This window comes from Aquarana catesbeiana, linkage group LG13 (genome assembly GCF_042186555.1).
Source record: "Aquarana catesbeiana isolate 2022-GZ linkage group LG13, ASM4218655v1, whole genome shotgun sequence".
NCBI lineage: Eukaryota > Metazoa > Chordata > Amphibia > Anura > Ranidae > Aquarana > Aquarana catesbeiana.
The window spans coordinates 191663941-191785836 of NC_133336.1; the positions used below are offsets into that span (position 1 = coordinate 191663941).

Genomic DNA, 121896 nt, shown 5'->3' on the forward strand with positions numbered 1-121896 from the left:
TATTGTTGCTGACCATGTCCATCCCTTAATGACTACAGTGTACCCATCTTCTGATGGCCCCTTCCAGCAGGATAATGCACCATGTCACAAAGCTCAAATCATCTCACTACTGGTTTCTTGACCATGACAATGAGGTCACTGTACTCCAATGGCCTCCACAGTCACCAGATCTCAATCCAATAAAGCACCTTTGGGATGTGATGGAATGGGAGGTTGGCATCATGGATGTGCAGCCGACAAATCTGCAGCAAAATCTCTGAGGAATGTTTCCAACACCTTGTTGAATCTATGCCACGAAGAATTAAGGCCGTTCTGAAGGCAAAAGGGGGGTCCAACCCAGTACTAGCAAGGTGTACCTAATAAAGTGGGCGGTGAGTGTATAACTGCGCAGCATATGTTTACAGCATTTTGAAATGTTCATATTGAACATTAACAAAGAAATGAAAATAAAGATGAACCAAAACAAAAATGGGTAAGAAGTAGGGTTGCACCATTTTTGCTGGCAAGTACGAATACCGATGCTTCAGATCAAGTACTCGCTGATACCGAGTACCATTACCTTTGCAGTGCGATTTGAGCCCATACATAATGTATGGGCTCAAACCGCACTGATAACAATTGCAAGCAATTTAAACAGGAATGTGGTGCTGCTCCTGTCCAAATCGCATGTGGTTTTCCTCACAGCTCCTGAAGCCACTTTGACAAGCTTGGGTTCATACAGGAGCGGTGGGGAAAAACACATGGTCTAAAATCGTGTTTTATGTCTACCATAATATTTATTAATAAAGAGATTACAAACATGTGTAGCCAAGTCCCGGGCTTTCCCAGGCCTAGTCAGGAAGAGCTGACATCCTTCTGTGCAGAGTGGGTTACGAGGCATGATGGGTGCAATGTAAGGTAGATTAATGGGCGCCAGACACTTCTTGAATGCAAAGAGATTTGTTTTCTCTTAAACAGAACTGTGGGAGAGAGGGTTAGGGCCAGGACACCCTTTAGTAGTTGCAATGTTAATTAGCAAACTCCGAGACTTTTATAGGTAGACAGCCATGCAAGGAAAGGCACCCAGCTGGACACTACTTCTGCATGTGTAGACACGCTGTCTTCTATGGCAACAATCTTGAACAGTTTCTAACAAAGGTTGCAAAGAACTCTTTCACTTCCTCCACAATCTCCTTTTTAGATCTTCACTTAACTGAGCTCCCAGTCTGTCACCTAGACCCGCTGATCCACTGCCACTGGATCTCCTGAGCTCTTGCAATCTTCTCACTGAGTATCTTCCTCAAGCGTTACCCCCGTGTCCCTGCTGGGTCCCTAGCTTGGTACTCACAGATACTCCTTAAGTGTCACCCCACTGGCCTGCTCGGTCCGTGGCTTGGCACACAAGACTGCTCTGCAAGCGTCACCTCCGCTGGCTGGGTCCCTGGCTTGACATCTGCTGAAGTTTCCCAATTCTTCACCGTCCCCGGTTGGTGAGAATACGCCTCTGGTACTTGCTTCAGCTTCTCACAGTGGTCCCTGATGATAAGGAGGGTGGTCCCTTATTGGCGACAGCTTCCCCTCTACCCCTGAGCATGACAGGTTCTATGGCCGGCAGAAACATTACTGTTGGTTGGACTGCAAGCCGCAGTCCCAACCCTACGCTGCTCGCTTGCTTCTGGATAGGCCCTCAGGCAGCCTAGCAGCCAGATGTCCCCGGGATAGGCCTCAGTCTCTGGCCTAGCAGCCTGGGGCAGTACAACACATGTCCACCCAGACAGCCGTCCAGGTGGCACCGAACCCCGATCACCTGACTTCACCCAAATAAATAGGCTCTCCCAGCAGGCAAAGGGACCCAAGAAAATCTCTGCCCAATCTCTGAGCCACCCCATCTATTCCTAATCTGTTCTTGCAATGCCCTTGTCTTATCTAATGCCACCAGATACCCGGTCATCTAGTGACAGAAGAGAGAAGTGCAGCAATTCCAGAATTGGGGTGGAATCAATTGATCTCCTATTAATTGGCCAAGGCAACTGTACTTGGCAGATGAATTTACTAGCAACCCTGCCTAAACACCAGGGTACTACATCTGTATTGCCTTGTCCCCCCTGTTTCTTTACTGATGTGGTGGCATACAGCAAATTTGGGTAAATTGGACTATAGCCAATTTTTTTAAATTATGTTGTTCTGCGGTTGTCTGTATATCAGTCCAGCTTGATCATATCTAAATAATTTTTTGTGGACACCCACTAGCCATGTAAATTTGAAAGTTCGTTTTTATAGTGGAAGGGCTTGGTTATTAGGTCTCGAACAGCTATTTAAGGTAGGGTGATTTGAGGACTTTCTAAGGCCTTTCAAACAGGGAAGTTACCAGTTCACGTAACAGGAGGGGGTGACCAAAGTGGTTCTTCTGGCCTCCTGGTGAAACAAATATCTGGGTAACCTCAAATCCACCACATCCTCATCTGTTCAGAAGATACTGGGGGGTATTCCATAAAGCTGCTGCATCTCTTTTCTGGTGCTAAACCTTCTTGTTCTGATAAGGAAGCACTGGCAGGCATTACTGATGGGCACTGATTGGCATAATTTATGACACTCTTGGTTCTGACAGCGACTTGTGCACCAAAGTCAGGTGGCGTAATGAATGGTCCAAATTCAAAATAACGTACCAACAGTTTATATCCTACAAAACTGGCATACAGAGAAAAAAACTGGCGCAGACAGCTTTCCAAAATTGCCGCAGCATGTGCCAAATTCAAGTAGAAGTTCTAGACCAGCACATGAATTGGGTACATGCTGGTACATACCACTTTTAGAACACTTTTGCAAAATCTGCCTGCACTAATCTTTATGAATTTCAGGGACTGTGTGAATATGAGGTGCTATTGATGTAATAAGACACCAATAGTAGCCTGAGATGATTTTTAATTACCTTTTTTTTTAGGATAACAGCCAAAGGGTTTTGGGGCCTAGCTCTTCCCCTTCACCAGGGCTTAAAGGCTAGATAAGCTAGAATTGTGAGACTCAATGGAGTTTATCAATAGGAGTTATAGGATCACTGGCATACATCCAGATAGGGTTGCCACCTGTCCGGGATTCAGCCGGACAGTCCACGCTTTGAATCATGTGTCCGGGTTTCAGTCTGGCTGAAACCTGGACACATTATTCAGACAGAAATGCAACTCAGAACAGGGCCTGACAGGAGGGTGAGGGAGCACTATAAGCACCACATTATCTTTGGAGCGGCCAAAGGTGTCCCAGGTCTGTTACAATCCTATATTGAGTGTTCGGGTTTGGCTTGGAGAAAAAGTGGCAACTCTACATCCAGATCAGTTGTTCAGCAGCTAATAGTATAGTATATTAAAAAGCTGAAAGTCATCTTGGTGCTCTCGTTACAACTTCATCTTCATTCTCTATTCATCTGTAGCATTCCTTGCTTGGCTTGATCCTAAGCAGTGGAGTCACATATGTGATCTTGTAGAGTGTAATGAATTCGTGGCGGAAACAGTATCTTGGTGAGCAGTTGGAACATGTCAGCTGCTGGTCAGTCATGCCAACCAGAACTTAGCAATAATCCAGGGCAACAGATAAGGTAGGACAGCTGCCCCCCTGTACTAAGCCTGGACCACATCTGTCCAAAAGAAGAGCCCAGGCACCTGCCAAGCAGGAGGGCTCTCTGTAATGCCTTATAACTGACACTGATCCTCTTGTGGCTCCCTTTTCAGCACTGCCGACTTCTCCTCCTCTCCCTCCCTCTGCCTTGCGCTGCATGGGATTTGCTCCTCCCCCTACCGTTCTGATCACCTCCACCTCCCTGCTATCTTCTTCCCCCTTTGTGCCCCCCTTTTGACCTGCTGTCTGGCCTGTGTGCCCTTTCCCTCACATCACTGCCGGCTCTCCTCCTCTCTCTCCCTCCCGGTGGCAGCTGCTGCAGGCACACAGCGGGGTCATTTCAGGATGGATAGTGGGGGGACTGGTAAATATGCCATATTTACTGGTCCTTCCTTTCCTGAATGAACACAGTGAGCAGTCAGTACCGATCACTGAAACATACTAAACTGTCTTCTGGATATGTGAGCCTGGACTCCGTATGGTTAATCTATGCGTTTGCAAGGATAGCCATACTGATACCAGACTGTACAGGCCCCCCCGTGATTTCTAACAGCAGCTCTGCAATATTCTATAGGAAACATATCAGATGTGCAGGGCACGTTACAGGTTTTTACCACTTACCTTTACCTTGATGCTCGAATGCCAGGAGTAAAAAAAAAAAGAAGACCTTAATAATCTCCTAGCTTAGGTGGCCAATTGCCAAGCACCATGGAGGGAAGGGGAGAGGGCTAGATGTTGCCTCATACCTGGAAGTACATGGGGCATGGGAAGTGAGGGGAGGGTAAGCGTTTGTTGCTGGTGGGACCACCATTAAAGTGCTCTACTCTGTTTGGGCACTTTAACATTCAAATCTTCTTCTATGGCTAGAGTTCCACTTTTATACAAGTAGTTTTAAACTGCATCTGGTCTTCAGGATTACCCTGGATGTAGAATACGATGAGCCACATTTGAAAAAGCAGCAAAGGCCGTTTTATGAATGCATTGATGTAATCTCCACCTGTTTAAGAAAAATGAAATCTGGAAAACACACATGGATATAATTAGAGGAATAATCTAACTATTAATAATCACAGGAAGGCACCAGGAGAACTGACGCAGAACAACAATTCTTTCAAGGCCCTAAGTTTGGCAGGTAGACACTGGAACACACAAAACACTATGACTTCATTACTAAGCCACACTAGGTACCTTTAGTTTTTTTTTGCTATTCTTATCCCGCTGTCCTCCATGCATCTAGTTAAAGTTATTATAGGGTAAATTCAGCCAAATATTTGGATTTAGGGCTAGATAAAGCGGAGAAAGGTTAGAACCTTGCTGTCTCTGCGCCCCTGTGGAATAAAAACCTGAAACAGATAAAACCCTTCCTCATTGCCCTAAAAGTGTTGTTATTGACATATAAGTCTCAACTGTGGAAATTAGAGAGACAGATCTTATCAGGTCCTGGATCTGAACCTGGGAGGTCTGCTGGTAACTCTTCTTCCTGAGATGCTGGATAGTGCTTTCCCTGATTACTTGGACAAACTTACTTTCTGTATAGTTTTTGGTTGAACCCTGAACTCTTTGCTCCTCCCATGTACTTTCTAATTAAGCCAATCCTTTGCACTTCCTGTTTGCCAGATTACTGTGCTCTCTTCAGCCAATTGTGTCTCGCCTCTCCTGATGCTGAAGTATCTTCACTAGCACTCGTTACCGACCTTTGGCTTGTTTCTCGACTACGCTTCCATTTGATCCCAACCTGCAACCACTTGTTACTGACCTTTGGCTTGTTTACTGCCTACGCTTCTGCTTGATCCTTACCTGCTATATCTGCTACTGGACCCTGGCTTGCTCACCTCCTGGTGGGGAGATCCTGAGGACTGTGGCCTGGTACTAACACACAGAAAAACCCAGCTCCACCATCAGGAGCTCTGGTGAATACCGGTTAGTGCTTAGATCCCGCACCTCGGATGAGCCTGCGTCATCCGCCAGGGTGACCTGCTTATAAACCTATACTACTGGTCAGTGGGAGCCTACCTACTGCTATAGCTACTGGTCTCCGAGTCTGACCCCCTGACCATGACAGATCTCCTCAGCTGAGTCAGTCAGAGCAAAAAATCATGACAGAGTTTGTAACCCTTTTATCCTCCTTTCAAAACTTAATACAAATGTTCAGGTGGATTTTCAAATTACAATATTCTACTCCTTAAAGCTAAATTCCAGGTATATATATATATTTTCTACTTAGTTACATTGATCCAGCTTGGACTGGCCAATCACAGTTGAAGCTGAAAATTATTGTAGTACTTTATTTAACTACTTGCCGGCCGCGATGTAGCCGAAAGATGGCTGCAGCGCGGGCCTTAATTGCCGGGAGGGCGTCCATAAATGTCCTCCTGAGTAAGCGCTGTCTGCGTGACCCTGTGGGTCGTGCGCAGCGCGCTCTGTGATCACCGAGTCTATGAGACTCAGCTGATTACAGATCCGAGTAAGGGGTCGATCCCGGCCCCTTACCATGTGATTAGCTGTCAGCCAATGACGGCTGATCACGTGATGTAAACAGAAGCTCGGTAATCGGCATTTTTTTTCCTCATGCTGTCAGAGGGACATCAATCCCTCACTCAGAAAGCCGCGGCTGTGCCCACCAGTGTCACCTGCCAGTGCCCACTGTGCCACCTACCAATGCCACCTATCAGTATCCTCCAGTGCCACCTACCAGTGCCCACAGTGCCACCTACCAGTGCCAACAGTGCCACCCATCAATGCCCATCAGTGTCTAATAATCAGTGCCACAGATCAGTGCTGCCTATCATTGTCACCTACCAGTGCCCAGCAGAGCCACCCATCAGTGCCGCTTATCAGTGCCACCTATCAGTGCCACCTATCAGTGCCCTTCAGTGCCACCCATCAGTGCCAACCACCAGTGGAAAAAAAAACAGATCACCGGCTTCTGTCAGAGGGACATCAGTCCCTCACTCAGAAAGCCGTGGCTGTGCCCACCAGTGTCACCTGCCAGTATCCACTTTGCCACCTACCAGTGCCACCTATCAGTACCCACCAGTGCCACCTACCAGTGCCCACAGTGCCACCTACCAGTGCCCACAGTGCCACCCATCAATGTCCACCAGTGCCAACAATCAGTGCCCATCAGTGTCTAATAATCAGTGCCACAGATCAGTGCTGCCTATCATTGTCACCTACCAGTGCCCATCAGTGCCACTCATCAGTGCCACCTCTCAGTGCCACCTCATCAGTGCTTATCAGTGCCACCTATCAGTGCCCATTAGTGCTGCCTTATCAGTGCCTATCAGTACCCATCAGTGCCGCCTATCAGTGCCCATCAGTGCTGCCTATCAGTGCCCATCAGTGCCGCCTATCAGTGCCCATCAGCGCAGCCTATCAGTGCCCATCAGTGCAGCCTCACATTTTATAACAAACTATGAAACAGTTTTTTTTTTTTTCAAAATTTCGGTCCCTTTTTGTCTTATTTAGCAAAAAAATAAAAACCCAGCAGCAATTAAATACCACCAAAAGAAAGCTCAATCTGTGTGAAAAAAAATGATAAAAATTTCATTTGGGTAAACTGTAGCATGACCACGCAATTGTCATTCAAAGAGTGACGGCGCTGAAAGCTGAAAATTGGTCTGGGCAGGAAGGGGGTTTAAGTGCCCAGTAAGCAAGTGGTTAACCACTTCAGGTCCGGAAGGTTTTACCAACTTCCTGACCAGGCGATTTTTAGTGATACAGCACTGCGTCACTTTAACTGACAATTGCGCAGTCATGCGATGCTGTACCCAAATAAAATGAATGTTCTTTTTTTTGCACAAATAAAGCTTTCTTTTGGTGGTATTTTATCGCCACTGTGCTTTTTATTTTGTGCTCTATAAACCAAAAAAGAGCGACAATTTTGAAAAAAAAAAAAAAAAACAATATTTTTTACTTTTTGCTATAATACACAGGCCTTTTTTTTAGCAGGAACGCGGGGGAACGTAGTTCTGGCACCTCCAGCTCTGAATGTATGTAATGGCAAGGGATGTTGGGAAGTACTGGGGGGTCTATTGATGCTGCTTGCTAGGGGATCTATTTTTACATGGGGAGAGTCTTTGTTGCTGGGGAGGTCAGTTGTCCCTGGTGGGGGATCTATTGTTGCTGGGGGGGCTCTTATGCTACTGGGAGACAATAGTTTCTGGGAGACATCTACTGTTGAGGGAGAGGTCTATTGTTGCTAGCTGTTCAGAGTCTATTGTTGCTGGGGGTGCTCCATTGTTGCTGGCTACAGGGGATCTATTTTACTTCCTATCATTAACAAATTACATACAAATTACTTAGCAAATTGATACTTGGTTCTGTATCCATTACTGAGAGGTGGCTAGGGGGTGGAACCAAGGAACGGTGCTCAGAGGTGGGTAGGGAGTGAAACCAAGGAACGGTGCTCAGAGGTGGGTAGGGAGTGAAATCAAGGAATGGTGCTCGGAGGTGGGTAGGGGGTGGAACCAAGGAATGGTGCTCGGAGGTGGGTAGGGGGTGGAAGCAAGGACACAAGAGGTGACTCAGAAGGAGGGAGTTCTTGCACCTATTCTCTGAGAAAAAAAAGCCCTGATAATACATATCCAAAAAAAAAGTAAAAAAACAAACTTCTTAATCAATTTAGGCCAATATACATTCTGCTACATATTTTTGTTAAAAAAAATCCCAAAAAGCATAAATTGATTGGTTTACGCAAAAGTTATAGCGTCTACAAACTATGGGATAGATTTAGGGACTTATTTTTTTACTGGCGATCTGCGATTTTTAGCAGGACTGTGACATTGTGGTGGACTAATCTGACACTGAGTGACACTTTTTGGTGACCAGTGACACCAATACAGTGATCAGTGCTATAAAAATGCAATGCTTACTGTATAAATGGCACTGGCAGGGAAGGGGTTAACACCAGGGGCGATCAAAGGGTTAAATGTTCCAGAGGGAGTTGTTTACTAACTGTGTGGGGCAGTGTCACACTAAAGGAAAAGAGAGATCCGTGAGTCAGCTTAGCTGAATCACAAGATCTCTCTTTCCCTTCCTGACAGATCTGCCGTTTGCCTTATTTACAAAAGCAGACGGCTGATTCGTCTCTCCTGTGAACGATCGGCGGACCAGCTGATTGGCTCCCGCTGTGTCCAATTACAGCGGGAGCGGCACGCGTGCTCCCCCAAAAGTGCATTCACGAAATCATGTCTAGGTATGTGATTTTGCACAGCTGGGCCGCCCCCTGCCGCAGTTCCGGAAGCGGTTAAGGTCCCCTGTTGAGTGGCTGCCCTTCTGCTTAGTGAAAACAGGGGTTCACTTGCTTAGCACGGGCACCATTCAGAGAACACTTTGCATTTCCTAACTAATACATTTCTAGAATGGATAAGGTGGAGAGGTGGCATCATAATCTCCACCTCATCCAATCTGAGATTGCTTTGCTTCCATTAAGAAAATACAAAGTGTTCTTTAAATGGCACCTTTGGATTTATTGTAAAAATGCAGAGACATGCACAGATGAACAGACAGCAAAAAAAAAAGAAAACATACGCGTTTCACACATGTAATCGTAAACGCTTTGTGTGAAACGCGTCAAGGTTTCGTCTTTGGTTTGTCTGTTCATCTGAGCATCTTTACAATAAATCTACAGTCATGATAAACATGAGAATGAAGTGGTTTCAGTTGTTTGGATTTTTCTTGAATTCATTTATTTTGCGCCGACTATTGGTACTTTCTGCAAAAGTAAAATTGTTGGTTATACAGTATCAAAATGCAAAGCTGATGGTTGTTTTTAATAACTACAATGTCAGTCTTTCCCACTGAAGCACAGAGCTCAACCGACCAGAGTTTTCGTTGCTTGATAACATTTTTATAGCTCATTTTGCTTTAATTCTCACAGGATATTGGAGTAATATCACTTTCACAGGGTGATATGAGGAAGGACATTTATTGTAGAGCTCATAACGGAAACACGTTGTGATCTTGACCGGGAGCAGTTAATTTCCTGATTTTTATTGCTGATTTTCTGGAAGGGTTTGCCTAAACTCTTAGGCTTAAATACATTGCTCATAAAAAAAAAAAGAGTCTTTACATTTGAAGTTTAGGTATGGCTATTTTTGCATATTTACATTGGTTCCAGCTTAGACCTGTGTAAGTATGCATGATGCATAACTGGAAGATCCATTCTGTAAATCCAGGGTCCACTTTAAGGCAGGGCAAAAGGGGCAGCTGCCCTGGGCCCTGCATTGTTGTGGGGCCCAAAGCAGCTGCCTCATACTTGCCAACTATCCTGGTTTAAATTCCCTTGTCCCTTGAAGTTTTAGTCCTGTGCTGTGTCCTGATATGTCAGTGTGAAGTGCTGCTACTAATGATGCCCAGCTCTGCCCTATTGTTGTGTATGGATGACTCACCTGCAGACCCTGTGTTTACATGTAAATAACCGGCATTCATATGTAAATATTCTTCTTTGAAGAATAGCATAAAAAGTTTTGTTTTGCAGCACTGGGCATCTTTAAAAATTCCGCCCCCAACTGCCCATCATTTATAAATCCGCCCACAATATGTAGAAATCCGCCCCTCACCGACATGAACTCGCCACGGGAGCGCGGTGTACGATCTGACAGAAAAATGTATTCTGTCGGCTATTGTGCGCAGGCGCCGTCTCGCCGTCACAACAGCTGATCGTAAAATCAGCTGTTGTGCCGTTCGTCCCAGGCACTTCTCGACAGGACACCGGCTGTCATTCTAATATAGGCCGGACGGAAACTAGTTAAAGTAGTTGCAATGGCTGAACATTTTTTAACCTTAATGTTTCTCTGCATTATGGTTAAAAAATGCCCCCTCCACCCCCCCTTATACATACCCGAGTCCTATCTCATTGCAGTGCTGTGGCTCTCTCCTCTCTTTCTGCTCATAGAGGCCATTGGCTCCCTCTGCTGTCAGTCAAATCCTGTGAGCAGAAAGCAGGCGAGGTGAGGCGGGGCTGTGCCCAGCCGTGTGTTCTATAGGTGCGCACAGCCCAACCTGGGAGCGAACCTGAAGGTGTTCTACCCTAGGAAGTGCCTATGGCTGTGCACTGATAAGAGGAGGAGCCTAGAGCATCGACGGGGGATCCCAGAAGAGGAGGATCGGGACTGCTCTGTGCAACACCATTGCACAGAGCAGGTAAGTATAACATGTTTTTTTATTAAAAAAAAATATATATAAATATAAGCCTTGACAAACCCTTGAATGAATACTTTGCATCTTCTCAATGGATGCAAAGCATTCTCTGATTGGATGAGGTGAAGAGGCAGGGCTGTGACATCACAATCTCCACCGCTTCCTAGTAGAGAATGCTTTGCATTCATTGGGAAAGTGCTACCCTGTACGGCGGTGCATGGGACCTGATTTTTTCTGCCGAAGTTCAGTAACACTTACAGGCAGGGACGGCCCATCCATTAACAATGCACGGACGCTGCTTCCCCTATCCATGCATCCGGCCCCTTTCAGGACACCGGTGCATGGATTCCAATTTGGGGGGGGGCTATTTTTTTCAAGCACCGATTAGAGCCAGAGACTCTAATAGCTTCAATATAGGGTGGGCTTGGGTCGCAGAGTGTGCTCCTAGCCCACCCAGGTGTGTTACAACAGCGAATCAATATTCGCTGTTGTAACACTGATCCTCCTCCCGGCCTATCAGGAAGCGGGTTTTGACACTGGTCACCCAATTGGCTGAAAGGACAGGCGATCCTATTGGACGCCTAGGAGGAGGAGGGAGGAGCTGCCCAGCGGAAGCGCCACCGTGATGCAGAAAGGACACAGGAGCCGCTGCCCACTGACCCCTAGGAGCCCGCAACCCAGCAGCTCCAAAGGAGCCCGCCTGCCTGCAACTGATGGGGTAAGCGCCAGCGTGGGGGTGGTTGTTTGCTGCCCCCCCCAAAAAATAAAAAAAAACAGCCGCCACTGCTTACAGGCCTTGTGCCTCCCCCAGTCTGTGAATGGACAGCGAAAGGAGAAGCAGCAAAAAGATGAGCTTATGCCTCTGCCACTGGGATCTCTCATTCTATCAGCATGTTCCTTGTTAGCACATGAGCACTGCACCACAACTGATTAGCCCCTTGTACTCATAGGTGTGCGCAGCCTATTGCATTAGGGTGTGCACTCCAAAGCTCCAACTCATATGCGTTTGACATATTTACCAGCCTCTTCCCCGCTCTCCATCCTTAAACAATGGGAGGAAGGAGGAGCAAGGGAGCACATGGGAGACTCGGGCAACAGAAGGAAGAGGTACAGGAAAATGAGGGGTGGTGGGGGTGGCATATATTAGTACCAATGCCCTATATTTTCCTCCTGTGGCAACTGAATGTTGACAAAAGGGAGGGGTGAAGACTACTTTCAGGTGCTGCAGGAGGAAAATACAGATTGTTTCCACTAAATTCCACCCACGCCACCTCTCCTGTCGAGGTTCTGAGGGTCGGCAAGGAAGTGTTTTGGTTTACCTGTCACCTGCCCACCATTGACAGGTTGCCAACCCCAGGATTAGGGTGTGCCCAGGCACACCTGGCACACCCCTTGCACACACCTATGCTTGTAATGTTTCGCTTTCTCTCAATCTGAGCTCTTGTGTTTTCTTTCAAAAATCAGAACCAACCCATAGGTTCCTCCTCCACCTCTGTGAATAGCTGTAGAGTGTCACATGAGTGTGATTCTAGGATCACAGCTCCTGTAGGCCTTCCCATAATAACAGTGCAACAGACTGCAATGACAATAATTTTGAATGCACTTAAAGTTGACCTTTTCCATCTGAATGCTGATGGGAAATCACTTACCTTTTTTGTGTCCACTTCCTGACCTCTCTGAAGGTACTGGTAACCTAGCCCTGGCCTCACAGATGCCCTTTGAGAAGGCAACATCATCAGTGCCTTCAAGGTGATCTTGTACCTAAGCTACGAGATCTCACAGTATTTTTTTTACTAGGGGAAACCCATGCCAAAATAATAAAAAAGTAACCCCCTCCCCCCCATGTTAAGGGCATGTGACCTGGTATGATTCAGGGTGGAGGGGGAGCGAGTTATTTCCTGGCCTGCCGGGCTGCATGCTCGGATAAGAGTCTGGTATGGATTTTGGTGTGAACCCACGCCATTTTTAAAAAATGTTTTGGAAAAAACATTGTGGGGGGTACCCCTTAAAATCCATACCAGACTAAAAGACCTGGTATGGATTAAGGGGGACTCCCACGCTGTTTTTTTTTTTCTTAAGGCCCGCACTTTTTTGGTTAATCCTGCTGACAGCAGCTGAGTCATGGTTGTTAAGGACACGGTGGCCGCCCGCTCCTTAACAACTAGCTATTCCGAAATAAATTAAATGAATGCCGAAGATTTGAAACAAATTCTGAAAACGAATCGGTTCAACATAACAAATATGACGAAACAAAATCCCTCAATTAAGGAATGCATCCGAAGCAAAATGAAAATTTGCGGCATGCACATGTCTAGTGGAATCTCACACATGCGCCACAGGATATTACACTCGTTTGTTGATTAAAAAAATAAACTCCCAACCCCCAAGATGACCGTAATATCCTTTTGGTGCATGCTCCATCTCACACATGCACAGTACAACAATATTGAGCGGAGACTTTATTTTTTGAACTGTTCATCTGTTATCGTTGATTGGACACAATTTTTTTTGCACTAATTATCACTTTGGCGTATCGTGCACTTTATCTTCGAAGATTATTTGCACATTTTTATGAAAGTTACTTATTTTGATGATATTGCATATTTGCACATTTTTTATGAACATCTATTTTTTATTAAGATTTTCTTCCTTAAATATTGATTGCACTTTATATTAGACTATTTTATTTTGTTATTAGCACTGAGTAAGCGCCACATTATTCTTCTTTTATATTTGTTTTTAGTGTGGGAACACCTTATATGTTGGCAGCTTTTCATTAGTCCCCCTCTTTTTTTCATTATTGGTTTGCGCATTAGTATCCTTATTTTACAATATTGAGCGGAGACATGATGTTTTCAAAATGGTGATGCAGAATTGAGGGCACAGACAGGACAGAGGCGGCTTAAAAAGGGCTAAAAAAAATAAAATAAAAAAACAAAAAGAATGGAATAATGTAAGTTTTTTATTTTTTTTCATAGGGGAAGTGGAAGGTCCTTTTTTTATAATTTATTTATTTTTCTTTTATATAACAGGACAAAAATGAACAATCCTTCTGTATAATTACATTCAATTTCTGCACATACAGCCAGACAATAAATAATAATAAAAAAAAACAAAACATGATAATAACTCGTTACATTCCATTCCATCTACTCCTGTCTGTTTCTAATATATTATCCAATAAAGATGGATAAAAGAATGAAGCCAAATAAACATAAAGAACATAAAGTAGTCACAAAAGAGGCAAAGAAGACAAAGAAATAAGAAGAGTAATCTTCCTCACTCATTTCCGCCCTCCATGTTGTTACTCCTTGCCGCGTCAGGAGGGGGGGCGCTTCCCCCAGATCCGGCCATAATACTCCAACTACCTCTCAGTATTTCGACTGCAGTTCCTATTTATAGTCCATTTTCCTCTCCTTTCCTTACCTCCCTCCCAAAAAAAAACAAAACAAAAAAAAAACCCATTTAACTTCCTTTTTTTAAATCAGATAAATTGCTTACTCAAGCCAAAGGAATTTTTGATAAAAAGAGGGAGGGTGTACGTAATATACCCTAAGCTGCGCAAATGGTGATAAAATGATTGTAAAAAAATCCATTTATTCTGAGGACTGCTTGTTGTGGGCAAATAGCCATAAAGGTGAGAAGAAATTAATCTAACTAATTTAGACCGGAATTTTTGCATTTAAAAACATTTTTTATAAAATACAATGAAATAGAAGTATACAAATTATAAATACAATGTATATACAGTATATATATATATATATATAGTGCATCTATACAGGTCAGGTACTTAAAGTGTATGTAAAAACACCAACAGTTAACATTTTATTTGCTTGATTTTCAGCTGTTAAATATTTTATGGAAACCATTTTTAATATCTGTGCAAAAAAATCTTAAAACAGAAATTCAAATCATAAAGTCATCAATTCAGAGATGTTCTGTTTGCTGTGCTCTCTGCTCCTGTTATATCCAAGAATCACTTTAGTCTACTTTGAAGGGTTGTAGATTTTGGATCATTTGCAAAAAGGTATTTTAAATGGTCTCCAGCGATTTTAGATACTTTTTTACAAATTAGCCAAAAATCTCTAGAAATTTGGTGAAAATGCAGTAGGACTAATGGAACTATGGCTTGAAGATAATGGCTTTATGGAGATCTTTACAACAGAGAGAAAACTGTCTGCACAACGGGAGCACAAGACCGAGTGCAAAACTGTCTCCAGCAACACGCAACAATGTAACATCCGTCAACTCTATGGAATAGTTTATCCCTTTCATGACTAAGCCTATTTTTGACATTTGGTGTTTACAAGTTAAAATCCGTATTTTGTGCTAGAAAATTACTTAGAGCCCCCAAACATTATATATATATTTTTAGCAGAGAATCTAGAGAAAAAAATGGTGATTGTTGCAATATTTTTTATCACGCGGTATTTGTGCAGCGGTGTTTTAAAACGCAAATTTTTGGGAAAAGGGACACTTTCATGAATTAAAAAAAAAAACAAACAGTAAAGTTAGCCCAATTTTTTTGTATAATGTGAAAGATGATGTTACGCCGAGTAAATAGATACCAAACATGTCACGCTTTATAATTGCACACACTCGTGGAATGGCGACAAACTACGGTACCTAAAAATCTCCATAGGCGACATTTTAAATTTTTTTTTACGGTTACCAGGTTAGAGTTACAGAGGAGGTCTAGGGCTAGAATTATTGCTCTCGCTCTGATGCTCGCGGCGATACCTCACATGTGTGATTTGAACACCGTTTACATATGCGGGCGCGACTTCCGTATGCATTTTCTTTGCTGCGCGAGCTCGCGGGGACGGGGGGGGGCTTAAAAAAAATTATTATTTATTTTATTTATTTTTATTTTTAGAAATTGTGTTTTTAAAAAAAAAAAAAAAATTTTGATCACTTTTATTGCTGTCACAAGGAATGTAAACATCCCTTGTGACAGTAATAGGTGGTGACAGGTACTCTAAAAGACCCCCGATCCCTCCTTTGCACTTTACAGTATTCAGATCGCCGAAAACGGCGATTCTGAACACTGTATATTTTTTTTAAAACCGGCGCCATTGGCAGCCAAGTAAATGGGAAGTGACGTCATGACGTCGCTTCCGCATTTACAATCAGAAGGCTGGAACGAAGCCATGCACGGCTGTCAGCAGGCGCCGGAGGCGGCGGATCATCGATCGGGCCTCCAGGTAAGAGCAGCGGGAGGCGGCGGGAGAGGGGGGACTCCCCCCTGCTCCTCCGGTATAACAGCCGAGCGGCTTTTAGCCGCATCGGTTGTTATACATGGATAACCGATCGCCCACTCTACAACATGGTACTGGGATGATGCCTGCAGCTGTGGGCATCATCTCGGTATAACCCCGGAAAGCCGAGTACGCACATCTGCGTACGCTCGGCAGGAAGGGGTTAAAGCTGAACTCCAGGTATAGTTTTTATTGCAAAGTTATGTTGGTCCAGCTTGGACCAATGTAAATCTGCATATTCCATACCTGTGAGAACACTTTGGAAGTGGACAATCACTGTAGTAGTTGCCACAGTATTCCGCGTCCCCTGCCGAGTAGCTGTCCTGCTGCGGAGTGACCACAGGGGGTGGGTCATTCGGCACGAATACCACTCACAGAACGCCTTGCATTTTTCTCAATTCATCATTTTAAATGTTTTATTTATTTCAGATACTTATATAGCGAGACAATTTACACAGCACTTTTATATATATGTTGTATATTCACATCAGTCCCTGCCCTCAAGGAGCTTACAATCTAAGGTCCCTAACTCAAATTCATACATACTAGGGCCGATTTAGACAGAAACTAATTAACCCTAATGACATGTTCAAAAGACTCATTATGCCTCATAGATTATATGTTGGGGTGTTTTCTTTCCAAAATGGGGGGTGCATATGTGAAGAGGCATTAGCAGCACTGCCGCCACATTTCCACCCTCATACCTCGCTTTAATTTCCAAAATGGGGTCATTTTTGGGGCATTTCCATTGTCCTTGAGCTCCATGGCCTTCAAAAGTGTAAGAGGTAGTCAAGAAATTATATGAGTAATTTATACTCCATAACGCCTGATGGCGCTTCCTGCATGTTGGGCCTCTGTATGTGGCCACGCTGTGTAAAAGTCTCATACATGTGGTATCGCTATACTCAGGAGTAGCAGAATGTGTTTTGGGGTGTAATTTGTGGTATGCATATGTGTGAGAAATAACCTGCTAATATGACAATTTTGTGAAAAAAATTGTGGGAAAAAATTACAACTTCAAAAAATCCACCATGCCTCTTACTAAATACCTTGGAATGTCTACTTTCCAAAAAGGGGTCATTTGGGGGGTATTTGTACTTTCTTGTCTTGTTAGGGTCTCAAGAAATGAGATAGGCCATCGGTACTTCAGGTGTGATAAATTTAGCTTGTGGACTCTATAACTTTCACAAAGACCAAATAATATACACCAATTTGGGTTATTTTTACCAAAGATATGTAGCAGTATAATTTTTTTTCTTTTTTCTTTTATAGCGCAAAAAATACAAAATAAACAGTGGTGGTTAAATACCAGCAAAAGAAAGCTCTATTTGTGTGAAAAAAAGGACAAAAATTTCATTTGGGTACAGTGTTGCATGATGACTGAGTAATTGTCATTCAAAATGTGAGAGCACCGAAAACTGAAAATTGGTCTGGTTAGGAAGGGGGTTTAAGTGCCCAGTGGATAAGTGGTTAACCACTTCAATACCAGGCACTTAGACACCTTCCCGCCCAGACCAATTTTCAGCTTTCAGCGCTGTCGCAATTTGAATGACGATTGCGCGGTCATGCTACACTGTACCCAAACAAATTTTTTATCATTTTGTTCCCACAAATAGAGCTTTCTTTTGGTGGTATTTGATCACCTCTGTGGTTTTTATTTTTTGCTCAACAAATAAAAAAAGACAGAAAATTTTGAAAAAAAACAAGTTTTTCTTTGTTTCTGTTAAAACTTTTTTGTAAATAAGTAAGTTTTCTTCTTCAATGACGGGCACTGATATGGCTGCACTGACAGGCACTGATACGGCGGCACTGATGGGCACCGATGAGGTGGCACCAATGAGGTGGCACTGATGAGGTGGCACTGACGGGCACTGATAGGCGGCACTGATGGGCACTGATAGGCGGCACTGATGGGCACTGATAGGTGGCACTGGTATGCGGCACTGATGGGCACTCATAGGTGGCACAGATGGGCACTTATAAGCGGCACTGATGGGCACTCATAGGTGGCATTGATGGGCACTCATAGGTGGCATTGATGGTTACTTATGGGTGGCACTGATAGTTGGCATGAATGGGCACTGATAGATGGGCACTGATGGGCACGGATGGGCACTGACAGGTGGCATGAATGGACACTGATGGGTGGCACTGATGGCACTGCTTGTTTGCAGTGATGCCCCTAAGGGTGGCATTGCTGGGCATCACTGCAACATAATGGTGCCAATCAGTGCCCATTTGTGGGCACTGATTGGCACAGATTTGGCACACTGGGCACATGTGGATGGCCATGGGGTACATACCTGGCCATCCACATGTTGCCCCTTCCCTGGTGGTCCTAGTGGCGATCCCTGGTGGTCCAGTGTGGTGATCTGAGGGGGGGCTGCGCTGATAAACAATCAGCGCAGACCCCCCCTGCCAGGAGAGCCGCCGATCGGCTCTCCTCTACTCGCGTCTGTCAGACGCGAGTAAGGAAGAGCCGATCAACGGCTCTTCCTATTGACAGCGTGATCAGCCGTGATTGGACACGGCTGATCACGTGGTAAAGAGCCTCCGCCGGAGGCTCTTTACCAAGATCGGTGTAGCGGTGTGTCAGACTGACACACCGCTCCACCGATCGCCGTGATGCGCGCCCCCGGGGGCGCGCTGCGGCATGTTATCCTGCTGGACGTCATATGACGTCCAGTCAGGATAACAGAACCACTTCCCAGACGTCAATCCGCTATAGGGCGGGCGGGAAGTGGTTAAGGGCTCATTTACACTTGCTTCGGCTTCAACACACATTAACGGCTAGTTTACACAAGTCTTCGGACAGGCTGTGTTAAAGCTCTCTGAACACTAGTCAAAGCTTCTGTCACTAAATAAAATGGTTAGCATACAGTCCTATTTACACCTTGCTTTTGCTTTGCTTTGGCTTTGCTTCAAAAATTATACTCCATGTCGCTTTAGTGGTGCTTCAACGCGTCTTCAAAGCCTCCATAGAAGTCTATGGCAAAGCTCGCTTGAAGCCCCTCCAAAGCCTCATCGAAGTCCCACAAAGCCTCATCGAAACCCCACAAAGCCTCACCAAAGGCTCATCAAAGCCCCACCAAAGCCTCATCGAAGCCCCATCGAATCCTCATCAAAGCACCAAGCAAAAGCAAGGTGTAAACAGGACTGTAAGCTAACCATTTTATTTAGTGGCAGGAGCTTTGACTTGCGTTCAGAGAGCTTTAACAAAGCGTGTCCAAAGCCTTGTTTTGAAGCAAGTGTAAACTAGCGTTAAGGCAGACGCTGTTGGCCCATATGAGACCTGCTCCTCTACACATCACTGTTATATGCCGTGAGTGTTCCCGGTCGGGTGTCTTCTTATCGAGTTGTTGTGAATTACTGGATTCTGCATTAATACAAGTTCTGTTCTCTGCAACTGGACTCTGAGTTTACTGCCACCACACCATGCTGCTCTTCCCCTGCAAGGCGTTCTGTGAATGGTGACCAGGCCAAGAGAGTGACATGCTGTGGTTACTGTGCAACAGGGAAGCCACTTGGAAGACTGCAGTGACCACTGTAGTAGTGGTACCTACTACAGTGATTCTCAGCTTCCTCATCGATCGCTGGTATGAATACTTATACATAAAATATAACTACACAATACAAACCATGCCTAGAGTTCAACTTTAATATATGGGACCCCAGGGGAGAGTTCTTCAGGATTAGGTGTTCTGATAAATGCTGTCAGGGTCAGCAGCAGGTTGGCTTCTTGATTTGGGCTTCACAGTAGCGTAGGTGACATTCTAACAAATAAACACACCAAATAATGAATACAAAAATCTGACAATTACAAATCAGCTAAAGACAAGCAATATTTTTTTTTTAAATAAAGTTTCAATAAGTTGGTACGAATGCCTATGACTTAAAACAGTCGATTTTTGCACAGCCATTCCTTGGTTTTCTCAATGAACCCTGAGCAAAATAACAACTTGACTCTAAAAAGTGAGACACATCCTCTAGGTCTACAGTTAGTCTGAGTTGCAGCTCCTGCTTAGCTCCCTGATTTTCACAAATCAATTGCATCATTCCTGATTTGAGACTTTGGTGCCCAGGTTTTCCATCTGAGGAAGGTTAGTTTCCCATACATAGGATTGCGGCCACAGAGGATGAAAAACTAATGGTTAGGCTTTTCCAAAGTCAACCCTTGCTTTGCCCATACAGAGTAAATCAACAGGCTCACTTTTAGGGCTTGTTTACACAGTGCCTACCACTTCAACATGTTTTTTTTTAACCACTTGCCGACCAGCCTCCGCCATTATACTGCGGCAGGCCGGCTCGTTCTCGTAAATCGCCATAGGTGTACGACGGCTCCTTTAAGAGCCATAGCAGGCGTGCGCACCCCACTAAACAGCGGGGGACCCGATGCGTGTGGCCGGTGGCCACGATGTCCGCCGGCCACCCGCGATCGCGGGAAAAAGAGCCAGAATGGGGAATTGTCAATGTAAACAGACAAATCTCCATTCTGACAGGGGAGGAGAGAGAGATCTGCCGTTCCTAGTGATCAGGAACAGTGATCTCTCTCCTCCTCCAGTTAGTCCCCTCCCCTCACAGTTAGAAAAACCTCCCCAGGGAACACATTTAACCCCTTGATCGCCCCCTAGTGTTAACCCCTTACCTGCCAGTGACATTTACACAGTAATCAATGCATTTTTATAGCACTGATCGCTGTATAAACGTCAGTGGTCCCAAACAAGTGTCAAAAGTGTCCAATCTGTCCGTCGCAATGTCGCAGTCCTGCTAAAAATCGCAGATCACCGCCATTACTAGCAAAAAAATTAAAATAATAAAAATGCCATAAGTCTATCCCCTATTTTGTAGAAGCTATAACTTTTGCGCAAACAATATACGCTTATTGCAATTTTTTTTTGCCAAAAATATGTAGAACAACACATATTGGCCTAAACTGATTAAGAAATGTGTTTTTTTTTTATTTTTTTGGGGATATTTATTATAGCAAAAAGTAAAAAATATTGTTTTTTTTCCAAAATTGTTGCACATTTTTGTTTATAGCTCAAAAAATAAAAACCACAGGAGTGATCAACTACCACCAAAAGAAAGCTCTATTTGTGGGAAAAAAGGACGTCAATTTTGTTTGGGTACAGTGTCACACGATCGCACAATTGTCAGTTAAAGCGACACAGTGCCGTATCGCGAAAAATTGCCTGGTTATTAAGGGGGGAAAATCTTCTGGTCTGTACGTGGTTAATGTGTTTTTGATGCTTCAGTGATGCTTTTTTGAACCTTTAATGAAGCTTCGCAAATGCCCTGTGTGTGTGTTGATTCTCGAATTGTTTTAAAGGAGCAAAGTAGGACCCCAGCTCATTAGTCCCCCTGTTCAGCAGATCCCCAGCTCATAGTCCCCCTGTTCAGCAGATCCCCAGCTCATTAAGCCCCCTGTTCAGCAGATCCCCAGCTCATTAGTACCCCTGTTCAGTAGATCCCCAGCTCATTAAGCCCCCGGTTCAGCAGATCCCCAGCTCATTAGTACCCCTGTTCAGCAGATCCCCAGCTCATTAAGCCCCCTGTTCAGCAGATCCCCAGCTCATTAGTACCCCTGTTCAGTAGATCCCCAGCTCATTAAGCCCCTGGTTCAGCAGATCCCCAGCTCATTAGTACTCCTGTTCACCAAGTCCCCAGATTATAAGTACCCTCATTCAGCAGATCTACAGCTCATTAGTCCCCCTGTTCAGCAGATCCCCAGATTATAAGTACCCTCATTCAGCAGATCTACAGTTCATTAGTACCCTCGTTCAGCAGATCCCCTGCTCAGTAGTACCCCCAGCTCAGTTGATGCCCCACTCAGTAGGAACTCCCCAGTTCTGCTGATCTTCTGGTTTGCTGATCCTTCTCTCTCCAGTCCCCAGACCTCCCACTATATTGCTCCCACACTGCTCACCATGTGTGACATCTGCTAGTTTCTCCTGCGCTGGTCCCTCATCTCTGCTGATTCTCTGGTGCTCAGTCCTCTATCTCCAGTCCCCGCTCACCCTCTGCTATAGCGTTCCCATGTTGCACACCAATTGTGCCATCTGCTAGTTGCTCCACTCCAATCTGCTCCCTGCTCCCCTTTTTCTTGCTCGACACCAGATGTGACTTCTACACCAGACACTTCCGGAATATATACACATGAACAGGAAGTGACTGCTGATAAGTCTTTCCGGTTCACTTGTTGGTTTCCCAGTGCATCCTGGGATATCACATACTTGCAATACCTCCAAAACAAAGTGAAGCTGAATAAAAAAAAAACTCAAAAGCTTCAGGAGCTGTAAGCAAGCATTGTCACAGACTTCTATGGAGGCTTTTAAGCACTAAGAAAGCGACATGGGGTATCATTTTTGAAGCAGAGAGAGGCAATGTGGCCCCTGGGCCACTGGTTGGGCTCCCCTGCTTTAAGGATTGGTTCATGGCTGATTCTTTGAAGGCTGGGAAAAAAATGCTTATTCATGGGCCAGGCACTTTTTTTATTTCAAGAGTCAATTATGCTATGTCTACCATCCAATACACCAACCACTTTTTCAATACTCACATTTTCCTGGTTTTTACTAGTCGTCAATGGAGTATCTGAAAGATTGAAATGAAAAAATGTTATACAATAAATAAAGAATGTGATATCGACAGAAAGTTTACACTGATAAACTAACCGCTGCCAGTGCATGGGGGTTAATTTACTAAAACTGGAGCGCTCAGAATTTGGTGCAGCTGTGCCTGGTAGCCAATTAGCATCTAACTTCAGCTTGTTCAATTAAGCTTTGACAAAAAAACATGGAAGCTGATTGGTTTTTATGCAAAGCTGCACCAGATTTTGCACTCTCCAGTTTTAGTAAATCAACCCCATAGTGACAAATACCTGTGATGACTGGTGGCTAGCTTGGGAAATTGATAATTTTGGTGTCTGCTTCAAAGGCTGGTTTGTCTAAGGCAGTGCTTCTCAACTCCATTCCTCAAGGAGCCCCAACAGGTCATGTTTTCAGGCTCTCCATTATTTTGCACAGGTGCTTTGATCAGTTTCACTGCCGTAGTAATTATCACAGCTGTTTCATCTGAGGCAAATCCTGAAAACATGACCAGTTGGGGCGTGTTGAGGACTGGAGTTGAGTAACACTGGTCTAAGGTCAATAGTAGGTCATTTTGAAATGTGTTGATTCAGTCTACTCTGTAGGGTTGCCACCTCATCCCTTAAAACCCAAATACATATTAATTACACAGGTTTTGAGGCTAATTTAATGGCGATAAGGCACTAAGTGAGTTTAATTACCACCTTAATCAGCCACAGAACCTGTGTAATTATTATGTGTTCGGGTTTAAAGGGATGAGATGTCAACCTTACTACTCTGCAGGCAATGCCCACATTTAAATGCTGTGAATGACAGGACAGAAAATGGACAAAACTCGACTTACCATATTGGAAATTATGGGACAGTGCCTAGGAGGATATGAGGACCTTTAAATTAAAAAAATGTTCCCCCTTAGTTTACCCCTTCCATCAGCAGATGAAAAAGTTTGGCTAACAATGCAACTATCCAAATTAACTGGAGGGTTGTTGAGAAGAGTCAGTATGAAGGAAGGTGCAAAAAATAGTGGTGCTGTTAAACAATGATTCTGGGCTGCCCAGGTGGGAAGGTGTTAATGCTAAATCTATGGCTTTCCTGGGCTTTTCTAGGTACTGGCCTGTGAGTCATATAAATAGGGGGAAGGTGCTGCTTGGGGGCGACCGTATGGGAAAATTAGTAAGAAATCTACTGGAGAAGATGTGCTCACAAACAACCTTCTAGCACCCCGCACGGGAACCTACCTAATAGGGACTCTTCCGGATATGGACTACTACTTGGAAAGGTATAAAGAGGAGAGAGAAGTGCCAAGCAAATCCTTTTACAGCATAAAATGTATTCAATAAAAACACAAAAAATGGTGGACAATGTAGGGTGCACTTACAGAGTGCTGAAGAGGGTAGGTGCTTCCACATGCAGCATCACAGGAGAGCCGCCAGGATGTCTCTATGGAGGAATCCACGAGCGCTGTGTAACAGCAAAAAGCTGAAGCCTCAATAAGCCTTGCAAGGGCGCCGGCTGAGTCAATTTCTAATTAATAATGTTTCTTTTAAACGCTTTTATTATCATTGTTGCCCTCAATGTACCATCATGCTGATGCATGCCTTCTCACTAAATCCAAATCATCAGATGGTTCAACGCTGAGCATTATACCAGTTCTTGTGTTTTTTGTTTTTTTCTAATACTTGAAAAGGTATGCCTGGGCAGCCTGGGACTAGTATGTCAGAGTGGGGCTGATGTGTACTTTGGACTGTAATGTTGCAGAGTTACAATTAAAGTTGCTAAATGTTCAAAAGCCTGGTCTGAAGTTTATGTAAAACGGGTGCTTGGTGGTACATGGTGTATTGAAGAACAGGGCCTAAAATGCACACACAGGGAGATGTGGAGAACATGCCGTTGCTAATGGAAACAGGTGTAGGGGAATGATATGACAGGCAGATAGCGGAAAAACAGTACCGGCAGGGGTGACGGGTTCTCAGCATAGAAAGGGGGTCAGTTCACTGATCCCCTCCCTGGCAGTTGGTGCCCTAGCAAACCAGGACTGAACCCACCTGGTGGAAACCCTAGGAACCATGCCACAGGTACAGAGGGAGTTAAGCAAGACAAGTCGTGAATGCAGGAGGGTTCATTCAAGTACATTACAGAACCACAAGCTGGGAATGAGTTGATAGAAAGGCTGAACTGGTGGAATGGGACATTTGCTTAGCGGTGTCTCCTTCAAAATGTCACATTCCATTGGGATGAATGTATCATGCGACAGGGTGGCTCATTTCCAAAAGTAGACTCCCTAGGTTCCATGTACACTGGGTGTTTAACCCCAGGGACATTGAGGCTCTGGGGTTTCACCGCAGGAGGAGAGCACGGGTGTCTTCTCCAGTCTTGCTGCTGGCTGGACGGGGCTGTGGGGTCCACCTAGAAGTACTTCCATTTGGGGCAGTGTGTGCCCAAGGACGAAAGCCTGGAATGCAGACTTCTTGCATTTTGGGCATTCATCCTTGGGCGCATACTGCCCTAACAGTGCATTCCACTCATAGACTTTAAGAGGCTGCCATCAGTGGGGCTGAATGGGACACCTGTGCCCAATGCTGTATCCTGGCCTAGGCCAACAAGGCCCAGGCCTAGGGCATCACATTGCAGGTGGGCAGCACGGAAAGAGTCCTCGTCGGCTTGTGCTAATTTCTAATTTTGACTGTCCTCTCATCCTGAAGCACAAACCTTCCTCGCTGTGCCGTATGTTTTCTGCTGCACCGTTGGCATGGTTATATCTTCTTAGTCCTCTCCATAAAATTATCAGAAATTTGTGCTTAAAGTAGAACTATAGGCAACACTTTTTTTTTTCATTTTGGATAGAGTAAGGGAGGGTTATAACCCCTGTCAGTTTATTTTTTACCATCCCTGTCCCATTGCAGAGATTTTCCTTCACATCCTGCTCCATAGCCAAACAGGAAGTGAGAGGAAATCTATGCAAATTAAGGGAATCCATTGCCCCCCAAGGCCCTCAGAACTAGTGTCCCCACTCGAAAATTTCAGGGTGGGTCATTAAACAGTAAGGGGTGTGGCCTTGACAGGAAGGGGTGGGTCATATTTAAATTAGGGGGTGCATGAGTTTAGTCAGGCCTAGGGCAGCACAAAACCTAAATACACTACTGCCTGTGCCCTCCGCCCACAGCTAAACGCTGGAGCCCCATGCCTGGGCATAAATGTGGATGGGACCTCACAGCTTGAGAAACGTAAATCCATAGACATTTTAGTCAGTTTTCATAGCAACAGGTCCACTCCCTGAAACTTCTCTTCCATGACAAATCAAAACTGTGACAGTCTTGATGAAATGATGGAAATATTAAAACAAATACATATACAAGGTACTTACTTTGTGACATAGGGAACATGGCGAGAACAGAATACGAGATCTCAGGTTGTACATTACAAGTGGGCTCTGTTAAGACACAGATGGGGAAGGCATCATTGAACTGAACATGCAAACCAATTCCCCCACCCTATGCTATTTACTGCTCTGTATTCAAAATACCTAAATCAAAATATGGAACAGCAAGTTAAAATGAGATAGCCATAGCTAAAAATGGCATCTATTTATGAGAACAAGTGCTTTTATAAACAAAATGTTAATCAATTTGGGTTTACAAGCTTATCTTTGGTCAAATTGTAAAATAATACATTTTAATATTGCATTTCAATTATTTCTTGCCTGTTCATATTAATCTGAACAATTTTGAAGTTTGTAAATTTGCTTTGTGACGACCCCCACACATTTACTTTCTTGAATTCTGTGACACGTAGTCAAGTCACTATGCCCTGTGTGTAGGCACTGCTGTGTCACACATTTCACAGAGCCTGCCTTCTGAACTACAGAGGCGCTGAAAGGAGGAGTTTTAGAAGGCGGAGTCAGTACAGGTATCACTGATTGCAAGCAGCAAGGTACCAAGGGATATGTAGTCCTTAGAAATTGAGGAGAAGCTGCAAGGCATGCAGGGAATCCAGGAAGTTGTGGAAAGAGATGATCACAAGACAGGCTGAGCTCACAACATGAACAGAGATTTTTCAAGTAACTTATATTGGATCGGAGGCTTCAGTTTGTGAATGAACAGGAAGCTCAGCACAGAGCACTTCCTATTCATTCACTGTTGTGTCTGCAGAGAACGGGACTGGGGAATCTCTGTAACTTTGTCTCAAAAGTGAGACATCAGGGGTCTGTTTAGACCCCTGATAATTCACCAACCCCCCCCTCCCCCAAAAAGGGCTGCTAAAAAATGTAAAAAATAAATAAATAAAAAACTACTGACACCATCCACTGCCCTAGTGACACTGTCCACTTTCCTACTGATACTGTCCACTGTCCCACTAACACCATCCACTGCCCTACTGATACTGTCCATTGCCCTACTGATACTGTCCATTGCCCTACTGATACTGTCCACTGTCCTACTGATACTGTCCACTGTCCCACTAACACTATCTAGAGCTCTACCGATACCATCCACTGCCCTACTGATACTGTCCACTGTCCTACTGATACTGTCCACTGTCCCACTAACACCATCTAGAGCTCTACCGATACCATCTACTGCCCTACTGATACTGTCCACTGTCCTACTGATACTGTCCACTGTCCCACTAACACCATCCACTGCTCTACCGATACCATCCACTGTCCTACTGATACTGTCCACTGTCCCACTAACACCATCCACTGCTCTACTGATACCATCCACTGTCCTACTGACTGACACCATCCACTGTCCTAGTGACACCAACCTCTGCTTTACTGACACCGTCCTCTGCTCTACTAATACCAACCCGTGCCCTACTGACACCTTCCAGTGCTCTGCTGACATGGTCCACCTACTCACACCGTGCACTACCCTATCTACACTGTCCACACCGTTCAATGTTCCACTGACTGACACTGTCCACTTGCAAGGTAGGCTAAGTTTATATTTTTATACTTTTACAGCGACATTTGTTTTATTATATTTTTCTAATTTCTTTTAAAAAAAGGGGCAGTGAACCCTGGTGATCTTTGATCTCTTTCATGTTGTTAGGTTCAGGTATATATTTACCTCTAAAAGGTTGCCTACCCTTGTTTTACATTATATCGCTTTGGAAAAGCACTTGCTGTATCACCCTGTGCAGGTAATTCAGTAAACTTAGACTGCTCAGGGCAGCCGGCAAGGGCTCATCCAGTAGAGTTGCCACCTCATCCCTTTAAACCCAAACACATATGAATTACACGGGTTCTGAGGCTAATTAAATGCAGATAAGGCACCAAGTGAGTTTAATTACCACCTTAATCAGCCACAGAACCTGTGTAATTAATATGTGTTCGGGTTTAAAGGGATGAAGTGGCAACCCTACCATCTAGGCCTGTCCCGGGCCCCCTGAATTTCAGGTTTCACCTTCAGAGGGTGATGGAGCAAGTGTGCAGTGGAAGCGGCGGGTGGTAGTGGGGGCCCCAAGTCAACTTTTGCATCTGGGCCCACAAGCTTCAAGTTACACCTCTGGGTTGGTGGAATTCCTGATGGATTTGCTGGACCTCCTGCAAACCATACCCAGCCCCGTTTGCTCATCCCTACTCATCACTCACCATGTGAATCTTGCTGTGAGGCTGGATTTGCAATAAACTGAGAATAAATTCATACACTCCTGGCTCTGTCTTCACTTTGTACTCACTGGCTGCCTACCTGGTGCAGATCAGTGTCGCTGAAAGTCTTGAACATAGAGACAGCCAGGAAACTAGCTTTTTCAGAAGCAGGTATGCAATGACATCTTCTGTTTTTGTCTCAGCACAGGTTTTATTTAATAATTACACAATAATTAGGAAGTAGAATTACCGGTTGTTGGTTCATGTGTTTTAACGAAGTGATGTTTGCTGCAAATGAAGAAGGTCACCAGAATAGCAACAAGGAGGAGTAACATTACTAGAGCCAGCGGAAGAAGAATAATGAAGAGCTCCGTGTTACCTGTAGGGAAATAATACTCATGACTGTCTTCATCATGGGTAAGTTTAGGGCATAGCGGCAGCTATGCAACCAACCAACTGTACAGGCAGTAACAACTTAATTAATCTTAGGTCTCTAAAGAGGACATGTGGACACAATTCTAAGTTGGAGGTAAGGAGGTTTTATCTGAAATTGTGGAGGGGGTTCTCTGCAATCAAAGCAGCAAAAACGTGGAACTCCCTTCCCCAGGTAGTAGAATTAGTTGAGAATACTGACAAATTTAAAAAAAAATCTACGTGTCTTCATTAGTGAGCTCAATATACAATGATGGGGCACTTTTCCTCACACTGACAACCAGTGATGGGGTCTTTTTCTCCTACTAATACCAATGATGGGGCACTATTCCCCCCACAGGCAACAATGATGGGGCACTATTCCTCCAACTGGCAACAATGATGGGGCACTATTCCTCCTGCTGACAGCAATAAAGTTTCACTATTCCTCCCGCTGACACCAATAATGGAGCACTATTCCCTCCCCACTAACACCATGATGGAGCACTATTCCTCCCACTGATACCAATGATGGAGCACTATTCTTCCTCCTACTGTTAACAGATGCTATGTAATTTATTTACTCCCACTGACCACCAAGCCTAACACATTGTCTACATCCACTGATGCTGCGGCATTTACTACTCACTTTGGGCACAGTCCAGCCACCCCCGTCTGAAGGACAGTCATTTTTATTTCAATTTATTTAAAACGTTTGGAGACAATTGCTGTAGAGAAAGGGAATCAGTGGCCGTAAACGTCAGGCTTAGTGAAAGAGAAATGATGTAGTCCAGATCACAAGGCACAGAGACAGCGTTGGGGTCACAAGCCAGGTTCAGTGTAGGTGGTAGAGAATCAGCATTGAGGTCACAAGTCAAGGTCAGTAACAAGTAGCAAGAGCTTTATCATAGGCAGGGGTGTATTTAGGTTTTGTGCTGCCCTAGTCCTGACTAATTTTGTGCACCCCCATACTTTAAATATGACCCACCCGTTCCTGCCAATGTCATGCCCCTTCCTGTTTAAAACCCGCGATGTCATCTGCAAACCACACCGTTTCCTATTTAGGCTCCACCTTTTCAGCTTAGAGCCCCACCGCTTCTCCTCTGTACATTAAAAGTGGGTACCAAGTGCAGCCTCATCAGTGCCCATCAGTGCAGCCTCATCAGTGCCCATCAATGTAGCATCACCAGTGCCCATCAGCGCAGCCTCATCAGTGCCCATCAATGCAGCCTGATCAGTGCCCATCAGCGCAGCCTCATCAGTGCCAATCAATACAGCCTCATCAGCGCAGCCTCATCAGTGCCCATCAATGCAGCCTCATCAGTTAAAGTTGGCACCTCATCCCTTCAAACCCGAACACCTTTGAATTATACAGGTTCTGAGGCTAATTAAATGCAGATAAGGCACCAAGTGAGTTTAATTACCACCTTAATCAACCACAGAACCTGTATAATTTATATGTGCTCGGGTTTAAAGGGATGAGGTGGCAAACATATCATCATTGCCCATCAATGCAGCCTCATCAGTGCCCATCAGTGCAGCCTCACCAGTGCCCATCAGCGCAGCCTCACCAGTGCCCAATAAGGGTCTCCAATTGCTTGACTTTAATTCCCATAGCAGCTACATGTGCTGCTATGGCTGTGCTAACGTCCCAGTATTACAAATCTATCTCCCTTTATGTGCTTTACAAAGGTACTAACCATACAAATACATTAATACCTTGATTGCGAGTAACGCGGTTAACGAGCGTTTCGCAATATGAGCTATTATTTTTTTAAATCCTGACTCGGTTTGCGAGCGTTGTCTTGCAAAACGAGCAGGATTCATGCCTCTGCGGTGTGCAGTACCGCATTTGGCCAGACGTGCGGGGGCGCCTGTGACACACTCCGTTGCCGAGTGCTTCTGAGCCTCTCTGAGTGTTACCGAGTGCATCCGAGCGGTTCCCGAGTTTTTCCGAGTGTCTCGGGCGCCCCCCCACCACTGGCCACATGCGATACTGCATACCATAAAAGTCACTGTGGACCGAATTATCTGAGTTTCCATTGACGTCTATGGGGAAACTCGCTTTGATATACGAGTGCTTTGGATTACAAGCATTCTTCTGGAACAAATTATGCTCGTAATCCAAGGTTCCACTGTATCTTAAAAGGTAAGTTCACTTGAACCAACTACAAACTGAAATAAAAATTCTCAAGAACCTGCGTATTCTAGAGCAAGATCTATTCTTTCCAGCAAGACACTTGGGTTAATTTACTAAACCTGGAGAGTGCAAAATCTGGTGCAGCTCTGCATAGAAACCAATCAACTTCCAGGTTTAATTGCCAAATTAATTGAACTACCTGAAGTTGGAAGCTGTTTGGCTACCATGCACAGCTGCACCAGGTTTTGCACTAACTAGTTTTAGTAAATCCCCTTCTCTGTCTCCTCCCCTGTTTTAAGACATTACGGCTCATCTGTTGGGGTATTAATACGTATCCTTGTTTCTATGGAGGAGACTTGGGTTTGGGGGATATTATTACATCCCAGGAGATGTGTATTTCAAATTTTTCTTGAAAGTATGTAATATTATATATAGATATCCCATATTCACCAATGTACCGCATCAGATGATGAGCTTTGCCAGAAATGCAGATTGTTGTACTGCTTCAAAGAATGGCTCATATCTCATTTGTCCCTTAACAAACTTGGCCAATTAGATTAGTGTTAGCACCTCTACACATGATTTGCTTTTTGGATAGTAAGCATAGCATGTACATCATATTACTAATATTATATTAATAATATTATTATATTTACATGCACATGAACTTTAATGACATCTCAGTCTTAGTCCGTAGGGTTCAATATTGAGTTGGCCCACCCTTTGCAGCTATAACAGCCTCAACCCTTCTTGGAAGGCTGTCTACAAGGTTTAGGACTGTGGATGGGAAAGTTTCACCATTCTTCCAGAAGTGCTTTTGTGAGGTCAGGCACTGATTTGGAAGAGAAGGTCTGGCTTGTAGTCTCCGCTCGAATTTATCCCAAAGGTATTCTATGCAGGCCAGTGCAGACCAGTCTTGTTCCTCTACCCCAAACTCACTCATCCATATCTTTATGGACCTTGCTTTGTGCACTGGTGCGCAGTCATGTTGGAACAGGAAGGGGCCATCCCCAAACTGTTCCCACAAAGTTGGGAGAATTAAATTGTCCAAAATGTCTTGGTATGCTGACGCCTTAAGAGTTCCCTTCACTGGAACTAAGGGGCCAAGCCTAACCCCTGAAAAACAATCCAGCACCATAACCCCCCCTCCACCAAATGATTTGGACCAGTGCACAAAGCATGTCCATAAAGACATGGATGAGCGAGTTTGGGGTGGAGGAACTTGACTGGCCTAGACAGAGCCCCAGCTTCAGCCTGATAGAAGACCTTTGGGATAAATTAGAGTGGAGACTGTGAGCCAGGCCTTCTTGTCCAACATCAGTACCCGACCTCACACATGTGCTTCTGGAAGAATGGTCAAACATTCCCATAGACACACTCCTAAACCTTGTGGACAGCCTTCCCAGAAGAGTTGAAGTTGTTATAGCTGCAAAGGGTGTGCCAACTCAATATTGAACCCTACGGACTAAGACTGGGATGCCATTAAAGTTCATGTGCGTGTAAAGGCAGGTGTTCCAATACTTTTGACAATATAGCGTATATTGTCATAGCATGTATATAGTCAACTGAACTGTTATTGAGGCCTCCATTTCAAAATATATTATAATTACCTTGTTGGCCCACCGTTAATTCCTCACTCCTCTTTTTCACACTGTTCCTTGAAGTTCTTACTTCACAATAATAGTTTCCCAAAATTTCCAGCTGAGTTAATGGGATTACATACTGATGAGATGAATTGAATTCCTGAATTTTCTGTCCATTCTTGTAGAAAGCAAATTGCAGTTCAATGTCATTTCTCATTACAATTGTATTACATGTTAGGATCGTTTGATTGCGTTCTATGTCCACGTCTGGGATCATCTCAATTTCTGGCTTAGAGAAAAGTTCTGTATAGGAAATTAGTATAACTGTAAGCATATTACAAAAGATCATTATACAGAATTGTATATAGTACAATTTACAAATGGACAGTATAGTAAATAGTAAACCTATTTTTCCTCTTATATGATAAGACCATGGCATCTGTTCTGCTCACCTTGTATCTGGATGTATACCTCTTCACTGCTCCTTGTGATGTTTTTGGTTGAAGCCCTCACTTTACAGGAATAATTCCCAGAATGCTTTAGCTCAGCGGACTGGACTTCATATCGGTCAGATAAACTGAATTCCTGAACATTTTGTCCATCTCTGTAAAAAGCAAATTCCAGTTTTGTATCAGTAATGAGTCCACTACGTATGGTGTGACAGGTCAGGGCCATATTGTCTCCTTCTGTCATTTCATTTGCAGTCATTATGATTTCTGGTTGTGTGAAAATCGCTGAAAAGAAAAGTAATAAAAATGCATTAGTGGTAAAATGTGACCTGAGCGAATGTGATAACCTCACTCACATACGTACTAAGGTTTTATGAACATTGTTTTTTTTTTTTTGTAAATAACTTAAGTAGAAGGGGCAACCAGATTTGCTTATTACTTGGACATGCTGAGCTTCTTGTCTAGGTAAACAACATTGTCAGGGTATTTGACTCCTCCTATTTTGAAACACATGCCTTGCATTAAAGTGTATCTAAACTAAAACATTTTTTTTTTTTTTGTGGGTAGAATGGTGAGTGGTTAGAACATCTGTCAGGCGTTGATTGCTGTCTGTGTCCTTTTTAAAGAGAGTCGCCCCTTTATTTGTCTTGGTGACCATTGTAGCAGGGACCAAAAGCAACGTCAAATACTACGTTTTACCAATGTCACCAGAACAGGAGATGAAGGAAGTATATCCAATGGGTCAAATACTACGTTTTACCAATGTCACCAGAACAGGAGATGAAGGAAGTATATCCAATGGGTCAAATACTACGTTTTACCAATGTCACCAGAACAGGAGATGAAGGAAGTATATCCAATGGGTCAAATGCTACGTTTTACCAATGTCCCCAGAACAGGAGATGAAGGAAGTATATCCAATGGGTCAAATGCTACGTTTTACCAATGTCACCAGAACAGGAGATGAAGGAAGTATATCCAATGGGTCAAATGCTACGTTTTACCAATGTCACCAGAACAGGAGATGAAGGAAGTATATCCAATGGGTCAAATGCTACGTTTTACCAATGTCACCAGAACAGGAGATGAAGGAAGTATATCTAATGGGTCAAATGCTACGTTTTACCAATGTCACCAGAACAGGAGATGAAGGAAGTATATCCAATGGGTCAAATACTACGTTTTACCAATGTCCCCAGAACAGGAGATGAAGGAAGTATATCCAATGGGTCAAATACTACGTTTTACCAATGTCACCAGAACAGGAGATGAAGGAAGTATATCCAATGGGTCAAATACTACGTTTTACCAATGTCCCCAGAACAGGAGATGAAGGAAGTATATCCAATGGGTCAAATACTACGTTTTACCAATGTCACCAGAACAGGAGATGAAGGAAGTATATCCAATGGGTCAAATACTACGTTTTACCAATGTCACCAGAACAGGAGATGAAGGAAGTATATCCAATGGGATTTCCCCAAATTTTGAGCATTTTCCTCTCTTGTTTCTGACCAGGAAATTAACATAAATCTCACCAACAGCAGACAGCAAAAAATCCCTACCCCATCCAAACCCAAAAAAGTAAGCTTTGACTTTAAACATAAGGTGCTTTTCAGGACCAGGTCGCAAGCAAGATTGCAGAGTTTTTAAAAGTTGGGACTTTCTTGAAAAATGGTTTGGTTTGTACTTTGGCTGTTCAGGCATTCGGATCAATGCCTGAACTTTTGCCTGTTTGGAACTCTTCAATATGAGCCAAAAAGCATATTTAGTAGTGATATTTCTACTGCTATTCTATGTAGCCCTACCCTCAAAGGGGTCGCTGTTATTAACTGGTTCTTTCCAAACAGTGCAGAGGCCACCAATCACCCAAGCAACAGTCTATTCACTCTGGCTTCAGTAAACAGTCTAGAGCAGTGGTCATCAACCCTGTCCTCAGGGCCCACTAACAGGCCAGGTTTGCAAGATAACTGAAATACATCACAGGTGATATCATTTGCTGCCCAGTGATTGCAGTATTGTAGTCTGCATCTCCCCAAGGTAATACATAAAACTTGGCCTGTTAGTGGGCCCTGAGGACAGGGTTGATGACCACTGGTCTAGGGGATGTGTTTTTGATATTTATTGCTTGAGGAAACTTGTAACAGGAAATGGGTTAGGGGCATGAGGTACTCCAAAACGTTCATCACATAACAGTTGGAGGACAGTCTTTTCCTTGAGTCTGAACTCCTCACAGCTGAAGACCTTATGATGACTTTCTGAGCAGGCTAATACCTCACAGCTAAAGACCATAAGGCAAATCTCATAGCAGTCTAAGGCTGGGTTCACATTGGTCCGACAAACGCTCCGACATTGGGAGCTCATGTCGCATGACGTGTGAAATTTAATGTTTCCCTATGGGAGCCGTCCTAACTGGTCCGACACAAGTCGTTCCGACTTTAGAAATGCTCCCTGTACTACTTTGGTCCGACTTTGATCCTACTTCAGCCTATTGACTATCATTGAAGTCGGATCAAAGTCGGATTGCCGTCTCGCATGATCCGACTTCGGCACGCGACTTGTGCTCAGATGATCTTGAGGGGGAACTCCGCGCCAAATTTTAGATAAAAATCCGGCATGGGTTCCCCCTCCAAGAGCATACCAGGCCCTTGGGTCTGGTATGGAACTTGAGGGGAACCCCCTACGCCGAAAAAGCGGCGTGGGGGTCCCCCCAATCCATACCAGACCCTTATCCGAGCACGCAGCCCGGCCGGACAGGAATGGGGGTGGGGACGAGCGAGCGCCCCCCCCCCTCCTGAACCGTACCAGGCCGCATGCCCTCAACATGGGGGGTGGTGCCTTGGGGGAGGGGGGCGCGCTGCGGCCCCCCCACCCCAAAGCACCTTGTCCCCATGTCGATGAGGACAAGGGCCTCTTCCCGACAACCCTGCCCGTTGGTTGTCGGGGTCTGCGGGCGGGGGGCTTATCGGAATCCGGGAGCCCCCTTTAATAAGGGAGCCCCCAGATCCCGGCCCCCCACCCTATGTGAATGAGTATGGGGTACAGCGTACCCCTACCCATTCACCTAGGAAAAAAGTGTCAATTTAAAAAAAAACACTACACAGATTTGTAAAGCATTTTATTAGACAGCTCCGGGGGTCTTCTTCCGACTTCGGGGGTCTCTCCGGTTCTTCTCCACGCTCTCCGGTGTCTTCTGCCGGGCTCCTCCGCTCTCTTCTGCTCTTTTGCTAAAGCGGAGGAGCCCGGTCTTCAATCTTCTGCCTTCTGCCTTCTGCCTTCTGCCTTCTACCCTCTTCTCCTGATGTTGACACGACGCTCTCTGGGGCTAGAATGCTCTCTGTGCGCTCTGCTCTGACTTATATAGGCGGTGACCCCGCCCCCTTATGCCGTCACAGTCCCTGGGCATGCTGGGACTGTGACGTTTTAGGGGGCGTGGTCATCACCCGATGACCACGCCCCCTAAAACGTCACAGTCCCAGCATGCCCAGGGACTGTGACGGCATAAGGGGGCGGGGTCACCGCCTATATAAGTCAGAGCAGAGCGCACAGAGAGCATTCTAGCCCCAGAGAGCGTCGTGTCAACATCAGGAGAAGAGGGCAGAAGGCAGAAGGCAGAAGGCAGAAGGCAGAAGGCAGAAGATTGAAGACCGGGCTCCTCCGCTTTAGCAAAAGAGCGGCAAAAGAGCAGAAGAGAGCGGAGGAGCCCGGCAGAAGATCCGGAGAGCGTGGAGAAGAACCGGAGAGACCCCCGAAGTCGGAAGAAGACCCCCGGAGCTGTCTAATAAAATGCTTTACAAATCTGTGTAGTGTTTTTTTTAAATTGACACTTTTTTCCTAGGTGAATGGGTAGGGGTACGCTGTACCCCATACTCATTCACATAGGGTGGGGGGCCGGGATCTGGGGGCTCCCTTATTAAAGGGGGCTCCCGGATTCCGATAAGCCCCCCGCCCGCAGACCCCGACAACCAACGGGCAGGGTTGTCGGGAAGAGGCCCTTGTCCTCATCGACATGGGGACAAGGTGCTTTGGGGTGGGGGGGGCCGCAGCGCGCCCCCCTCCCCCAAGGCACCACCCCCCATGTTGAGGGCATGCGGCCTGGTACGGTTCAGGAGGGGGGGGGCGCTCGCTCGTCCCCACCCCCATTCCTGTCCGGCCGGGCTGCGTGCTCGGATAAGGGTCTGGTATGGATTGGGGGCGACCCCCCACGCCGTTTTTTCGGCGTAGGGGGTTCCCTTCAAGGTCCATACCAGACCCAAGGGCCTGGTATGCCTCTGGAGGGGGAACCCATGCCGGTTTTTTATTTAAAATTTGGCGCGGAGTTCCCCCCTAAAGATTCATACCAAACACAGTGCCGGCATTGGCGGGGATCCAAGTCGGATCCTCGTTCATTGAAAGTTGGACACATGCCGGCTTCATGTCGCAGGGCAAAGTCGGATCCAAAGTAGGACGGCTGTCGTGTCGCACCAGTGTGAACCCAGCCTAAGGCCTCATAGCTGAAGATCATGAGGCCAGTTTCTTTAACAGGCAATCTTCGGTTTAGTAATTGTGAATACTGAACAGTCATAGGACCTTTTCCCACTGATGGACTTTTGCCGTGCCGGAATGCATCTTTTCAGCGGGACAAAAGCACATCAAAAATGATTTGCCTTTAAAGCCTATGAGATTATTTACATCGCTGCGCTGGGTTTGCGATGCGGCTTGAAAAGTCCTGCATTCTGCATCTTTGGTGTGTTTTAAAAAAAAGTGCACCAAAGATTGCACCTTCCGGTGAAGTCAATAGAAACCGCAACAAAAATGCACCCAGGCTGAGTGTTAAGGAGCCAGCACATGCCGGCTTCCTTTACAATAAACCGGGATGTAAACAGTGCCCCCCACAGCCTCCTGTCCCCTTGGTGCTCACCAGTAGCTCAGTCTGGCCTTCCCCTGCCTTCTCCCCTCAGATCTGGTCTTCCCCTGCCTCCTGTACTTAGATTCTGGGAGTCGATGCACCCTGCTGTTCGGCCCGCTGTTTCTCCGCTTCCCCCCCTGGGTTCCGGGCTCCTTAACAACCACCCGCCAGCGTCCTTAACCACTAATGAATAGCTGGTTGTTAAGTAGCTTGCCCCGATGGCATCCTTAACAACCAGCTATTCATGGCTTATGCACTGCATGCAACACATGTAAAACACGCTATGCATTTTTAAAAGTGCTGCAATCTAAAAATACATGTGCTGCAGTGTGAAAGGGTCCTAAGGCCTCATAGCTGAAGGTCATGGGGCAAGTATTTTGAGCATTTGGTTGCCTTGCGCAGTGCACAATTATCGATATCTAATGTAGTTGTCCAGCACACAGTCCTAAGGATCATCTTAGGGTCGCTACTCACAAGTCCCCAGGACAGCTGCCACCTTCCGGCTTACTTTGGACACAACCTAGTGAGTGTGATGGCACTCCTCAGGGCCGGATCCCTGGTTATGTGGGTCTGCATTTAGTTATAAGCGAAGTCCATGAAATCCTGGGGTTTCTGAGGCCTCTTAGACCAGTTTTACAGTCCATGGACTTCTTCACAGCAGCAACCCTTTACCTCTGGAGCCCTCCTGGGGAGAAGGAACCCTGCTCTTCAGTGTCTCAGACTTTTTACCACCATCCCAGCCCCCTACTGGACACTCCTCTTCAGGGATTGGCTGGAACCTGATAAATATCCAAGCTGGTTGATTTGAACCTCCCGCTCCAGAGCTCAGCAAACTTCTTGCAGAGACAGGGGGAAGCAATCAATCTCCCAGCCTGTGAAACCCTGATCTGGCCAGAACAAACAATTGCTGTTCCTTTGAGGAGGGAGTCAAAAACTAAATTTACCTATCATTCTGCGCTAGGAGTATGCTACATATATATGACAGCTTCCCACTGTCACTGGTTCCTAAGAAAGTTTCCTGAACTCTGCTCAAACTGAACCTGGGGCAGATCAGCTCATCACTGGTTTCAAGGTAACAAATTGTTATAGAGATGTGCAGCTGCCATTGTAACCTTCTTGAGAAATAGACGTTGCCGTTTCATGTACAGCAGATCTTCTTTATTTAATTAGCTAGGAGTCATTGATACAGAACATTTATACAGGTTGTCAGGGCCATCTTAATAAAACTATGGGCCCCTGGGCAAAGTAATGCACTGGGGCCCCTACAAGCCTGCCCCAATTTTTGCACCTACTCCCCAGAATAAGCCCAGGTTCACACTGAGGGCAGATTTGAAATTGTGCGGGTTCAGCTCAAATTGGCATTTCAGCCCGAATTTGGGGATGATTTGACAGAAATCTGTGCGGGTTCGTGCACAATTGAAATGGTCCCCAAAAGTAGTGCAGAAACTACTTTTGGAAATCGATGCCCCCTCTGTGCCCATGAATGCAGCTTCACTGTGCCACTGAGAGCAGCCTCACTACCCGTGAATGCAGCCTCACTGTACCCGTAAAACGCAGCCTCACTGTGCCTGTGAATGCAGCCTCACTGTGCCCGTGAATGCAGCCTCACTGTACTCGTGAATGCAGCCTCACTGTACTCGTGAATGCAGCCTCACTGTACTCGTGAATGCAGCCTCACTGTGTCCGTCAATGCAGCCTCACTGTGCCCCATCAAATGCAGCTTTACTGTGCCCCATCAAATGCAGCTTTACTGTGCCCCATCAATGCAGCTTTACTGTGCCACATCAATGCAGCTTTACTGTGCCCCATCAATGCAGCTTTACTGTGCCCTATCAATGCAGCCTCACTGTGCCCCATCAAATGCAGCTTTACTGTGCCCCATCAAATGCAGCTTTACTGTGCCCCATCAAATGCAGCTTTACTGTGCCCTATCAATGCAGCCTCACTGTGCCCCATCAAATACAGCTTTACTGTGCCCCTTCAATGCAGCTTTACTGTGCCCCTTCAGTGTAGCCTCACTGAGCCCCTTCAATGCAGCTTTATTGTGCCACATCAATGTAGCCTCACTGTTCCCCATCAATGCAGCTTTACTGTGCCCCTTCAATGCAGCTTTACTATGCCCCATCAATGCAGCCTCACTGTGCCCCATCAAATGCAGCTTTACTGTGCCCCTTCAATGCAGCTTTACTGTGCCCCTTCAATGCAGCTTTACTGTACCCCATCAATGCAGCCTCACTGTGCCCCATCAATGCAGCTTTACTGTGCCCCATCATCAATACAGACTCACCTGGATGATGGATCACATACACAGCGGGCATGTCCCTGCAGGTTGGGGTATCCGGCTTCACTTATTATGAAAGCCAGGTGACTGGCATTGTCAGAAGGAGGTCAGCAATAGTAACTCACTTATGTCCTTTTTCACTAGGTTTTCTTTTATTAAATTTATTTCCATAATTTGTGTTTCTTCTTTGATTCCTGCCCAGTGGTCAATTTTCTACATATTTACTATATTCTGTACTTACAAGCTGTCTATATGCCACTCTCAGAAAGTATTTCTCTCCAGTAACCTTACCAGTTGTCTGAAACTTCACCATATCTGTCAATTCTTAATCTATACTTACCATTTAATTCAATGTTCAACATTTTACTCCTTTTCACTATTATTCTGCCAGAAACTGTTTTCGCTTCACGGTAATATCTCCCAGAATTCTCCTTCTTAGCGGACTGGAAGCCATATTGGTTGGATGAATTAAAACTCTGGATATTCTGCATATCTTTGTGGAAAGCAAACTGCAGTTCTGTTTCTGGTCTGTATGGAGACACATTTGTGTGACATGTCACAGTTACATTATCTCCTTCCATTACTGGAAATGGGGTCACTTTTATTTCTGGAGTTGTGAAGATTTCTATAAAACACAAATATTAAACAGTAAACCTCCATTATTTCACCAGGACATGAAGGAATCATTAGGTTTTACCAGATTCAATAGTAGGAGTATCGTTACTTAATATAACTTTCTCTGCATTTTTTAAATTTGATTTTCTTTTATAGGTGTAAACACATTGCCCATAGCCAGGGACGGGACACAGGGTGGGCAGGAGGGGCTGCTGCCCTGGGCTCAGCGAAGCAAAGGGGCAAAAAATGGACGCAGGATGGTACACCCCCGATACCGCATGTATTAACAGTGGGGGAAGGGGGCGCAATTCTGGATCTTTGCCCTGGGCGATGGACAACCCTGTCCCGGTACTGCCCATAGCTGCAGTATGCTACCTATCAATGACGTTGTACATTTCCTTACACCAATGAGCCTGGAGTGCTAATATATTCTTAGTAAGAACAGCAGTTAATACCCCACAGTCTGAAGATTCATTATTTGCTGAGGGAAAGTAAAATCCTTTTTTTAAAGTCTCATTTCAAATAACTTTTTTTTTTGCAAAAGAACTTGGGTGAGAACATGGCCGTTTATGAGCCTCTTACATGTTCCGGGACCAGGGAGGGTTTTTTTTTATATACAAGAGATGGGTGATAGTACACATTTTGGGCTAGGGGGGTTATATATATATATATTTTTTTTATATATAATGCAATAAGAGCTGTGTGATAGTGTGGCCACTAAATGGGGATCACGGAGTAAAGAATAAGAGCGGAAAGAATTTTTTTTTTCTCACGGGAATATAGGGGGGTGGTAGAATGGTAGAATTAAGGATAATAGGATTTGGAGTAGAAGAGGTGGTCATTAGGAAGGGAGGTGGCGGGACAGTCTCAAGTTTACTATAAGTAGGATGGGTGCTGAAGAGGGAGGGATCTGATGGCGGGGGGGGGTGCCCTTTTTTTTTCTCTTTTTCCCTTGTTTTTTTTTTTTTTCTCTTAAGGTGGGTGGGGTAAGCATGTCAGTTTTTTGGAGTAGAATGTATAGGATTGTTTGGTATTCATGTAGTTCCTTTTTTGAACTATTGAATAGAAAGTTGTATGAACTGATATGTTGAACTTTAAATAAAATAAAATGTAATAATAAAAAAAAGGAAATAAAAAACATAACTGTGCCCCCCCCTGTTCCGCCCCCTGTCCTGGACACCCCCCTTTTTGTTAGCTGATATATATATATATATATATATATATATATATATATATATATATATATAAATATATATATATATATCTTTTATCAAGGGATCTTTGCTCCAATCGTGTCAGGTGATAATGTAAGGCTTGCCAGTTTGCATTCTGTTCTGAGAAAATATCAAGGCACAGTTTAACCTATAGCAGCCATCCTTCCCTAAAGACAAGTAGACCTAACAGTCCCTGGATGCCCCCAGGACTTAAGGCATGAGGCTTTATTTGTGGAACAAGGATGCTCTCCAGCCATCCTTGACATCTTTGACAACAGAGAGAGTTCATGTGCCATGTCAAGGGGGAAAGGTTCAAAGCAGGTGCTGCGTGCCGAAGTGACCATGGATAATCACTGACTGGACATCAAGCTAACATGCAGAAAATCCTATATAGATGTGTACTGATATATAAATATATGTAGATACCTTTGTTTGCTTAATAATGGCCTTCTAAAGGAAGAGTTCCCTTTAACTAGAAACTGCAGCTTGAATCCTGTTATGCTGAAGGTTCCTGGTATGGTGGTATCCGTTGTCTTCTGCTAGCAATGGTGGGGCCGTAAATATTATTGAGTACTGGTAAGTCAATGAGGTTAAACAGATAAGCTATTGTAATGCTCAAAGAAAAGGTCTGGTAACTAAGGTGTAAAGATGTCTGCACACAGTGTCTCTAGATAGATGACAGAAAGAGGTTGGGCATCCACCCGCTCACCAATCCTGATGATAGCACGGCCTCCTAGGAACAATGAGTTCTTGCACAGGCTCTTGAATGTCTGCAGAGATGTGTAGAGTAACCACCTGACAGGCTGTCAGCATGGTGAACAGTGATGGCTGCATGAAGGTGGACAGTGGCAGTCCCAGTGCAGAGAAGAACCGATGCAATCCAGGTGTAATGACCAGCGTCCCAGCAAGGCAGATCCCCTGTCGAAGGTACCGCAGCCTCAGGCCAGGCCGCAAACCCACTGTCTCTCTCAAGGAGAATCGCAGTCTACCTGCGTCCAGCTCAGAGTCCTGTGCCAGGAGAGCGAGCCCAACACTTGCAGTTGAATATATCTGCTCTCCCAGAATTCTTCTTGTTTGCCGGCTCTCTGGTATTTGTAGTTCAGTCAGCACTCAGGAATACAGTATGCATTGACTGTAGGACTACGTGTCCCAAGATCATCTGCTGTCCAGGAGGATTGGCTCTAGTTGCCTAACAGGAAGTGATGTAGCCATAGCTTGCAACTGTCTCTGATTTTGAGGGACTCTCCCTGATTTGTAATAGAGTCCCTCTGTCCCTCTTTCTTCCTCATTTGTTCCTCATATTGGTCTGATCTATATAGTTGTATATCAAATGCACTGTTTATCTTTTAAAAAGTGTTTCCCAGTGCTAAATCTTTTATCCAGTTTCTAAATTGCAGCATTTGTAGATGTAAAAGCCAGTATAAAGCTATAGTAGTGGTAAAAAAGCACTTGTGGGTTTAAGTAATTATTTTTTGTATAAGTCTCCTTTAAGGGGCGTGGCAGGGGGTGTGTCCTATGCCCACATACTTTTGTTAATAGGTGTCCCTCATTCTCATCTCAAAAAGTTGGGAGGTATGGATATAGCTGTCCCAATCCGGGGCACTAGGGGGAAAAGGCTCATATATTGTTAAATATCCATATATTATAAACATTGTTGTGTCACCTTCATTTTTCTCACTTTTCCTCAGGACTGTGTTAGGAATCAAAGCTGGAGGAGTAGAGAAGATCTCTGGGAATACTGAATACTTGAGGAGGTCAAATCTGCCCCACTCCACCCAAATCAATTTTCAGGACTTACCTTTCATAGGTATAGAAGTTCCTCCACTGTGCTGATAATATGCGAGGTAGTGATAAACCTCTTTCGTACATTTATATCCACGGGATCCTCCCAGATTTATGTTATTAATACGTAACTGAGGATCAGATCCCCAATTCCTTATGACGACATTATCCTTGTAAAATATAGTCTGTCTTCCAGGATATCCGGGATAATGGTGACATCTCAGAGTCACATCGTCACCTTCATGAACATAGAGAGGAGCCTGCAGGATCACCCAGTCTGAAAAACAGAACCATAGGGAACCTGTATTAGAGTAAAGATAACTAAAGAGTGTTCTACACCTTCATGCAGATCCCGCCCTTTATATAAATCACCACCTCCCAGGGGATTCTTGTGCTACACCCTCAGACCAGGGGAGTTGCTAGGTGGCAAAAAGACCAGGGGCTTCAGCCAGAAGTCCAAGGCCAGCACGGGGTAGTGGCGTAGGGTTTTTTGGCTGGGCGGTGGGGTTGTGTAGTTGTGTGGTGGGGGGGTAAGCTCACTTGCTGGTTGCTGCCTGGCTTACCAGTGCCCTTACACACACTGACCTACCTACCTGACACATACACTGATCTACCTACCTGACATACACTGATCTACCTACCTGACATACACTGATCTACCTACCTGACATACACTGATCTACCTACCTGACACATACACTGATTTACCTACCTGACACATACACTGATTTACCTACCTGACACATACACTGATTTACCTACCTGACACATACACTGATCTACCTACCTGACACATACACTGACCCACCTACCTGACACATACACTGATCTACCTACCTGACATATACACTGATCTACCTACCTGACACACACTGACCTACCTACCTGACACATACACTGACCTACCTACCTGACACATACACTGATCTACCTACCTGACATACACTGATCTACCTACCTGACACATACACTGATCTACTTACCTGACATACACTGACCTACCTACCTGACATACACTGACCTACCTACCTGACACATACACTGGTCTACCTACCTGACACACACTAACCTACCTACCTGACACATACACTGATCTACCTACCTGACACATACACTGATCTACCTACCTGACACAAACACTGACCGAACTACCTGACATGCACTGACCTACCTGACACATGCACTGACCTACCTGACACATGCACTGACCTACCTACCTGACACATACACTGATCTACCTACCTGACACATACACTGATCTACCTACCTGACACATACACTGACCTACCTACCTGACATGCACTGACCTACCTGGCATGCACTGACCTACCTACCTGACATACACTGACCTACCTGACACATACACTGACCTACCTGACACATACATTGACCTACCTACAGTAAGCTCACTTGCTGGTTGCGGCCTGGCTTACCAGTGCCCTTACACACACTGACCTACCTACCTGACACATACACTGATCTACCTACCTGACCCATACACTGACCTACCTACCTGACACATACACTGACCAACCTACCTGACATGCACTGACCTACCTGACATGCACTGACCTACCTGACACATGCACTGACCTACCTACCTGTCATGCACTGACCTACCTACCTGACACACACACACTGACCTACCTGTCCAGGAGACAGACTTCACATGTTCTGCAGCTCTGCCATGGTGTGCGAGGCAGCCAGAGGAGAGGAGGAGAGCCACCCGCCCAAGCGCCGAGCGGGGATCGATGTGGCGCGGCGGCAACATTGTAATTCCCGCCTTCTAGAGTCTGCAGTGCCTATGATGGGCGTCACACGTCCCGCGGTCCCGCCATTGAACCAGTGGGATGTCCATCATAGGCGATGCAGGCTCCAGAAGGCGGGACCTGCTATGTGACTCGGCCGCACTCGGCGATGCTCGGGATCCGATCAGTACCCGCTCGGCGGCAGGCAGCGCTCAGAGCTAATAATAGAACAGTGCCCACTCGAGACCCGGGTCTTTTTGGGGTCCCACTTGGGGCTTCAGCTTCTGTCAGCCCCCCCCCCCCCCCCCCCCGCCGACGCCACTGCCTCAAACTATCACGTTTTACCAGCCTTGCCCATGACATGGCATAATGCCGTGCATAGGCTTTGCTAGACCAAGAGTAGGATCTTCAGATGTAGTGCCCCTCAGTGGAACCAAAGCAGACATCTCTTTCTTCCAAGATCCACATATTTTCAGAGTGCAGTGGACAGTACAGATAAAAGACCCTTTAATTGACAAAATAAAGATAAATGACACTTATTGCCCTACTTATCACTATTTTATCAATTAACCACTAGCTGACCAGCTCACGCAGATATACTGTGGCAGGTCCGCTCTCATGCGCAAACCATACCTGTACCTCAGTCCGTGCAAGGAGGATAGCGGGCGTGCGACTGCGGACTCGGTGTCCGCCGGCGACCCGCGATCACAGTGAGGAGAGGCAGAACGGGGAACTGCCTGTTTAAACAAGGCGCTTCCCTGTTCTGCCATATGACATGACAGAGATCTACTGTTCCCAGTGATCGGGAACAGCGATCTCTGTCATTTCCCAGTAAGCCCATCCCCCCTACAGTTAAAACACACCTAGGAAACACACTTAACCCCTTCCTCTTTTCTGCCAGTGTCATTTTTACATTAATCGGTGCATTTTTATAGCGCTGATCAATGTAATAATGTCACTGTTCCCCAAAAAAGTGTAATTTGGGGTCAGATTTGTCCACCATAATGTTGCAGATCGCCGCCATTACCGTAACAATTAAAAAAATTAAAAGTCCCAAATCTATCCCGTAGTTTGTAGACGCGATAACTTTTGCGCAAACCAATCAGTATACACCTATTGCAATTTTTTTTTACCAATAATATGTAGAAGAATACATATCTGCCTAAACTGATGAATATTTTTTTTTTATATATTTTTTTTGGTTATGTATTATAGCAGATAGTAAAAACAATTGTTTGTTTTTTTTTCAAAAATTGTTGGTCTTTTTTGTTTATAGCGCAAAAAATAAAACCCGCAGAGGTGATCAAATACCACCAAAAGAAAGCTCTATTTGTGTGTAAAAAAGGATGCAAATTGTGTTTGGGCACAGCGTTACGCGACCGTGCAATTGTCAGTTAAAACGATGCAGTGCTGTATCGCAAAAATGGCCCGGTCATTAAGGGGGCAAATCCTGAAGTGGTTAAAAAGGTGTTTTATCAGCATTATTTAGGGTGCTTCGTCCATCAATGCAAGCAGCAAAGACCACTGATCACCAACACAAGGGGCAGTGACCTGCAACAAAAGGGGCCCAAACCACCGGTCACCAATTAAAGGGGTCAAGATCACTTAGCAACAATATGATATATAGATCAAAGACCACTAAACAACAGTGTAAGGGAGCACTTACTGCTCACACGAGCGCCGCCGAGTGCGGCCGAGTCACATAGCAGGTCCCGCCTTCTGGAGCCTGCACCACCGCAATCCATAGTCCTTACCACTACACTGTATACAATATAGTGGATGTTGCATTGTCCAAACCCCCCATACTCTATATCCTAAATTGTATGTTTCTGACCACTAACCATTTATGTCCTGACCACTGTACTCCATTTGCCATGTTGTAAATGTTGTGTTGTGCACTACATACTCCTGACCCCTGTACTCTATACAAGTTTGTATATTGCAGAATTCTGATCAATAAATTCATTGACTTGAGGGTTTGCTAAATAGTCAAAACCTGTTTTAATGAAGTTCTTCTTTAACTCTGACTTAGACAAAGTATGAGCTCAGACTAATCATCTAATTCTGATTTGTTTATTTGTTCTGAATAAATTAATTAAGATTTGTACTGTCTGCAGGGAATCAAAGATTTCCCAAAGTTATGACTAACTGGATTTGTAAATTCTATGATTCTCTGAACAAAAGTCAAATCTAGGAGGCATATATTGGGAACAATTTTCAACTCTGATGCCACCATGTCTACAGGATGGTTGAGCAATGAACTCATCCAAGGAAGACTGTGGGTGGAGAATCCGAGAAGTATTTAAATCTACTTATTACTGGGAATGTTGACCCCTAAGTGAAACCATAAATCACTAATTGGAAGGACATTAATTAAAATTTTATGTTCCTATGGGTAATCCCTCGGAGGGTAAAACTCTGTATTTACTTACCATGACTGACATCCAGTCTGACAGGGTCACTTATGTTTGTGTTGGTGCCTTTACACTGGTAATTTCCACTGTTATCTTGTTTTGCATCTCTGATTTCATAGCTTTGTGCTGTGTGTATCGGATTATTATTCTTGTACCAGGTGTATCTCATATCTGCTGGAATAGGTGGCCTCACATTACAGGTCATTGTTAGAGACTCTTTTGTGAAGATCTTGTCCCAGTTTGGTTTGAAAGTCACCACAGGTCTCACCGAAGATCCTACAAGATAGCACATTGTACATGACAATTATTAGTTAGAACTTAAGAATTATTTTCCAGCAGATAAAATGAAGTCTTTCTGCCTATGAGTTATTTTTGCTTGGGTAACCCTTGGTTTTATTAGTTTCTTATGTTACATTGCTCCTTTAAAGAGACTTGAAAAAAAAAGAAGAAAAAACAGGCATCTAGAGGTGTACCTGCAGTACACTCCCAACCTTCCATTCAGTTGGATGTTTCTGACTTATGACAAGTGCTGGGACTTTCCATTAAACCCTGCCTCTATACATTGCTATTGGCTCATCAATGTGATGGGATTTGGGCATGAGAATGGGAACAAATTAAGATGTGGCCACTTGTTCCCTATTTTCTCATTTGTTTTCACCCCTCGGTCTCACCTTGGTAAGGAAAAAAATGTAAGCCGTTCCTCCCTTGCTTGTATATGTAGTGCTCTTCACGTTCTTCAAGGTTTTATGTGAATAAAGGCATTCAGATCTCAGTTTGGTGTGCAGCCAAATCCAGAGTTTCCTTTAATTATTGCTTCAGCTGCGACAGGGCAAGCACCCAGCAGTGAGGAGATCATTCTGTTGGAGCCGGCTCACCTGTGAGCAGCATGGACCTGTTTATTGATGTTTGCCAATTATTGTGTAACTGTCCTGCAAACATCTATTTTTCAAATTAGATTTTACCACTTTAAACTGGTAATAATAATGTTTCATTTTATTACATGATGGAAATTTCTTCTTTTTTTCTTTTTATATTGCCTTCAAACATTAGGTTAAAGTTTAGCACTGCTGAGGCTCTGCTGAGCATGAGCTGAGAGATAGGGTGTCTTTGGTGCTGTGCTGGGGGGGGGGGGGGGGGGGGGTTGTCACAGGTCACAGCTGAGGCAAGAGCCATTCTTGCTTCTGCATCCACCCAGTCATGTCCAGAACTGAGCTATCAGTCCTACTGATTTCTTTACTCCTAATATTCATCCCCTTCCCTTTTATTTGTATGTATGTTCCATTTTTTAAAACACTAATGCATTAAAGAGCTGGGGGGGAGAAGGGGTGGGGGTGGTGGCACTTTTGGAATCCTCTGTCTGGGCACCAGAGGTCCTTTTTCTGGCACTGCTTTGGGAAAAATTAAATGGGGCCCCCTCTCAAAACATCACTCTGGTCCTGAGAGACACAGTGCACTAGTTCCCATAATGGACAGATAGAAATGCAGTTGGGGTGGGTACAATGCTTCTTCCTCTCCAATTTAAACAAAAAGCTATTTGTGTTTACCGTTGTATTAAAAAAAAGGGGTTAAAAATAAATTTAAGGGTCTCTTATATCCCAGGTCTTCTCTTCATTTAAAAGCTCCATCTGGTCCCGTGGCTACATGGCCTACAATACAGACATTAATGCCCCCAAGGGCTTTAAATAAATAGTGCACAATATGCTGCTACGACTAAGCTAAAATCCAGGAATAAAAAATGCATACATGTGAATAAAATAGATAAATAATTATGGTGCTAATACATGTGTTAAAATTGCCAAAATAAATCTTCAAATTGGTGATGTGACGGTGAATATAAATAAATAATAATGACACTCAGATTACAATGTCCACATAGAGATAAATAGTGGGGGAAAGTAAAAATAATTAAACAGTTCCTTCCCTTAATCCAGATTGATTGACTCACTGGGTTAGATCGTTTGTATCAGGATATTTAGTTTTTCTCGCATCCCACTTTAGCCATAATACTGCTGATGATTCGGAAACTCCCGGTCTGTTAGAAGCATTCAACTATGCAGATTGCAGTCAGCCGCTGTGGACGAAGTTTCCCATAGAGAAACAGCTGCTGTTAACCTTCAGGTGTATTGCAGCACTGAACGTCCTAAGCTCCTCCCACGCGTTACATCACTGACACGTGACTTTTTCAATTTTATACTTAGTACTATTTGTTTGGTTATCTGATCACCCTATATTGATAGCAGCTTTAATTTACTGATTTTATTATAGCACTAACTATATTGGTTTATATATATTTTTTAGCACAATTTATTTATATCACACATATCTATCCACATCAGCGCTTGTTTTTTTTTTTTCATTTTTTTAATGCCCCCAAGGGGATGCTATGGCCTGGACTTCTGGAAAGCCTTACAGCTTCAACACTTCTTCAGTTGTTTGGATCCTCCAAACTGCTTTCGACATTTATTACCTACTTAGGAAAAATTTGCCTCTAATCACGGCACTCTGCCACACACTCTTTCTCTAAAATGTATTTCCTCCTGGCTCTACCACTAGATGACTTTAAATTGCCTTATTTACAAAAATGAATTAGATAGAAAATTTACAGCAGATCAAAGCAGAACTGTTGTCCACTTTGCGCTGAAATCGTCTATCTGTACATGTATACAGAAAAATCATTGTAAGATCTTGACCTGATGGTGTCATGCGCTATCGTTATTGCATACATGCTTCCTTGTGGCCACAGAGTATATGGTCCCTGCGCATTCGTTGTCCTTTCTTCTAGATCTTTCGGACATCCCTGTCAAGACCTATAAGAAATCTGTCTTACGCCACCTTCCTAACACCTTAAAGTTTGGAATTTCATTAAAGTGGAAAGACCCTTAACCTTCTATCTTACTATGGCTTCATACGGTGTAGGAAATAAATCAGATGGAAGACCAAACACTTTCTGCTCAAAACAAATATGAACAGTACTCCAAAATTTGGCTCCATTGAAATATGGCTATTTACTCAGATGAGAGCAAGTGTCTTCTTGACACCCACTCACTGCTTTTCGATCTCCATCCTATTGTGCCAACATGAGACTTCCCCTTCTCCCTTTACCCCCTGTCCCAACCCCATCACCCCCCTATCTCCCAGCCCCCCCCCCCTTTTCTTTCTCCCCCTCCCTCACCCTACCACAACCCTGTCTACTGCCTCAAATTCTTACGTCATACTTCTGCTATATTCCAAGTAAAATTGAAAATGTATCCTGCCCATATCATGGTTACGGCCATGTGCTGGAGGCGCTTAAGTTACAGAGCTCTTCGTATGCTCAACATTATGACTATTGTTCTCTTCACTCTAGCAGCTGAGTGATTTTTTTTACCCCACTTCTTTACTTGCCTGTTTCTGCAGCAATCTACCTCATTACCTTTATGGAATTGATGCCTTCTACAGTTGGTTGTATATTTTCTAATGACACTTTTTTTGTACGGTCTGTTGAATACTATACTTCTTAAATAAAGAATTCACAAAAAAAAGCTCCATATGTCTATATGCAAAGGGTAAAAAACAGAACATATAAAGTTGAGATTAAATTTTATTCAGACTCCTATGTCATCAAAAGCCAATGTGTAATCTTTCATCAGAGCTTAGTACTAATGAACAAAACAGGCACTGGACTGATAACATTGGTAGGATCCTAAAGGGGTAGTTAGTATGATTGCTCCAGGTGCTGCTGAGCAAGCCCAATAAACGGGGACCCTTTAAACTCCTGAAACACAGTGACATTTCTAATATAAGAGACTGGATAAAATTATACAGTTGCCATGTTTTAAAATATGTCTGTCAGTCATGTCATTATTGATCTATTTTAAGTCAAGGAGCATCACTTACCTGCTTTGTCCAAAATGATCACTAAAAAAATAAAAGAGAAAGTCAATGCAAAATTGTATTTTTATCTTACAGAGGCATAGGCAGATGAGGTTTAAATAAGGTGTCTCTTGCACTGAGGACCAGTCAAGCTAGGGTGTGTGTGATCAGACTTGTTAGCCCACAGCTAATGCGAATAGCTAGGAGACTTGTTACCCTGCAGCTGATGGGAAGAGCCAGAGACTGAGAAGACCCCTTATCCTGCAGTTCATGGGAAGAGCTAGGAGACTGTGAAGACTTGCGTATCATCCAATAGGACGTCATCCAGGGGTATAAGACTTGGTGTGACTCCTATACCCCTGGATGACGTCCTATTGGATGAAAGGCTTCGGGTGAAGCTACAGCGGTGACATAATCATGCCTGCCAGCGTGCTGATTGTGCTTATCTGTTTTACATGTGATTTTCTACCTGCCTTATGTGAGTAGTTTTGTTATCTTAATAAATTATGGAATTTTCATACTACTGCGCCAGAGATCTCCAAAGTACAGCCCACGGGCCACATCCAGCCAGCTAGGACGTTTTTACCGACCCGCAGATAGAGTCATCAGGCTCGCTGCCTGACAAAGCTTTGTCAAGTTGCGAAACCTGTGATGTATACTCACCCCCAGCAGTATGCAGCACAAGTCCTGCACCTCCTGGCACCCGCCCTCAACCAATGAGGTATTTTAGTGTAGAACAGCTGCACCTCCTTGGCTGCTCCCGCCCCAGTGGTTCATTCAGTATACTTTAGTGCTGTAATTTTGCATACAGCGTGCCTGTGTAACAGCAGCGCAGGAGCTGAGATCGGGAGGTGCAGAAGGTCCGCACTTAAGGCCCGCTGTACAGCGGTAAAGTACAGAGAGACTGATAGGGAGGAAACAAATGTTGTTGGGGGGTGGAGTTGTTTGCTCTGAAGGGAACACAGTTGTATTGGGAGTGATGGCTCTGAAGGGGACACAGTTGAGGGGGGCTTGATGGAACTGAAAGGGACACAGTTGTGGAGGGTTATGGCTCCACAGGGGATACAGTTTTGGGGAGGGGTGGGGGTTTGATGGCACTGCGGGGGGGTCACAGTTGTGTGTGTGTGTGTGTGGGGGGGGTTATGGCACTAAAAGTGTAGCCCTTGGATATCTGCTCTGGTGGCAACATCATAATAGTCCTGGACCTATGAGTATTACATCTCAATTGCTATGTTATGTTGACCTACATGTTCACCAGCCACCTTTGTTGTGAATATATATAGACCTTTTATTCATTGTTTAAATAAAATTAATATTTTTTATATATATATATTGTTCAATATTTCTTGCTTTTCTGCTTTTTAATACTGTGACTGTTCGAAATTACCAGTTGGGTCATAGTTGGGACGCAAGGGGGAACCCTTTCACTTGTACAGTGCCTTGCAAAAGTATTCACCCCCTTGGCATTTTTCGTGTTTTGTTGCCTCACAACCTGGAATTAACATGGTTTGTTTGAGGATTTGCATCATTTAATTTACAGAACATGCCTACAACTTTGAAGATGATTTTTTTTTTTTTTTTTTTATTGTGAAGCAAACAACAAATAGGACAAAATAACAGAAAAAATCAATGTGCATAACTATTCACCCCCCTAAAGTCAATACTTTGTAGATCCACCTTTTGCGGCTATCACAGCTCCAAGTCACTTTGGATAAGTCTCTATGAGCTTGCCACATCTTACCACTGGGATTGTTGCCTATTCCTCCTTGCAAAACTGCTCCAGTTCCTTCAAGTTGGATGGTTTGCTCTTGTGAACAGCAATCTTTAAGTCTGACCACAGATTTTCTATTGGATTGAGGTCTGGGCTTTGACTAGGCCATTCCAACACATTTACATGTTTCCCCTTAAACCACTCAAGTGTTGCTTTAGCGGTGTGTTTGGGGTCATTGTCCTGCTGGAAGGTGAACCTCCATCCTAGCCTCAAATCACACACAGAGTGGTACAAGCTTTGCTCCAGAATATCCCTGTATTTAGCACCATCCATCTTTCTCTCAACCCTGACCAGTTTCCCAGTCCCGACTGCTGAAAAACATCCCCACAGCATGATGCTGCCACCACCATGTTTCACTGTGGGGATGGTGTTCTTTGGTTGATGTGATGTGTTGGGTTTGCACCAGACATAGCATTTTCTTTGATGGCCAAAAAGTTCAATTTTAGTCTCATCAGACCAGAGCACCTTCCTCCATACAAAACGTGCCATTTTGTTTTTTTGCTGAAAGTAATGCCATAAAGCCCAACTCTATGGAGCGTACGGGTTACTGTCTTCCTATGTACAGATACTCCAGTCTCTGCTGTGGAACTCTGAAGCTCCTCCAGGGTTACCTTAGGTCTCTGTGCTGCCTCTCTGATTAATGCCCTCCTTGCCCAGTCCTTGAGTTTTGGTGTGCGGCCGTCTCTTGGCAGGTTTGCTGTTGAGCCATGTTTTTTCCATTTGGTTATGATAGATTTGATGGTGCTCCTAGGGATCATCAAAGATTTGGATATTTTTTTATAACCTAACCCTGACTTGTACTTCTCAACAACATTGTCCCTTACTTGTTTGGAGAGTTCCTTGGTCTTCATGGCAGTGTTTGGTTAGTTGTGCCTCTTGCTTAGGTGTTGCAGCCTCTGGGGCCTTTCAAAAAGGTGTGTATATGTAATGACAGACACAGGTGGACATCATTTCACTAAATATGTAACTTCTGAAGGTAATTGGTTGCACCAGAGCTTTTTATGGGCTTCATAACAAAGGGGGTGAATACATACGCACATGCCAATTATCAGTTTTTTATTTCAGAAAAATAGTTTTATGTATATATTTTTCTAATTTTACTTCACCAACTTAGACTATTGTGTTCTGATCCATCACATATAATTCAGATTAAAAAAAAAACATTGAACTAAAGGCTGTAATGTAACAAAATAGGTAAAAAGCTAAGGGGGGTGAATACTTTTGCAAGGCACTGTAATTGGGATGTGGAAAAAAAGAGAGAGGAGTGCCTCTAAGTAAAATGCTTTATTCAATGTGATAAAAAGAAGATGCTATATGTCGGTCGCACCATTCTTCCATTAAGGCGATGGTTTGGTAGGCACCGCCGCCTTGTTGAATTGGGCAGTGATAAACATAGCGTACCACGCCATTTTTTGGAACATCATGCCCAATGCACTGTTGGCCTTTGGGTTTGGGTCATTGAGTCCATACGCAAGGGGCTCCTGTGAAGTGGAACGTTTCTCGCGACTGTGTGAACGCGAGACGTTCTGGATATATACCTTGGACACCATTGCCCCCAATGGTTTAAACGAGGAACTTGAGATTAATACCATTTTATAATTTCTTGTCCCTTCTTCCTTTGAGCACATTAGCCAATTCATTTTTTACTATTATTGTTATCTGTAAGGCATTTGTTTTTATATATATGCATATAATTTGTTCTATCACTTTTTGCTGTTTTTTGCTGCGTTACAGATGGAAACTGTGTGTATATATGTATACCTAAATGTACTCAGTTTAGGATTATTATGTCACACTACTTACACTCTACACCTAGGTGTTTACTGTAGTTTCGCCAAATTCCATCATAATTTTTTTATTTTTCATCTTTGACAATATTATATTTTTATTATCATCTTCACATTTCATAATTTTTCAATATACTATTAATCTTCCCTTATTTAATATATATATATTTTATATATATTTTTTATTTTTTATTTTTATTTTTATTTTTATATTTATTTTAATTTTTATTATTTCTATTGTTAATATTACTTTCACACAAAACTTCCCATTTCCCACTACTATTTCTATTTTTATATTATTATTTTTACTATAATTCACATCTATTTCATTATAATCCCATTACTTATTATTTTTTATTTTTATTTTCATCCTTATTTTATTTATTTTTCTTACTCTTATTTTTATTTTTATTTTCCTATTCATACCTATTTTCAGGATAGGTCAGCGGGATTCCTATCAGTAATTTATCATTCTATTTTAATTCTTAAACTGTTATTGCCATTCAGTCTTATTTAATTTTGGAGTTATGTTTCCCAATTATATTGTGCTATGTCTTGTTTTTATTAATGCCACATATAGAGCTCAACCTTTTTGGCCAGCTACGTGTTGTTTTGCAACACGCAGCTGGCCAAAAAGGGACACAGTTGTGGAGGGTTGCGGGTCTGAAGGGGACATGTTTGTGTTGGGGGTGATGGCTCTGAAGGAGACAGTTTGTGGGGGGGGTGGGGGCGGGGTTGATGGCACAGCAGGGGACACAGTTGTGTGTGTGTTTGGGGTGGGGGTTATGGCACTGAAAGGGACGCAGTTGTGTGTGTGTTTGGGTTGGGGTTGTCACTGAAGGGGACACAATTATGGGGGTGGGTTTGATGGCTGTGATGGGGGATGTGATGGCTCTGAGGGTGACACAAATGTGCGGGGGGATTCAGATGGGCACACAAATATGTGGAGGGGCTTGGATGGAGACACCAGTTTGCAGGGATCCTCTGATGGGTGATGGGGACACAAATGTTAGGAGGCTATGATTGTGACATCAAATTTACAGGGAAACACTGATGAGTGATGTGGACACAAATGTGTGGGGAGACTCTGATGGGGACACAGATGTAAGGCCCTAATGCACACTGGAAGTTTAACCCGCTGCATGAAGCTAGAGCATTTACCTGCAGGAGTAGGATACAGGTGGACCATCCAGCCCCGCTTCCAGCAGTCTGGCAAATTGTATTCTATTCCACTGCTGCATATTTATTTCTAAATAATTTTTTTCAGCCCGCATGTATGTGTAAAATGTACGATGTGGCCCTCGAAATTAAAAGTTTGGAGACCCCTGTACTGCACTATGAGTTCCTCCTTTGCCTTCATCCCTTCTTGACCTTCATCTGTGGACTACCCTGGCTATTTGGAAACCCCTTTCCTGAGTCCTGGATTACGCCATCCATTCATCCCAGTGGGTTATCTCCCAAAAAGTGCAGCCAGACTTCCATTCATGAGGTCTTACCTGTTGGTAAACGGCTTGTGAGTGGGGTGTGCACTCGGGTGTGGAGTGGTGTATATTCACATTGGATTACTGGATATTGGCGATACATGCAGTTATTGATGGACTGTTTGCACTGTGTGCTTTTCTCTTTATAAACAACTTTCCTTGGATGTTTATGAATTAATTCATTTATTAGCACATGTTTATGTTAAACATATTTGTTTAAGCACTGTATTTGTTTTATCATTTAATTGGTTGGCATTTTTTGAATTATTGATGAATTATTGAATTATCTTGATAGCGCAACACATTTTTATTTATATTTGTTAATATTTGTTAATTATATGTATGAAGGTATATATACAAAGGCATTTATTTATTATATGTGTTTTACTAATGCATGTGTTTGTAGAAACCTCAAAAAACTTGTTACAGTGAGGGAAAATAGTATTTGATCCTCTGCTGATTTTGTACGTTTGCCCACTGGCAAAAAAATGATCAGTCTATAATTTTAATGGTAGGTTTATTTTAACAATAAGAGACAGAATAACAACTAAAACAACCAGAAAAACGCATTTCAAAAAAGTTATAAATGGATTTGCATTTTAATGAGTGAAATAAGTATTTGACCCCTTTGCAAAACATGACTTAGTACTTGGTGGCAAAACCCTTGTTGGCAATCACAGAGGTCAGACGTTTCTTGTAGTTGGCCACCAGGTTTGCACACATCTCAGGAGGGATTTTGTCCCACTCCTCTTTGCAGATCCTCTCCAAGTCATTAAGGTTTCCAGGCTGACGTTTGGTAACTCGACCCTTTAGCTCCCTCCACATATTTTCTATGGGATTAAGGTCTGGAGACTGGCTAGGCCACTCCAGGACCTTAATGTGCTTCTTCTTGAGCCACTCCTTTGTTGCCTTGGCTGTGTGTTTTGGGTCATTGTCATGTTGGAATACCCATCCACCACCCATTTTCAATGCCCTGGCTGAGGGAAGGAGGTTCTCACCCAAGATTTGAAGGTGCATGGCCCCATCCATCGTCCCTCTAATGCGGGAAAGTTGTTCTGTCTCCTTAGCAGAAACCCCCCCCCCCCCCAAAGCATAATGTTTCCACCTCCATGTTTGATGGTGGGGATGGTGTTCTTGGGGTCATAGGCAGCATTCCTTCTCCTCCAAACAAGTTGAGTTGATGCCAAAGAGCTTGATTTTGGTCTCATCTGACCAAAACACTTTCACCCAGTTCTCCTCTGAATCATTCAGATGTTCATTAGCAAACTTCAGACGGGCCTGTACATGTGCTTTCTTGAGTAGGGGGAGCTTGCGTGTGCTGCAGAATTTCAGTCCTTCATGGCGTAGTGTGTTACCAATTGTTTTCTATTACTATGGTCCAAGCTGCCTTGAGATCATTGACAAGATTCTCTTGTGTAGTTCCAGACTGGTTCCTCACTATTCTCATAATAATTGAAACTCCAAGAGGTAAGAGCTTGCATGGAGCCGCAGACCGAGGGGGATTGACAGTTATTTTGTGTTTCTTCCATTTGATAATAATTGCACCAACTGTTGTCACCTTCTCACCAAGCTGCTTGGCAATGATCTCATAGCCCATTCCAGCCTTGTGTAGGTCTACAATCTTGTCCCTGACATCCTTGGACAGCTCTTTGGTCTTGGTTATGGTGGAGAGATTCAAAATCTGATTGATCGATTGCTTTCGTGGACAGATGTCTTTTATACAGGTAACAAGCTGAGATTAGGAGCACTCCCTTTAAGAGAAGACACCTAGGTGCCTGAAATCTTGCTTGATAGGGGATCAAATACTTATTTCACTCATTAAAATGCAAATCAATGTATAACTTTTTTTAAATGCTTTTTTCTGGATATTTTTGCTGTTATTCTGTCTCTCACTGTTAAAATAAACCGACCATTAAAATTACAGACTGATCATTTCTTTGTTAAAAGTACAAAATCAACAGGGGTTCAAATACTTTTCCCCTCACTGTAACTTGGTTTTAAACAAATAATATTCAAATAAATTCAAACAAATAATAATATACAAATCATTTTCTGTATGTTAACACGACATATTAGAAGTCTCCAGTGTAAATAGAAAATGTTTTACTACTACACAAGTGTGGGGAAATCACTAAACAGGACACAAACATTCATGAAAATACAGTATCTCACAAAAGTGAGTACACCCCTCACATTTGTGTAAATATTTTATTAAATCTTTTCATGTGACAACACTGAAGAAATGACACTTTGCTACAATGTAAAGTAGTGAGTGTACAGCTTGTATAACAGTGTAAATTTGCTGTCCCCTCAAAATAAATCAACACACAGCCATTAATGTCTAAACCGCTGGCAACAAAAGTGAGTACACCCCTAACTGAAAATGTCCAAATTGGGCCCAAAGTGTCAATATTTTGTGTGGCCACCATTATTTTCCAGCACTGCCTTAACCCAATTGGGCATGGAGTTCACCAGAGCTTCGCAGGTTGCCACTGGAGTCCTCTTCCACTCCTACATGGGGACATCATGGAGCTGGTGGATGTTAGAGACCTTGCGCTCCTAGACCTTCCGATGCTCAATAGGGTTTAGGTCTGGAGACATGCTTGGCCAGTCCATCACCTTTACCCTCAGCTTCTTTAGCAAGGCAGTGGTCGTCTTGGAGGCGTGTTTGGGGTCGTTTTAATGTTGGAATACTTCCCTGCCGCCCAGTCTCCGAAGGGAGGGGATCATGCTCGGCTTCAGTATGTCACAGTACATGTTGGCATTCATGGTTCCCTCAATGATCTGTAGCTCCCCAGTGCCGGCAGCACTCATGCAGCCCCAGAACATGACACTCCCACCACCATGCTTGACTGTAGGCAAGGCACACTTGTCTTTGTACTCCTCACCTGGTCTCCGCCACACACACTTGACACCATCTGAACCAAATACGTTTATCTTGGTCTCATCAGACCACAGGACATGGTTCCAGCAATCCATGTCCTTAGGGTGCTTGTTTTCATCAAGCTGTTTGCAGGCTTTCTTGTGCATCATCTTTAGAAGAGGCTTCCTTCTGGGATGACAGCCATGCAGATCAATTTGATGCAGTGTGCGGCGTATGGTCTGAGCACTGACCGGCTGACCCCCCACCCCTTCGACCTCTGCACCAATGCTGGCAGGACTCATACGTCTATTCCACAAAGACAACCTTTGGATATGACGCTGAGCACGTGCACTCAACTTCTTTAGTTGACCATGGCGAGTCCTGTTCTGAGTGGAACCTGTCCTGTTAAACCGCTGTATGGTCTTGGCCACCGTGCTGCAGCTCAGTTTCAGGGTCATGCCAACCTTCTTATAGCCTAGGCCATCTTTATGTAGAGCAATCATTCTTTTTTTCAGATCCTCAGAGAGTGCTTTGCCATGAGGTGCCATGTTGAACTTCCAGTGACTAGTATGAGAGAGTGAGAGCGATAGCGTAACACTAACAAGTCACATGATACCGGTGAGGAAAAATGGCTAATTGGGCCCAATTTGGACATTTTCACTTAGGGGTGTACTCACTTTTGTTGCCAGTGGTTTAGACATTAATGGCTGTGTGTTGAGTTATTTTGAGGGGACAGCAAATTTACACTGTTAGTGCTAGTTCACACATGGGCAACCCGATTACAGCGCGACTTTGCAAGGCGATTGGGAGGCGACTTCAGCGTGACATTGAGCAACTTACAACGAGACTTAAAGTTGCCTCCAGGACAGGTGACTTTGGCTGTGGCCAATCAGCATAATCAGCTCTGTGGGAGGGAGTTGCCAGGGTAAACATAGAGAGTACATGGGTAAATTGTTTTCTTTTTCCTGTAAAGTCGCTTCAATATAGATGGAGATCCGACTTGGAGGCAACTTCCATTGGAATCTATGGGTACAAGTCGCCTTGAAGTAGTACAGGAACCTTTTCTGAAGTCAGAGCGACTTGAGTAGTGTACATTAAAACGGCTCTCATTCACTTCTATGGCATTTCTTATGTCCAGCGACTTGGGGCGACTTGAGGACTTACAAGTTTGATCCCAAGTCGCTGTAGTGTGAACCGGCACTTATACAAGCTGTACACTCCCTACTTTACATTGTAGCAAAGTGTCATTTCTTCAGTGTTGTCACATGAAAAGATAGACTAAAATATTTACAAAAATGTGAGGGGTGTACTGAATTTTGTGAGATACTGTATCATAAAATTATAACCTTTCCCCATATCTAACATGATTTAACTGCTGTAATTGTTCAGGAGAGATTCCCATTAATTACTGTCCTGTTGATCACACAGGAAGTGAGAAGAAACCTCCCCTATGGGGTCATAGAGAGATAGTACAACGTTAGACAACATAGTTTGCACAATCTTTTTTTTCGGAAATGAAAATAAAGTGTATGTTTGGGGAAGTTAATAACAAGGAAGGAAATAACTAGAAAGAATTAAAAAAAAAAAAGTTTTCCCCTGTATTTAGAGCCGAAATTATGAGTTGGGAAAATTTCCCTTCAATTAAAAAAAAAGCAAACAAAATAAAACATCCCCAACATGATCCTCTTCTAGACAATTGTCATCTGAACAGATGTCCCCATTCCAAAATTTTTCTATAATTTCTGTTCTGGTGGATTTTCTATCCCCTTTACAAGTGGCGAATGGTGGGTTCTTCTTTTGGGGGGGCGGCAAACAAACAACACTCCCCACCGGCACCGAAACAGCACTCCCCCACGGGCTTTCTGGCACCTACCCGCTCGTGTTGTGTGGCGGGGCTGTGGTGTCCTCTCCTGGACAGCTCTGGTGTCCGCTCCTCCAGCTTCCTACGTCGTGTGTCTTCCGCCAAAGCGCTAGGCATCCAACAGGATCGCTTGATGCTTTGGCCATTCGGGAAAACAGGTCTCACAGATTTGCCTCCTGATTGGCGGGGAGGGACTTTAGTGTGATAATAGTGAAAATCCATTCGCTATGGTCACAAAACTGGCTGGGCTCACCCTTTATTGAAGACTATTAGAGCTTCTGGCTCTAATCCAGTGCTTCAAAAAAACACCCACCCCACATTGGAATCCATGGTGTGGCGCCACTGATATGTAGATAAGGGGGCTGGACGCATGGATAGGGGAGGTGGTGCCCGTGGGTCCTCTATGGTCGGGGCCGCAACTGCCTTTTACCTTATAGACATGTCAAAGTGTAATTTCGCCCCTTTTAGAAAAAATAAAAGGGTGGACTAAAATCTCACACCTTTCCCATATCCTGGTCCTGGTACAGCGGTGACCGAGGAGGGGGGTGGGAATGGTGAAGGGTTTTACCATGTTTCCTCGAAAATAAGACCGGGTCTTATATCAATGTTGGCTACAAAAAAGACCCTAGGGCTTATTTTCGGGGGATGTCTTATTATTATCAGTATTTTGACATAATTTTAATCCTCCAAAAAACATCTTGGTTAAAGTACTTTTTAAGATTATGTAGTCCATTTTGTGGGAGGATTATGCTGGTGTAGGGTGCAGTGTGTCTCCCTTTGTGGCTGTTTTATGAGAAGTACCTTTTTACAGCAGCCCTCGGCGATCAAGTAACCTGCCTGAGCTCTTCTTCTCCGCTCCGAGATTCCCGCTGACGTCAGCCCGCTCCAAGTACTGCAGAGGGAGGGGACGCAGATGTCAGCCGAGAGGAAAGGAGAAGACCTCCGGCGGCTGTGGATGGGGTATTTTGCATGATTGTTGCAGGGAGGGACACACTGCACCTTATGCTAGAATGTACATTTTACAAAGCGGATAATTTTTAAAAAAAATGAACTTCACTAGGGCTTATTTTCGGGGTAGGGCTTATATTGCAGCCCTCCCCGATAATCGCGCTAGGTCTTATTTTTGGGGTAGGGCTTATTTTTGGGGAAACACGGTAGATCACCTTTTCATTTCTTCTAAAATGGTGAACTAAACCTTAAAATACAGAGGGTTAATCTCTCCAGTAGCAACACAGATGGGTTCTAACCCTTCCCATGTCTATCCAAAACTAAAAAGCTAAAGATAACCTTTAAGATAATTTATTTTGCTGGTGTCCTATTAACTTAAATATGCGGTAGCAAAGCGGCCCCGCTGCGCAACAGGTCACATAGCTAGTATGTAAGCCGGGACTTCCAGGTAGGTGGCGCACGTGCGCGTGCTGCCGGCGACCCGGCCGAGCTGTGATTAAACACAGCATATGTCAATCAACAGGTTCCGGCCAAATGATCTGTCAGGGCTGGGCTCAGCCCTTCCTTGTCTGAGCTGGCTGCTCAGCTGTCGGCTAATTGCCAGCTCCCATCTCTCTCCACAGTTACTCACCTGTTGATGATATCCTGCTCGTTAGTCCTGCCTACTTAAGCCGTCCAGTCCAGAGGATCTCTGCCTTCGTCATGGTCAACATTACAAGAAACATCTCCTGTGTTCCTGTTTAAAGACTTGCTTTGCTGACATCCCTTCTGTCTCCAGACCCTGCTTGCTGTTCCACTACATTGATCCCTGACTTCTGGCTTGGCTGACTATCCTTTCCGGTTACTGAATTCTGGCTATGTTTTGACTACGTTTGTTCTTTTTACTTTTATTATTAAACAAGTGTGATTTAACTGTACTTCTGTCTCGGTCTGATTTCATGGTTTCTGACAAGATCACCACCAACCCCCCGCTGATCATCCAGAAAACACACAAGACAGGTCTCTATAAACAAGGCAGAGTCCTGTCCTGTCAGCGGGGAAGTAATGGATTTCTTTTTCCCTGCAAAGCAGGGAATGAAGTCCAATACTTCCTTTAGTGAAAGCAGCACACTTAGTGTACACAAACACTGACTAGGCACACATTTAACCCCTTGAACGCCTTGATGTTTAACCCTTTCCTAGTCAGTGTCATTAGGACAGTAACAGTGCATACACTATATTATCGAAAGTATTGGGACGTCTGCCTTTACACGCACATGAACTTTAATGGCATCCTAGTCTTAGTACATAGGGTTCAATATTGAGTTGGCCCACCCTTTGCAGCTATAACAGCTTTAACGCTCCTGGGAAGGCTGTCCACAATGTTTAGGAGTGTGTCTATGGGAATGTTTGACCATTCTTCCAGAAGCACATTTGTGAGGTCACAAATGCGCAGTCTTCCTTCTATTTCATCCCAAAGGTGTTTTATTGGGTTGAGGTTAGAACTCTGTACAGGCCAGTCAAGTTCCTCCACCCCAAACTCACTCATCCGTGTCTTTATGGACCTTGCTTTGTACACTGGTCCAAATCATCATTTGGTGGGGGGGGATTATGGTGTGGGGTTGTTTTTCAGGGGTTGGGCTTGGCCCCTTAGTTCCAGTGAAGGGAACTCTTAAGGCGTCATCATACCAAGACATTTTGGACAATTTCATGCTCCCAACTTCGTGGGAACAGTTTGGGGATGGCCCCTTCCTGTCCCAATATGACTGCACACCAGTGCCTGTCCAGAGTTCTGAGCTCAACCTGATAGAACATCTTTGGGATGAATCAGTGTCTGACCTCACAAATGCGCTTCTGGAAGAATGGTCAAACCTTCCCATAGACACACTCCTAAACCTTGTGGACAGCCTTCCCAGAACAGTTGAGGCTGTTATAGCTGCAAAGGGTGGGCCAACTCAATAATGAACCCTACCGACTAAGACTGGGGTGCCATTAAAGTTCATGTGTGTTTAAAGGCAGGTGACCTGGGGTGGCAATCAAAACACCCTAGATAAAAAGTGCCACATACTAGTAGTGATAAATTGAAGGATAGAGAAAAATGGACTTTATAGGCACATATAAAATAATTATAACAAATTGTTAATACTACTAATATGTACTTATTACTATATGTAGTTAATATATGTGAACTATTAAAAATTTGTTATAATTATTTTATATGTGCTTATAAAGTCCATTTTTCTCTATCCTTCAATTTGTCCCAATACTTTTGGTAATATAGTAGTTTTTTTTCAGCACTGATCACTGTATTGGTGTCACTGGTTCCCACAAAGTGTCAAAAGTGTCAGTTAGTGTCAGAATGTCCGCTGCAACATTGCAGTCCTGCTATAAGACGCTGATCGCCACGATTACTAGTATAAAATAAAATATTCCAATATATATCCCATAGTTTGTAGACGCTATACCTTTTGCGCAAATCAATCAATATAGGCTTATTGGGATTTTTTAAAATCAAAAATATGTTGCAGAATACATACTGGCCTGAAAAAATTAGATTTTTTAATTTATTTATTGGATATGTTTATAGCAGAAAGTTAAAAATATTTTTTTTTTTTTTACAAAACTATTGGTCTTTTTGTGTTTATAGTGCAAAAAAAATAAATAATGCAGTGGTGTTCAAATACCACCAAAAGAAAGCTCTATTTGTGGGGAGGAAAAAAAGAACATAAATGTAATTTATATACGGTGTCAGACAACTGCGCAATTGTCAGTTAAAGGAACGCAGTGCCTTATCACGAAAAATGGCCTGGCCAGGAAGGGGGGTAAAGTGGATAACTAAACTTGCTTTCATTATGTAGTAAAGCAGCCATAATACATGTTAATCTAATAAACCCAAATTTGATTTTCCTTTGATACGTTTCGTGCATTCACGATGATGAAAGATGATTGATGATGGGTTATGATCCATTGTTCTTTGGTATTTTTCTTTAATAATTAAATCTTCACTGCTATAAGATCCTAGATTTACTCAATAATAAGAAAAAAAATAAATAGAATTTACTTACAGATCAACAGCGCAGAGAATTTTGGACTCATGTTGACAAGATAATGTAGATACAAGTAATGCTGAACATTTTAAAAGGAGAAGAAAATAAGCCCAATGTTCTTCCTGTATGTAACAAGGAGGGTTAAGCAAACATATAGAAACTTCTTTTTCAGACACTTTTGCAATCTGCGGACTGATTTTAGAAAAAAAAAATTTAAAAAAATTGAGAAACTGGTCAGCTGTTCCCTAACATCAGGTCACGTAGACAAATATATTTTTTACTAGTGTAGCGCTCGTCCCCCATAGGGATTTAGATTTAGGTTCTTTCCAAAGTTAGTGCAAAGCAGCCAAGACACACAGCAGCCATCCATCCAGTCTGTCTCAATGAACAGAACTTGAGGAAGAGATCTAATGCCCCGTACACACGGTCGGATTTTCCGATGGACAATGTCCGATCGGAGCGTGTTGTCGGAAATTCCGACCGTGTGTGGGCTCCATCGGACATTTTCCATCGGATTTTCCGACACACAAAGTTGGACAGCAGGAGATAAAATTTTCCGACAACAAAATCCGATCGCGTCAATTCCGACCGTGTGTGGCCTGTTCCGACGCACAAAGTGCCACGCATGCTCAGAAGAAATTCCGACACGGGACAGCTCATTCTGGTAAACAGCGTTCGCAATGGATACAGCACTTTCATCACGCTGCAATGTAAAAAATGGTTTAATACAGCGCACTCTCTTCTTCTTTATAATGTGACAAGAATTAAGTAGTTTTGCTGCTCATATTCACACACACTTCTCACAAACTTTTATTTGTGTTTTTTTAGTGGGATTCCCTCAATATATTGTTATTAGTTGTCACATCTGACAGTTTTATATTTTTTAGGTTTTTTGTTTTTTGTTTTTAAGCCTTTTTTTTTTTAATGTTTGGATTTTTTCCAAGGCTGATCTTTGTTCAATGTTATTTTTATTTTTACTCCAGAATATTTTTGTCTGTGTTTTGTGTGTCAAGTTACCCCAACACCATTGATATCTTTTATTATTTAATCTCAAGGAGATTGTTTGTTGTTGGTGTCCCTTGTTCATTTCACATTGTATATTTGAAATGTACCTGAATCCTCACAAACCAACTGTCATTTTTGAAGTAAAACACATAGGAGAGTATAATTCAAAACAAAAATCCTTTATTAAGGGATCAGAACCAAACAAAGAGGAAGGCAACACTGGATCAACAGGAGAAATTAGCGAAGCCTGGGACCCCCATGGCAGACATCAATTCTTCAACATCAAAATTGGTGGCCTGAGGAGTCCATATGTAAGGGAGGGCAGTCTGGTCCGGGATTCACAGAGACTCGGATAGCAGCAGATGACATCTGTGTCCCCAGGCTGTGGTACCACAAGAGGCTGCATCTTTTGGCCGACCAGACTGGATCCAGGGCAATCACTCTCTGGTCTTCCTTTCACGCTTCCTTCCGGGCTGTGGCTGTGCAGTTGGAGATGTGGCAGGAGGAGGAGTAGGACCTGGAGGAGGAGGAGGAGGACTGGGGGGACCTGGAGGAGGACTGGGAGGACCTGGAGGAGAGGGAGGAGGAGGAGGAGGACCTGCAGGAGGAGGAGGAGGACCATCCCAAAGCTGTGTGTGAGGTGTAATTTGGCCCCTCACACCTTTCTCCAGAGCCTCTGATATGAGGGCCTGACACAAGGCTTTTTGGCCCTCCTCCATCCTCTGCATTTTATATGCTATGAAGGCAGCAATGTTCTCCTGCCTGGTGTGTGGTGCTCCCAGGACCTCTGTAGCCCTCCAAAAGAATCTGATAGCCGCCTCCTCCAGGGCACTCGTCCTACTGCCACTTTCTGTTTTCAGGGGGGGTGGAGGGACCTGCAGATCAGCCAGCCGGCTCGGCCCGGCCACCTCCTGGCTGAGACTTCCCTGTGTATGAAAAAGGGACATGGTTTTAGTTTTTGCATCATCAATCACAATCCTAAATTAGTACTCCCAACTAACATCTAGTTAACATCATTGATTGGACAACCAGCAATATTTAGAGGAATGCTATACCTGGCTCAATCTGGGCTCCTCCACATGTGGCCTGGAAGGGCCAGGTTGGGCGTCAGAAGCCTCAGCCGGGGGGGAAGGAAGCGTGGAAGGAAGACTGGAGAGGGATGGCCTGGGTTCAGTCTGGCCTGCCAGAAAGTGCAGCCTGTCATAGTACAACATCCTGGGGACATAGATGTCACCTGCTGCTCCGGATCTCTGCGAATCCAGGACTTTCTTGCGCTCCCTCAGATATGTGCTCCTCAGGCCACCAATGAAAATCTTTAAATAGGTGATGTCTGCCGTGGGGATCACCTGCTTCACAATTTCACACAATTGCTCCAGTGCTGTCTTCCTCTTTGCTTGGTTCTTGAAATGGGGGTGGGTAATCTCCCACAGACAGGGCAGCTCCCTTAGCATATCAATGAATAGTGACATGAAGTCAGTATCTCTCATTAAGATATCCATGTTCACTGCAAGACACAACACAAGACAAAGCCTAATGTCAGACCAAACTCTCCTAATCTTGTTACAATATAGGCCTCAATCTAGAAGCAGTATAGGCACAAGTTTGTCTCTTACCTTCGTTCTTACGATCGGCGCGTCCAATGCTCCTTCCTCCGCTCACAGATCGTACGTAATACGCACGCGTGTTACGCTTTATACACACTGCCCATGCGTGTAACTCCGCCCGCCCCTGACGTTCTTTCTAGTGTATTCCCCGCCCCTTTTCGTTCGGCGCAGTGGGTGAAGAGCACATGGCAGAGTTACAACAGGTGCGGGCTAATTGTAGCAACGAGGAGGAGGAGGAAAGCCCGGATCCAGGCACGTCCCGATCCAGAAGGAGACGTTTTAAGGCCACAAATATGTCGTTTGGGGAGATGTTGGAGATGGTACACATCATGAGGAAGTCCAACTATGACGGAAAATATGGGCCTTACCCCAACCCCAACATCCGAAAGGCCAAAATCATTGGTAAAGTGGTCAGGAGTCTAGAGCGGAATTTCGGGGTACGAAGGTCTAAAGATCAGCTCAGGAAGCGGTGGTCGGACCTGAAGTTGAGAGAGCCAGAGCAGTACCGAAAGATCCGGAGAGTGCTGCAAAAAAGTAAGTAGTTGTGCTGTGTTCATATTCTTTCTGTCTTTATTACGTTCGTTCTGCTCCATATGCTTTTATTAATTGTAACGTTTAAAAGGGCAACTTTAATGTTCATGGGCCCATTATTCGTTCGTATCAAAATTTTTATTTCGGCCTCTAGAACACCATTGTTTAGGCCATATGCATTTTCACACATTTTTTTGGGCCTACTTGGATGCCAAAGATTAGTTTGTGTAGATGGGTTTGTTACTAGAATGAAATGACAACTAGATTGTGTGTAAGGAGAGGACACTGAGCAGCTGTTTTCACATCTGGACACTGGAGCACTAGTGTGGGACACAAGAACACCATTTTTATTAGGGGGCCACACAGGTGCTCCAGTGTATACTATAGGGGGGTCTCCATCTGTGAAGCTTGTACCAAACATGTAAAGTATTGCAGCTTGACAAAGGGCAATAAAAAAAATATACATCTTGGAACTCTGCTAAAATAGACAATTGTACCCCACTTCCAAGCAATGTTTCCTATTTCTAGTTCTGCCATCAAATATCTGTGTGCTAATTATACCATTTTTGTTTTACATAGGGGAGAAAAGACTCGGAGGACAGCCCTCATCCGAGGAGACCACAGACCCCCCACCTATGGAAGAAGGTGAAATACCCCCAAACGAAGAAGAAGAGCAGGAGGAAGAAGAAGACGTGGTGGAGATGGGCACCACAACAGGTGAGTGTCTGCGACCACAGGCTCAGGTAAACGAGATGGATGGTGGCAGATTTTTGAGACCTTTTTTTTTGTTCTTTATCTCTTTTTAGGTGATCGTGATGTGAGGGATCCTGAACGCTTTACTTCAGAAAGTGCCCAGATACTTATCGGGGAGATCATGGGGTGTAATCTCCAATTGCATAACATCCAGAACCAAATCAGTGATGTTATTAAAAAAAATAATAACATCATTGATGTTTTGGGGCGAATTTAAACCCCACAAAATCACCTGTTTTATTAATGTGGTCCAATCTTCCAAAATTTTTTAAAATGTTTAGAAAAGCCAAATTTGGAGGATGCACACAGTGTGCCAACATGTGCTATCTGCCATCACGGGAGATCAATGGACGCGTTTTGGGGGTGCAACACCTTCCTCAATTATAAAGTCGCATTGAGGAAAGACTTGCTCCCCCAAAACACGTCCCTTGATCCCCCCTAATGGCAGATAGCACATGTTGACATTCGTAAATTGGTGTGCATCTTCCAAATTTGGCTTTTCAAGGGGTGATTTCCCCCATCTGAACGCTAGATCAAACCCAGTTCCTAAATACTGATGTCTGATCTAGCCTTCAGGCTTTACCATATGTGAACTTTGTAAGTTCAAGTTTTTTGGCTTTCTTGTTGGTTTTACACAGGCCTGTTTTATCTGAAATGGATATTTCGATTTTTGATAATGCTACTGCAAACATTGTTATACAACAAACATGTTGGTTTGTTTTAAAAACCTTTGGTAAATGCGCATGTGATTGTGCAGGTATAAAAAAGTGCCTTACTCAAGAATGTGTGGATTATTGTCTCAACACTACAACACTTTTGGGGTGATGTAATTGTTGTTTTATGCACAAATGGGGGTTATTTCCTAAGGGCAAATCCTCTTTGCACTACAAGTGCAGGTTCAGTGCAGTTGCAAGTGCACTTGTAGTGAAATGTGTTTTTGCATTTAGGAAGTACCAGCCAACACTATTCTTTATATGGTTACCCAATCACGACATTTTCTGCACTCAACACATTTCTGTCAGGGTCAGCTAAAACAAACACAAGCAGTAAATGTCCACCAATAATTTCTTTGGGTTGTTTTTTATTTGAAAAAGGTGTCACATATTGTCTGGCATATTGATAGCCCCCCTACCCGCAAAGAACTCCAGGTATCGTAACCGGACATCACGGGCATTCAGGGAGGGCAAGCCAGGACGGCCGCTTTCAAGTGCCGTCATTGTGGATGTATTTGGTATTCCGGTCTCAGGCCCAACTGAGCCAGCATAGTTGACTGAATGTTTTTGTAGAAAATTATGGAGAACACAGCAGGAAAGTATAATATGGTTCAGTTTATACTCCGCCATATGGATGGGTGTCATAAATAATCGGAACCGGCTGGCCAGGATTCCAAATGTGTTCTCCACCAGCCGGTAATTAAAAACCCTCTGTTCCGGGGTGAGGGTCCTCATCGGGAATGGCCGCATCAGGTGATCCCCCAGCGCAAACGCTTCATCAGCGACGAACACAAATGGGAGACCTTCAACATTGTCCTCTGGAGGTGGCAAGTCCAAGCTGCCATTCTGGAGACGCCTGTAGAACTCCGTCTGGGCGATCACTCCACCATCGGACATCCGGCCATTCTTCCCCACGTCCACATACAAGAAGTCGTAATTAGCCGACACCACCGCCAACATCGCTATACTATTGAACCCCTTATAGTTGAAATAGTACGACCCCGAGTTGGGTGGTGGGACGATGTGGACGTGTTTCCCATCAATTGCCCCTCCGCAGTTCGGAAAGTCCCACCGCTGGGCAAAGTGGGAGGCCACAGTCTGCCATTCCTGTGGCGTGGAAGGAAACTGTTGAGGAAAAAACAATAAACATTACTATTTTTTCACAGAAACCTGGCAAGCAGATTAGACAGAAACATTATGGGTCAACCTCCAGATAGCATTTATTAAGGGGAATTTAACAACAACAAAGTATAAGGTACACCTATCATATTCCCCCTCCCCCCCTCATGGGCCATTTCTAACATTATAGGGGGGGGGGAACTCTTGGACAGGTAACCCTCTTCACTTCATTGAGAGATGAATGCCTAAATACAGGGTATTACTTGGAACAGCCCCTCCTTAGTTACACTATTGGCAGACCACTGGACAGGTAAGAAGTGTCATAATACAAAGATATAAATACACACTGTACACATTTCAGGACATTTGGACATTCTGCTATTACCTATCAAGATAATAATAGGATACAAAAACTTTAAACAGTACCATTGGAAAGTATACAGGCAGGCCCTTGCACTACATGCTTTGGGGAATTCATCCATAAATCTGACCAGTAAAGAGGTGGGTATAGTGTGTATGGGTTTGGCAAAGTCAGCAGATAGATGATTGAGGATAGAGAATTGGGATCAGCTGACTTAGCAGTTGGGGGGAGGGAGGGTTACTAAAAATTTGGGGACACCACAAAAAAAAGCCTCTGCCACTCTGCCTGAATTTAAATAAAAAATAACATTTCCAAACATTTTAGGGGGTGTTTGGGGTAAAGCACTACTATGGAGCTGATAAAATACATTGTTAAGTGACTACATGAGGTGAATATAGGGCAGGAGACACCATGCTGGGGAGGTTATTGAAGGGCAAATATGTATGAAGGACCTAAAATAATAATTACATAAAAATCCTGCATGCATGAGAACAAAGGGGACATTCACAGCATATTACAATCACGGTAATTAGGGAATGAGGGAAGAAATACAATATATTATCAAACATTAAATACAATAAAATGGGATATAAAAGGATAAAAATCTTACCTTCATATACTCCTTCTGCAGGACCTGGATGATGGCAGAACAGGTCTCTGGGATTATGATCCCCAGAGCCTGGGGGGAGATGCCTGTCGAGAACTTCAAGTCCTGCAGACTTCTCCCTGTGGCCAAATACCGCAGGGTAGCGACCAACCTCTGCTCCGGAGTGATGGCTTGCCTCATGCAGGTATCCTGCCTGCTGATATAGGGGGTCAGCGAAGCCAACAAACGGTGAAATACAGGGTCCGTCATCCTGAGAAAGTTCCTGAAATCATCAGGATTATTCTCACGGATCTCACGGAGCAAAGGCATATGACAGAACTGGTCACGCTGAAGCAACCAATTCTTGGTCCATGAACTCCTCCCCACCCTGTTCATGGACTGGACTTGTGTCAAGGTCAGGACCCCAACACCAAGCCCCCGCACAGCACGAACTCTACGAGGAGTACGCATACGAAACATGGCTAGAAAACGGTCGGCTGCTCAGAACGAAGTAACAGAACGCACTGAAGAACAGCAAGGCCTGTGAAGAGCAACCTGAAAAACAGCAACGAGCAGGCAAGATCGCACAGAAAACTCCGATACGAACTGACTGCACGCACTGAAGAGCAGATACAAACCCACAAGCACAAACTGAACGGCAGAAAACGATCTGAAAGCCACGAGTCTGAAAAAGCGCGAATCGTCTCTCACCAAACTTTTACTAACACGAGATTAGCAAAAGGAGCCCAAAGGGTGCCGCGCTTGGTTCTGAACCGGCCTTTTCTAGTCTCGTTGTACGTGGTGTACGTGACCGCATGGTTGTCGATCGGAAATTCCGACAACTTTGTGCGACCGTGTGTAGGCAAAACAAGTTTGAGCCAACATCCGTCGGAAAAAATCCGAGGATTTTGTTGTCGGATTTTCCGAACAAAGTCCGACCGTGTGTACGGGGCATAAGAGTGATGCAGGATACTCCAAAAATGGAACAGATTGCTAACAGAAACAAGAAACATAATTCCCCTTGGAAATGGACTTTAACCACTTAAGGACCAGAAGTATTTCCTCCCTTAATGACCAGGCCATTTTTTTTTTTCCACGATTTGGCACTGCGTCAATTTAACTGACAACTGCAACGCTGTACCCAAACAAAATTGGCGTCCTTCTTTTCCCCACAAATAGAGCTTAATTATGTTGGTATTTGATCACGTCTGCGGTTTTTATTTTTTGCGATATAAACAAAAAAAGAGCGACAATTTTGAAAAAAACAAACAAACAATATTTTATACTATTTGCTATAATGAATACCTCCAAAAAAATGTAAAAAAAAGAAATTTCTTCATCAGTTTAGGCCGATATGTATTCTACATATTTTTGGTTAAAAAAAAATGTAATAAGCATATATTGATTGGTTTGCGCAAAAGTTATGGCGTCTACAAAATAGGGGATAGTTTTATGGCATTTTTATTATATATTTTTTTTGTTACTAGTAATGGCGGGGATCTGCGATTTTTAGCGGGACTGCGACATTGCGGAGGACACATCGGACACCTTTGACACATTTTTGGGACCGTTGACATTTATACAGCGATTCTTAATGTAGAGGCTAGGTAGAAAATGGACCTGCTCCTGATAGTTGGTATTACCGGGGCACACAAGGACAAGGAAATACAGCATGCCCACTGAGGCCAGGACCTTGTGTGAACACCATTTTTTTGACTGGGTGTACCCGGGTAATACCAACTATCAGGAGCAGGTCCATTTTCTACCTAGCCTCTACATTAAGGATCCTCTGCCATGTGGATCCTTGCTCAGGCGCTTCCTGTAATAGTGTGACAATGCTCTTGCTCCAGCTTTGTAATTGCCCTCCCTTGTGGTCGCTCATTGACATGAGTTTGTGATGGAGACTACAAGTGCTTATTTCAACACACATTACACAGGCATGGCCTACTGTTATCAGTGTCAAGAAACCCACCTTGGGAAATGCCATGCAACCATTGTTGGAGAGCATGAAGACAAGAAGGTACTGCTATGAAGCAATGGATGAAAAAAAATGTGAATATGAGTATTGTATTTTAAAATGATGCACAGTGCTTTAGAAGACTACAGTATACGTCATTACATCTAATTTATCATTGCAAGTCCTCAATTTATAACCATCAAAGGACAGGCTTACATGGGTAGGGGAACATCTTGCAGACACACACAGGGGGTTCTTCAGTTGCCTTCAACCTATCTGGGTTTCCAATGAATTATTACACCTTTTGGAAGGATGGCGCTGCCCTCCATCTTGGGAGCTCAGATAGTGTACAGCTCGAGGACGCACTTTGTACCCTCTACCCTGAATTCTTTATTTATTTCATTGGGCTGGCTGGATGGAGTGCTGGGGGATTTTCTAATGATTTAATAGTAAGTCCATAGAACAATAATACTTGGTTTACAGGATATAATGCTTTTTTTGTATGTTTAAAAATAAAGTCAGGAACAATGAAGTAATAATAACATGCAACTGCCCTCTTAGATATTATTTTTTGTATAGCAACAACAATTAAAAAAAAAATGTTACAATAAAAGACAAAAATGTATTTGGAAATTTTCATTTTTTTATTAAGGTTTTTGCTGCAGTTCTGCAAAAAGAAACCAAAAAAACAACAGATCAACATTACATTTATTTGTGGCATCCAAAAAAATCTGTTGTGCTCTACTCATATACATATATTTTTACAAGACTCTATACATGCAAAGTGATATAATAGAGAAGCCTGGTGGCCACATTTCAGGATATATTAGAGGGTTCCTTTCAATGGTTATTTAGACATGAATATTTCAAAGCAAAGTCCTATCCAACAGCGAAGATGTTCCCTAAGTGGATCAATATGTGGTAATATTAGAGGAGGATCTCTCCTTTTGGGCCTCTGGGAAAGCACACTACATCAATTTTCCATGTTCCATCTACACACCATTGAACCAATGAAATCTCTTGTATCTTAAAATCTTATGACACAGCTGTATCTGGGGACTCGGAAATTGTAACTGTTTAAAACATTGTAAAAATAATATTTTTTGTCAATGCAGAATAATGTATGGAATATCATACCACCCTATAACTTGACAAGGACACTGTATTTGTTTTATCACTACAAAGTAATATGTGTTGAAGTGCAATTCTAACAATCTTACTCATACTGCTACAACCCATAAAGGGTTTTGGCCTCTTGATTTGGCCTTTTTTTTTAAAGAATTGTATCAGGATGGGTTTGTTAGCCCCCAATGTTCAGCCACCATCTTGCAGAGCTTTGGTGGTCCTGCTGATAGCTTTGTTCTTTCTGGTATAGCTCTCCAGATCATTTGACCACACACATCTCATCACTAAATCAAGTAGCGTTACCTTCTGGGCTTTCATGGATGAACAATAATAGAAGAGTAATTATTTTTAGTTATTAATGTTTCCTATTGTCGGCACCAGACATCAACATGTAGCAAAGAAAGTATCCCAAAAGCCACACATTGCTGGAAATCTGCTGTGAAAGCGTATGTGGCAGTCTCAGCCTGAGTTCTGGCCACTCCATGCCCTCAAACATGTTCTGCTCCGTCCACTGGAGATTACTCATGGGGGTATGCTTTGGCTGAATGCAATTTTTAAACAGGGAAAATAAAGAGGTGTGATGGAACAGAATGCTTTATGTGGGGAAGAAAAAGTAAACTTTCAATAACCTCTTCCTGTCCAGTCGATGTGTCTCTTTAACAGAGTCTTTACAACCGGTGGGCAGAGGCGTCACCAGGGTGGGGCCACAGGGGGCCCTGACCCCCCCAACATCATACTGGACCCCCCCATGTGCCCCCCAATTAAGACGATCGGCACGGCAATTACAGAGCGATTCTCTGTAGGCTCTCAGCTGCTGGAGGGAGAGACACACAGAGGGCATTGCTATGTAACTGCCGTGCTCTGTGTCCTATTGTGTAAACTTTATTGTCCGGGTCTCCTGCTTTTCATAATGAAAGAAGACAGAGCCAGCTCCAGCAGCAGTGCTTTGACCACTAAGCCCGCCCCTGTCTGTGAAAAACAACATCTCCAACCTGTAATGTGTAGAGAAGTGCACACAGCAGTAAGATGCAGGGCTGCATGATGTCAGTGTCCCGACTCCCGACCAACACAGGGAGGGGAGATATTTGTATCTCATCTCGTCAGCCAATAATGCTTTTGTCCATGCTGCAGCCCCTCCCTCTTCCCCTCTCACCCGCCACATTTTGACTACAGTTCCAGCAATAAGCCAGAATCAATCCTCAGCTTGCCGGCACCCATGTGGGTTTTTTTTTTCTTTATGTTTACTTCAGGGAGGGGGAGAAGGAGGTTCTGCAGCAGCAGCAAGGACAGTCATAGTAGATTCATGCTTTTAGTGCAGGTGATGGAGGAAGAGGGGAACAGGACTCTTATCTATTCATGGTATGTATGTACTCTGGCACTATTACCTAACCTGGCACTATTACCTAACCTGGCACTACCACCCTAACCTGGCACTATTACCTAACCTGGCACTACCACCCTAACCTGGCACTATTACCTAACCTGGCACTACCACAGTAACCTGGCACTATTACCTAACCTGGCACTACCCCCTAACCTGGCACTACCACCCTAACCTGGCACTACCACCTAACCTGGCACTATTACCTAACCTGGCACTACCACCTAACCTGATACTACCACCCTAACCTGGCACTATTACCTAACCTGGCACTACCACCCTAACCTGGCACTACCACCCTAACCTGGCACTATTACCTAACCTGGCACTACCATCTAACCTGGCACTATTACCTAAACTGGCACTGATACTATTGTATATCACCTAACCTGGCACTACCACCTAGCCTGCCACTACCACATAACCTGGCACTATTGTATATCACCTAACTTGGCACTACCACCTAACCTGGCACTATTGTATATCACCCTAACCTGTAACATCACTTGACGTTGACGCACGGTGTGCTGCCTGTGCGCCTGGGGGGAGGGATGCAGATATAGGATCTACCCCAGGTGCCAATTTTGAAAACCATTTATCATTTTCCTTCCACTTCACAATTATGTGCCACTTTGTGTTGGTCTATCACATAAAATTCCAATAAATACATTTACGTTTTTTGTTGTAACATGACAAAATGTGGAAAATTTCAAGGGTTGTGAATACTTTTTCAAGGCACTGTATGTATGTGTATATATATATATATATATATATATATATATATATATATATATATATATACACACACACATTTTTATAGTTGCCCCCCCTACTTTTGTCCCTGTCCCCCCCATGTGCCCCCCCTAAATATGAAAGCTGGAGACGCCACTGCCGGTGGGTGGGAAGGACTGCCCAGTTACATGACCACTGTGATTGGCTGTCACAGTAGTCACATGATTGGGAGCTGGTCCCACTGGCTCCAGATCATTACTGTCTTTGAATCCTCTGCTGCCTATAGGTGCATATGTGCCATGTGTAGGCATTAAAGCCCGCCCCTCTTTGCTGCTGCGTTATGTAGGCGGAAAGATTAAGAAATGATCAACGAGAAAAGGAAAAACTGTGCATGTTTTTACTATTTCTTTGAATATTTTTGTTGCTTTTTTCAGTAGTGGAGCAGTTGGTATTATTTTCTATCACTAAGACACTGCAGGGACAATGAGTTTTGTGAGTGTCTCCTAGTACAGTGCAGCCGTAGCACTCTACAAATGACTCAACATGGGTATTATTTGTGAGCCAGTGGCAGAAAATTTAAAATAACAAGAGAATTGTGGAGTTTTAGTTTTCAGAAGGAAAAATTATTGGCTTTAAGTGCTCTTGGTTTTTCAAACAAATAAACTATATTACCAAAAGTATTCGGACACCTGCCTTTACACCCACATAAACTTTAAAGGCATTCCAGTCTTAGTTTGTGGGGTTCATTATTGCGTTGGCCCACCCTATGCAGCTATTACAGCTTCAACTCTTCTGGGAAGGCTGTACACAAGGTTTAGGAGTGTCTATGAGAATGTTTGACCGTTCTTCCAGAAGCGCGTTTGTGAGGTCAGGCACTGATGTTGGACAAGAAGGCCTGGCTCGCAGTCTCCACTCAAATTCATCCCAAAGGGTTGAGGTCAGGCCAATTAGGTTCCTCCACTCCAAACTGGCTCATTCAGGTCTTTATGGACCTTGCTTTGTGCACTGGTGTGCAGTCATGTTGAAACAGGAAGAGGCCATCCCCAAACTGTTCCCACAAAGTTGGGAGCATGAAATTGTCCAAAATGTCTTGGTATGCCGACACCTTAAGACAGGGGTAGGCAACCTCTGCCCTCCATCTGTTTTGAAACTACAAGTCCCATGAGACATTGCAACACCCTAACAATCACAGGCATGACTCCTAGAGGCAGAGACATGATGGGAGGGGCGAAGTTGCCTACCCCTGCCTTAAGAGTTCCGTTCACTGGAACTAAGGGGCCAAGCCCAACCCCTGAAAAACAACCCCACACCATAGACCTCAACCTGATAGAACACCTTTGGCATCAGTTAGAGCGGGGACTGCCAGCCAGGCCTTTTCAGTCCATCCAGTTCAACCTGAGTGAGTGTGGGTGCCTGTCTACAATTGTCCCTATCCCTGTACATTGTGTCTCATTAAGATGCTTCTCTATTATATATTATTTATTTAAGGTACCCATATAGCACCGTCAATTCACGCAGCGCTCCACACATACATCACACACTCACATCGGTCCCTACCCTCAAGGAGCCCACAATCCAAGGTCCCCAACTCACATTCATATACTAGGGCCAATTTTGGACAGAAGCCAATTAACCGACCAGCATGTAAGTGCCTGACCTCACAGATGTGCTTCTGGAAGAATGATCAAACATTCCCATAGACACACTCCTAAACCTTTTTGGTAATATAGTGTACATGCCAAGCAGGCATCTATCACCATTCTGCTTTCTTCTGTTATCAGTTTCACTTTATCATTATTGTGGCCCTTGGTAACAAACAGACCCTAAAACTTCTCCACTTTAAAACATCCTACATCTCTGTGTGACAATGGCCAAGTTTTCCCTATCTGCATAATCAAGCCACATTTAATGAGCATTATTTGAAATAGTGACAACTAGCATTGCCAGTTATTCCAAAAGTGTACATTACTCGCTGTATAGCAAAAAAAAAAAAAAGGTACAAAAAGTGAAGTCTGCTGCAGTGATACATTGCAACACTACAGATAATGAGTGGGAACTACGAGACCGTGTGAATCTGTGTGCACACAGAGCAGCAATGTTGTAATACACCACAGATGTACTGAGGATAACAATGAGGAAGTATAAAAATGAAAGATCCCTGTAGTCCTGCTAGATCACTTCAGGCTGGCCCCTTTTGCAGGTATAGCTATGTAAAACATTAAAAATAAGCACCTATACTTTTTAAAATCCAATAATACACTGTTCCACCCAGCTCTGCACATGCTCAATTGCTCTCTATTTTTTCTGGACTGTGCCTTGTGTAGCACTCTCCTAGCTAGTGTCGACTGCTAGGAAAATGTAGTTTGGGTCCCCTGTAATCAGAGGAGCAGGGATTGATGACTTAGGGCTGCTCAGTGTTTCACAGACTGCTGTTCTGCTGTTCTGTGACTTCTCCCTGTCTTCTAGAGATTTCCAGAACATTGTGGGAGGAAGGACAGAGTCTGCACCCTGAATATTTATGGGACTCCAGCCAATCCCTGGGGAGTTGTGCCCAGATGGTGACGAGAGAGCTCATAAATAGTCTGAGGCCTGAGCAGCAGGGCATTATTTCTGGATCCAGTTCTTCAGGAGTTGACTCCTGTTGAGAGTGCTTTGCCCCCTGAGGAAAATGTCTGGGAGAAAGACAGCCAGGAGATACTGAGGTCCCAGCTAGGCTTAGCCTAGTTCTAGTCCAAGGATCCAGTTGGGTCAGGAGAAATCTCACAGCAGAGAGCCGAGAGGAAGCCCAAGTTTTCCAGAGGCGGTGTGTGAGTCTACATCTCACTTACTAGGAAGAGCCTGGTGGATAATAGGGGGGGGCAACCTGTGGCTAATTGAGTACAAGGTCCAGGGGTGCAAAGTGTGATAGTATGTTGCTCTTAATCGCTTGCCGACTGTATAACTTACATATATGGTGGCAAAGCAGCTCTCCTGCGCTGGATCACGTACCTAGGGAGAAGCAGGTGAGGCAGAGCCTCACCTGCCATGAAATAAATAAAATTAATGGCTTTGAGGGTCATAGCTCAGTGGCCTGGGTAATAGGTAGCTGAAGGCCTACCCCACCACTGGTCAAAATTTGGGGCTCCTATGACCTATGGTTTCGGAGATATGGGGCTACTTGCTCTGCCTGTCAGAAGCTACATACAGACCGGCCAGTTTAAATATAAGCTGGCACACTCTGTTTGCAGCAGACTAAGAGGATGAGCTCACAGTGCCTCGCCTCTCTTCTAGACAGAGGCACTGAGCTCAATGGACAGCTTGGAGTCTTGGACCAATGGTAAAGCACCATTGGCCCAAGCTGTCCAATAAAAATGCTGCAGTGGAGGCACGCCTCTCACTGCAGTGTCATAGAAGGGGGCATGTTTCTAAAAGACAAATACTCCCTTCCAGCCCAGCCCTCCTAACTAGAAGGAAAAACATGTGTTTATGTGTATAAGATTTACCCACAATCCCATGTTTTTCTCACACAGTTAAGAGGGAGGATGAGAATCTGCTGCTGCTGAAAAGGTACAAGCTAAATCATATATTATTATGCTATATGTTATAAGGTAATAATTTATTATTTATCTATTTACTGTGAAATTACTGGTTTGAAGTTATAACTTCAAACTTCAGTAATTTGTTCGTTAAGCCACCTGCTTGAGTACAGTTTTTGAAAATATAGTAAATTGCCTTAAAAACGATATATAATAATTATTTGTATATTACCTACTTATGGTAATTAACCACTTGCCACCCCGAGCCAATTATGACACTTTGCTCCTACATGTAAAAAAACATAATTTTTTTGCTAGAAAATTACTCAGAACCCCCAAACACTATATATACTGTTTTAGCAGACACCCTAGGGAATAAAATGGCGGTCGTTGCAAATTTTTATGTCACATGGTATTTGTGCAGCAATTTTTCAAATGCATTTTTTTGGGAATAGTAAAAAAAAACCCATTAAAGTTAGTCCGATTTATTTGTATAATGTGAAAGATGATGTTACGCCGAGTAGATAGATGCCTAATATGTCACACTTTAAAATTGCGCACACTTGTGGAATGGCGCCAAACTTCAGTACTTAAAAATCTCCATAGGCGACACTTTTTTAAAAATGTATTCTTTATTCAATTTTTTCCAATACAAAATTCAGTAGCAAAATAATCATTACAATCCAGTGTTGCCAACCGCCCGTTAATTTACGGGCAGCCCGTAAAAATCACCCCATTTTCTGGGCGCCCGTGAATGCCCGTTACGGGCAGCCGGTGCCCGTAAGAAAGATGGCTGCGGGCCGGCCATGCAACTGCGCATGCGCCGTTCCGAAGCCTGCAGGACTCGGGAAAGATCGTACAAGCTCGGCAGGCCGGTGCATGCGCAGTAATGTAATGACGCCGCCTGGCGCCATTTTTAATCAGAAGACGCCGGCCGCCGCTCGTTCTTCAGTTCTCTGCGGTTCAGCGGGGGGAGCAGGAGGACCTGGAGGAGCCATGTTACCGGGCGGGCCCAGCCACAGCAGGACATTACGGGGGGGGGTGAAGCCGGCCCGGTGGAGAGATGAAAGGGTCAAAGTCACAGTGAGTGACAGCCCCTGACCATCTCCTGTGCCCGCAGCCTCTGACCATCTCCTGTGCCCGCAGCCTCTGACCATCTCCTGTGCCCGCAGCCTCTGACCATCTCCTGCCCACAGCCTCTGACCATCCCCTGCCCGCAGCCTCTGACCATCTCCTGCCCGCAGCCTCTGACCATCTCCTGCCCGCAGCCTCTGACCATCTCCTGCCCGCAGCCTCTGACCATCTCCTGCCCGCAGCCTCTGACCATCTCCTGTCCGCAGCCTCTGACCTATTCCTACATCATGTCTGCAGTCTCTGAGGGGGAGTCGGGAAAGGAGTCAAGAGTGGGATCGCCGCCGGGATCATGGGGTCACGGAGAAGTCAGACGTGTGTGCACTGTGGAGAGGAGACCATAGGAAAACCAGAACCACCAAGCTGGAGCCATCTGACTGAGCCTTGCACGATGCACCTGAGAGGAGGTCAGTGACAGCACCGCCAGGCCAGTCTAGGGGGGTTGCTGATGTAAGGGGGCGTGAATACAATAATGTAAGGGGCACTGATATAAAGGTTTCCCCCAAAATTAGTAACTCCCCTTACCTTAGTGTATTCACTCTGCGGAAGGTGGTCTCTGGTCACCAGAGTGCCCACCACATCAGAGTTCCTGGCATTCCCCTTTATATCAAAGTCTGCAGGATTGCCCCTTACAGTGCAAAGGGGAACTCAATCTGCAGACCCTAATGTAATTGGGAACTCTGATGTAAAGGGAACACAGTGGACTCTGATATAAGGTGGTCTCTGGTCACCAGAGCCTCCCCTTACATCAGAGTTCCCCCTTAGATCATGATCTGCAGTGTTCCCCTTTACATAAGAGTTCCCTTTCACTGTAAGGGGGATCCCTGCAGACTCTGATGTAAGGAGGGAACCTAGTGCTAGCTGGGTTATAGTAACTTGACATTCATGTCAATGGAGAAATATGTTTTTTGACTTTTGTTTAGCTTAAACACATTGCTAATAGCACTAGCTATATGTTTATAGTTCAAATATGTATCCTTGCACTGTTTAGCACTGAAAATAGTAATTTTAGTTACTTTTTTGCAGTGTCAGTAAAAAATGCGGATCTGCCAGTAATTTTCATGTTTTTTGCCAGTAAAAAAGTGGTGCCGTTTGTAAATTTGGTCATCCTGCCAGTAAATTGGCAACACTCATCGTAAAAAGGACAAGTATATCAATTATATTTTCGTGTTATGGTGTTGCAATGTATAAAATGCTCTCTACCCCCATCCCACCCTTCTCTTCCCAACCCATCCTAAGTAAGCAGTTAGTCTCTATATTTATATAGATTTATTAGCTATTTTACGCTATTATTTTATTCCATTCTCATAACTTCCCCTATCTTGAGTTTAAAAAGAAAAATATGTCTATACTATACTGTATTATCTGGTATGTTAATTCCATATTTAACACTTTACTTTCAGTGGTTCACCAGTCTAGCAATATCCTCTCCCCTCTAAGGGGGGGATCCCGTTTTTTCCAACCAGGGCCTCCACATCCTCTCGAATTCCCTAAGATTTCCTCTTTTTGTATAAACTACTTTTTCTTTACATATAGTCTCATTTATAACAGTGATCCAGTCCCTTACTGCCGAGGGTTTCCTCGACTGACATCTTGTCGCAATGAATTTTCTAGCTTGGAATAAGCATCTCAGTATTGCTACTGTGATACTTTTCCTCTCCCCAGGTTCCTTCCTATGTCTGAGTATACAAAGTCCGGCTTCCATCTCCAAAGTTATCCCATAGATCTGACCTATGGTACTAAGAACCCCCCTCCCAGTATCTTTGGTCATCTCCATACCATATGGATGAGATCTCCAGTCCCCCGGCATCTAGGGCATTTATCATCTACCATACTTACTCTTAAGAGTGTAATAGGCTCAAATGAGATACTTTCTGTGAGGGCGAAACTGAGACCATCGGACCCATCTCCAAAATCCTCCTCCACTGTTCCTGAGATATTTCCCCTAGATCCTCTTTCCATCTCTCTTTATCCTTATGGGAATCTGATCCCGTAGTTATTTCTTTACATAGATGTCCATATAACTCGAAAATCAGTCCTTTAGTTGTGCCTGCCTGGAGTATATTTTGAAAAAGAGGGATTTTATTCCATTCTAATGCTTGTGTCCTAAATGGGACAAATTCCCTTTTCAAGTCCAAAACTTTTTTAAGATTATTACCATCGTACAACTGTATCAGCCTATTCATACCCTGTATTTCCCAATGTTTAACTTTTCCTATCAGAAGCACTTCCTGCAGATTCTTGTTGTTCCAGAGGGGAGTTTATTTGGATAATCCGGTATATCCCATCTTTATTTTTTAACTGTTTTCCATATTTTTGTTATCATTTTTATTATCGAGTTTCTATAACAAACAGAATCCACCTCTAATGCGTCAATAATTGTATTGTGCAAGGTTCCTGAAAGCATTATTCTCCCATTAGGGGTGCCACCTCCCGGAATCTCACATCCCATTAAATGTTGCAATTGTGCTGCCAGGTAGTAACTCTCGGGATGTGGCACAGCCAAGCCCCCCTCCCCGGTCAGGAGCTGCATAGTTCGAAGTCGGATCCTAGCTTGTCCCCCTTTCCAAATTAACTCTCTAAAGAGAGTTTCAATTTTTTTAAACCATTTCTTGCATATCCACACTGGAGAATTATGTAATAAGTACAGTAGCTGTGGCATCCATATCATTTTGATTAGACTACATCTACCAGCTACTGACAAAGGAAGCCGATTCCAGATTTTAATTTTTTGTTTAAATTTAGTCAGTAATGGTATTAGAATTTTACTAATGTACTGATTAGGATCTTTCGTCAGTAATATCCCCAGGTATCTCAATGTTTCTGCCACCACCAGTTGAGGCATTCCTGATATAATAGGCGACACTTTAAACATTTTTACAGGTTACCAGTTTAGATTTACAAACGAGGTCAAGTGCTAGAATTATTGTTCTCGCTCTAACGTTCACGGCGTATGTAACCTGTGTGTATCTGACTCTGATACTAGCCAGTGCCTCACCAGCCACTGACCTCACTGCATGTCCCTGGTACATAGTATGTGATCCACGCACTCTCAGAGGGGGTGCGTGCTGTGATTCGTTATAGCACTTGCCGATCACCAAGTCCTGGCCAATGATTGACCGCCGGGAGCCGGTGATCGGCGCTGAAAACAGTTCTGTGATTGTAAACAATACAGAGCTGTGTTCATGAACAAGGGATCTTGTAGGCATGCAGGTCATAGAAAGCCTAGAGATCCTGTAGGGCATTTTTTTTGTGCAAATGCAGCCAGAAATTGAAGAGTCCTCCAGTTGTACAGTTCCAGGGTATCCCATACTCCCTATCCTCATCCAAGTTCATTGTTTCCAAATAAAAACACCCCTAGACTGATCTTTGAGCCAGAGGAAGAATGCCGTGTTCCTGGCTGTGTGTGCTCTAAGGGGGAAACAGGACTCAATTCACCAACGGCTCTTTTGGGTGTCTGCTACACTTGCTAAAGAACATTCTTTTTCATCAAGTTCTTATGAGTAAAGTTCCGCTTTAAAACAAAATAACAAGAAAGCAATGTGTTGGACAAAGTTGGACCCATGTAACTATGCACAAATATGCATACCTGGAATTTAGCTTTAATAATTGATATCTGCGTGAACCCAACTTGTTAGCTGTATACTTCCCTATCCTCTCTGTTCCTGAAACTGAAACTTCCAGAGCTACAAATGAGATACATTGCAGATCATCAGACACAATGAAATTCAAACAAAGGTTGTCGTAGCTTTTGCCATTTGTTCATGTATTGACCCCTCTCCCTAGGATGTTACTCTTTTATGTAGACATAATCTGACAGTCCAGTAGGTAGTAGGCCATCATTCTTATCACAGTCTTGGAGCCCTGGATCCTTTATTTACAGGTTCAAGAGATTTGATAAATTTTATGTGATAAAAGATGAAAAGAAAAGAAATTATCAGCAGAAATCCTGATAGTATTACCCGAATCATGTTCTGTATCACTGCTGGATCATATTCACCTAAGGAAAAAAAAAAATGTAAGCTCTCCAAGAATTTGCAACCAAAGAATACCAAATAATAACTTACAGGTTGTTTGAATGTGGTGTTGTTTTTGAGTGACAGGAAGTGAGGGGAAAATCTCCCAAACAGGCAACCAATCAGAAGCTGTAATACTTGCAGACTAAATAAAAGCGTTGTCTGTAGGTGGACTTTAGGTTTGACAATGCTGATTTCCAAGGGTGTCTATGTTCTATGAGCTGCATTGAAGGATTGAGTGTAGCCAGGGCAGCCATGAGAAATTTGGGGCCTCTTACACAGCTTCAGGCCTGGGCCCCCCAGGGCCTGACCACCAATATTCCCCAGAGCCCACCCACTGGCCATCCCACTGAGTCCATCGGTGCACCGTTTTTATTTTAACACTATTCCCACCTCTGACCCAGCACCATCCATCCCTCTCCACAATATATCCCCACCTCCACCCAGCACATCCATCCCTCTCCACAATATATCCCCACCACAGCCCAGCACCATCCATCCCTCTCCACAATATATCCCCACCTCTGCCCAGCACCATCCATCCCTCTCCACAATATATCCCTACCTCCGCCTAGCACCATCCATCCCTCTCCATAATATATCCCCACCTCCGCCCAGCACCATCCATCCCTCTCCATAATATATCCCCACCTCCGCCCAGCACCATCCATCCCTCTCCACAATATATCCCCACCTCTGCCCAGCACCATCCATCCCTCTCCATAATATATTCCCACCTCCGCCCAGCACCATCCATCCCTCTCCACAATATATCTCCACCTCCGCCCAGCACCATCCATCCCTCTCCATAATATATTAACACCTCCGCCCAGCACCATCCATCCCTCTCCACAATATATCTCCACCTCCGCCTAGCACCATCCATCCCTATCCACAATATATCCCCACCTCCGCCCAGCACCATCCATCCCTCTCCATAATATATTCCCACCTCCGCCCAGCATCATCCTTCCCTCTCCACAATATATCCCCACCTCCGCCCAGCACCATCCATCCCTCTCAATAATATATCCCCACCTCTGCCCAGCACCATGCATCCCTCTCCACAATATATCCCCACCTCCGCCCAGCACCATCCATCCCTCTCCATACCTTTGGGATAAATTAGAGCGGAGACGGTGAGCCAGGCCTTCTCGTCCAACATCAGTACCTGACCTCACAGATGTGTTTCTGGAAGAATGGTCAAACATTCCCATAGACACACTCCTAAACCTTGTGGACAGCCTTCCCTGAAGAGTTGAAGCTGTTATAGCTGCAAAGGGTGGGCCAACTCAATATTGAACCCTACGGCCTATCGAACCCTATTGAACCCTAATGCCCTGTACACACGATCACACATTCCGACAACAAAATCCATCGGATTTTTCAGACGGATGTTGGCTCAAACTTGTCTTGCATATAGCCAAGAAGGGGGGGATTTGGGACTTTAAATGAGACATTCTCTGTTTTTACACATATTTTTCTCATTTTCATACATTTTCTTTCAGAACATCATACTTTTAATCATCCCCACACATGTGGAATGTGTTGCAGCAATCGGGCATGCTATGTGGAGGTTTTCTTGGCTGGGGTGGGGTTTCCTTGCCTCAGCTCCGGTACAGACAACCATTTGGGGTCCCATCCTCCTCGATGCCAGCCAAGCACAGTGCTATAGCCGACCTGTGAGTACAGATCTCTCTCTCCCCATGAGGTCTTTTCTCCCTTTAAAGGGGTAAAACATATTTACTAATATTACATATTTATTCATATTTACAGTTTACTTCTGTACCCAACTCCTGATGAATGGCAAATAGCCATGAAACGCGTCGAGTTTCTATGGGGTGCTCAGACAAGTCCGGCTCATTACTTATTCACTGACCCATATATACTTTTTATACATCTAAGATTCATTGAGTACTATGTAATTATCAATGTGTATGTGTACCTCATAGCAGCTCTTTTGCATATGATTTACCAATGCCTGCTAATATGAAACACCTTGTATTATATTTATTAACATTTACTATCTTTTATGTGTTGCCTAGCTAATGTAAATGTATCTATTATGTTTATGCCATTGTGCATGTATACATATGAAAATACTTTTTTTACTATTGTTACAAATAAAAAATGATTACTATATACTTCTACCTCCACAAGTCAATTGCCTCATTTAAAGTCCCACATTCCCCTTTTTTATGTGTTTTATTAACTTGTCTTGCATACACACGGTCACACAAATTTGGTCGGAAATTCCGAACGTCAAGAACGCGGTGACGTACAACACGTACGACAAGCCAAGAAAAATTAAGTTCAATAGCCAGTGCGGCTCTTCTGCTTGATTCTGAGCATGCGTGGCACTTTGTGTGTCGGAAATTGTCTACACACAATCGGAATTTACATAAATGGATTTTGTTGTCGGAAAATTTTAGAGCCAGCTCTCAAACTTTGTGTCGGAAATTCCGATGGAAAAAGTCTGATGGAGCCTACACACGGTCGGAATTTCTGACAACAAGCTCCAATCGCAAAGTCCTTCCATTGGAAAGTCCGATCGTGTGTACGGGGCATTAGACTGGGATGCCATTAAAGTTCATGTGCGTGTAAAGACAGGTGTCACAATACTTTTGACAATATAGTGTATATTGGCATAGCATGTATATAGTCAACTAAACTGTTATTGAGACCTCTATTTCAAAATATATTATAATTACCTTGTTGGCCCACAGTTAATTCCTCACTTCTCTTTTTCACACCGTTCCTTGAAGTTCTTACTTCACAATAATAATTTCCCGAATCCTCCAGCTGAGTTGATGGGATTACATACTGATGAGATGAATTGAATTCCTGAATTTTCTGTCCGTTCTTGTAGAAAGAGAACTGCAGTTCAATGTCATTTCTCATTACAATTGTATTACATGTTAGGATCATTTGATTGCGTTCTATGTCCACATCTGGGATCATCTCAATTTCTGGCTTAGAGAAAAGTTCTGTATAGGAAATTAGTATAACTGTAAGCATATTACAAAAGATCAGTATACAGAATTGTATATAGTACAATTCACAAATGGACAGTATAGTAAATAGTAAATCTATTTTTCCTCTTATATGATCAGACCATGGCACCTGTTCTGCTCACCTTGTATCTGGATGTATACCTCTTCACTGCTCCTTGTGATGTTTTTGGTTGAAGACCTCACTTTACAGGAATAATTCCCAGAATGCTTTAGCTCAGCGGACTGGACTTCATATCGGTCAGATAAACTGAATTCCTGAACATTTTTTCCATCTCTGTAAAAAGCAAATTCCAGTTCTGTATCAGTAATGAGTCCACTACGTACTGTGTGACAGGTCAGGGTCATATTGTCTCCTTCTGTTATTTCATTTGCAGTCATTATGATTTCTGGTTGTGTGAAAATCGCTGAAAAGAAAAGTAAAAAAGAATGCATTAGTGGTAAAATGTGACCTGAGTGAATGTGATAACCTCACTCACATACGTACTAAGGTTTTATGAACATTTATTTTTTATTTTTTGTAAATAACTTAAGTAGAAGGGGCAACCAGATTAGCTTATTACTTGAGCATGCTGTGCTTCTTGTCTAGGTAAACAATCGATCTCACACCCTGTGAAACCCTGATCTGGCCAGAACAAACAATCGCTGTTTCTTTGATTGTGGAGGGAGTCAAAAACTAAATTTACCTATCATTCTGCGCTAGGAGTTTACTACATATGTATGACAGCTTCCCACTGTCACTGGTTCCTAAGAAAGTTTGCTGAACTCTGCTCAAACTGAACCTGGGGCAGATCAGCTCATCACTGGTTTCAAGGTAACAAATTGTTATAGAGATGTGCAGCTGCCATTGTAACCTTCTTGGGAAATAGACATTGCCGTTTCATGTACAGCAGATCTTCTATTTAATTAGCTAGGAGTCATTGATACAGACCATTTATACAGGTTGGGGTATCCGGCTTCACTTATTATGAAAGCCAGGTGACGGGCATTGTCAGAAGGAGGTCAGCAATAGTAACTCACTTATGTCCTTTTTCGCTAGGTTTTCTTTTAATACATTTATTTCCATAATTTGTGTTTCTTCTTTGATTCCTGCCCAGTGGTCAATTTTCTACATATTTACTATATTCTGTACTTACAAGCTGTCTATATGCCGCTCTCAGAAAGTATTTCTCTCCAGTAACCTTACCAGTTGTCTGAAACTTCACCATATCTGTTAATTCTTAATCTATACTTACCATTTAATTCAATGTTCAACATTTTACTCCTTTTCACTATTATTCTGCCAGAAACTGTTTTCGCTTCACAGTAATATCTCCCAGAATTCTTCACCTTAGCGGACTGGAAGCCATATTGGTTGGATGAATTAAAACTCTGAATATTCTGCATATCTTTGTGGAAAGCAAACTGCAGTTCTGTTTCTGGTCTGTATGGAGACACGTTCGTGTGACATGTCACAGTTACATCATCTCCTTCCAGTACCGGAAATGGGGTCACTTTTATTTCTGGAGTTGTGAAGATTTCTATAAAACACAAATATTAAAGAGTAGACTTCCATTATTTTACAAGGACATGAAGGAATCATTAGGTTTTACCAGATTCTATAGTAGGAGTATTGTTACTTAATATAACTTTCTCTGCATTTTTTAAATTTGATTTTCTTTTATAGGTGTAAATACATTGCCCATAGCCAGGGACGGGACATAGGGTGGGCAGGAGGGGCAGCTGCCCTGGGCTCAGCGAAGCAAAGGGGCAAAAAATGGACGCAGGATGGTACACCCTGCTACCGCATGTATTTACAGTGGGGGAAGGGGGCACAATTCTGGATCTTTGCCCTGGGCGATGGACGACCCTGTCCCGGTACTGCCCATAGCTGCAGTATGCTACCTATCAATGACATTGTACATTTCCTTACACCAATGAGCCTGGAGTGCTAATATATTCTTAGTAAGAACAGCAGTTAATACCCCACAGTCTGAAGATTCATTATTTGCTGAGGGGAAGTAAAATCCTTTTTTTAAAGTCTCATTTCAAATAACTTTTTTTTTTTTTTTTTTGTGAAAGAACTTGGGTGAGAACGTGGCCGTTTATGAGCCTCTTACACGTTTCAGGACCAGGGAGGATTTTTTTTTATATACAACAAGAGATGGGTGATAGTATGGCCACTAATGGCCTCCTACACGTTTTGGCTAAGGGGGGTTATATATATATGTATATATACAATATATAATGCAACAAAAGCTGTGTGATAGTGTGGCCACTAAGTGGGGATCACTGAGTAAAGAATAGGAGTGGAAAGAATTTTTTTTTTCTCACGGGAATATAGGGGGGTGGTAGAATGGTAGAATTAAGGATAATAGGATTTGGAGTAGAAGAGGTGGTCATCAGGAAGGGAGGTGACGGGACAGTCTGAAGTTTACTATAAGTAGGGTGGATTCTGAAGAGGGAGGGAGCTGGGTGCGGTAAACATGTCAGTTTTTTGGAATAGAATGTATAGGATTGTTTGGTATTCGTGTAGTTCTTTTGAACTATTGAATATAAAGTTGTATAAACTGATATGTTGAACTTTAAATAAAATAAAATTTAATAATAAAAAAAGGAAATAAAAAAAATAAAAATAACTGTGCCCCCCCCCCAGTTCCAAGTAAGGCTTGCCATTTTGCATTCTGTTCTGCGAAAATATCAAGGCACAGTTTAATCTATAGCAGCCATCCTTCCCTAAAGGCAAGTAGACCTAACAGTCCCTGGATGCCCCCAGGACTTAAGGCATGAGGCTTTATTTGTGGAACAAGGATGCTCTACAGCCATCCTTGACAACAGAGAGAGTTCATGTGCCATGTCAGATGATTTCAAGGGGGAAAGGTTCAAAGCAGGTGCTGCGTGCCGATGTGACCATGGCTAATCACTGACTGGACGTCAAGCTAACATGCAGAAAATCCTATATAGATGTATACTGATATATAAATATATGTAGATACCCTTGTTTGCTTAATAATGGCCTTCTAAAGGAAGAGTTCCCTTTAACTAGAAACTGCAGCTTGAATCCTGTTATGCTGAAGGTACCTTGTAGGGGGGTATCCATTGTCTTCTGCTAGGAATGGTGGGGCTGTAAATATTATTGAGTACTGGTAAGTCAATGAGGTTAAACAGATAAGCTATTGTACTGCTCAAAGAAAAGGTCTCCTGGTAACTAAGGTGTAAAGATGTCTGCACGCAATGTCTCTAGATAGATGACAGAAAGAGGTTGGGCATCCACCCGCTCACCAATCCTGATAGCACGGCCTCCTAGGAACAATGAGTTCTTGCACAGGCTCTTGAATGTCTGCAGAGATGTGTAGAGTAACCACCTGACAGCCTGTCAGCATGGTGAACAGTGATGGTTGCATGGAGGCGGACAGTGGCAGTCCCGGTGCAAAGAAGAACCAATGCGATCCAGGTGTAATGACCAGCGCCCCAGCAAGGCAGATCCCCTGTCGAAAGTACCACAGCCTCAGGCCAGGCCGCAAACCCACTGTCTCTCTCAAGGAGAATCGCAGTCTACCTGCGTCCAGCTCAGAGTCCTGTGCCAGGAGAGCGAGCCCGACACTTGCAGTTGAATATATCTGCTTTCCCAGAATTCTTCTTGTTTGCCGGCTCTCTGGTATTTGTAGTTCAGTCAGCACTCAGGAATACAGTATGCATTGACTGTAGGACTACATGTCCCAAGATCCTCTGCTATCCAGGAGGATTGGCTCTAGTCTGCTAACAGGAAGTGATGTAGCCATAGCTTGCAACTGTCCCTGATTTTGAGGAACTGTCCCTGATTTGTAATAAAGTCCCTCTGTCCCTCTTTCTTCCTCATTTGTTCCTCATATTAGTCTGATCTCTATAGTTGTATATAAAATGCAAATGTTTATCTTTTAAAAAGTGTTTCTCAGTGCTAAATCTTTTATCCAGTTTCTAAATTGCAGCATTTGGAGATGTTAAAAGCCAGTATAAAGATATAGTAGTGGTAAAAAAAGCAATTGTGGGTTTAACAAATTATTTTTTTGTAGAAGTCTCCTTTAAGGGGCGTGGCAGGGGGTGTGTCCTATGCCCACATACTTTTGCTAATGAGTATCCCTCATTCCCATCTTAAAAAGTTGGGAGGTATGGATATAGCTGTCCCAATACGGGGCACTAGGGGGAAAAGGCTCATATATTGTCAAATATCCATATATTATAAACATTGTTGTGTCACCTTCATTTTTCTCACTTTTCCTCAGGACTGTGTTAGGAATCAAAACTAGAGGAGTAGAGAAGATCTCTGGGAATACTGAATACTTGAGGAGGTCAAATCTGCCCCACTCCACCCAAATCAATTTTCAGGACTTACCTTTCATAGGTATAGAAGTTCCTCCACTGTACTGATAATATATGAGGTGGTGATAAACCTCTTTCGTGCATTTATATCCACGGGATCCTCCCAGATTTATGTTATTAATACGTAACTCAGGATCAGATCCCCAATTCCTTATGACGCCATTATCCTTGTAAAATATAGTCTCATTTCCAGAATATCCAGGATAATGGTGACATCTCAGAGTCACATCGTCACCTTCATGAACATAGAGAGGAGCCTGCAGAATCACCCAGTCTGAAAAACAGAACCATAGGGAAACCTGTATTAGAACAAAGATAACTAAAGAGTGTTCTACACCTTCATGTAGATCCCGCCCTTTATAGAAATCACCACCTCCCAGGGGATTCTTGTGCCACACCCTCAGACCAGGGGAGTTGCTAGGTGGCAAAAAGACCAGAAGTCCAAGGCCGGCATGGGGTAGTGGCGCAGGGTTTTTTGGTTGGGTGGTGGGGTTGTGTAGTTGTGTGGTGGGGGGGTAAGCTCACTTGCTGGTTGCTGCCTGGCTTACCAGTGCCCTTACACACACTGACCTACCTACCTGACATACACTGACCTACCTACCTGACACATACACTGACCTACCTACCTGACACATACACTGACCTACCTACCTGACACATACACTGATCTACCTACCTGACACATACACTGACCTACCTACCTGACACATACACTGATCTACCTACCTGACATACACTGACCTACCTACCTGACACATACACTGACCTACCTACCTGACACATACACTGATCTACCTACCTGACACATACACTGACCTAACTACCTGACACATACACTGACCTACCTACCTGACACATACACTGACCTACCTACCTGACATACACTGACCTACCTGACATGCACTGACCTACCTACCTGACATGCACTGACATACACTGACCTACCTGGCATGCACTGACTTACCTACCCGACATACACTGACCTACCTGACACATACACTGACCTACCTGACACATACACTGACCTACCTACCTGACATACACTGACCTACCTGACATGCCCTGACCTACCTACCTGACATACACTGACCTACCTGACATACACTGACCTACCTGACACACTGACCTACCTACCTGACATACACTGACCTACCTGACATGCACTGATCTACCTACCTGACATGCACTGACATACACTGACCTACCTGGCATGCACTGACCTACCTACCTGACATACACTGACCTACCTACCTGACATACACACACTGACCTACCTGACCAGGAGACAGACGTCACGTTTTCTGCAGCTCAGCTCAGCCGTGGTGTGTGAGGCAGCCAGAGGAGAGGAGGAGAGCCACCCGCCCGAGCGCCGAGCGGGGATCGATGTGGCACGGCGGCAACATTGTAATTCCCGCCTTCTGGAGTCTGCAGCGCCTATGATGGACGTCACACGTCCCGCGGTCCCGCCATTGGACCAGTAGGATGTCCATCATAGGTGCTGCAGGCTCCAGAAGGCGAGACCTGCTATGTGACTCGGCCGCACTCTCGGCGGCGCTTGGGATCAGATCAGTACCCGCTCGGCGGCAGGCGGCGGCGGCGCTCAGAGCTAATAATAGAACAGTGCCCACCCAAGACCCGGGGCTTTTTGGGGTCCCACTCGGGGCTTCAGCCTCTGTCATCCCCCCCCACCGACGCCACTGCCTCAAACTATCCCGTTTTACCAGCCTTGCCCATGACATGGCATAATGCCGTGCATAGGCATTGCTAGACCAAGAGTAGGATCTTCAGGTGTAGTGCCCCTCAGTGGAACCAAAGCAGACATCTCTTTCTTCCAAGATCCACATATTTTCAGAGTGCAGTGGACAGTACAGATAAAAGACCCTTTAATTGATAAAATAAAGATAAATGGCACTTATGTGCCTACTTATCACTATTTTTCAATTAACCACTAGCTGACCAGCTCACGCAGATATACTGTGGCAGGTCGGCTCTCCTGCGCGAACCGTACCTGTACCTCAGTCCGTGCAAGGAGGATAGCGGGCGCGCGCCCGCGGACTCGATGTCCACCGGCGACCTGCGATCGCAGTGAGGAGAGGCAGAACGGGGAACTGCCTATGTAAACAAGGCGCTTCCCTGTTCTGCCAGATGACATGACAGAGATCTACTGTTCCCAGTGATCGGGAACAGCGATCTCTGTCATATCCCAGTAAGCCCATCCCCCCTACAGTTAAAACACACCTAGGGAACACACTTAACCCCTTGCTCATCCCCTAGTGTTAACCCCTTCCCTGCCAGTGTCATTTTTACATTAATCGTGCATTTTTATAGCGCTGATCAATGTAATAATGTCACTGTTCCCCAAAAAGTGTAATTTGGGGTCAGATTTGTCCACCGCTATGTTGCAGATCGCCACCATTACCAGTAAAAACAATAAAAGAATTAAAAGTCCCTAAATCTATCCCGTAGTTTGTAGACGCGATAACTTTTGCGCAAACCAATCAGTATATGCCTATTGCGATTTTTTTTTACTAAAAATATGTAGACGAATACATATCTGCCTAAACTGATAAATATTTTTTGTTATATATTTTTTTGGTTATGTATTATAGCAGATAGTAAAAAAAATAGTTTTTTTTTCCAAAAATTGTTGGTCTTTTTTTGTTTATAGTGCAAAAAATAAAACCCGCAGAGGTGATCAAATACCACCAAAAGAAAGCTCTATTTGTGCGTAAAAAAAACGTCAATTTTGTTTGGGTACAGCATCGCACGACCGCGGAATTGTCAGTTAAAGCGACGCAGTGCCGTATCACAAAAAAATGACCTGGTCATTAAGGCAAATCCTGAAGTGGTTAAAAAGGTGTTTTATCAACATTATTTAGGGTGCTTCATCCATCAATGCAAGCAACAAAGACCACTGATCACCAACACAAGGGGCACTGATCTGCAACAAAAGGGGCCCAAACCACCGGTCACCAATTAAAGGGGTCAAGATCACTTAGCAACTATATGATATATAGATCAAAGACCACTAAACAACAGTGTAAGGGAGCACTTACTGCTCACCCGAGCGCCGCCGAGTGCGGCCGAGTCACATAGCAGGTCCCGCCTTGTGGAGCCTGCACCACTGCATTCCATAGTCCTTACCACTGCACTGTATACAATATAGTGGATGTTGCATTGTCCAAACCCTCATACCCTATATCCTAAATTGTATGTTTCTGACCACTGACCATTTATGTCCTGACCACTGTACTCCATTTGCCATGTTGTAAATGTTGTGTTGTGCACTACATACTCCTGACCCCTGCACTCTATACAAGTTTGTATATTGCAGAATTCTGATCAATAAGTTCATTGACTTGAGGGTTTGCTAAATAGTCAATAACTGTTTTAATGAAGTTCTTCTTTCACTTTGACTTAGACAAAGTATGAGCTCAGACTAATCATCTAATTCTGATTTGTTTATTTGTTCTGAATAAATTAATTAAGATTTGTACTGTCTGTAAGGAATCAAAGATTTCCCAAAGTTATGACTAACTGGATTTGTAAATTCTATGATTCTCTGAACAAAAGTCAAATCTAGGAGGCATATATTGGGAACAATTTTCAACTCTGATGCCACCAAGTCTACAGGATGGTTGAGCAATGAACTCATCTAAGGAAGACTGTGGGTGGAGAATCCGAGAAGTATTTAAATCTACTTATTACTGGGAATGTTGACCCCTAAGTGAAACCATAAATCACTAATTAGAAGGACCTTAATTAAAATTTTATGTTCCTATGGGTAATCCCTCGGAGGGTAAAACTCTGTATTTACTTACCATGACTGACATCCAGTCTGACAGGGTCACTTATGTTTGTGTTGGTGCCTTTACACTGGTAATTTCCACTGTTATCTTGTTTTGCATCTCTGATTTCATAGCTTTGTGCTGTGTGTATCGGATTATTATTCTTGTACCAGGTGTATCTCATATCTGCTGGAATAGGTGACCTCACATTACAGGTCATCGTTAGAAACTCAGTTGTGAAGATCTTGTCCCAGTTTGGTTTGAAAGTCACCACAGGTCTCACCGAAGATCCTACAAGATAGCACATTGTACATGACAATTATTAGTTAGAACTTAAGAATTATTTTCCAGCAGATAAAATGAAGTCTTTCTGACTATGAGTTATTTTTGCTTGGGTAACCCTTGGTTTTATTAGTTTCTTATGTTACATTGCTCCTTTAAAGAGACTTGAAAAAAAAAGAAGAAAAAACAGGCATCTAGAGGTGTACCTGCAGTACACTCACAACCTTCCATTCAGTTGGATGTTTCTGACTTATGACAAGTGCTGGGACTTTCCATTAAACCCTGCCTCTACACATTGCTATTGGCTCATCAATGTGATGGGATTTGGGCATGAGAATGGGAACAAACTAAGATGTGGCCACTTGTTCCCTATTTTCTCATTTGTTTTCACCCCTCGGTCTCACCTTGGTAAGGAAAAAAATGTAAGCCGTTCCTCCCTTGCTTGTATATGTAGTGCTCTTCACGTTCTTCAAGGTTTTATGTGAACAAAGGCATTCAGAGCTCAGTTTTGGTGTGCAGCCAAATCCAGAGTTTCCTTTAATTATTGCTTCAGCTGGGACAGGGCAAGCACCCAGCAGTGAGGAGATCATTCTGTTGGAGCCGGCTCACCTGTGAGCAGCGTGGACCTGTTTATTGATGTTTGCCAATTATTGTGTAACTGTCCTGCAAACATCTATTTTTCAAATTAGATTTTACCACTTTAAACTGGTAATAATAATGTTTCATTTTATTACATGATGGAAATTTCTTCTTTTTTTCTTTTTATATTGCCTTCAAACATTAGGTTAAAGTTTAGCACTGCTGAGGCTCTGCTGAGCATGAGCTGAGAGATAGGGTGTCTTTGGTGCTGTGCTGGGGGGGGGGGGGTTGTCACAGGTCACAGCTGAGGCAAGAGCCATTCTTGCTTCTGCATCCACCCAGTCATGTCCAGAACTGAGCTATCCTACTGATTTCTTTACTCCTAATATTCATCCCCTTCCCTTTTATTTGTATGTATGTTCCATTTTTTAAAACACTAATGCATTAAAGAGCTCGGGGGGAGAAGGGGTGGGGGTGGTGGCACTTTTGGAATCCTCTATGTGGGCACCAGAGGTCCTTTTTCTGGCACTGCTTTGGGAAAAATTAAATGGGGCCCCCTCTCAAAACATCACTCTGGTCCTGAGAGACACAGTGCACTAGTTCCCATAATGGACAGATAGAAATGCAGTTGGGGTGGGTACAATGCTTCTTCCTCTCCAATTTAAACAAAAAGCTTTTTGTGTTTACCGTTGTATTAAAAAAAAAGGGGTTAAAAATAAATTTAAGGGTCTCTTATATTCCCAGGTCTTCTCTTCATTTAAAAGCTCCATCTGGTCCCGTGGCTACATGGCCTACGATACAGACATTAATGCCCCCAAGGGCTTTAAATAAATAGTGCACAATATGCTGCTACGACTAAGCTAAAATCCAGGAATAAAAAATGCATACATGTGAATAAAATAGATAAATAATTATGGTGCTAATACATGTGTTAAAATAGCCAAAATAAATCTTCAAATTGGTGATGTGACGGTGAATATAAATAAATAATAATGACACTCAGATTACAATGTCCAGATAGAGATAAATAGTGGGGGAAAGTAAAAATAATTAAACAGTTCCTTCCCTTAATCCAGATTGATTGACTCACTGGGTTAGATCGTTTGTATCAGGATATTTAGTTTTTCTCGCATCCCACTTTAGCCATAATACTGCTGATGATTCGGAAACTCCCGGTCTATTAGAAGCATTCAACTATGCAGATTGCAGTCAGCCGCTGTGGACGAAGTTTCCCATAGAGAAACAGCTGCTGTTAACCTTCAGGTGTATTGCAGCACTGAACGTCCTAAGCTCCTCCCACGCGTTACATCACTGACACGTGACTTTTTCAATTTTATACTTAGTACTATTTGTTTGGTTATCTGATCACCCTATATTGATAGCAGCTTTAATTTACTGATTTTATTATAGCACTAACTATATTGGTTTATATATATTTTTTAGCACAATTTATTTATATCACACATATCTATCCACATCAGCGCTTGTTTTTTTTTTCATTTTTTTAATGCCCCCAAGGGGATGCTATGGCCTGGACTTCTGGAAAGCCTTACAGCTTCAACACTTCTTCAGTTGTTTGGATCCTCCAAACTGCTTTCGACATTTATTACCTACTTAGGAAAAATTTGCCTCTAATCACGGCACTCTGCCACACACTCTTTCTCTAAAATGTATTTCCTCCTGGCTCTACCACTAGATGACTTTAAATTGCCTTATTTACAAAAATGAATTAGGTAGAAAATTTACAGCAGATCAAAGCAGAACTGTTGTCCACTTTGCGCTGAAATCGTCTATCTGTACACGTATACAGAAAAATCATTGTAAGATCTTGACCTGATGGTGTCATGCGCTATCGTTATTGCATACATGCTTCCTTGTGGCCACACAGTATCTGGTCCCTGCGCATTCGTTGTCCTTTCTTCTAGATCTTTCGTACATCCCTGTCAAGACCTATAAGAAATCTGTCTTACGCCACCTTCCTAACACCTTAAAGTTTGGAATTTCATTAAAGTGGAAGGACCCTTAACCTTCTATCTTACTATGGCTTCATACGGTGTAGGAAATAAATCAGATGGAAGACCAAACACTTTCTGCTCAAAACAAATATGAACAGTACTCCAAAATTTGGCTCCATTGGAATATGGCTATTTACTCAGATGAGAGCAAGTGTCTTCTTGACACCCACTCACTGCTTTTCCATTTCCATCCTATTGTGCCAACATGAGACTTCCCCTTCTCCCTTTACCCCCTGTCCCAACCCCATTACCCCCCTATCTCCCAGCCCCCCCCTTTTCTTTCTCCCCGTCCCTCACCCTACCACAACCCTGTCTACTGCCTCAAATTCTTACGTCATACTTCTGCTATATTCCAAGTAAAATTGAAAATGTATCCTGCCCATATCATGGTTACGGCCATGTGCTGGAGGCGCTTAAGTTACAGAGCTCTTTGTATGCTCAACATTATGACTATTGTTCTCTTCACTCTAGCAGCTGAGTGATTTTTTTTACCCCACTTCTTTACTTGCCTGTTTCTGCAGCAATCTACCTCATTACCTTTATGGAATTGATGCCTTCTACAGTTGGTTGTATATTTTCTAATGACACTTTTTTTGTACGGTCTGTTGAATACTATACTTCTTAAATAAAGAATTCACAAAAAAAAGCTCCACATGTCTATATGCAAAGGGTAAAAAACAGAACATATAAAGTTGAGATGAAATTTTATTCAGACTCCTATTGTGAAGGAATGTGATGTAGATAATAATAATAGTAATCTGAAAATGTCTATTTTCTTATGTGCATACATATTTTTCTCCTTACTCATTATATAAGTATACAGATTTGCTCTGTTCCTATATTTTCTCAAAATGGCGTGTACCCCCTACCTCCCACACACAGAAGAACGCGGAACTGGAGATAAGAACAAAGAGAGCCAAACCTCGTTATGAAAATTATCCATCTTCTTTTCTATCTTGACCAATGAGATGTACCTATTAGACTGACATAGCAATGACGTATTTGTGTGTATAAAACATTAACACCGCCTTGAATAAATTAGAAGTGTAACAGTAACGAAACTGAGCGTGTCTCAGTGTGTTTACTTTTATATGCATGCATATCAACACTTTTCAAATTAGAGACAGCAGCAGATAACCTTGAGCTCGATTGGAGCTCTTAATCATTTCTATAACACTATGTCATCAAAAGCCAATGTATAATCTTTCATCAGAGCTTAGTACTAATGAACAAAACAGGCACTGGACTGATAACATTGGTAGGATCCTAAAGGGGTAGTTAGTATGATTCCTCCAGGTGCTGCTGAGCAAGCCCAATAAACGGGGACCCTTTAAACTCCTGAAACACAGTGACATTTCTAATATAAGAGACTGGATAAAATTATACCGTTGCCATGTTTTAAAATATGTCTGTCAGTTATGTCATTATTGATCTATTTTAAGTCAAGGAGCATCACTTACCTGCTTTGTCCAAAATGATCACTAAAAAAATAAAAGAGAAAGTCAATGCAAAATTGTATTTTTATCTTACAGAGGCATAGGCAGATGAGGTTTAAATAAGCTGTCTCTTGCGCTGAGGACCAGGCAAGCTAGGGTGTGTGTGATCAGACTTGTTAGCCCACAGCTAATGCGAATAGCTAGGAGACTTGTTACCCTGCAGCTGATGGGAAGAGCCAGAGACTGAGAAGACCCCTTATCCTGCAGTTCATGGGAAGAGCTAGGAGACTGTGAAGACTTGCGTATCATCCAATAGGACGTCATCCAGGGGTATAAGACTTGGTGTGACTCCTATACCCCTGGATGACGTCCTATTGGATGAAAGGCTTCGGGTGAAGCTACAGCGGTGACATAATCATGCCTGCCAGCGTGCTGATTGTGCTTATCTGTTTTACATGTGATTTTCTACCTGCCTTATGTGAGTAGTTTTGTTAGCTTAATAAATTATGGAATTTTCATACTACTGCGCCAGAGATCTCCAAAGTACAGCCCACGGGCCACATCCAGCCAGCTAGGACGTTTTTACCGACCCGCAGATAGAGTCATCAGGCTCGCTGCCTGACAAAGCTTTGTCAAGTTGCGAAACCTGTGATGTATACTCACCCCCAGCAGTATGCAGCACAAGTCCTGCACCTCCTGGCACCCGCCCTCAACCAATGAGGTATTTTAGTGTAGAACAGCTGCACCTCCTTGGCTGCTCCCGCCCCAGTGGTTCATTCAGTATACTTTAGTGCTGTAATTTTGCATACAGCGTGCCTGTGTAACAGCAGTGCAGGAGCTGAGATCGGGAGGTGCAGAAGGTTTGCACTTAGGGCCCGCTGTACAGCGGTAAAGTACAGAGAGACTGATAGGGAGGAAACAAATGTTGTTGGGGGGTGGAGTTGTTTGCTCTGAAGGGAACACAGTTGTATTGCGCGTGATGGCTCTGAAGGGGACACAGTTGAGGGGGGCTTGATGGAACTGAAAGGGACACAGTTGTGGAGGGTTATGGCTCCACAGGGGATACAGTTTTGGGGAGGGGTGGGGGTTTGATGGCATTGCGGAGGGGTCACAGTTGTGTGTGTGTGTGTGTGGGGGGGGTTATGGCACTAAAAGTGTAGCCCTTGGATATCTGCTCTGGTGGCAACATCATAATAGTCCTGGACCTATGAGTATTACATCTCAATTGCTATGTTATGTTGACCTACATGTTCACCAGCCACCTTTGTTGTGAATATATATAGACCTTTTATTCATTGTTTAAATAAAATTAATATTTTTTATATATATATATTGTTCAATATTTCTTGCTTTTCTGCTTTTTAATACTGTGACTGTTCGAAATTACCAGTTGGGTCATAGTTGGGACGCAAGGGGGAACCCTTTCACTTGTACAGTGCCTTGCAAAAGTATTCACCCCCTTGGCATTTTTCGTGTTTTGTTGCCTCACAACCTGGAATTAACATGGTTTGTTTGAGGATTTGCATCATTTAATTTACAGAACATGCCTACAACTTTGAAGATGATTTTTTTTTTTTTTTTTATTGTGAAGCAAACAACAAATAGGACAAAATAACAGAAAAAATCAATGTGCATAACTATTCACCCCCCTAAAGTCAATACTTTGTAGATCCACCTTTTGCGGCTATCACAGCTCCAAGTCACTTTGGATAAGTCTCTATGAGCTTGCCACATCTTACCACTGGGATTGTTGCCTATTCCTCCTTGCAAAACTGCTCCAGTTCCTTCAAGTTGGATGGTTTGCTCTTGTGAACAGCAATCTTTAAGTCTGACCACAGATTTTCTATTGGATTGAGGTCTGGGCTTTGACTAGGCCATTCCAACACATTTACATGTTTCCCCTTAAACCACTCAAGTGTTGCTTTAGCGGTGTGTTTGGGGTCATTGTCCTGCTGGAAGGTGAACCTCCATCCTAGCCTCAAATCACACACAGAGTGGTACAAGCTTTGCTCCAGAATATCCCTGTATTTAGCACCATCCATCTTTCTCTCAACCCTGACCAGTTTCCCAGTCCCGACTGCTGAAAAACATCCCCACAGCATGATGCTGCCACCACCATGTTTCACTGTGGGGATGGTGTTCTTTGGTTGATGTGATGTGTTGGGTTTGCACCAGACATAGCGTTTTCTTTGATGGCCAAAAAGTTCAATTTTAGTCTCATCAGACCAGAGCACCTTCCTCCATACAAAACGTGCCATTTTGTTTTTTTGCTGAAAGTAATGCCATAAAGCCCAACTCTATGGAGCGTACGGGTTACTGTCTTCCTATGTACAGATACTCCAGTCTCTGCTGTGGAACTCTGAAGCTCCTCCAGGGTTACCTTAGGTTTCTGTGCTGCCTCTCTGATTAATGCCCTCCTTGCCCAGTCCTTGAGTTTTGGTGTGCGGCCGTCTCTTGGCAGGTTTGCTGTTGAGCCATGTTTTTTCCATTTGGTTATGATAGATTTGATGGTGCTCCTAGGGATCATCAAAGATTTGGATATTTTTTTATAACCTAACCCTGACTTGTACTTCTCAACAACATTGTCCCTTACTTGTTTGGAGAGTTCCTTGGTCTTCATGGCAGTGTTTGGTTAGTTGTGCCTCTTGCTTAGGTGTTGCAGCCTCTGGGGCCTTTCAAAAAGGTGTGTATATGTAATGACAGACACAGGTGGACATCATTTCACTAAATATGTAACTTCTGAAGGTAATTGGTTGCACCAGAGCTTTTTATGGGCTTCATAACAAAGGGGGTGAATACATACGCACATGCCAATTATCAGTTTTTTATTTCAGAAAAATAGTTTTATGTATATATTTTTCTAATTTTACTTCACCAACTTAGACTATTGTGTTCTGATCCATCACATATAATTCAGATTTAAAAAAAAACATTGAACTAAAGGCTGTAATGTAACAAAATAGGTAAAAAGCTAAGGGGGGGTGAATACTTTTGCAAGGCACTGTAATTGGGATGTGGAAAAAAAGAGAGAGGAGTGCCTCTAAGTAAAATGCTTTATTCAATGTGATAAAAAGAAGATGCTATATGTCGGTCGCACCATTCTTCCATTAAGGCGATGATTTGGTAGGCACCGCCGCTTTGTTGAATTGGGCAGTGATAAACATAGCGTACCACGCCATTTTTTGGAACATCATGCCCAATGCACTGTTGGCCTTTGGGTTTGGGTCATTGAGTCCATACGCAAGGGGCTCCTGTGAAGTGGAACGTTTCTTGCGACTGTGTGAACGCGAGACGTTCTGGATATATACCTTGGACACCATTGCCCCCAATGGTTTAAACGAGGAACTTGAGATTAATACCATTTTATAATTTCTTGTCCCTTCTTCCTTTGAGCACATTAGCCAATTCATTTTTTACTATTATTGTTATCTGTAAGGCATTTGTTTTTATATATATGCATATAATTTGTTCTATCACTTTTTGCTGTTTTTTGCTGCGTTACAGATGGAAACTGTGTGTATATATGTATACCTAAATGTACTCAGTTTAGGATTATTATGTCACACTACTTACACTCTACACCTAGGTGTTTACTGTAGTTTCGCCAAATTCCATCATCATTTTTTTATTTTTCATCTTTGACAATATTATATTTTTATTATCATCTTCACATTTCATAATTTTTCAATATACTATTCATCTTCCCTTATTTAATATATATATATTTTATATATATTTTTTATTTTTTATTTTTATTTTCATTTTTATTTTTATTTTTATATTTATTTTAATTTTTATTATTTCTATTGTTAATATTACTTTCACACAAAACTTCCCATTTCCCACTACTATTTCTATTTTTATATTATTATTTTTACTATAATTCACATCTATTTCATTATAATCCCATTACTTATTATTTTTTATTTTTATTTTCATCCTTATTTTATTTATTTTTCTTACTCTTATTTTTATTTTTATTTTCCTATTCATACCTATTTTCAGGATAGGTCAGCGGGATTCCTATCAGTAATTTATCATTCTATTTTAATTCTTAAACTGTTATTGCCATTCAGTCTTATTTAATTTTGGAGTTATGTTTCCCAATTATATTGTGCTATGTCTTGTTTTTATTAATGCCACATATAGAGCTCAACCTTTTTGGCCAGCTACGTGTTGTTTTGCAACACGCAGCTGGCCAAAAAGGGACACAGTTGTGGAGGGTTGCGGGTCTGAAGGGGACATGTTTGTGTTGGGGGTGATGGCTCTGAAGGAGACAGTTTGTGGGGGGGGTGGGGGCGGGGTTGATGGCACAGCAGGGGACACAGTTGTGTGTGTGTTTGGGGTGGGGGTTATGGCACTGAAAGGGACGCAGTTGTGTGTGTGTTTGGGTTGGGGTTGTCACTGAAGGGGACACAATTATGGGGGTGGGTTTGATGGCTGTGATGGGGGATGTGATGGCTCTGAGGGTGACACAAATGTGCGGGGGGATTCAGATGGGCACACAAATATGTGGAGGGGCTTGGATGGAGACACCAGTTTGCAGGGATCCTCTGATGGGTGATGGGGACACAAATGTTAGGAGGCTATGATTGTGACATCAAATTTACAGGGAAACACTGATGAGTGATGTGGACACAAATGTGTGGGGAGACTCTGATGGGGACACAGATGTAAGGCCCTAATGTACACTGGAAGTTTAACCCGCTGCATGAAGCTAGAGCATTTAGCTGCAGGAGTAGGATACAGGTGGACCATCCAGCCCCGCTTCCAGCAGTCTGGCAAATTGTATTCTATTCCACTGCTGCATATTTATTTCTAAATAATTTTTTTCAGCCCGCATGTATGTGTAAAATGTACGATGTGGCCCTCGAAATTAAAAGTTTGGAGACCCCTGTACTGCACTATGAGTTCCTCCTTTGCCTTCATCCCTTCTTGACCTTCATCTGTGGACTACCCTGGCTATTTGGAAACCCCTTTCCTGAGTCCTGGATTACGCCATCCATCCATCCCAGTGGGTTATCTCCCAAAAAGTGCAGCCAGACTTCCATTCATGAGGTCTTACCTGTTGGTAAACGGCTTGTGAGTGGGGTGTGCACTCGGGTGTGGAGTGGTGTATATTCACATTGGATTACTGGATATTGGCGATACATGCAGTTATTGATGGACTGTTTGCACTGTGTGCTTTTCTCTTTATAAACAACTTTCCTTGGATGTTTATGAATTAATTCATTTATTAGCACATGTTTATGTTAAACATATTTGTTTAAGCACTGTATTTGTTTTATCATTTAATTGGTTGGCATTTTTTGAATTATTGATGAATTATTGAATTATCTTGATAGCGCAACACATTTTTATTTATATTTGTTAATATTTGTTAATTATATGTATGAAGGTATATATACAAAGGCATTTATTTATTATATGTGTTTTACTAATGCATGTGTTTGTAGAAACCTCAAAAAAGTTGTTACAGTGAGGGAAAATAGTATTTGATCCTCTGCTGATTTTGTACGTTTGCCCACTGGCAAAAAAATGATCAGTCTATAATTTTAATGGTAGGTTTATTTTAACAATAAGAGACAGAATAACAACTAAAACAACCAGAAAAACGCATTTCAAAAAAGTTATAAATGGATTTGCATTTTAATGAGTGAAATAAGTATTTGACCCCTTTGCAAAACATGACTTAGTACTTGGTGGCAGGGCCGGTCCTAGACGGGGTGCACGGGGTGCAGTGCACCCAGGCGCCAGAGAGGTGGGGGCGCTGAAGCGCCGGAGTGCTCCCTTCCCTCCTCCTCCTCCTCTTGATTGCGTCCGGCGGCGGCGCTCTCCGCCGGTGTTAAAAGAAGAAAGGCGCCGCCGCCGCTGTGTGTGCTGCTCAAGCCCCTCCCTCCTGAGCGGCTGGTCTCTGCGTGGAGAGAGACCAGCCGCACAGTGATGTCGCGCGGGGGGGGGAGGGAGCGGAGGAGCGGTATGTGCCAGACACATTCTGCTCTGTGTCTCCCACTCCTGCCTACTTTAAACTCCTCTGCTCTTCACCCGGGCGGCGCGGCTGGCTGCACACTGTTCTCTCCTCTTCAGCTGCCGCCCGGGTGTATATATGTACCCTAATGGAGGGGGGGGCTGTACTAATGGAGGGGACGCTGTACTAATGGAGGGGGGGGCTGGAGGGGGGCTGTACTAATGGAGGGGGGGCTGTACTGGTGGAGGGGGGCTGTACTAATGGAGGGGGGCTGTACTAATGGAGGGGGCTGTACTAATAATGGGGGGGTCTGTACTAATGGAGAGGGGGTCTGTACTAATGGGGTCTGTACTAATGGAGGGGCAGGTCTGTACTAATGGTGGGGTCTGTACTAATATGGGGGTCTCTACTAATGGAGGGGGGTCTGTCCTGGGGGGTCTGTACTAATGGAGAGGGGGTCTGTCCTGGGGGGTCTGTACTAATAGAGGGGGGTCTGTACTAATGGAGAGGGGGTCTGTACTAATGGAGAGGGGGTCTGTACTAATGGAGAGGGGGTCTGTCCTGGGGGGTCTGTACTAATGGAGAGGGGGTCTGTACTAATGGGGTCTGTACTAATGGAGGGGGGGTCTGTACTAATGGAGGGGGATCTGTACTAATGGAGGGGGGGGCTGTACTAATGGGGTCTGTACTAATGGAGGGGGGGTCTGTACTAATGGGGTCTGTACTAACGGAGGGGGGGTCTTTACTAATATGGGGGTCTCTACTAATGGAGGGGGCGCTGTACTAATGGAGGGGGCTGTACTAATAATGGGGGGGTCTGTACTAATGGGGTCTGTACTAATGGAGAGGGGGTCTTTACTAATGGGGTCTGTACTAATGGAGGGGGGGTCTGTACTAATGGAGGGGTCTGTACTAATATGGGGGTCTCTACTAATGGAGGGGGGTCTGTCCTGGGGGGTCTGTACTAATGGAGAGGGAGTCTGTCCTGGGGGGTGTGTACTAATGGAGGGGGGTCTGTCCTGGGGGGTCTGTACTAATGGAGGGGGGTCTGTCCTGGGGGGTGTGTACTAATGGAGGGGGGTCTGTACTAATGGAGAGGGGGTCTGTCCTGGGGGGTCTGTACTAATGGAGAGGGGGTCTGTACTAATGGGGTCTGTACTAATGGAGGGGGGGTCTGTACTAATGGAGGGGGGGTCTGTACTAATGGAGGGGGGTCTGTACTAATGGAGGGGGGGTCTGTACTAATGGGGTCTGTACTAATGGAGGGGGGGTCTGTACTAATGGGGTCTGTACTAATGGAGGGGGGGTCTTTACTAATATGGGGGTCTTTACTAATGGAGGGGGGTCTGTCCTGGGGGGTCTGTACTAATGAGGGGGTCTGTACTAATGGAGGTGGGGTCTGTACTAATGGAGGGGGGTCTGTACTAATGGGGTCTGTACTAATGGAGGGGGGGTCTGTACTAATGGTGGGGTCTGTACTAATATGGGGGTCTGTACTAATGGAGGGGGGTCTGTACTAATGGGGGGTCTGTACTAATGGAAAAGAAAAAAGGAGCAGAGAAGAGGATTGTGGGACATATAGTCCCGAGAACTGGCAGCCCCACTGTAACACGGAAACTGCAGCCCACACAACATGCTCAGCTGAATGGGAAAGAGAGAGAGAGAGACAGGAGCCTGGGAAAGTTTTCAGGGAAGTACACCCAGGACTCCAGAGGGAGAGGACAGTGCTGAGGGAACACCATCAGAGAGAGAACCCTGCTGCCCTGCACCACCAGAGGCAAAGCCACACAGCCTAGCGCCATCGCTGGCATTGAAAGGAATGGAGTCATTGCGGGAATACAGCGGAGTCACCGTGGGCAATTCAGAGTGAGCTGACTCCTGATCAGAGGAACCGTTGCTGTATCGCTGGGTCAGGTGAGAGGGCCGATCGGCCAATATATACTATGTCTGCAGTCTCTGATCATCTCCTGTATTATGTCTGCAGTCTCTGACCATCTCCTGTATTATGTCTGCAATCTCTGATCATCTCCTGTACTATGTCTGCAGTCTCTGATCATGTCCTGTACTATGTCTGCAGTCTCTGATCATGTCCTGTACTATGTCTGCAGTCTCTGATCATGTCCTGTACTATGTCTGCAATCTCTGATCATCTCCTGTACTATGTCTGCAGTCTCTGACCATCTCCTGTATCATGTCTGCAGTCTCTGATCATCTCCTGTATCACGTCTGCAGTCTCTGACCATCTCTTGTATCATGTCTGCAGTCTCTGATCATCTTCTGTATCATGTCTGCAGTCTCTGACCATCTCCTGTACTATGTCTGCAGTCTCTGATCATCTCCTGTACTATGTCTGCAGTCTCTGATCATCTCCTGTACTATGTCTGCAGTCTCTGATCATCTCCTGTACTATGTCTGCAATCTCTGATCATCTCCTGTACTATGTCTGCAGTCTCTGATCATCTCCTGTACTATGTCTGCAGTCTCTGATCATCTCCTGTACTATGTCTGCAGTCTCTGATCATCTCCTGTATTATGTCTGCAATCTCTGATCATCTCCTGTACTATGTCTGCAGTCTCTGATCATCTCCTGTACAATATCTGCAGTCTCTGATCATCTCCTGTATCATGTCTGCAGTCTCTGATCATCTCCTGTATCATGTCTGCAGTCTCTGACCATCTCCTGAATCATGTCTGCAATCTCTGACCATCTCCTGTGCTATGTCTGCAGTCTCTGATCATCTCCTGTATCATGTCTGCAGTCTCTGACCATCTCCTGTATCATGTCTGCAGACTCTGATCATCTCCTGTATCATGTCTGCAGACTCTGATCATCTCCTGTATCATGTCTGCTGTCTCTGACCATCTCTTGTATCATGTCTGCAGTCTCTGATCATCTCCTGTATCATGTCTGCAGTCTCTGACCATCTCTTGTATCATGTCTGCAGTCTCTGATCATCTCCTGTATCACGTCTGCAGTCTCTGACCATCTCCTGTATTATGTCAGCAATCTCTGATCATCTCCTGTACTATGTCTGCAGTCTCTGATCATCTTCTGTACTATGTCTGCAGTCTCTGATCAGCTCCTGTATTATGTCTGCAGTCTCTGATCATCTCCTGTACTATGTCTGCAGTCTCTGATCATCTCCTGTACAATATCTGCAGTCTCTGATCATCTCCTGTATCATGTCTGCAGTCTCTGACCATCTCCTGTACTATGTCTGCAGTCTCTGATCATCTCCTGTACTATGTCTGCAGTCTCTGATCATCTCTTGTATCATGTCTGCAGTCTCTGATCATCTCCTGTATCATGTCTGCAGTCTCTGATCATCTCCTGTATCATGTCTGCAGTCTCTGATCATCTCCTGTATCATGTCTGCAGTCTCTGACCATCTCCTGTACTATGTCTGCAGTCTCTGATCATCTCCTGTATCATGTCTGCAGTCTCTGACCATCTCCTGTATTATGTCTGCAATCTCTGATCATCTCCTGTACTATGTCTGCAGTCTCTGATCATCTCCTGTACTATGTCTGCAGTCTCTGATCATCTCCTGTATTATGTCTGCAGTCTCTGATCATCTCCTGTACTATGTCTGCAGTCTCTGATCATCTCCTGTACTATGTCTGCAGTCTCTGATCATCTCCTGTATTATGTCTGCAATCTCTGATCATCTCCTGTACAATATCTGCAGTCTCTGATCATCTCCTGTATCATGTCTGCAGTCTCTGACCATCTCCTGTATCATGTCTGCAGTCTCTGACCATCTCCTGTATCATGTCTGCAGTCTCTGACCATCTCCTGTACTATGTCTGCAGTCTCTGATCATCTCCTGTATCATGTCTGCAGTCTCTGACCATTATCATGTCTGCAGTCTCTGACCATCTCCTGTATCATGTCTGCAGACTCTGATCATCTCCTGTATCATGTCTGCAGTCTCTGATCATCTCCTGTATCATGTCTGCAGTCTCTGACCATCTCTTGTATCATGTCTGCAGTCTCTGATCATCTCCTGTATCATGTCTGCAGTCTCTGACCATCTCTTGTATCATGTCTGCAGTCTCTGATCATCTCCTGTATCATGTCTGCAGTCTCTGACCATCTCCTGTATTATGTCTGAAATCTCTGATCATCTCTTGTACTATGTCTGCAGTCTCTGATCATCTTCTGTACTATGTCTGCAATCTCTGATCATCTCCTGTACTATGTCTGCAGTCTCTGATCATCTCCTGTATTATGTCTGCAATCTCTGATCATCTCCTGTACTATGTCTGCAGTCTCTGATCATCTCCTGTACAATATCTGCAGTCTCTGATCATCTCCTGTATCATGTCTGCAGTCTCTGACCATCTCCTGTACTATGTCTGCAGTCTCTGATCATCTCCTGTACTATGTCTGCAGTCTCTGATCATCTCCTGTATCATGTCTGCAGTCTCTGACCATCTCTTGTATCATGTCTGCAGTCTCTGATCATCTCCTGTATCATGTCTGCAGTCTCTGACCATCTCCTGTATTATGTCTGCAATCTCTGATCATCTCCTGTACTATGTCTGCAGTCTCTGATCATCTCCTGTACTATGTCTGCAGTCTCTGATCATCTCCTGTATTATGTCTGCAATCTCTGATCATCTCCTGTACTATGTCTGCAGTCTCTGATCATCTCCTGTACTATGTCTGCAGTCTCTGATCATCTCCTGTATTATGTCTGCAATCTCTGATCATCTCCTGTACTATGTCTGCAGTCTCTGATCATCTCCTGTACAATATCTGCAGTCTCTGATCATCTCCTGTATCATGTCTGCAGTCTCTGACCATCTCCTGTATCATGTCTGCAGTCTCTGACCATCTCTTGTACTATGTCTGCAGTCTCTGATCATCTCCTGTATCATGTCTGCAGTCTCTGACCATCTCTTGTATCATGTCTGCAGTCTCTGATCATCTCCTGTATCATGTCTGCAGTCTCTGATCATCTCCTGTATCATGTCTGCAGTCTCTGACCATCTCCTGTACTATGTCTGCAATCTCTGATCATCTCCTGTATCATGTCTGCAGTCTCTGGCCATCTCTTGTATCATGTCTGCAGTCTCTGATCATCTCCTGTATCATGTCTGCAGTCCCTGATCATCTCCTGTATCATGTCTGCAGTCTCTGATCATCTCCTGTACTATGTCTGCAGTCTCTGACCATCTCCTGTACTATGTCTGCAGTCTCTGATCATCTCCTGTATCATGTCTGCAGTCTCTGACCATCTCTTGTATCATGTCTGCAGTCTCTGATCATCTCCTGTATTATGTCTGCAGTCTCTGATCATCTCCTGTACTATGTCTGCAGTCTCTGATCATCTCCTGTACCATGTCTACAGTCTCTGATCATCTCCTGTACCATGTCTGCAGTCTCTGATCATCTCCTGTACTATGTCTGCAGTCTCTGACCATCTCCTGTACTATGTCTGCAGTCTCTGACCATCTCCTGTACTATGTCTGCAGTCTCTGATCATCTCCTGTACTATATCTGCAGTCTCTGATCATCTCCTATACTATGTCTGGGGGTTCTTTCTAACAGACTCTCTAACAGAAGCCCTCTTTGTGTGCATCAGAGAGACTCCCCTCCAGGTCTCATTAGTGTACGCTCTTCCTGTATTTTTTTTTTATTGTTAAAAGATCATGGGAGGATCCTAGGGTAACAAAGAGTTATTAGGAGAGCATCTCTGTGTTTGAGTCATTGCCATAGAAACATTTGTAAAGGGGAGGAGTTGGTAAGATGACCACGCCCATGTGGGGGCGCCAGAAATATTTCTGCACCCAGGCGCCGGTGACCCTAGGATCGGCCCTGCTTGGTGGCAAAACCCTTGTTGGCAATCACAGAGGTCAGACGTTTCTTGTAGTTGGCCACCAGGTTTGCACACATCTCAGGAGGGATTTTGTCCCACTCCTCTTTGCAGATCCTCTCCAAGTCATTAAGGTTTCCAGGCTGACGTTTGGTAACTCGACCCTTTAGCTCCCTCCACATATTTTCTATGGGATTAAGGTCTGGAGACTGGCTAGGCCACTCCAGGACCTTAATGTGCTTCTTCTTGAGCCACTCCTTTGTTGCCTTGGCTGTGTGTTTTGGGTCATTGTCATGTTGGAATACCCATCCACCACCCATTTTCAATGCCCTGGCTGAGGGAAGGAGGTTCTCACCCAAGATTTGAAGGTGCATGGCCCCATCCATCGTCCCTCTAATGCGGGAAAGTTGTTCTGTCTCCTTAGCAGAAACCCCCCCCCCCCCCCCCCAAAGCATAATGTTTCCACCTCCATGTTTGATGGTGGGGATGGTGTTCTTGGGGTCATAGGCAGCATTCCTCCTCCTCCAAACAAGTTGAGTTGATGCCAAAGAGCTTGATTTTGGTCTCATCTGACCAAAACACTTTCACCCAGTTCTCCTCTGAATCATTCAGATGTTCATTAGCAAACTTCTGACGGGCCTGTACATGTGCTTTCTTGAGTAGGGGGAGCTTGCGTGTGCTGCAGAATTTCAGTCCTTCATGGCGTAGTGTGTTACCAATTGTTTTCTATTACTATGGTCCAAGCTGCCTTGAGATCATTGACAAGATTCTCTTGTGTAGTTCCAGACTGGTTCCTCACTATTCTCATAATAATTGAAACTCCAAGAGGTAAGAGCTTGCATGGAGCCGCAGACCGAGGGGGATTGACAGTTATTTTGTGTTTCTTCCATTTGATAATAATTGCACCAACTGTTGTCACCTTCTCACCAAGCTGCTTGGCAATGATCTCATAGCCCATTCCAGCCTTGTGTAGGTCTACAATCTTGTCCCTGACATCCTTGGACAGCTCTTTGGTCTTGGTTATGGTGGAGAGATTCAAAATCTGATTGATCGATTGCTTTCGTGGACAGATGTCTTTTATACAGGTAACAAGCTGAGATTAGGAGCACTCCCTTTAAGAGAAGACACCTAGGTGCCTGAAATCTTGCTTGATAGGGGATCAAATACTTATTTCACTCATTAAAATGCAAATCAATGTATAACTTTTTTTAAATGCTTTTTTCTGGATATTTTTGCTGTTCTGTCTCTCACTGTTAAAATAAACCGACCATTAAAATTACAGACTGATCATTTCTTTGTTAAAAGTACAAAATCAACAGGGGTTCAAATACTTTTCCCCTCACTGTAACTTGGTTTTAAACAAATAATATTCAAATAAATTCAAACAAATAATAATATACAAATCATTTTCTGTATGTTAACACGACATATTAGAAGTCTCCAGTGTAAATAGAAAATGTTTTACTACTACACAAGTGTGGGGAAATCACTAAACAGGACACAAACATTCATGAAAATACAGTATCTCACAAAAGTGAGTACACCCCTCACATTTGTGTAAATATTTTATTAAATCTTTTCATGTGACAACACTGAAGAAATGACACTTTGCTACAATGTAAAGTAGTGAGTGTACAGCTTGTATAAGAGTGTAAATTTGCTGTCCCCTCAAAATAAATCAACACACAGCCATTAATGTCTAAACCGCTGGCAACAAAAGTGAGTACACCCCTAACTGAAAATGTCCAAATTGGGCCCAAAGTGTCAATATTTTGTGTGGCCACCATTATTTTCCAGCACTGCCTTAACCCAATTGGGCATGGAGTTCACCAGAGCTTCGCAGGTTGCCACCGGAGTCCTCTTCCACTCCTACATGGGGACATCATGGAGCTGGTGGATGTTAGAGACCTTGCGCTCCTAGACCTTCTGATGCTCAATAGGGTTTAGGTCTGGAGACATGCTTGGCCAGTCCATCACCTTTACCCTCAGCTTCTTTAGCAAGGCAGTGGTCGTCTTGGAGGCGTGTTTGGGGTCGTTTTAATGTTGGAATACTTCCCTGCCGCCCAGTCTCCGAAGGGAGGGGATCATGCTCGGCTTCAGTATGTCACAGTACATGTTGGCATTCATGGTTCCCTCAATGATCTGTAGCTCCCCAGTGCCGGCAGCACTCATGCAGCCCCAGAACATGACACTCCCACCACCATGCTTGACTGTAGGCAAGGCACACTTGTCTTTGTACTCCTCACCTGGTCTCCGCCACACACACTTGACACCATCTGAACCAAATACGTTTATCTTGGTCTCATCAGACCAAAGGACATGGTTCCAGCAATCCATGTCCTTAGGGTGCTTGTTTTCATCAAGCTGTTTGCAGGCTTTCTTGTGCATCATCTTTAGAAGAGGCTTCCTTCTGGGATGACAGCCATGCAGATCAATTTGATGCAGTGTGCGGCGTATGGTCTGAGCACTGACCAGCTGACCCCCCACCCCATCGACCTCTGCACCAATGCTGGCAGGACTCATACGTCTATTCCACAAAGACAACCTTTGGATATGACGCTGAGAGCACGTGCACTCAACTTCTTTAGTTGACCATGGCGAGTCCTGTTCTGAGTGGAACCTGTCCTGTTAAACCGCTGTATGGTCTTGGCCACCGTGCTGCAGCTCAGTTTCAGGGTCATGCCAACCTTCTTATAGCCTAGGCCATCTTTATGTAGAGCAATCATTCTTTTTTTCAGATCCTCAGAGAGTGCTTTGCCATGAGGTGCCATGTTGAACTTCCAGTGACTAGTATGAGAGAGTGAGAGCGATAGCGTAACACTAACAAGTCACATGATACCGGTGAGGAAAAATGGCTAATTGGGCCCAATTTGGACATTTTCACTTAGGGGTGTACTCACTTTTGTTGCCAGTGGTTTAGACATTAATGGCTGTGTGTTGAGTTATTTTGAGGGGACAGCAAATTTACACTGTTAGTGCTAGTTCACACATGGGCAACCCGATTACAGCGCGACTTTGCAAGGCGATTGGGAGGCGACTTCAGCGTGACATTGAGCAACTTACAACGAGACTTAAAGTTGCCTCCAGGACAGGTGACTTTGGCTGTGGCCAATCAGCATAATCAGCTCTGTGGGAGGGAGTTGCCAGGGTAAACATAGAGAGTACATGGGTAAATTGTTTTCTTTTTCCTGTAAAGTCGCTTCAATATAGATGGAGATCCGACTTGGAGGCAACTTCCATTGGAATCTATGGGTACAAGTCGCCTTGAAGTAGTACAGGAACCTTTTCTGAAGTCAGAGCGACTTGAGTAGTGTACATTAAAACGGCTCTCATTCACTTCTATGGCATTTCTTATGTCCAGCGACTTGGGGCGACTTGAGGACTTACAAGTTTGATCCCAAGTCGCTGTAGTGTGAACCGGCACTTATACAAGCTGTACACTCCCTACTTTACATTGTAGCAAAGTGTCATTTCTTCAGTGTTGTCACATGAAAAGATAGAATAAAATATTTACAAAAATGTGAGGGGTGTACTGAATTTTGTGAGATACTGTATCATAAAATTATAACCTTTCCCCATATCTAACATGATTTAACTGCTGTAATTGTTCAGGAGAGATTCCCATTAATTACTGTCCTGTTGATCACACAGGAAGTGAGAAGAAACCTCCCCTATGGGGTCATAGAGAGATAGTACAACGTTAGACAGCATAGTTTGCACAATCTTTTTTTTCGGAAATGAAAATAAAGTGTATGTTTGGGGAAGTTAATAACAAGGAAGGAAATAACTAGAAAGAATTAAAAAAAAAAAAGTTTTCCCCTGTATTTAGAGCCGAAATTATGAGTTGGGAAAATTTCCCTTCAATTAAAAAAAAAGCAAACAAAATAAAACATCCCCAACATGATCCTCTTCTAGACAATTGTCATCTGAACAGATGTCCCCATTCCAAAATTTTTCTATAATTTCTGTTCTGGTGGATTTTCTATCCCCTTTACAAGTGGCGAATGGTGGGTTCTTCTTTTGGGGGGGCGGCAAACAAACAACACTCCCCACCGGCACCGAAACAGCACTCCCCCACGGGCTTTCTGGCACCTACCCGCTCGTGTTGTGTGGCGGGGCTGTGGTGTCCTCTCCTGGACAGCTCTGGTGTCCGCTCCTCCAGCTTCCTACGTCGTGTGTCTTCCGCCAAAGCGCTAGGCATCCAACAGGATCGCTTGATGCTTTGGCCATTCGGGAAAACAGGTCTCACAGATTTGCCTCCTGATTGGCGGGGAGGGATTTTAGTGTGATAATAGTGAAAATCCATTCGCTATGGTCACAAAACTGGCTGGGCTCACCCTTTATTGAAGACTATTAGAGCTTCTGGCTCTAATCCAGTGCTTCAAAAAAACACCCACCCCACATTGGAATCCATGGTGTGGCGCCACTGATATGTAGATAAGGGGGTGGACGCATGGATAGGGGAGGTGGTGCCTGTGGGTCCACTATGGTCGGGGCCGCAACTGCCTTTTACCTTATAGACATGTCAAAGTGTAATTTCGCCCCTTTTAGAAAAAATAAAAGGGTGGACTAAAATCTCACACCTTTCCCATATCCTGGTCCTGGTACAGGTGTTTCCTCGAAAATAAGACCGGGTCTTATATCAATGTTGGCTACAAAAAAGACCCTAGGGCTTATTTTCGGGGGATGTCTTATTATTATCAGTATTTTGACATAATTTTAATCCTCCAAAAAACATCTTGGTTAAAGTACTTTTTAAGATTATGTAGTCCATTTTGTGGGAGGATTATGCTGGTGTAGGGTGCAGTGTGTCTTCCTTTGTGGCTGTTTTATGAGAAGTACCTTTTTACAGCAGCCGTCGGCGATCAAGTAACCTGCCTGAGCTCTTCTTCTCCGCTCCGAGATTCCCGCTGACGTCAGCCCGCTCCAAGTACTGCAGAGGGAGGGGACGCAGATGTCAGCCGAGAGGAAAGGAGAAGACCTCCGGCGGCTGTGGATGGGGTATTTTGCATGATTGTTGCAGGGAGGGACACACTGCACCTTATGCCAGTGTGTACATTTTACAAAGCGGATAATTTAAAAAAAAAATGAACTTCACTAGGGCTTATTTTCGGGGTAGGGCTTATATTGCAGCCCTCCCCGATAATCGCGCTAGGTCTTATTTTTGGGGTAGGGCTTATTTTTGGGGAAACACGGTAGATCACCTTTTCATTTCTTCTGAAATGGTGAACTAAACCTTAAAATACAGAGGGTTAATCTCTCCAGTAGCAACACAGATGGGTTCTAACCCTTCCCATGTCTATCCAAAACTAAAAAGCTAAAGATAACCTTTAAGATAATTTATTTTGCTGGTGTCCTATTAACTTAAATATGCGGTAGCAAGGCGGCCCCGCTGCGCAATAGATCACATAGCTAGTATGTAAGCCGGGACTTCCAGGTAGGTGGCGCACGTGCGCGTGCTGCCGGCGACCCGGCCGAGCTGTGATTAAACACAGCATATGTCAATCAACAGGTTCCGGCCAAATGATCTGTCAGGGCTGGGCTCAGCCTTTCCTTGTCTGAGCAGGCTGCTCAGCTGTCGGCTAATTGCCAGCTCCCATCTCTCTCCACAGTTACTCACCTGTTGATGATATCCTGCTCGTTAGTCCTGCCTACTTAAGCCGTCCAGTCCAGAGGATCTCTGCCTTCGTCATGGTCAACATTACAAGAAACATCTCCTGTGTTCCTGTTTAAAGACTTGCTTTGCTGACATCCCTTCTGTCTCCAGACCCTGCTTGCTGTTCCACTACATTGATCCCTGACTTCTGGCTTGGCTGACTATCCTTTCCGGTTACTGAATTCTGGCTATGTTTTGACTACGTTTGTTCTTTTTACTTTTATTATTAAACAAGTGTGATTTAACTGTACTTCTGTCTCGGTCTGATTTCATGGTTTCTGACAAGATCACCACCAACCCCCCGCTGATCATCCAGAAAACACACAAGACAGGTCTCTATAAACAAGGCAGAGTCCTGTCCTGTCAGCGGGGAAGTAATGGATTTCTTTTTCCCTGCAAAGCAGGGAATGAAGTCCATTACTTCCTTTAGTGAAAGCAGCACACTTAGTGTACACAAACACTGACTAGGCACACATTTAACCCCTTGAACGCCTTGATGTTTAACCCTTTCCTAGTCAGTGTCATTAGGACAGTAACAGTGCATACACTATATTTCGAAAGTATTGGGACGTCTGCCTTTACACGCACATGAACTTTAATGGCATCCTAGTCTTAGTACATAGGGTTCAATATTGAGTTGGCCCAACCTTTGCAGCTATAACAGCTTTAACGCTCCTGGGAAGGCTGTCCACAATGTTTAGGAGTGTGTCTATGGGAATGTTTGACCATTCTTCCAGAAGCACATTTGTGAGGTCACAAATGCGCAGTCTTCGTTCTATTTCATCCCAAAGGTGTTTTATTGGGTTGAGGTTAGAACTCTGTACAGGCCAGTCAAGTTCCTCCACCCCAAACTCACTCATCCATGTCTTTATGGACCTTGCTTTGTACACTGGTCCAAATCATCATTTGGTGGGGGGGGATTATGGTGTGGGGTTGTTTTTCAGGGGTTGGGCTTGGCCCCTTAGTTCCAGTGAAGGGAACTCTTAAGGCGTCATCATACCAAGACATTTTGGACAATTTCATGCTCCCAACTTCGTGGGAACAGTTTGGGGATGGCCCCTTCCTGTCCCAATATGACTGCGCACCAGTGCCTGTCCAGAGTTCTGAGCTCAACCTGATAGAACATCTTTGGGATGAATCAGTGTCTGACCTCACAAATGCGCTTCTGGAAGAATGGTCAAACCTTCCCATAGACACACTCCTAAACCTTGTGGACAGCCTTCCCAGAACAGTTGAGGCTGTTATAGCTGCAAAGGGTGGGCCAACTCAATATTGAACCCTACCGACTAAGACTGGGGTGCCATTAAAGTTCATGTGTGTTTAAAGGCAGGTGACCTGGGGTGGCAATCAAAACACCCTAGATAAAAAGTGCCACATACTAGTAGTGATAAATTGAAGGATAGAGAAAAATGGACTTTATAGGCACATATAAAATAATTATAACAAATTGTTAATACTACTAATATGTACTTATTACTATATGTAGTTAATATATGTGAACTATTAAAAATTTGTTATAATTATTTTATATGTGCTTATAAAGTCCATTTTTCTCTATCCTTCAATTTGTCCCAATACTTTTGGTAATATAGTAGTTTTTTTTCAGCACTGATCACTGTATTGGTGTCACTGGTTCCCACAAAGTGTCAAAAGTGTCAGTTAGTGTCAGAATGTCCGCTGCAACATTGCAGTCCTGCTATAAGACGCTGATCGCCACGATTACTAGTATAAAATAAAATAAAAAATTCCAATATATATCCCATAGTTTGTAGACGCTATACCTTTTGCGCAAACCAATCAATATAGGCTTATTGGGATTTTTTAAAATCAAAAATATGTTGCAGAATACATACTGGCCTGAAAAAATTAGATTTTTTAATTTATTTATTGGATATGTTTATAGCAGAAAGTTAAAAATATTTTTTTTTTTTTACAAAACTATTGGTCTTTTTGTGTTTATAGTGCAAAAAAAATAAATAATGCAGTGGTGTTCAAATACCACCAAAAGAAAGCTCTATTTGTGGGGAGGAAAAAAAGAACATAAATGTAATTTATACACGGTGTCAGACAACTGCGCAATTGTCAGTTAAAGGAACGCAGTGCCTTATCACGAAAAATGGCCTGGCCAGGAAGGGGGGTAAAGTGGATAACTAAACTTGCTTTCATTATGTAGTAAAGCAGCCATAATACATGTTAATCTAATAAACCCAAATTTGATTTTCCTTTGATACGTTTCGTGCATTCACGATGATGAAAGATGATTGATGATTGGTTATGATCTATTGTTCTTTGGTATTTTTCCTTAATAATTAAATCTTCACTGCTATAAGATCCTAGATTTACTCAATAATAAGAAAAAAAATAAATAGAATTTACTTACAGATCAACAGCGCAGAGAATTTTGGACTCATGTTGACAAGATAATGTAGATACAAGTAATGCTGAACATTTTAAAAGGAGAAGAAAATAAGCCCAATGTTCTTCCTGTATGTAACAAGGAGGGTTAAGCAAACATATAGAAACTTCTTTTTCAGACACTTTTGCAATCTGCGGACTGATTTTAGAAAAAAAAAATTTAAAAAAATTGAGAAACTGGTCAGCTGTTCCCTAACATCAGGTCACGTAGACAAATATATTTTTTACTAGTGTAGCGCTCGTCCCCCATAGGGATTTAGATTTAGGTTCTTTCCAAAGTTAGTGCAAAGCAGCCAAGACACACAGCAGCCATCCATCCAGTCTGTCTCAATGAACAGAACTTGAGGAAGAGATCTAATGCCCCGTACACACGGTCGGATTTTCCGATGGACAATGTCCGATCGGAGCGTGTTGTCGGAAATTCCGATCGTGTGTGGGTTCCATCGGACATTTTCCATCGGATTTTCCGACACACAAAGTTGGACAGCAGGAGATAAAATTTTCCGACAACAAAATCCGATCGCGTCAATTCCGACCGTGTGTGGCCTGTTCCGACGCACAAAGTGCCACGCATGCTCAGAAGAAATTCCGACACGGGACAGCTCATTCTGGTAAACAGCGTTCGCAATGGATACAGCACTTTCGTCACGCTGCAATGTAAAAAATGGTTTAATACAGCGCACTCTCTTCTTCTTTATAATGTGACAAGAATTAAGTAGTTTTGCTGCTCATATTCACACACACTTCTCACAAACTTTTATTTGTGTTTTTTTA

General features: G+C 43.7%; 1 protein-coding gene across 3 annotated transcripts; it reads right to left on the bottom strand.

The window, feature by feature from the left end:
* Positions 1-19195: 19195 nt before the first annotated feature.
* LOC141117094 (high affinity immunoglobulin gamma Fc receptor I-like) lies at positions 19196-121212 on the bottom strand. 3 transcript variants are annotated; one of them, XM_073609703.1, is made up of 11 exons: positions 121088-121212; positions 101286-101306; positions 96983-97240; positions 93175-93435; positions 90059-90343; positions 88949-89230; positions 88524-88799; positions 28420-28548; positions 25941-26006; positions 22549-22583; positions 19196-19765 (listed from the first exon to the last, which is right to left on the bottom strand). In XM_073609703.1, the coding sequence occupies exons 1-11, from the start codon at positions 121116-121118 to the stop codon at positions 19685-19687; spliced, it is 1725 nt and encodes a 574-aa protein (XP_073465804.1). In that variant the 5' UTR covers positions 121119-121212; the 3' UTR covers positions 19196-19684. The 3 variants fall into 3 exon arrangements, with proteins under 3 accessions (XP_073465804.1, XP_073465803.1, XP_073465805.1); XM_073609702.1 differs by lacking the exons at positions 88524-88799; positions 88949-89230; positions 90059-90343; ... (2 more) ...; positions 101286-101306; positions 121088-121212 and adding exons at positions 32331-32606; positions 32756-33037; positions 40262-40546; ... (2 more) ...; positions 51571-51591; positions 65302-65416; XM_073609704.1 differs by lacking the exons at positions 19196-19765; positions 22549-22583; positions 25941-26006; positions 28420-28548 and adding an exon at positions 81279-85796.
* Positions 121213-121896: the final 684 nt, after the last annotated feature.

Coding starts and splice junctions, on each gene's coding strand:
- LOC141117094 (XM_073609703.1), bottom strand. CDS start 121,118: ATGAGTCCAAAATTCTCTGCGCTGTTGATCT. Junction 88,800..88,948: donor GGTATACATCCAGATACAAG/GTGAGCAGAACA, acceptor TTTCCTATACAG/AACTTTTCTCTAAGCCAGAA. Junction 19,766..22,548: donor CTAGTAAAAACCAGGAAAAT/GTGAGTATTGAA, acceptor TTTATTTGTTAG/AATGTCACCTACGCTACTGT.